This window comes from Pieris napi, chromosome Z, assembly GCF_905475465.1.
Source record: "Pieris napi chromosome Z, ilPieNapi1.2, whole genome shotgun sequence".
In the NCBI taxonomy this organism is placed as follows: domain Eukaryota; kingdom Metazoa; phylum Arthropoda; class Insecta; order Lepidoptera; family Pieridae; genus Pieris; species Pieris napi.
The window spans coordinates 11,190,587-11,334,765 of record NC_062259.1 but is presented as its reverse complement, the minus strand read 5'-3'; the positions used below and the strand labels follow the sequence as shown (position 1 = coordinate 11,334,765).

The 144,179-nt window shown below is 32.5% G+C and overlaps 1 protein-coding gene and 1 long non-coding RNA gene across 2 annotated transcripts in view; both read left to right on the top strand.

Moving 5' to 3' along the window:
• The window catches only part of LOC125062782, a 1,227-nt gene extending 717 nt beyond the window's left edge, over positions 1–510 (top strand). The window contains exon 2 of the long non-coding RNA XR_007119328.1: positions 260–510. This is a non-coding gene — a long non-coding RNA (uncharacterized LOC125062782). The remainder of the gene's footprint in view (positions 1–259) is intronic.
• A 54,375-nt stretch (positions 511–54,885) lies between these two features.
• Positions 54,886–116,577, top strand: LOC125062663 (glutamate receptor 1-like). Its single transcript, XM_047668715.1, has 18 exons — positions 54,886–55,124; positions 60,371–60,523; positions 70,743–70,870; positions 71,893–72,022; positions 88,364–88,617; positions 90,595–90,744; positions 93,592–93,798; positions 95,111–95,218; positions 95,809–96,034; positions 96,692–96,777; positions 97,190–97,357; positions 98,101–98,232; positions 98,784–98,872; positions 106,344–106,497; positions 108,220–108,383; positions 111,268–111,382; positions 112,872–113,129; positions 114,824–116,577. Exons 1-18 carry the CDS (start codon positions 55,028–55,030, stop codon positions 114,890–114,892), a joined length of 2,688 nt encoding a protein of 895 aa, XP_047524671.1. The 5' UTR covers positions 54,886–55,027; the 3' UTR covers positions 114,893–116,577.
• The last annotated feature ends 27,602 nt before the right edge of the window (positions 116,578–144,179 follow it).

Genomic DNA, 144,179 nt, shown 5'->3' with positions numbered 1-144,179 from the left:
TTTTGTTTTGTAGCCGCTGCAGGATTTCGATATTAGAGCGGCTTGCTGAGCCCCAGAGCTGTATCCCATAGAACCATATTAGTTTTATTACGGTTTTGTAGACGAGGAGTTTATTTTCCAAACTAATTGCGGCATTTCTACCTAATAGCCAGTTCATGCTACGAAGCCTACCAATAGTAATAATAATAGCAATTATATGGAAGTGTTTCTAGAGAAGCAATCCAATACCGTAATCACATCTCTCGTTCTTATGTTTCAGACGAAGATAGATACACTCGACAAAAAAACAATTGATGGCATGATTTTGAAAATGCTTTGGGAGAAAGTGTTCGGCCAGTATGATGCTAAGTCAAAAGAATTAGCCATAAAGAAAATACGTAATGGAGGCGACTACGACACACTAGTTAAACACCTTACGAAAGTACAAAAGGATAAAGCGAAAAAAATTATTAATTTGGTAGCCGAAGTTATGTTAGTGTACATGAGCTGAATAAAAAGTTAAAAAATCACGCAAACCGTTTAATCATTCATCCTTCCATCCATCATGACCATCCTTTTAACAATACATGTTCTTCTTTCACAATGATACAACATATTAGTGTACCTAATATAAAAATATATAAAAATCCTTTCCTAAACTAGAGGATTTTTTATTATTTTATAGATTGCTACTACAACAACTTATATTTCGACAAAGGCCTCCTCCAAATGCTGCCATGTTGATCTGTACTTCGCTATTGGCATACCATAAAACTCCGGCTAACCTTCTCATATCATGAAGCCAAGTCCTCATCTGCGTTCCCTTGCGTCTCTTTTCATCCCTAGTGTAACAATATTTTACTTCTTTGATGAATTTTCCCGTTCATCTGTTACCATCTTTCCCGCCCATCACCATTTCAGCCTTTAACATATTACTTTTGCGTCTTAAAAGTTAATTTTACTTTTTATCTTAAATAATTAAGTAATTTTGGTCTACTATATGTATATATTTTAATTAGAAAGGATTCGGTTAACATGATCTATATGTATATGATATTTCCTAATATCCGTAGCTTATGAGCGACCTTGCAACTGCCAATAGACATATCTGCAACTTGATTGTGTTTCTAGTCTGAGTACATTGGTCGATTAATTAAAGCGATTGATTTGCCGCAATGGCTTAGTGCATACGGTTGGCTTATTTTTTTATAAAAAAAAAGTAAAAAAAAAGTGCGTGCGTACAAAGTACACATGTCAACTTCTTTGGCAAACGAATTTTTAAGTCTTGTTCATACTTATACAAATCTATAACTTTAGATTTCCGAGACTTAGAGGGAGGGAAAAAGGAAGTATGTTAGGAATTTAATGAATTTAACTGTCATTAAAATATTAAGTGTAGAAAATTAATACAAGTAATTTTTATTTTTTATTTATTTCTTCGAAAATAAAAACACGTAATATTTTAATAAAATTTGTCATTTGAGATTTCAATAAATTATTTTGTATAAAATATAAAATACTAATGTTTCATAAATTCTCTTTACGAAATTTTAATTAAAAAAATAGAATTTGTATAAGGTAATTCGCACTTCTCACTCCCTCTCAATCGGTCTCAATCGCTCTCTCCCTTTTCTTCGACAAAAACGCTGCACACCTTCGTGACGCTAATATTATTATTGCGACTCATCCGTAAACATTTTACCCTCATGCGCCTAAAGAATTTTTACTTTAAAAATATGGTCAAAAAATAGTTTTCAACGTACAGTTAGAGTTATGGGACGGAGCCTAAAAAATCAAATGTTTCGATGTCGAAATCGTTTCTAAACAACATATAGGCGACAAATATGAACGGCGATAAAACCATTCTAAAATGGCATGGACTGTCAGTTCTCCAATCGATATCGTAGAATGGACAAGAAGAACTTAGAAGAAACTACGCCACCTTTTGTAAATGCTTATAAGAATCTGTAACTTTTACAGCATGCTCCTAAGCACCTATATAAAGTCACAACCCTTGAACCTCTATCAAAGTAGGCAGGGCAAAATAATCCACAAAGAAAAAGCGTTAAGATAATAATACCAATAAAGCACGCAATGTATATGTATCATGTTCCATTGCCGGATGAAACGATTGTCGATAGCTTCGCATACAATTTAAACTTTCATGCTCGAATACTCAAAGCGTAATTGAAAGCAAATGTACCTTAATTAGTACACTAGCTTTAACACGAGACATCACATGGACTAATATTAAAATGTTTTACACAATTAATTCCTATAAGTAATCGACAGGAAAGGATCTTTACTTATTACTGTCGAGAGTGTGCAGAAGTAGTTCATCGTAAAAGTTAATTTTACTTTTTATCGTACCATAACCTTTCAATTATACTTACTGAAGTTAGTTTGCTATATACTATTTTAATTAGTGAGGATTCGGTTAACATGATCGATATACTCGTATATGATATTTCCTAAAATCCGCAGCTCATGAGCGACCTTGCAACTGTCAACGTCCAGAACGCGTTTTTTCAGCCACTTTACCGCGCACCACCACTATGTGGAACCAGCTACCCACGGAAATATAATAAGGTGCCTACTACAAGAAAGGATGGTATCAATTGTTAAAAGAGCTGCAACGCATTTGCGATCCTTTTGGCAGTGATATCACTTAACATCAGATGTGCCTCCTCTATCTATCATCTATACGATATCACATACACGAACCATTCACAATCTACTAATTTTCAGCAAACAATAACATTCATTTGTTTTATTTCTACGTGTGTATGTTATGCATCATAATTGTAGATGATCCTACTACGTCTGCGGTATGTCACCAACTGTTCATTCCGGGATTATAGCATTAACGAAAGTCAACCATGGACAACCTTGGTACATCACTAGTCAAGGTAGAAAATCTGAATTTCCTCAATATAAAACAACCTTCTTAGTGACAATTCTTCGAATACTAGTCAAGGTAGAAAATCAGAATTTCCTCAATATAAAACAACTTTCTTAGTGATAATTCTTCGCATACTAGTCAAGGTAAAAAATCAGAATTTCCTCAATATAAAACAACCTCCTTAGTGATAATTTTTCGCATAGCGTACTGTGATCGCAATTTTACAAGGAAATAGCGGTGTTTTGTTTTACATTTTTACATAACTAGATTCTTGATTATAGTGAATAAGAACCGTTCATCTAATCTAAAGTAATATCACTGAGTATGGACTGCCACATCAGACGTTCTTGGTTTAACCACAACAAGTTAGGTTAATTTGTTATAAAAAAGGCGGCGCCCTAGGTTTTTGTTTCTTCATAATTTTTATACGACATAAGTAGATGATCTCGCCTTCTGCCAGCGAGTGTACAAATAACACTTGCACAGCCGTGGCTCGAACGGACGTTCTCAGAGTTGAGAGTCACACGGTCAAGTCACAGCTCACATTTTATTATTATAATATCGCACTGTAATTCATAATAATAAGCTATATTCATCTTACAATCATAAATAATATTATCAATTGAATAAACAAATGATTATCTTAAAATTATCAATGTGTTACACGTACGCTATGCGTTTATTAAAACTTAATTTGAAAAATTATATTCCTTAGATTCCATTAAGTAGCAAGCTTTATTAAAATATAAATTCCTTTGAGACCAGTCTAGTGTAGTGAGGCTTCTAATCCATTTTCTAACGTTCATTAAGAAATAACTTCATTTTATTAATGGATATTTAATTAACACAAGATTCAATATAGTGAGATAAAGTACAGTGGGATATTTTAAAAAACAACAGCTTTGCTCGTTCGTAATTTATTTCTTTTGAAAATTTGGTTTATCTTATCGGCATATCCATTGTCGCTTCTGTACATTGTTTTCAGTGGTAGACCAGAAATAACTCTACCTGACTTACAAATGTTGACAGTGACACGGAGCCTCGTGGCCTGTTATATGATTATGGTATAGTACTCGTATTGTCTTTTATTGAAATAAGCTTTACACATTTAAAGAAAACACTTTTTTACCGGATTGAAGTTATGTATTATAAATTTACAATTATTTTACATAATATCAAATGTAGTTTTCGTTTCGAGGTGTCCATACTTCATCATTAGATATATACTACATACATATATTTCTACCGCTATATTATATTATGTATTTAAGAAAGTAGTATATATATAGGTATATAGTAGTATATATATATTATTATAAATTCCCAAAAAATTTGAGGACACCGTGAGCCATTTCTGCCAAAACCCTCCATCTTTTCGTCGATATCAACTCCGGGGAAATAAATACAGATAATACAACTTTTTCTACAGCTGTGATACTTTTTGACATTCAACACCTTTTGTCTTCAGTCACCGTGACCACGCACGCTGTAAAGCACGCGAAACGTCGGGTAAATTTAAAATTATGTAAATTTATAATAATACAAAACTTCAATCCGGTAAAAAAGTATTTTCTTTAAATGATTATGTTCTTCTTGTTTAAAAGTCTACATATTCAAGGACCGAGACCACTTTACGCGTAATATCGTGCGCTATTTGTGCGGAAGGCTATGCACCAATGGACCTTTCTTTTCGCCGCAATTAACACATGCTGGAACGGACAACAGGCATGCATTAGATGTATAAGGTCGATGGCGTGTGTCAGGCAGGCTCATTACCTACTAATCTTTAAATACAAAGTACCCATGTCAGTAAAACTTCTTAAGCAAAATAATTTTTAAGTCTTGTTCGTATTTATACAAATCTAAAACTTTAGATTTCCGAGACTTAGAGGGAGGAAAAAAGGAAGATATATTAGGAATTTAATTGTCATTAAAATATGAAGTGTCGAAAATTAATACAAATTATAAATTTATTTTTTTGTATTCATAATTTGTAATGTATGTGTAATTCGTCATTTGAGATTTCAATAAATTATTTTGCAATAAATACAAAATACATTTACTTAGTAAATCCTCTTTACGAAATTTTAAATGTAAAAATATAATTTCTATATCGCCCTCCTCACTCTCTCTCAATCTGTCTCAATCTCTCTCTCCCATTTCTTCGACAAAAACGCTGCACATCGTTTCATACGTAAAATTTTTACCCTCCGTTTAAACCTGTTATATTAGAGTCCGCCCCACCACTGAATGCCGATAGACGCGGCGCTAGCGAGTAGCGCGGCGTAGTAATATGTTGCTAGTGCTAGGTGCTATTTTACCCCAACGTAACATAAATTAATATGAAATTCGCGAACTACTCTTCAAGATTTGCTTCTAATGTTTTACCTTAAAACGAATAAAATAATGTTTCACTGACGACAACGACAAAGACAACTTTCGTTCCAGGGTTCCCGTCGGCAATGAGTGGTGGCGCGGACTCTAATCTTTATATATATAATTCTTCTGTGAGTGTGTATGTCACTGAACTTCTCTCAAACGACTGGACCGATTTTGATGAATTTTTTTGTGTATGTTCAAGGGGATCTGGGAATGGTTTAGATTCACAAATCAGCCCTCCAGATGGCGCTGCAGTCGGTACTTTCATACTTTGCTTTACTAATCGCTTGAAATATCATGCAGGACAACGTCTGTCGGGTCCACTAGTTGTATTATAAAGCAAAATGTCATAAAACGTCTCAAGCTGTAAAATGGACGCAGTCGCTCCAATGTCTGTAATAGAAGTTAGTCTGCCTACCGACCCGATACAGTTAATATGCACGAACCACTGAGTGATTAAAAAGAGGGTAGTCTAAAAATTTTCAATATATTCTAACCAACGAAACCTCAGAAACATTCGATTTGTAGCGTGCGCTGAATCATTTAATTTAATAGCATGTGTTACTATCGTATGATGAATAAACATGTTTGACATGCGTGAAATTAAATTTCTCTAGTCTAGCCCTTGCTAGCCTTTGTAGTTTGAAATATATAATTTAACTAGAAATAGGTTGCATATTCTGCTGTCCGAAAATGTATTGCAATGTTAATCAAGTATGACCTCGGTAGATTAGACAAACTCTTAGATGTCTAGAAATAAAAGTGATCCTGACAAGAAAATCTTATCTACGTTATAACATTATATAGCCGCCCACGTTTATAAATGGGGTGTTCATCTGTAACTTGTTTGTATAAAAATATACGAATATGATTTCAAAAATATATATGTTTATTTAAAAAAATGTTTATATGAGTTTCGGTGCATGAAGGCTGTGTTTTGTTAAGGATTGAAGATATTTTCATCATTTCGTCAATTGACAGTCGTATGAAAGTCAATATGACAACCGCGAGCAAAATTTTGCTTCGAAATATGATCTAAGCATATTTTATAGCACAAATTACATTCTTTAAATAATGATTTCAAATACTACGTTGGAGTTTATATCCCTATTGAGAAGTGTACACGTAGTCAAGTTCCAACTTTACCTTTGACAACTAAAAAGTAGTCCGTATAATGTTTTAAAAGGGCTCAGGGCACTATTAAATAACTAGCTCAACTTTGAATAGGTGCTCTATATAAAGACATGTTTTAAACTAGGTATATATAACTATTCTGGAAATAAATACTGTTACATAAAAACTTTGCTGACTCTCGAGTTTCGATACACCTATGTACAAATATTTCTTTTTTACACTAACAAATTTAAAACAAAAGAAAGCATTGCAAGCAAGAACCCAAGTGAGAGCATTATCCGAGTATCAAAAGGTGCCCGGAGGTCTTAGAAGGTTCACAACACACAAAATCCAACGACCAAATTTCAGTTAAAACTAAGGTCTACCTGGACAAATTGTAATACCATTTTGCATATTTTTATTACAAGTTTTTAAATCCACACTCTCAGTTAATAATTTCCAATGTTGATTCTACTCTTACAAGTCTTCACTATCAAAATAACATGTAATTAGTGAAATTGTATTTGGCCAGACACTTAGTACCTACATAATTTGGTTTCACGTGTGGCCAGTGAGTGATAAATTGAATTAGGGACACCGCATTAATAACCAAAAACGTGTTCATTGAGAGCTTCAACCTTGAGTTTTTTTTAAGTGAATTATTCCATAGCAAGATAAAACAGTTGTATCTAATCGGGAACATACTTGGCGAATAAAAGGAGTGGCTGAGTTGGAAGATTCTTCTAGCCCGTTCGACGCCCTTGATTTAAAATTAAATTTAGAGACAATAAAAAAACAGTGGCGCTACAACCCTTTTTCTCGGCCTTAGATTTCTTATCTGATTCGTGTTCATTTGTTTTTTGTCTAATAGGCATAAAGGCCATCTGTGCCTGATCCGCAGTTTTGACTTTTTCAAACCGACTCAATCCTTTAGGCCACCGATTACTGATTTACTGCATTTCAATGCTCCAAAATATACGTATTATATTCTAATTATACGAAACATTACGAAAAATTATTATTAAATTAAAGATATTTTGCCTCTTTAAGTTGTTTTAACTTCTAAATGTATAAAACACTCCAATGGATTGATGTTTTGTCAGTATCTAAACGCTCATAATCCTAGTTTTGCTAGTTAAAAGTGAAACATACACAACAGAATTACGTTAGAAACTAAAAATAAAGTTACTTTTGTTTGATACATTTCTATCGTCCACATGAAAGACTTTTACATCAAACGGAGTTGAAAATCCACTCTGTAAAGTCAAACATTTTTATCGAACATGCAATCATACGTTGTTAAGCACAAATAAAAATATAAGAATTTGTATCAGACTCGAAAGTACTAAAAATAGCGACAGTAAAAGAATTTTATTGTACGTGGTCGCAATTTTTATCGCGGTGTCAACTAGCCAATTGGCCCCATAGTGGGGCAATAAAATAAATTCCTCTCATCAGTGAGACAGTGGTGATTTATTATCATTACATACTAACAAAGGACAGCGTTTTAGACTCCACCAGTCACTTGAAAATTAAGTTAAAACACGCTGTCTTGATTAGGTAACTAAAATCCTAGGGACCTTTTCCTAACGCGCAAGATTCGGAATTTTCTCACTATTTAAAACTATGATAGTGTGTGAAAGATATGGGTTCTATGTCTTCCGAAACAATTATTGTTTCTTTAGGAATCGAAGCGAAGTATAATATAATCTATTACTAGCTGACCTGGCTAACTTCGTTCCGCCCTACAACCTTATAATATCGTTGTTACTTTAATTTAACTTATTTTAGGATTTCATTAATGTTAAGTATTACATTAATACAACTTTTTGCAAATACAGAAATGTTTTATTGCTTGCCATTGCGAAAGAAGAATGGCAGTTTTACACATTAGACATCTTCTCTCTAGCGTCAATATGGCGATACTGCATGTTAAGCACTTTCTGATATCCAACATCTTTTGATCAGGATCAAAGCATGGTTATGCATCTCCTTTTTCACCTCAAGATCGGAATTTCTTGAACTGACACGAATTCGACGTAAAATGATGCGTAGTTTTATCAACAGATGGCACCATATGGTTTTTGCATTCGTAAAATTAATTAATTAATTTATTGTTATTCGATAACTTATCCGATATTTTATTGCTTATTCTGCTATTCGGGACGGAAACAATTCCAACAAATCAAAAACCATGGCAATCGGTCCAGCCGTTCTCGAGTTATAAGTGTTGTAACAAACACGACTTTCTTTTATATATATAGATACAATATTTTCGTGTCACTCTCGTGACTTAGGGTGTTCAAGAAAAGAGCGGAACAATTCTTAAAAGACCGGCAACGCTCTCGCGAGGCTCTAGTATTCAGTGTCTATGGGCCGCGGTGTTATTTACCTGACTCACCCGTTTGCTGATATAAAATAAAACACACACGTGGTGCGACAACGTCTTTAGGTCTTGGCCTCAGATTTCTGAATCTGTTTCATGATCATATTTAAATCTAATAAAATAAATAGGTGATCAGCCTCCAGTGCCTGACACACGCCGTCGACTTTTCGAGTCTAAGACATGTCGGCTTCATCACGATGTTTGCCTTCACTGTTTGAGCGAATGTTAAATGCCCACATAGAAAGAAAGTCTATTGGTGCACAGCCGGGGATCGAACCTACGACCTCAGGTATGAGAGTCGCACGCTTAAGCCACTAGGCCAACAATGCTCTTAAATATTCGAATATAAGCGTCAATATCATACCAATGATTTCGTTATATTCGTTGTGTGTTGCCAATGTGACAAAAGCCAGTTACAATTTACGTCACGATTTAACTGCCCTGTTCAAACAAATACGTATAAAATCATTATCTGATTCCTGACACATATTAGTAAGTGCTATTTAGACTCCAATTCTGCAGTTTACTTAACCCTTCGTAGAATTAAAACGTTTAAAAATCAATATGTTCCTCTCGGTAACGTTCGAAATCAGTTGCCAAAAGATTTTTGTTGGTATTCGTTTAATATCTGTTGAAAAGAGCAGAATATTATGCTTAATTATTGTTTAATATACTTGCTTAATGCTACTGGAAAGTTTTATAACTGTACTTATAAGCTCGGAGTAATTTTGTTTATTTTTAATTTCCAACTTTCTAGAAGCAAGATAGTAGTTTTAAACTTTCTTGCAAGCGTAGGCTTATCATGCTGGCCTGGGTAAAAATGTAGCTAATATATCGCATTCTCAGATAATAAAATTTAATCTTTGTAGTGAGGTTATGCGTTTCTTGGCGTTATTACATCGCGGCTTAGCATTAAATGGGGAGCCTCGTGTTAACTAATGTAGCTTTCAGATTATAGGTCTATTCGAATAATGGACTAACGTTTGGTTTTATTATCCATACAATTCGTAACGCCTCGTTAATCTATGGATAGGGCATTTGAGAGTTGAATTAAGTAAACTGAATATATACATAATTGACTATATCATATCTACAATTCTTTATTATTTCTGTAATAAAATAAACTAGTTGGTATTTAAAATATATAAAGGAGATTATTCATACATTCCTCACAATAATATATATCTAATTGTTATTAGATTACATACGTATACGTGAAGAAAAAGTCCTTTAATTGCATTTATTGTAATAATAAAGTTTTATATTTATTTACTTAGTGTATTGTCCTAAATTGGGGCCACTTCTTACCAAGGTATCCTTGGAAAATTTCGAGGTAATCTAGACATCTTCAAACGCGCCCTTTCTCTTTACAAGCAAATATAGTAGGAATACGTAGAAAATATCGCGAGGGTCAAATCTTAGGAATGAAAAATGAACAATAGATGTTCAAGACGAATGGGATCTGGGTAAACGATTTGTGACATTCACACAAGTGTTTTTATAAAGAAATACTTGTAAATAAGCACTAGCAAAGGCTTTTTAGTGTAACTTAAAAAAATGACGACAGAGGGCGTGAGTCGTATATTTTTCTCTTAAATCAAAGATATAAAGTATTGAAATGTTATAAGAATTCTCGTGGCGTCCATTAACTAAAACGCCAAAAGAAATCCAATACGCACATTAACAGATGTCAGATTGTTTTCCCGCGTCGGAATTTTCTATAACATGTATAAATCTCTTTTTGGGGCATGGAGTAGATATTCTAGAAGGTTTTTTAGAATATAAATTGATTTAAACGCTAGACGGTCGTGGATCTCTACCGTTCAACACACGTGAAATCTATAAATCTTCATATTTACGGCTCACTTGAAAATTTCTTTCCTGATTCAATTCTTAAGATGCCAGAGGCCTCGCAAGAGCGTTTGCGGTCTTTGAAGATACGCTGGTACGCTCTTTTCTTGAAAGATCCTAAGTCATATGGTTCGGAAATAATTCAGAGGTTAGCTGTTGCATGCTTCAAACACTGACAATTATTAACTTGGAATTGAAAAATGTGCAATAATACTTTACAGCAGAATATATTTAGTAACGAAAATACCTATCCTGAAGTCATACCGTTTTCTTATTATCTATACTAATCTCATTGAACTGTTTTTGCTACTTGCTATTTACTGCGCGAGTAAACATTGGGTAAAAACTAGTTATTGGTGATAATATAATAATCACCCTCCACGTCCACACTCTATCACTTGATAGAGTGTGGAGGGTGATTATTGGCGTGATCGACCATAGCTACACACACGTTCCGTAGAGATATGCATACAGTACAGATCTACCTAGACTTAGTTCAGGGGCTTCAATACCTGATAAACAATGTAATTTTTATTGAATTTTTTTTTTTTGATTTGAGTTTGATTCGTTAACACATACATATTATATTTATTAAAAATTACTTTTTTATTAGTCGCTAACTAATGTTCTGACTTATTATCTAAAAGTCAATTTACACCAATTTTCCAAACAAAAGTGCAAGAATATTACTTGGGTACATTGGGGATTCGTTTAACCAAGACGCCATTAAGAGAAAAACCCAAGGAATCACATAATACGCATTTCAAATGGTTCTTTTTGTTATATATAAATAAATAAACAATAATACTCTTCATAATTCTATTAAAAGCCGACGAGCACATAACTTTAGTGCGGCTAAGCAATAATTATGCATTATACACGCTCTCGAGAGTTTACATTTATGGAGATATATTAGGAGTTCTGGAACTCAAATCCAAATGTTCTACGGGTCATATACTGTAACTAATACGCCAATTATAAGTTGTTTTACCACGATTTAATTGATTGACGACGATATAGTACTATGCCTATCTATCTTTCAATAATAAAAATTAAAACTGACACACGCCGTCGACTAAAAAAACGTCGACGACGTCGTTGTCGTCGTCGGGTTTTAGGCAAGCCGGTTTCCTCACGATGTTTTCCTCCCCTGTTCGAACGAATGTGAAATGCGCACATAGAAAGAATGTCCATTGGTGCACAGCAGGGAATCGAACCTACGACCTCAGGGATTAGAGTCGCACGCCGAAGCCATTAGGCCATCACAACAACTAGCAATAATAGTATGTCATTCAAACAGAATCCTTGATACATATAATGCAGTTTCTGGGTTAGCATTAACATGACAGCATAAGTATACACACACTTCTCATACAAACACAAAATCACTCACACATATGCATTATTTTCTAAATGTCTTGTATAAAATTTGTATTCTTGTTTTCATGAATAGCATTTGTTTTAAAGAAAACAACTTTTTTTACCGGATTGAAGTTACGTATTATTATAAATTTACAATTATTTTACATAATTTTAAATTTAACCGACGATTCGCGTGCTTTACAGCGTACGTGGTGACTGAAGACAAAAGGTGTTGGATGTCAAAAAGTATCACAGCTGTAGAAAAAGTTGTATTATCTGTATTTATTTCCCCGGAGTTGGTATCGACTTAAAGATGGAGGGTTTTGGCAGAAATGGCTCACGGTGTCCTCTAATTTTTTGGGAATTTATTATAATACATAACTTTAATCCGGTAAAAAAAATTGTTTTCTTTATGTGTAAAAGTTACGCAATAAAAGACATTACTATGAACATTTGTCTTAAAAAACATATTTAATTATTTATATAAAACTGTAAAAGTAACTGGTCACTTGTGTAACTAGCGTCTGTATAGCTAAAATTTAATATTGTTTTTTTCTAAATAAAATATTAGAACTATTTCTTATCCGTAAAAAAGAATCCTTATTAAACTTGACGATTAATTTTGCGATGTGGTCATAAATCCCTAAATTCTCAGTCTGGCTAGGAACAGTGCTACGAGATATCCTTAATAGTAATTAGTAAACGTTCCCTTTGTCTGTCATCAGGTGTCAGTACCTGTGGGCTATATACCTATATATATATATATACTACTTGCTTAAATACATAATATAATATAGCGGAATATATGTATGTAGTAAATACTATGTGCTTATAACTAACATAAAATATATAAAATTACTTTAGTTACTTATAAAAGTTAAGTTTTAGTTAAGTTATTAAAAGGAGTCCCTTTAGGCAAGGTTCCGAAGATACTGGCAGCCCTTTGAATAGCTAGACTAATTCTTTGTCCGAGGTAGCTGCCAGATCTTCGGTCTCCTGTGGTGTCGACTAACCTTTTTGATATTACTTTAAAAAGCCTTAAAGCGCTAGGACCATACTACTTTATATCGCATATACAATTAATTCCGCAATATATCTATGATTGTATTAAATAAACGTACGTTTCATTGATGTGATACTTAATCCAGCTTAAAAGTAGGATTAACATTGCCAACACATTGCTATTTCACTGAAATTACTACAATTTATACCAAAGTGATTGTTGATTTAAACCTATATACGCTAACCATTTGAAAAGTGGTCGCCATCAAAATTTATACTGACGCTTATTACAATGAGAGATTGTATTGTCAAAGCATATTTAAATTGGCCGGATTATGTATGGCGCGTATAGCTTGAGTGAGCTTTATTAACATCCATAGCCAAGCACAGGTACAAAAGCGGCCGGTGCTTCATTTGACGAAATTAAATGCATGCTTTGATTTAGCACGGTCTTCGCAAGCTATCACAAATACGTTTGATTAGATGGTAAGCGTAACAGAACAAATTGTTGAGGGAATATTTTAGCAGCCGTCTTTGGAACTAAACGGAGATACAAACATACAATCGTTGGTATATTATTCTACATTGTTTGTTGTTACCATTACTGTATCAGAATATAACCATAATTGTTAGTTTTTTTGTTTTGCACTGAATTAAATTTAAAATACTAATATTTCATAAATTCTCTTTTGAAATGTTAATTTTAAAATATAATTTCTATAAGGTAATTCCGCCCTTCTCACTCTGTTACAATCGGTCTCAATCGCTCTCTCCCTTTTCTTACATCGATCATCGATCGACAAAAACGCTGCACATTTTCGTGAGACTAATATTATAATTATTGCGTTTTATCCGTAAAGATCAAGCGACGCAAGTGGAATTGGATAGGCCATACACTTCGAAGGGATCCCAATCATATTCCCAAGCAGGCGCTTGATTGGAACCCGCTAGGAAAACGAAAGCGTGGCCGTCCCAAGCAAACCTGGCGCCGTACAGTCGCGAGGCAAAGAGAGCCGGAAAGACTTGGAGCGAGGTAAAATACGAGGCTCAAGACCAAACGCGATGGAAACTCACTGTGGACGCCCTCTGCCCCATCTAGGGGTTATAGGATATTAAGTCAAGTTCATACGTAAAAAAATTACCCTCCTAAAGAAGATTCACTTCAAAAATATTTTAATTTAAAATGATTGCTTTTAAAGTATTGTGTTAGAAGGCACTTCTGCTAGTTCCGTTCCAATGAATTTTAGCAATTTTCGTTGTTGGTATGCCCCAACGCGCACATTTCAACCACATTGGAAGCGGCAAGTCAACCGTGGCAAGATCTTTTGTTCGCGGCAATTATATTCGAAGGTGCGCTAAAATCGTTTTAGAAGTAGTAATCGTTATTTTGCTTAAAATTATTTTTGTGCAAGGATAATTTCTTGGCTTTTTTTCAGATTCCATAAGCGTATGTAATTCGCGTATAAAAAAAGTTTTTTTATTGCCAGCAGAATGTAAGGCAACTGCATAATGTAGTAGCATTCTATTGGTTAAATAGATCCCGTTGTTTATGAGTATATAATTAAAAAATATCTTTAGAACAAATTTAGTGGTTATCATAGCGAACAGATTTTAAAAATGTAAAGTTCGAATACATTAAGTTATTTTCAAACGACGCCACTTTGTACTATTTGTATTCGAAATCAATTTCTTGAAACGCAATATACTCAAATAGAAGTATGGGTAAAAGTTATTACATTACGTTGAAATATTGAGTTTTGAAGCCTCAATACAAAAATAACTTACTTTAACTTGTATTTTTATTTTACTTAAACTTTTTAACACAAATTAATGTAATGTAAAGACTAAAAACCTGGTAGGAGATCGATACATCCTTCTTTATAACATTTACATATTGTTACGAGCTAAGGGATCGGATAGAAAACGCCGTAAATCTCCTCAAGGATTTATTTTAAAATACACACACTATTCAATTCACAAAACACTGTCACTAATTACTTCAATAAAACGCACTAAACACATTCACAGTACTTGTCTTCACTATCCGCACTTTTATCTATTCGATGTTAATCTTTCGGAATCGCACTCGAAACTGAATTAACTGGTCGCGGTTCAGCACGGTATTCGTGAACATTCTGGGCAGAAGCGGTACTGAGTAGCTGATGTTCTATCCTTATCGCCCAAATCTAGAACGTACGTACTCTTTATTTTCTCCCACATCACTCCATCCTTGTCTCACACCTAGAAAGTTCGGTGTATAATATTCCTTCTTCTTGTATTAGTCTTGAAAAGGCCTGAAAACGGCACCTGAGTACACTTGAGTACACTTATCTGACCGCCTGAAAAAATGTTTCAGCCTCCTGCAAATATGTGTAGCTTTATGTATATTAGATTTTTTAGATTTTGCATAAAACCTCTCTTGAAATGGCATAACCCACTATCAGTTTGCTGACAACGTCTCAAAGTTGTAGAAAAATCTAGAAACATTTCAGCCAGCCCCTGTGTTCGTAACAATATTTTAATATCATAAAAAGGACGAGAGGAAATATTTGAAGAAGCGGGAGGACTTTGACTTTCTTTAGCAGTAACAATTTAGAAAAATTAAACGTAAAAAAAAAAAGAATTTGTAAAATAATTAATTGTCATTTGTTTATGGTTTAATTTCAGTTTTGTTTTTGTCTATTAATGTACTTATGTTTTCTGTTTCTTTTATTTTGTTTAACAATGTAATCCGTTTTGTGTATCGCCTACATGTTCTATTTCATAATATGGATATGTGTTAGCTGTAAGATTACTAATAAATAAATAAAATTTCAGGATAATACATTAATAATAATTCGGGCGGAAGTTGCGTAGACCGAATGAGGCTCAAGTGGTCACTGCGGACGAGCCATTGAAAAATATTTGGTCCATGGAAACATGTTACGAGTATTAAGATCATTATTTTCATGCTGCCTGACAGTATTTGTTACTATTATTTGTGTCCATGTCGACCTAATTGATATCAATGTTGTTTACAAGTATTAAGATTATCTAATATATAAAATTCTCGTGTCGCGGTGTTTGTGGTTAAACTCCTCCGAAACGGCTAGACCGATTCTCATGAAATTTTGTGTGCTTATTGGGTATGTCTGAGAATCGGACAACATCTATTTTTCATCCCCCTAAATGTTAAGGGACACCCCTAAATATTTTGTTTTTAGATATTTTTTTCTGTTTCTATTTTTTATGATACAGCATTAAAAAATACAACCCCTAACTTTCACCCCTCTACGATCAACCCCTATTTTTTTATAATAAATGATATACATGGCAAAATGGCGTTTGCCCGGTCAGCTAGTATTTTATAGATTTCACTATACTTTTTAAGTTTACTGTTTACATGTTATACATGCTGTATTTTAGTGATTAAGCATGGTCTCATGATTGTTGTTCCTTACAAAATCCTTGTAAACGTTTTCTTAAAAGCAGAGTTGCTTGCCAGTTCTCCTCGTCCTCTCTACGTCCTTGATTTGGGAACTGGTAGATGAACGAATACGTCACGAAGATTTGCAGCGTTTTTGTCGAAGAAGAGGGAGAGAACTATTGCGACCGATTGAGAGAGAGTAACAAGGGCGCATTACGTTATAGAAACTCTATTTTATTTTATTCTAAATAAATATTTCGTAAAGAGAATTTATTAAATATTAGTATTTTATATTTAAAGCAAATAATTTATTGAAATCTTAAATGACGTTGTAAATTAAAATGCCACGTGTTTTCGACCCTTTTAATATTTTAATGACAATAAAATTCATTAAATTCCTAACACATTTTCCGTGTTCCCTCCCTCTAAGGCTCGGAAATTTTTAGATTTCTATAAATATGAAAAAGACTCAAAAATTTGTTTGCCAAAAAAAGTTTCATTTCTGACATGTACGTACTTTGTACGCCCGTACTTTTTTAACTATTGACGTTTTATATGTGTACATAGATATAAATATAAATAAACCATTGATTTGACTTTACATGCGCATTCATTAACTTCCTCAAACCTAGTTGGTTGAAATCCAAACACAGTTTTTTCTTTAGTTTTTTGCTATTTTCATTAGAAACAATTCATTATGATTCATTTAAGTAAAAAATACATGTGTCAGGGTTTCCAGATCTTCCTAACTTAATAGTAAATTCCATAACATTTTTTTAAAATTACATTAAAGGCGTGAATGCATGAGTGAGTGCGCAATTTAAAAAATACAAAAAAGCTATTAATATATTGCAGGCCTTACTTTCTTGTATAACTTCAGTAAAACACACTTGATTATTACATACTCGTTCTATTTGTGTTAAAGCGTTAATCAACACCGACAAAATCCACAGAAGATTTTTCATCTCCGTTGTGACTGTTGACACGAACACGAGAGTGGCAGAACTTAGTAAGGCGAGCAGGATAATCCCTAATCTCAACACATCACATTTCCTTAGGTTATTTCTTTATTTATAGTAATACAATAATAACATCTGTATGAAACATCAATTAAATTTGTTACATTTTTGTTAGAAGAGACAGTTTTATTTGTTTATAATATTAGTAACTAGCGGACCCGACACATGTTGTCTTGAATTATATTTCAAGCTATTAGTATATTAAACAAAGTATGATAGTGCCGACTGCAGCGCTATCTGCTGGGCTGATTTGTGAATCTAAACCATCCAGGGCGTCTCCCAGACACATACAAAAAAATCATTCAAATCGGTCCAGCCGTTTAAGAGGAGTTCAGTGACATACATTAGATAATATCATTAGCTCATACAGTTTGTTCTTGTCTGCCTTCCTAAAAGTTTTTAATGGAGTGTGCTGATCTAGTTATAAGTATAGTCTATTACATATTTTACAATTTTTTAAATAAATTTATTGGTTATTATTATAAATGTATTTTATCAAAATGGCTAATAATAAATAACTCCGATCGAAGCATTTGTTTTAAACGATATTCATTTTTCTTACATCCTCTTAGACAATATTTGCAGCACGCATTCTGTCAATGTTATGTCAAACGCCACCAAAAAAGTTTGAATTGTATGGTGGTTAAGTATTCCTAAATTTTCCGAGCAATTTTCTTAATTTTTTCCTTCATAAGAACCTAACAACAAAAAAAGCGACTCCGGTCTAGCCATTCACGCGTGCTGCCGTGACCAAGGGAAATAATTTTTATATATTATATAGATTATATTAATTTGTTTGACATATTGTTGTTCCTCTACCTTTTTGATGTCTTAAGCAAAGTCCAACCACTCGTTTCCTGCTACCTACGTTAGATCGCCGTCCCAACTTTTGTTGGGCTACCAACACACCTTTTTCCTGAAGGGCCCTTTATTTCCTTACTTGTATCGTCCATCTCTTGCCTCTCAGTGTGTCTAGACCAATTGCCAATTTTGTTTAAGTGTACATTGTATAGCAACTTTTTATTTATTTTTTGTTCTTATGACTTTCATTTATTATTTTTGTTATATTTCAGTAATATTGTTCTTTGTTTTATTTATTTAAGAATCAAACTCTTTTTGAACATATGGCGAATAGTACGTTTCTTTAGTATAATCGACTTTGCTGTTTTAAAATCGATGCTCGTAAAAGTCAACTTTTGTAGCTAAGTTATTTAACACCTCAATCAAGATCGGTATTCAGACAAAGGAGATTTGAACATATACAATATAAAATCGAATTCATCCTTCGGGTTTTGCTGATTAAAGGCATAGCAACTTAATAATACTGTCTTGATAAGCGTCACCGTGAGCTATAAGGCATGGAGTTACAGAAGTGCATATAGTCATCAACATTAAACATACGGCAGATATGGGCGCAAATATTGCACTTCACGACTCTTATAGCCTTGGATAACTTTTGTCATCGAACTTTTAGATTTTAATCAGTTTTTCGATATTTTCCTGCCTCTTTAAAATCGTTTATTGGAATACCATACGAAGGTATGTATAATATATATGTTAGTACCTGATACTAAGTATTATCGCTCATCATCCATCATCATCTTATTTCTTTTCTATTCGTCTTAGTAGCACGGTTGTCTATATTTCCACACAACTCCAAAACTACTACAGAAATCTTACACGAAAAGACATTTCAAATTGAAACTTATTTTTGTCTACTTAACGACGAAGGCGTCGATATAATTACTTCATCGAATTATTCAATTTGGCAAACAAGGGAGTGTCATAATATCAAATTGCACGGACAAAGGAGGTCACTAGTATTCTATAAAAGAGGTTAGAACAAACGTCACCGACGAAATAAAATACATGGTTTTCATGATAGCACTTCGTACAATTCGAGAGCGGCACTAAAATTTCAAACAAAGTTAACTTTTTGCTCATAGTTCAATCCGAGGCGAACGTCTCGGCCTCAAACCCAATAAAATCCCCCAGCACGGTATATCGTTTAAAATAACGTACCCTTTTTAAAATTACTGGCTTCGATTCTTGGCACAGTCTTAAATCGTAGATATTCAGCTACCGATAAACCTCAATTCCTTTTTCATTCGAAATCAAATGTAAGCGATAATAATATGTAACTTTATTTTGAAGATAATAATTTCGGTAATAACGTGTTTCGATTCCTGCAACTGTAATAATTTTCTGTTTGGAGGATTATCTAAGATTTTTATGAGGTTAACAATTAAGTGTCTATAATGGTCTAACTAGTTTCCGGTTCCTAGTAATTGCTTTAAGATATGTTATATATCTCTAGGCCTATACCTTGACCAACATAAAGGAAACAGACAAGGTTGTTGAGGGAATATAAATATTCAACTATATTTAAGTAATTTTTTTTTTCAATACTAAACATATATATTTTAGATTAAGTAAAATAGTATCTTGTCTGAATAAAGGCTTAATGCTTATACTATTATTATCATTATTATTATTATATATCTCTTGAATTCTAAACGTATCGATTCTGAAATATCTTATAAACCTCGAACCTTCTTCTACAAGTATTTTTTAAGCACATAATTCAAATGTTCTAGTAGAATTATTCTTTAAATCAGCAACTCTAATCGTTGTTAATGTTCGAAGTTAATGTGTGATATATTGGGACTTGAATGACATGTGGTTCTAGTTCTTCTTATAGCTTTGTTCAATCCAAAAACTTCCGAGATATATACCTTATAAAGCGCAGTGCCAGCCTTAATGATTAAGACTCTTTACATTAAGATCGTAGGTTCAAGCTGCACCAGTTGATCTTCTTATCTTCATTACTGGACGCTGGCCGTCACTCTCGTGAAGCGTGTCTTATGCTGTGCCCGATGCAGCAACTTCTCCGCAGTTGCAATGCACTCCGTTACGAAGACATGAATTTTCCTTCTACCAACACGTCGTTTACCATGGATTTTACCATTTATTGAAAGAGGTGGTAGCGGTCATGGCGCATCACGCGGCCCAACATTCGTTTTTTTTAATTCTGCATATTTTCCACATTTCAACTTGATTATGAACTGATAGATAAAATAGATTTTTATATTACTGCAATTAACACAAGTACGGTGAAGGTCATTGTTAGGAAACCGAAAGCTGATTACATACTAGCTATTAAAAATACAGAAATGAAACGCCTATAAATGGTAGTCATGGAGGATTATTTTATTTATTCGCGATATGCAAAATCCATGATTACTTTTTCGATTTGTTTCAATGTCTCAAATTGTTCTACATAGGAAGGATTACGAAAGCTGAAATGTACAATGCTTAACCACAATTCTGCATCTCAGGATAATTTTCACCCCGCAACTGCATGCAATCATTCAAGTTCTGATCCTAACGCGTCAAGCTATCTTTGACCTGATTTTAAATGCATTTTACTGTTTATTTCTAGGAAAATTTGTATTTTTGTACGAACGAATCGTATGCGGGTGAAATACCAATGCCAATTAAAACGAATCATAGTTTATTATGTTCATTTGCGGTTCTGTATACAATCTAATGAACTTTAAAATTAGGGTAATAGTTTATAGCGGAACTGATTTTTAAATGCATCGATTTTTTTTACAAAAAATTCTTACGATCGTCCTTCACATTATTTTATAAAATAATTTAAAAAATAAATATATTTTGTGGTCTGTTTGCTATAATAGAAATATATCAAATATAGATGCGGTATCTGTTAGTCTAAGGAAACGTAGGTAGGTGGGCGATTTCGTTAACAATTGCATATTTTTAAAAACCATTTGTTACCCTTTATGAAGGACTTTGAGAGTGGCCATTAATTGGGTGCAACGGAAGCACCTCAAGGCAACAGCTAGCAATAAAAATAGGCCAACTTACGTTTAGAAGGAAATGTTTATAAATAAAAGGAAATCGAATTTGCAAATGAGCTACAAACTGGCTTTTTAAAGAAAAATCTCCTAATTCCCCGAAAATTGTAACAGAGTTTTTTGAACTTTTTAAATCAGTGTGTTTTACTCAGTCTGAAAGTAAATTACTTCATGAGTTTCAAATTTGATATTTTTAGGTGTGTCTTTCCAGGTCAATCTAACTTAAAAATTTCGAATAAATTAAATATGTATATATAACTATTATCCCAGAAATCGTAATACCTTTGATACAATTTAGATTAGTATGCTTAGGTCAAACAATTGGAATCTTGTTTATATAGTATTCATCACAATCGTATACATTTCTTTACCATAAAAACATTTTAATGTACATAAAAAAAATTATACTTATTTAAACTAAAGATAAGAAATTGAATTGTAAAAGGCTTACTATAAAGTTAACAATTATCTAATTGATAAAAGGGCCTGGGACTAGTGCTAGACAGGCTACTTCTAATTAATTTGCGATATTTGTTTTAAAATAAGTGTTGTTTGATGACTTGCTATTTTAAAAGAGTACCGAGAGTTTTTTACGCCGGCTTTTTCTCTCGGCCTACACCCTCTGTCTTCTTTGCCGATGAGTAGGGATGCCTACAAATTCAAATTTAATGACGTAGTCTAGTCGACAAGTTGAAAATGGAACAAAATAGAGATACTACTCTTAAAATTATGTGCGATAGCTCATTGGATCCGGAATGACGTCTAGAAAAATGTGCTAAAAGCGTGTATTAGCACATAAAAAATTGCAAAAGTTATAGACCATTAAAGATGAAAAAATAATGGCATTTAGTTTTTTGCCAATATTTAATAAACTATTAATATTTTAGAAATTTCAAATAAAGATTCTGAAAGAGGAGGAAATTTCTAATAAAAAACTCCTGACTTCCAGAACTCTATCTCCATTATTTATAATGTTAATTTAACGCTGAAAATAGGTCTGCGGTTGACATTTTTAGGATTCGCGCGTGGCGTCAAAAGCGACTACGGCACATTAATTAATTTATTTAAGGTATTGAATATTTTTTTTTAAATTTGAAAAAATTATGGTGTGTTCTGAACACTATAATTAATTTATTCCCGTTAAAAATTTTACTTAAAGTTAATTTTTCAACAAGTTAAATAATTGTTAACTAACGAAATTTTCTCGAACGACCGTCTTAATTGTAAGTGAAAAAAAATGTTTAAATAATGGTCGTAAAAATATTTCGCTTCGTAGAGCCTTTCTTACATACATACTTAACAAGATCGTGCCATAAAAGTTAAAAAAATATTTATACTTTGTTTATAACAATTTTTTTACTTAAACAAAAACTTAAAAATCCATGTAATGATGTTAAAAAAATTTTTTTTTTTCTAAATCATCATATAATCGTTTTTTTATTAATACAAGATATTTATTGATTTGCAAAAAAAAAAATTCCCGCCATTTGTTGATAAATTTTTTATAAACAAATTGATTAAATCAATATTTTTTTTAAAAAATTTAACACAACTTTATTACATTAAAAATTTTATGATTTTTAAAAAAAATTTTTTTCCTTAATAACAATTTGTTATTGTTTATAATCGTTTTTTTTAATTTTCTATTGTTTAAATAATTAGTTAAGAAATTTTTTTTTCCTTAAAATCATAATTGACAGTCTTCTATAAAGTAACAGAAAAATTTTTTTTTTTAATCAACAATTCTATTGTTTATTAACTTACCAATTTGTTATAAACAAATATTCAACTTTTGTTTATTTTTTTTCTAAAACTTCTAAAATTAACAAAAACAACCATATATAACAAAGTATAGAAAAAATTTTTTTGTAAATTTTTTGATTATCATGAATATTACTTTTATTTAAAATTAAAAAAAAAATTTTCTATACTTTGTTACATATGGTTGTTTTTGTTAATTTTAGAAGTTTTAGAAAAAAAATAAACAAAAGTTGAATATTTGTTTATAACAAATTGGTAAGTTAATAAACAGAATTGTTGATTAAAAAAAAATTTTTTTCTGTTACTTTATAGAAGACTGTCAATTATGATTTTTAGGAAAAAAAAATTTCTTAACTAATTATTTAAACAATAGAAAATTAAAAAAAAACGATTATAAACAATAAAAAATTGTTATTAAGGAAAAATTTTTTTTTTAAAAATCATAAAATTTTTAATGTAATAAAGTTGTGTTAAATTTTTAAAAAAAAATATTGATTTAATCAATTTGTTTAAAAAAAATTTATCAACAAATGGCGGGAATTTTTTTTTTTGCAAATCAATAAATATCTTGTATTAATAAAAAAACGATTATATGATGATTTAGAAAAAAAAAAATTTTTTTAACATCATTACATGGATTTTTAAGTTTTTGTTTAAGTAAAAAAATTGTTATAAACAAAGTATAAATATTTTTTTAACTTTTATGGCACGATCTTGTTAAGTATGTATGTAAGAAAGGCTCTACGAAGCGAAATATTTTTACGACCATTATTTAAACATTTTTTTTCACTTACAATTAAGACGGTCGTTCGAGAAAATTTCGTTAGTTAACAATTATTTAACTTGTTGAAAAATTAACTTTAAGTAAAATTTTCAACGGGAATAAATTAATTATAGTGTTCAGAACACACCATATTTTTTTCAAATTTAAAAAAAAATATTCAATACCTTAAATAAATTAATTAATGTGCCGTAGTCGCTTTTGACGCCACGCGCGAATCCTAAAAATGTCAACCGCAGACCTATTTTCAGCGTTAAATTAACATTATAAATAATGGAGATAGAGTTCTGGAAGTCAGGAGTTTTTTATTAGAAATTTCCTCCTCTTTCAGAATCTTTATTTGAAATTTCTTAAATATTAATAGTTTATTAAATATTGGCAAAAAACTAAATGCCATTATTTTTTCATCTTTAATGGTCTATAACTTTTGCAATTTTTTATGTGCTAATACACGCTTTTAGCACATTTTTCTAGACGTCATTCCGGATCCAAAGAGCTATCGCACATAATTTTAAGAGTAGTATCTCTATTTTGTTCCATTTTCAACTTGTCGACTAGACTAACGTGGAATAAGTGATACATGTATCTTATGTTCCATAATAAACATATTTTATTTATTTTATTTTTATTTTCAATAGTAATAATATTGTGGCGTCCACTAGGACCCAATCAGTGTATCGTCAACCACGTGGGTTGTTATAAATGACGTCACGGATTTTAGTATCAAAGATGTACACTTAATATAGAGAGAGAAAAAAATAAGAGAAAATTACTATTATAATCACTTTCTACAAATGGTTATACGTAGCTATAAATTACTACTTCTTTTGTTTTTGGTCATATTCAAATAGTACTTTAAATGGTACAAAGCAAACATTGAAAAATCTCTTAGACATTTTTGATTATATCTAATCTAGAATGTGAAAATTATTTATAATTATTATTTAATTTCTTATATTTTAATCTCTTACATTATGTCAGCTCTTAAATTCAGATTAAACCTTTATTCAACTTATCCGGAATTACTAAATATTTATTAACAATTTTTTTTTATATTTTTTGTCAGCAAAATTGTTATTATAAGTCTCGGATTTAAATAAAAATGTTTTTATCATAGTAAAAGGTAACCAGGTTTACCACGGCTGTGTTTGACTCGAGTAGGTAGAGTAAGTATAATAATTGGCCCTGAATCTTGAAAAATATGAGAAAAGAATTGTCATACTTTGGTTGGCTACGCTTCAGACAATACACCCAGTATATACCTCTCCGTATTCGATTGTCCATAAAGGGCATTGAGAAGAGCTAAAATGAACTTCCAACTTGATAGTACAGTGGTCACAAAGTCACGGATCGCACCGATTGTTTGTACTCAATACAAGCTTTGATGGAATCGACTTCATGACCGAATCGAGTTCCTAAGTTTAATTTAAAGTCATATTCACGATAAGCGAGATCCGTACACCTTTGTTCCACTTAAGAACTTCGTTGTCCAAGCACCTATTTAAGCGACAAGTATTATTGGGTGTCAGAATTTGATAGCCTTTGAGTTCGAGAGGCGGGGCTATCCTAACTTTATCATTTAAGCTTACACAGTTAAAGCATTAACGTTCGAAAGGGACGGTGCACGGTGGTTTATACCCATCAGTAATAATTTAACCAGTTTTCATAACTTGGGGGGGATAATTCCTCGACAGAAATTGAAGTAGAACGTAATTTCACCGGCTTCCCAAAACCCGATTAAATTTCGCTAAATTATTTCGATGGTTGATGTACTTAATTATGAGGAATTAACGAAAACGATAATATTGTAGTTTATGTTTTTATGCCGAACTTCTGTAAGATCCGTTATCAGAATCAAAGGACTTAATAGATACGGTTAAAAACAATTTGGCTTTATAAATATTTCTCCAGTTTCGGGTTTTGGCACACAATAGGCGTGTGTTATTCTAGATAGAATTCAATTCAAAGCATACATTAGCATTATTTAAAGCACTCGTTTCAATTCCATTCTCTAAACAAAAATAAAAACTTTAGAGGTGTCAAGGGACACCCGGATGGAGCGAAATTCCTTTCGATTAATTTATTTGTTAATTGGTATCATAACAGTATGATAGATTTTCTCGATCCAAACCAATCTTACGACGAAAAAAAAAGCCAACATCACGAGGTGTTCCCAGGCGGTCACCCATCCAAGTACTGACCCCGCCCGACGTTGCTTAACTTCAGTGATCGGACGAGAACCGGTGTATTACAATAGCAAATAGCAAAAAAGTGTCGTGACAACTTTTCGTAAGAATTTTTTCCGTCTAGCCCCCTTTCACAACGCGCGATAAGGAACTTCGTTCCAATATATTTCCTGGCCGACCTTATTCTTAAAAAGCTTTCTATCATAATAGCAAGCTTCCTAGTGCATATCGTAGCATTAACCAATATTTGCCGGACTCCATGAATTCAAGCTGCGACCATATAAATGTCCTACGGTCATAGTATTTTTATTTTCATGCCCCGACTTTATTCAGTTGTCGGGCCATTTGTCAGGGAATTTTGCCTTGCGTCCTGTCATATTCAGCGCTGAAATGGGCCGGATGCGTTTGTCTCATGCATTTGAAACTAGCCGAAATGACATGAGATATATACTCGGGTGTCATGGACGGAACGTATGACTTTTTGCTCGGTCCTATGTCATGACTCAGTTTGTTTTAATTTTTTACGACGCTTTATTGTCTGTATGAGTAGTGTTAGCCGACCCTGAGGTCGCAAAATCGAGCCCGAGACTAAAGGAAATATCTTTCTATGTGCCTAGTGGACTTTACAATAAATTTATTAGGCACAGAAGACTAATCACTTGTCTATAAGAACAAATATCAAGGCTTCATACATATATAATCTACTGAATAAAGATCTTTGTTTCAATTTTAAACATAGTTCAAAGTGTTGTGTAGTGTTCTCCTATGGTTAGTTACAGCCTGGCAGGCTTACGCGTAGTGTTTGTTTCTGAATAGAACGGAGGTCTTTATTATTTAATGTACGTAACATTAAACATACTTTTCGTAACACTACATTATACGCTTCTTTTCATTTATTCATTTTATAAATTAATTGATCGAATCGAATTGATATCTATAAATCAAAATTGAAAGCAGGCAAACTACGTTATTTTTAAATACTAAACTATAATGTTGTCGTTTTGGTAGTATAATGTAAAATTCTGAACGGTATATAGCTAAATGAGCCAAATGGTATGTCTACATTTTTCGACTAGCAAAATTTCAATCTGCTGAATGGGTATATAAATATTTTCTTTTGCTACAGTTATGAAGAGGACCGCTACCTTGACACAATAGAACAAAAATACCTTAGAAAAATACGTTGCTCTTCGACCTTCCTTCCGGCAAAATGTAATCGTTGTGTCATGTACTGTAGAGTTACTAAAGGCAAGCCCTGCCTTTATTTATATAATATAGTATTTTATAAAACTTTTAATAATCTTACATTTTTGTTAGTTAAGCAAAATATGGCCTTATTTTATGATTGAAGTCGAGGCAACCTCAACAAAACAAGTCCTTCGAGGATTTAGAAAATATTTATAAAATATGGCGATGCCATGCTCGCCGGCTTAGCCTAGTATTTTAATAGTAAAAATCCAATATTTCCTCATATGGGTTTTGGCAAGATATTTCTGCTTTTAGTATTATCTTTTATTTATTTATATATATGTCTATTATTTAGTAAAAAAGTGTTTTATTTCAATTTCTGCTTTTATTGGTAATTTTTAAATATACGTAGCTTTTAGTACTCATTACTCAGTTGGTTTTCAATCTACTACATATTATACATTTGATGATTGGTTTATTAAAAAGTACAATATTTATACAATTTTAACTACAGTATTCATCCTTCTCTTTTTATAACGGGTAATACAATTTGTTAGAAAGGGACGAACGAGCAATTCAGAGTGCAATAGGATTCATAAAATTTCTTTTTATTATCAAGTATTGTTTTGTATCAATAATGACCAATGTGACCTAGTGTTAATCCTAGGGATCTATAGCGGCGGCTTCCATCAAAGTATTAAGAGAACTCTCAACTCCGAGTGCTAAGCCAGCGCTGGATTTGAAGTTACGGCCATACAAAGCTCGCCCGGAGCAGCCCTCAGCGGATATAAGTTGACCGATGATCAATCTCATTTACAAACTTTTGAATGTTGCGAACACTGACTGACCAGAAAAGCCAAGAGATGTTTAGCGATCTGGTATCAAAGTTATAATATTTTATGTCGTAAATGGTATGAAAATTAAATATTATTCATTTTCATTAAATATACGTAATCTTTGAATATAGGAAACCCTCATAGATGACAAAATAAATATATAACATAGCTACAAATTCATGCCTACCTATAAGCTTACCATGCAATTTTATGGCGATTTAGATTTAGATTTATATAAAAATATTGAGTACGATATAAGCTCATAGAAAGTTAAGGAAAGAATTCGACGTTTTCAATTTTCGTAACGCTGATGACAAATCAGGTATTACGTAGTATGAAAACAAAAATCAAAATTAAAACGCCACGGAAGAGACGTGGTAAACTTACATAAGTTAAAATTGTATATTATTACTATTGAAACTAAAATTATATTATAATAAGACCATCAAAGATGCACGAACTTTACGATAGTTTTATAATCTCATACAATTTAATAAACAAATTCGATTAGAACTATTGAATGTTGGTACTTCCGTTTTGATGCAAATCCGCCCAGGTAGGGCTGGTCAAGTTTTCGCAGGAAAAGGTGGTGTTAGAAGACTACCACATCGAATCGACAGAAACCTATACGATATATAGAAAATATATCGAATAGGACTATCGACTTGATGTAGCAATCTAATGCTGGCCGTGGTTACTGAAAAGCACTAAACTAAAAGCAATATTAAATAGGAATTATATTAACTATTATATAATGTAAATTAGACGTGCAATAAAAATTAATTTAAGATACAAAGAAGAATTAAAAAGTAAAATTTTATATAAAAAATGTTATTACACATGCTAATGGGTACCAGCACCGGTTTCGCTATACTACAAATAATTATAGTTATTAAGCTGGAGTAATTCGTGCAATAATTACTTATGTAACCACAGAGAAATAGCGTGTAGTGGATAAATCGGTGCACATATTGCAATGACGTGGGCTATGAGAAAAAGTTGCCAAGTGTATATGACTTTGTTATATGGGGTTAAGAAATTATAGCCCCGCTATATTTTACGCGCGAGTTGCAGCCGGCAATTTGGACTTAACTTACATGTGAGATTACGTTTGAAGACTTCAAAGACGTTACGTTAAAAGGGAAACTAATATAAATCAGTTTAATAATAATAATAATTTATTGCAAGAATATGGTACAAAAATGTGTCAGGTAAGCTTTTATCTGTAAAGAAAAAAACTTTTTAACCGGATTAAAGTTATGTATTATTATAAATTTACAATTATTTAACATAATTTTAAATTTAACCGACGTTTCGCGTACTTTGGTATCGACAAAACTCCGGGGAAATAAATACAGATAATACAACTTTTTCTACAGCTGTGATACTTTTTGACATCCAACACCTTTTGGTTTCAGTCACCGTGACCACGCACGCTGTAAAGCACGCGAAACGTCGGTTAAATTTAAAATTATGTTAAATAATTGTAAATTTATAATTATACATAACTTTAATCCGTTTAAAAAGTTTTTTCTTTAAATGTGTAAAGGTTATGTCAATAAAAGACAATACTTTTATCTGTAAGTAATATTGTGTATGTGTATGTACTGCAAATTTTAATAAATATTGTCGGTTTTATCCGTAATAAAAGGTTAATATGTAAAACTCTAGTTGCTTAATGTTCGTAAATAAATATTTATATACTTAAAACTAAAACCATGAATGATATACATTTATGTAAACACCATTAAGTATACACAATTATTAATAATTTTCAACTTAAACAACGACTAGAAAATAACTGCCCAAAAATGATCAATATAAAATCCTTAATGTTTAAACAACAGCTCTAAATTATAACTGGTATCTATTTTATCCGAAATAGTTTGCGTTTATTATTTACTAGTGACCCGCACAGACATTGTGCATCGACTAATTAAGATTTTAAATAGATAACCGAGAACCGATTTGTAAATGATTTGGGTAAAAAACATCGATTCAAGAACACATACCTCAGAATTATAGACAATGTTAAAGACACGAGCCATGTAGTAACAAAACAAATGGGGCACGGCATCTTAGCTTAAATTAATTCATTTATGCTATATGTAATAAGTAAAAAAAATAATAATTCAATCATATTTTTGACACTTTTAACGTTGCAATGCTTTTAAATAATTATAATTAATTGTGGTAACCATTAACCTTTAATCGGATGATTTCGATTTTTAAAGTATCCGTGAAGTATGTAACAGTTAGATTATGGCCATTAGAATAACAAATACGTCGTAGACATATAATATTAGAAATTATAAAATGTTTTTTCACGTGCATATAAATTAGAATGACGCTGGATTGAAAAGAACAAAATATTCAAATATTAGTGGACTAAGGTTTTTATGAAGATGGGTTCCACTTAAAGTTGATAATTACTTTAAATTGGTGTCGTATATCAATGAGGATATTTATTTAATTAAAATGTTAAACTTTATGTTATGATTATCTCATTTATATACATTATAAAAACCAGACTACAGTTATTATTACCAGCGATCATTCCAGACTTAGTTATTGTTAATATAATTATTTACTGAATATTTAAAGATATCTCATATTCTGATTTATTTCTATTTTGGTTTTATTTGTTACAAACGTACAAAAATACAAATATTTTCTCTATACAAGAAGTAGACATATAGATTATTTATAGATATTACAAATACTATTCATATACCATGCACGGTAATTCGACTTGGATCATGTCGCATGTCGAAGAAAGACCCTTATGCAAACTAAACATATATATTTTTAAAATTATATTGGTAGTGTATGCCAGACGGCGTGATAAGAGGTACATCCACCAAACTATATTAAATCCTTGACTGAAAACTGTACCAATTTGATTATTCAAGAGAGCTTCCTTCTCCATCAACAAGCTTTTACGGTACTGTTAAAAGCTTATCGTGTATTTAGGAACAACGCCTTGCATTAGCTATGACAGCTTTTTAAGTAAGCTAGTATGGGCCTGAAGGGAGTTATTAACTAGTAGAACTTATAAATGAATGGTTTGTCCTTATCATTCCCGAGAAAGTGCAGATCAAATGTATTTATAATATTAGTAATTATTTACACTTATGAATGATAACATTTAAAGAAAAGGTACATCTAAATATACTTTTATTACGAGATATTTAAACGTGGGGCTTGAGCGGGCGAGAAGAACTGGCAAGGAAATCTCTGCCACTATTTTTAAGAAAGAGAATGATAGACCATGATTAGGATCTGCAAAAAAACCTCATACCCTTAAAGATTGTAAAATTTAATTAATAGTCTTCCACAGTTCCTTCTTCCTAACAATGTGTTGTCAAATTACATTACACTATTATCTTATTGTACTAATTAATAAAATGATTAAATTCTCACACATTATTGTTATGAATAATATAAAACCGAAACTAAGGTTTAGTAATATAACGGATTTTATTGTTTTAACAGTAACTGAGTGCGGCCGTACCAAAACCATAAGCAAATTATGCGTTAAGCAAAAAGCAATATTAATATTACATTGACTTCAATTTATCCTGTTAGCCAACATATAAATAGGTGAAAGGTCACGTATTACATATCGATATCAAATCAAATTTTATGACATCGATATACGCGAGTGGTGCGGTGAAAATAATATCAGTAGACATTCCAATGCGGTATTTTTGTACATTATGAATTTCTAGTTCAGCGTTTCGATAACTTTTTTATCGTCATCAAAATGTTTAATAATAGTTTTTCAATAGAATTCAATAGAGGGTCGAAGACCAGACTTTTCCGTGATATATTTAATACGTTGATTTCATCTGCGGCTGCCAATTCGGCAGCTCATACATCGTATTTAGAAGAACTTTGTGGTATGAATTCACTTTGAATTTCACAATCGTGACATAGCGCTAACTAGTTGTTATATTAAAATTTAGTTGTTATATTATTTGATATTTTTATAATAAAATTATTATTTCTTTCAAAAACTGCGACATCTATACATAGTTGTAGCTTATTTGATATACATATCGGCGTTATCGATTGTCCAATTATTGTAAAATTCGTAGACCAAGACCGGATGACGACATAAAATTATGCCACTTATTTACTTTATTTTTGGTTATTAAAAATTGGTGATCAGCCAGATGTGTCCGACACATGATTCTTTCCCTTCATCGTATAAGCAACGTTATTACGTATATAGATAGGAAAATCTATGTGTACCAGCCAGGGTTACAAAGCACGGCTTGAGAATTTAAAGTCACACGCCATTACTAGGTCATCAATGCTTGTACACATTGTATATAATATCATCGCAAGCTAGTAATGTTATAATGTAACCATAGGAGAAAAGTTTTCTAATCCATGACTTTTTTCCATCGAAACTTGAGTTAGGTTTCAACGCTCACATTTCCCGGGGGGAGAGATATGGAACATTATGAGAATACAGATAAAATTTATCTTCAAACTTTTAAAAAATAATGTTTGCAAAGTATACACTGGAGTTTGTCATAACATTTAGTTTAGTAGATTATTACTGTACTGATTAATAGTCCAAGAGATTTTAATTTAAGCACCAATTTTGAAGACTTTCTAAATTTCATATACTGCTTCAGTGGCTTAGTTATTAATGATTAGGGCTTATAGGCGGAAGTACATGCTTCGGTGTCCGCGTAATAATAATTGCTTCGGGTAGATCGGCCGTGCAATATTTTTAGGTTATATATATTAGTACGATACTGCAGTTGTTTATGGTTAGCTTTATGTATCGTTAATGTTCTATACTTGCTCAAGTCTAAAAGAATATTTGACTGGATCATCCCTTAATCGAGTTCTCACAACACAATAAAACTATCATTTTGTATGTTTATATTGATACTATATATTTATTCATATAAGTGATATATGGCATGAGAATTTTAATTTTTTTTTTAAATTAAATGTTTTCCAGATAATTCCCCGACTATGTAGTCGTCAGAGGTGTTAATGTTAGATATGATTATTTATTTGATTTAAGAAGATAAGTTTGTTTGGCTGTACCATATAATGAAATTATTGTTAAACCAAATTAAAAATATTATCAAAAAATTATCTATTTTCATCTTAAATACGAAAATAAAGACGTAGAAAATATTTTTATAATACTTTTATATTGTCAGACAAAATCCTATATTGACAAAAGTTACGGTGGGCGATGCGTGGGCAACACTGAAAATCAGTCGTGTGATATATCACTTTATCACACTAGCTGATCAGTCGCTGCGATCTTTTAAACATTAAAATAAAAATGTAACAAATATATTTTTATAAACCCACACAAATTGCATATTTAAAGTTTAAAGATTTTCGAGTTGTGAGTTGTCTGGTGTATATTGTATTTTCTACCTTTAAATTGTGAAATATTTAATATTTAGACTTGTTATTGAGACGTTGATCATAATGGCGGGCGGTTAATGTGTAGGCGTCTATTGAAGATCAGTAATGTGATATACCTATTTTATCCATCCCAAGCAGTCACTGCGATCTCATAAACAATAAAATAAATGTGTTACATATATATTTTCTATAATCCCTTATTTAATATTATTGAAAATTCATTAATTATTTTATCAGCGGTAAAAAGTCACGTGTATACTATATTATATTTTATTATCTAAAGGTAGAAATTATGCAAAGGTATATTTACATTTTGTCATATCATTACACGTTGATCAGAATAATCTGAAATTTTATAAATTCCAAGTAATCGTCGCTGAACGTGTTTATCATGTAATAAAATAACGTAAAAATGTATTTCCTATTAGGATAATTCCTGGTAGTATTTTGTGTTGTTTATATTTGTTAGTATTTTTTTATTATTTTAAATTACCAGAAATCATCTTACTTTTAAACATTTACTAATAATTAAAATTCTAAACTTCTAAACAAAATAAAACTAATATTCTAAATATTTTGCATCGCGTCTATAAAAAGCACAAAACTACGGGACTAAATTCGCAAATACTGCCTTCACTAGAAAGCTACATTACTAAGTAAAAAGATTATTTATTTATATAACGTAAAATAAATTTGTCAAACCATGCGAAGCCAGCGCAGGCCGCTAGTAACTAAAATATTTTGACCATACAACGGTGGTGGTCTACTTAAATTCAGTCGTGTGATATATATATATATACACACATTCGCCGGGTAAATATATGTTCTTATCTTTATATATATAATTCTTCTGTGAGTGTGTATGTCACTGAACTTCTCTCAAACGACTGGACCGATTTTGATGAAATTTTTTGTGTGTGTTCAAGGGGATCTGGGAATGGTTTAGATTCACAATTCAGTCTGCCAGATGGCGCTGCAGTCGGTACTTTCATACTTTGCTTTACTAATCGCTTGAAATATCATGCAGGACAACGTCTGTCGGGTCCACTAGTAATATATACAATTCTCGTGTCGCAGTTTTTGTAGTTAAACTCCTCCGAAACGGCTTGACCGATTCTCATGAAATTTTGTGTGCATATTGGGTATGTCTGAGAATCGGACAACATCTATTTTTCATCCCCCTAAATGTTAAGGATAGCCCACCCCAAAATTTTTTTTTAAATATATTTTTTCTGTTTTTATTTTTTTTATGATACAGCATTAAAAAACTTTAGAGGTGTCAAGGGACACCCGGATGGAACGAAATTCCTTTCGATTAATTTATATGTTAATTGGTATCATAACAGTATGATAGATTTTCTCGACACCAATCTTACGACGAAAAAAAAAGCCAACATCACGAGGTGTTCTCAGGCGGTCACCTATCCAAGTACTGACCTCGCCCGACGTTGCTTAACTTCGGTGATCGGACGAGAACCGGTGTATTACAATAGCAATAAGCAAAAAAGTGTCGTGACAACTTTTCGTAAGAATTTTTTCCGTCTAGCCCCCTTTCACAACGAGCGATAAGGAACTTCGTTCCAAAAATACAAACAACCCCTAACTTACACCCCTCTATGATCAACCCCTATTTTTATTATAGTAGATAGTTATTTTTATTGAACTAAAAAAATGTTTCCTAGAAATAACATAAATGGCAAACGTTATATATTATATATAAAAGTCATACAGATTCGTGTTTTATACAGTATTCAATGTATATTTACATTGAACCGTACGTTTTATCGGGAATATTTGCAGAATAAAATATGTGTTTATTTCAGCCCACTTTTTTTAAAATGTGTAAAACATTTTTCCTATTATATACACTGTTGACTAAGATGAGCGTTAATGCATAGCGTCCTACTGATATTGAGTGGGAAACCGACTTTATCATACTTCTTAAGCAGTTGCCACGTATCGCATTAAATACTTGAGTAAATGTTTTACAAATTTACTAATAAATCATACTGAACATAACCAAATCCTGCGAGACTTACTTATTTGGTACAACTGAGTCATTTAATTGCAACAGTTGGTACTTTTTTTGTTGACTTGTTTGATTTTATTTTATAATTTTTAACATCTGACAATATATATAACTTTCCAGTGAAACCTTTGACTATTCAGTAATATGTAATGGTCAATATGTTGGACGTTTTTTGTGGTTGTATTGGTTTTTCTGTAGGGAAAAAATATCATGGGAAGTCAGATGGCCGTTGGACTCTATAGAATCTAGTATATTTCTTATTCTTCTTCTATAGTTTTTTGTACTCGTACGTTACGTACGCAAATATAATATAATAAAGCAAAGCAAATATAATACGCTATAAAAGTCTGTTCTTTTCTAGACACTTTTCAGAGTTAAAAACATACACAGAATTAAGAGTTTTGGAAATAATATATTATTGTTATATACCGACTAACTTCTCATGACTGAGGATTTATTGGAACTTCAACACATCGCTATTTGTAAAAGTGTGAAAGGTTTACAAAAGCTACAAAGTTAACAAGGGTTAACATCTGCGCTAGGAGTCGCTATCAAATTATTTCTAAATACACCGGTTTTATCATATCGCTTTAAAAAGCGTATGAAGTCTTGTGAAGTCTTGTCGCTTTTAAAAATGTAAAGTTTAAAGATAAACACAAAATAATAATTATTGGTGCTGATGTTCGAAAGCTAAGCGGGTACATAAATTTCGCCAATTTTTTTTGTCACATACGGTACATGATCATTGAACGTAAATGTAAAAAAATGAAGGTTCAAATTTACATTTTCTATCAGTTCCAAAATCGTAGACGAGCGTGCGAAAAGAACCGTCAAGATACTACCCGCTATTCTTTTGAATCGCCGAGTTTTTTTTTTACAATGAAAAATTATATGGCTGAAAATTTTGTTGATAAAAATTGTAAAATTAACTTAATAAAACTTAATAAAATTATTCGTAGGTATATATAACATTTGGTAAAAAATTTGCATCCTAGACTGAAGTGTATGTATAAAGTATTTGTTGGTTAAGTAAATATAATTTTATTTATTTATGAGTAATCTAACAGCTACATATATACATATAATGAAAAATAAACTTTGACGATTTACAACCCCAAGTGTTTTCTCTTTTTTTATAATATGTAAATTTTATAAAGCTTTATTACTCTTCTAATATTTCCTTTTAAATTATTGTTTATTTTATTTAACTACCGTTAAATGTGTGTGTATTCTATTTTAGCTCTTTAGAGCTAGTTGGAGGGATATATATAAATCATCGTAACAATTGAAAGGCAATTCATCACTTATATAAGGTTGAAATGTTTATTCAGCAAAACTTACAAAGTCATAGGGTTAAGAGATGTAAATCCCTGAGAAGTTTTGGGGAGCCCCTATATTGTGTCGGCAGAATAACGATACAATAAACACCAGGCCGTGATCTTCCAACTTTTCGCAAGTCATTTAAATTAATCAGAATTTTATACCTCTCTGACATTGCTACGGTGAATTAATTTTACCGACACAATTGCATTCTATTCTAATGCTAGATGTAAACGTTTTTGACCGCGCTAATTTGGAGAAATTAAAAAAATCTGCGATATTTGTGTTTGTTTCCAAAAATAGTTGAGGCTGTTTTTTGCGTTTTAGACGTACTGAATTCTTTACGATGTGTTGGGTACTTTCGCATTCGGAATTAAAAAATCTACTCATTGTTATACATTAATATATAAAATAGCATCCAACATATACGTATAACTTGCATTTGTTAATGTAAAATATTTTGCACATGAATAGAAACAACAAAAATTCATAATTTTTTCAATATTTTTTTTTTAAATAAAGTAATTGTACACGGAAGACCAGACCGGGAGATTCTTAAAAGTATACTCAACCACAACGTTAGTTTTACTTTAAAAACTCCGAAAAAAAATCAACAATTAAATTCTAATACACTTAATTAGCTTACGTCAGCTTGTTGAAGCGTTAAATGTTTAAAATACGTCATATAACTCGAAATACAGTTTTATTTATTTAAAACTTAATCATAACAAACATTGTAAATGATAAAAAAAAACAATACGCAAGCAATAAAAATATTTCACTTACCCGAAGTTTTTTTAGCCTGCGCGTGGTTTTTAAAATACAAATAAAACAATATATACATGTAAAAAAAAAGTTTGAAAAGTCTGAATAGCATTTTGATTTTATTCATATTTTTAATTATTGAAACAACATTTCCGCGCTATTTAACTACGCGGTAAAGTTTAGCCGTACGTGAAGTCTACGTCAGACACTCGTAGCTGCCAAACGCTAACTGTAGAGCGTCGAGCTTCACAGCCCTCCCGCGTAGCGCCTCCCCGCACGTTTTGTCGGTAAGGGGACCGCTACGAACGCTACGAGCTACGGACCAGTAAAAAGCGCTATCAGGAATTGATAACGACCGATGTGTTCTAAAAATTTTTAATTGAAGGCCATGACAGTTAGAATACAAAATGGTTTGCACACACAGTACTCCTGTATATAGGGCTTCATTAAAAAAATCTAATGTATCAACAACATGTAGTTGCTATTTTTTACGTAACGTGGAGTTTTACATCTAATTTTTTTGTTTGCTTTTTGGTATCGGTTTTTGTTTTGTCTAGTTTTCTGGTGGAAATAAATTATTAAGCTATAAGCTAATAATCAGTTCTATCAAACACAATAAACTTGAAGTCGTAAATCTATTTTCGGTTGACGCACGCAATATAGGCTATACTCGTATAACATACAACATAATAGCATTTTAGAGTTCATTGTACGCCTGACTTTATCTATATAGTTGCTCAAAAGGTTGCAATTCATTTATTAAACGCAGAATAAGCCCCGAATGGACAATTAATGTCTTTATTCGTGTCACTTTGCACATAAACGCAAGAGTAAAATTATTCTATACTTGGTTCTGCCATATTTTGCTTACCTTATGATGAAAGAAAATATATATTAGGAACGAGCTTTTTATGAAGTTATATGACTGACTGCGATTACTGAACATCAGTAATGAGAAGTATGTATGTCTTCGTAGATAAATTATTGGTAAACAAACCTATTGTGGGTTAATACAAAATATTTAAAAAATAATCAAATATTTAAAAAAAATATTCGTATGCTTGTGAATGCTAAGGCAGTCATTCTTGATACAACAGTAACAAGACGCCTAAAAAGAACTAAACCTTTAAAATATAAGGGCAAGTGTTTATTTATGTTTTTTATTTTGTCATTTATAGAAATGCATTTTTTTTTGTTTCCCAAAGTGTGGTATCTCGGACTGCCAATGAGCATTACCTTAGTTTAAGCTATTCGCTAGTATTGTAGAAACTTAAGTCAACATTATATTACTTATTAGCCATACTTGTGTATAGGCTAGATTGTATTCAAGTTCACAAAAGAGAACTTTATTCTAGGAAAAAAGTGATGCAGTGAAAAGGTGAAAAGGCATAGAATGTTATAAATTTGTTTCGTATGTTAGAGCGTGCCTCTGGTGGTATTATCGTGCTCAGACGAGGTCCAGCACTTGCCAAATATATCTGTTCATAAATTATGTTTGTTTGACGCATTACGGCAAAATCTATTACAAGGCGCTACCGGCTACACGAGGAACGGCTTGTGAGTGTTTTGGGTTCATGTTTTACTGCGTTTACTTTATCGGTGATCAATATAAACGTTTACATATTAAAGTAATATGCTAGTAGCTAGTGAGATAATACTTTTATAATTTTTTTCTAGGTAAATGTGTGTTATGCTTAAATCCTTGATATAGTATTATTTACGTTATTACGAACAACAATTACAAAAAGTGCACGCCGACCGCATCTTTTCTGGAGGCCACACATTGGTTCTAACCGTATTTTTTGGTCTTCCTAAGAAGCTATAAAAATATAATAATGAGTAAGATTAATAGACGTAAAACAATTAGTCCATGGTTCTCCTACATGCCTGTGCCTCAAATTGCATCCGTTTCTTTGATTACCAGCTTTCTGTTCTTAACGAATGTTTGGTTTGGAATATTTTTGGTTTTTTTACTAGGTCTACTTTGTTTTAAGTAAGTCCTAGCTCGTAACTTTATTTTATGGTCGTGTAGTTTAGAAGACTTTGCAAGGCTCCCTGCGTTGTATTTTTGAGTAATTTCCACCGTCTTAGCTTGTACTATGGGAGCTTGATCAATTAATTGTTGAAGGCTCACATTTTTGGGTGGAAAAGAAGTCCGATGAAATTCCTTCTTGACGCGGATTTTTTTCCCTTACCCTTTGGGACGCAATGAATAATTTATACACCGCCATGATTTATAATAAAACCTTGACCCAAAGAGCTGTTTAGACAAAGTTTTTTTTTTTAATAAATTTCCCGGAAAGCACTTTTAGAAGATCGATCTGTTTCTTTAAATTACTAAAATGTTTTATAAATTCGTTGGTAAAAAAATGGAGAATTGTCAAATGGCTAATCCTAAATGGCTGATTATATGACATTGCAAGTGCAGAGTATTAGGGCATCATAATATTGAATTTTTTAATTCAAAATTCGCTAGGAAAAATCATAATGGCATATCATATTGATCAGCCTGGGATTTGAACCAGCAGTGGAATACGCTACCCACAACACTAAAAGTGCAGTTATTTTATTATTTACCTAATATATAATATTCTCGCGCCACAATGTTCCCATATTCCTCCAAAACGGCTCAACCTATTCTTATGAAATTTTATATCTTTCAACCCCCTAAGTCCCAAAAATTTATAGGTAAAAAAAAAGTAATAGGTGCCCAAAATTTTTGCTTTTATTTTTGAGACTTATTTTTTTTATATGATATAGCATACAAAAATACATACAACCCCCCTACGATCAACCTATAATTTGAATTATTGTAGATACATAGTTACTTTTATTGCACTAAAAAAATGTTTCCTAGAAATAACATACATGGCAAAACGATGTTTGCCGGGTCAGCTAGTATTATATATATATGGTATATAGAATATACATATTGTAAATTCCGAATTAAATTTACGCACGACAACCTCATAGATGATATAAGTAATTCAAAAAGATACAAATGCGATGATGTCTTAGTCAGTTTTAAAGTCGGATTGGCATCAATGATTTTAAAAACCCGAGCCCACGCTTTTAGTCTCTTCACTCATTAAGTCGTAGCCCGTGATATCGTGGCGCGCCAACCACGAATCGACCATTGAGCAAGAATATATAAAATATGATTAAAAACTCATAACACATTCGTTATCCCAGTGTTATCCATCGAAGGTCAAAGCGGGACTAGTTCTACCAAAGGCGCTAACATTTATCAATTCCATAATTGCACCCAGAAACGAAGTTATTTTCAATTTCGAAGGATATAATCTTAAATATTAAAGATTCTACCACGACCGTAAGAGATTGCGTCTTATTAAAAGTTCTTGGTTCCTTAATTGAAATCAAATTTCGAGTGGCGCAGATGTTAGGGTCAGTACGAAGAATTTCAATTTATTGGACCCGAGATCATAAATATCCGAAGTTACATAGTTTATTGTTATAAACTATAATTAATTCAACATAATAATATAAATAAAACCCCAACACAAGTGTCTCTGACTACTTACGGGGTCTGTCTCAACTCATGTATTTAATGTAAAATTTGAGATACAACAAAAACATTAGAGGGATAATATAACAAAAAATCTTAATATTGCGTTTGATTTAAAAATAATACATATGTAAAACAAAATTTAAATCTGACGAAGATAAGCAAATTTGTTGTATAAAATTGATTCATATTATATCTTTATTTAGTCTCCATTAACCGTATGTCCAGTAGAATCTGTTTTATATTATAATTTTTTATGTATAAATCGTATCAGGAGTAAGTCCACTCCTAACAAACAACTGAATTTTTAGTAAAGAAAACTTCATATAATAAGGTCCTTTTGAAAGTAATATATTTACTACCAAGATTCCTATCTCTTTTATATTTATAATTTATTTAATAATTATAAATTGTTGTTATTAATTCTTACGAGGTTATTTTTTCTTAAAAATTGTTTTGTTCAACGTTGATGTGACTAAGAAATCCTAACCAAATTTATAAGACACAATTTTTATGCCATGTATTCAAATATATCCTTTATAGCATTTCATATATTATAAATGAAATATTGACGTTACATCAAACAAAGCTTTCATCGGATTAACGATTGTGGTTCATTATGTCAATCCCAATTATATGCCTCTGGAATAATATATCACATAAATTAATATGTAAGTAGTATATGAATCGATTTGATATCTGATCGCTACTTCTAAATCATGGATACTAAGTTGTAAAAACAGTCTAAATATACTCACCAGTCACTCAGTCTTCAATAAGATTCAAAAATTAATATTTCGCTTATTAATCTATTCACTTAGCTCCTTCTCTATCTATGAAACTGATCTAAAATTCATGTGCACTTTTTTATTCTTCTGTGCACTGTTTAATTGCTTTGTTTTGTTCAATAAGTTTTGTCTATATGTCTTGTGTATTTATGCACTTCTTGCGCTTGCCTAATCTTTTTTTTTCTCTCACATTGGTTGCCTGAAAAGCTCGAAATATGGCCGCTAGTTGTCCTCGTATTCATTTAATTATGTATGCAACAGAGTATTAATAAATACAATGAATTAATGAAATTATTTCTACAAAATAAAATTGAAAAAACTGAAATACACTTCACATCCTCGTAAGAATACTATTCTCTGTAAGAATTCCTTTACAAGAGACACCTAAGAATAAAATCCACTCATCGAGTAAGCGAACTGTGATCTTGTTAAAGTGTATTTATTTCATCTCTCTTTCATTTATTTTATTATTATTTATTACTTGAGAAAACTTGGCGATTAAAATGAGTGGCGGAGAGTTTATTTCCTGTCCAGGTCTTCCGTTCTACACCCTTGATTTGAGAACTATAAAATTAGAAGCATTTAATGTATATTATATTTTTTTGACGTTCATAAGTGTACATTGTATTGCCTACGTGAATAAATGGTTATGACTTTGACACTCAGATCCGAAATGTCAGGTTCAGAAAGCTGAGCACTAACTGTAATGACAAACTCATAAAAGTTGTACTTAAGGTAAATTAAATTCCTATTTAAGATGAAAACACCGTACTGCAGCTTGTTGACTCGTTTAGTCTTGAAAGAAGGCGAGATATTAAAGAGATTTAAATTTCTTATTGTGTCAGGAAATATTAGAAAATCTTTTACTAGTTTTTTAAAGATTATATATACCTCTTTTAGTAGAGCGAAAAGACGCTTTGAAACATTATTCTCTATAATTTATAACAGCTATAAGATTTATTTCTTTTGATATTAAAGAAAACTAATTTAAATACTTCGTTGAACGAAGCAAATCTTTAAACCGATATCAGCTCACGATTCGCACGTAATTCGCAAGGAAAAACTTCGATTGAAACACTAAAATATTTCCTTCAAGGATGATAACATGGGTTGTAGATCACGGCTTATCACTGGCTGCATGTGTGCGGTGACGCATGGTCATGCTTCGCCTGGGGTTTGCTTAAGTTAAGGATATGAGAAGAGCGGTAGCGATCACGACCGAAAAAGTGCTATAGTTTCCTTTAATAAATATTGTACTAAGTAAAGATGTAGTTTTATTTATCTGGATTATATGTAATCTTTGTGACCATCACATCACGCTTTGAAGCTTACAAACCCTCGGGTTCGCGGTTGATTACTTAAGGAACAAATGTTTATTAGACTCGCTTCGATTTATAAAAAATAATTAATATGATAACGAGATCTGTGTTTAACAGAAAACTGGTTGAATATGTAAATGTTTTTGTTTATTGACATTCATAAGTGTATATGATGGCATCTATGTATATTTATTATTCTGATTAAAGTTTCGCAAATGCTTGAACAAAGGTTTAACCTTTTCATTAATAGCCGTAAGATGAGTGAGGCATAAACTTGAATAGTTATCAATAAATCTACCGTTACGACTTAGCTTCATAAAACCATTTGAACGTAATTTTACTAAATATGAAATTGGAATAGTAGTAGTATTAGTAATGAGCTTCAGTTTGAAGCTAGATAGACAATAAAAAAATACAAAATGTAATGGCAAGAGACCGGATGGTATAGCTAAATGGTTAGTCGACATCACAGACCAAAGAGCTGGCAGCTACCACAAACAGAGAATTAGTCTAGATATTCAAAAGGGGAACGCTGCCAGTATCTTCGAAATTTTGCCTAAAGGGACTCCTTTTAATAATATATATTAGATATTATAATAATAATGTTTTAGGTTTATAGTTTAAGATTCAAACAATGTTATTTTGACGCTGCTTAGATATAAAATAGATGACATAATATCTAATTACAAGGGGTTATATTATTTCAATTAGAAGCAAAGTGGATTCCGAAAGATAATATTAATCAACACGCATGAAATTGATCCGCTCTATTCAGATATTCATGGAAAATTGATTAACCCCGATAAGTATGATAATTTTATTAGCCTGATTCATTTAAATTTAAAAGCGTCGTCCAGCTCATTAATTAATGCTAAACGCATTAGATAATACGTGATACCTACATACATAAGACGACTTTTTGCTTGACAGTTTTATCAAGCAACATCCGAACACGCATATATATATTTGCCTATAATCTGGTATTTTTTAGAATTATTTATTTATTAGCTAATTAGTATTCTTACATTTATTAATTTACAATATCTGAACAATTTCATTATACGCAAAGAACAAAATAAAGTTAGCAAATATTACTTATACAAAACCATAAAATAAAATATATATTATAATAAATTGTAAGATGCATTGAACATTATAAAATTTACTTAATATAAAAAAGAGAATGACAAAGCCATGTCTAATAAAGAATATTATACTCTAGTATTTTATATTATATTTAAAGTATTTTGTCGTCTACATTCCTGGGATTCAATACCAAAGTACCTACTTGCAGAAATCTATATACTCGTAGTTACTATACTTTCGAAAATCCTTAAAACTTATAAACATAACTTTTTTGAATGTTCTCTAATGCTACTATGTATTTATTTGTATATTAATTGTGTAATCATTTCGACACATAAATAAACAACTGTTATTTTTTACCGAACATAACAAAACAACATACTTGTGCCATTAACAACTCACTCACGGAGAAAATACGATACTGCATGCCAAATGTTCCCGAAAAATGCCGTTTCTACACTTTAAAGTTCATCGGCCTGGCAATGTATTGCTATGTTGCTTAATTGCTTTTAAATGTGCGCAGATTTGAGTCTACCTGGAAACTTAAGAAACTTGCTCTGAACTGGAAAAATATAAAGATTATAATAGGCCACCAAATATCCTATATCTTTGGAGGATTTATCTTTCTTTACCCATCTACAAATTAATTATTAAAGTGAAACTTTTATTACATCGTCTCAAACTTTTTCGTCTGCGTGTTGCATGTCGCGTGACGGTCGGCCGCGGAGTAGGGATAAAGTGAAAGGCGCTCGTCATAGCAGCCATGGCCAATATGGCGGAGCCTATAGTTCGCAGCAGCTGACCATGTAGTGTATAGACTAATATTTAATATGTGTATAATATAATCTAAATAATTGTTAAGTATTATGTATGTCGTATGTTCTCACATCTCTAAGACGTTCAATCAAAATATTAGTTGGAGACTTAGTCTACTTTTATTATTTACCATTATCATTCCAATTTTCCAAGTATAATTTTAAGATTGATAAAGCGATTTTTATACCCTTAATGGAATATTATTCCAAAAATTTTTAGTTAAATGTCTATAATGTGAAAAGAAGTTTCACTTTTACCGTGGTTTCATAAAACCACACAATCCTTTTTTTTATTATTAAAGCTATATTAGGCCATACAATAATTCGTTAGTTAACATTTCTTATTATGAATATATTTTGTTGTGTTAGTATAACTTCTAAAAATGTAGGTTTTTTTACTGGTATTTCTATGGCCTTTAAGGATAAAAGCCTCCTCCACATTTTGCGATTTCTCCTTGTTTTGAGCAACATTATTAATATGCCTTGTTTATTATTTTAGTAACTAATTTAATTTTAGGTAAAATATTATTATTGTAATGAAAGTCGACGCTTCGGTGGCCTCATAAATTAATGCCAATTCAAATATTTTCGGTGGTTTAGGGTGGCGGGTTATTATGGACTGGTGAGCCAAATAGGTGATTAGAATGTAAAATGAAAGATAGAATGATGATATTGCCCAATTTTAATTGATACTGTAGTCCACAAATACCAATCATAAATAAGAGTAAATTTTTTTCTCTTTCTAAGGTTGGCGGCTGACATTTCACGATATTATTCTTTATTGAAAAACGCACATATATGAATTTAAATGGACAAGTACGTGTAGGCGACGTATTTAAAATTCAAAAATCATTTAGTCATATAGGTAACAAATTTTTTATGAATTCGGTGAAAATTAAATCCGATACAATATATGCGATGAAAGTGTAATATAAAATATAAGACTTTGAAAGGGAGGTGATTTCGTAAGTAATTAAATTGCGTGTTTGTTCAAGAAACCTAACAACTGCTATTGTTTTCCTGCAGGGGCAGCAGACGTATTTAAAAGAATAAGAAATTAAACTCGTGTTACCTTGGAAAGAAAGAAACGTGACAAAACATTGACTAATTAAACATTTCGAAATTCCAACTTGTAAAAACAACAATACGGGGTTCTTTATTGTTTCAAACAGGTTGCAAAAGAATTGTTTTAAATCGTCTAAGAAAAATGTATATAATTAATGATGATGTAACAAATGCAATAGACGACAGGATAATCAATTAACAAGCATACCACGGCGAATAAACTCAAACTAAAAATATCTTTATTCATATAGGTATACAAGTACACTTATGAACGTCAAAAAAAAAGTTATTTATTAATTATTTACTACCAGTTCGCAAGTCAAAGAACGAACAAGAAGAACTGGCAAGAAACTTTCCGCCACTCTTTTTAATCGCTAAGTTTTGAGTCATACAAATTGTTTGAACTGGAGCAAATCAATCCCAAGGATTGGATCATTTAAGTATTCGTCAAATTTATAAACAGCTTTATTGATTAATTTACGTTTAACCTTCAAGCGGGCGCGCGGTCATTTGTAACGGGAGAGGGCGCGCGTAACCGAAAAGACCCATGGGATGAATAAGAGATAGAAAGCACTAATTACTCAATATTTATTTATTTATTTGTCCTTAGATATATTATCATTGTCTTTAAACTCTAATTTGTCCAAAAATAGTAATTAAAAGTATGAAAAAGAAACAAATATTTCTAGTTCTATCGGAAAGGTCATTTTCCTCGAAAGCCAACCATCATCTTATAAATTACAACGTTCTCTGCCACTGAATATGGCAATAGACAGTTTTGTGGAAACATATCTAAAATTTCTCATATTGGCGCAGCTTTGTCGACAGTAGGACGAGCTTGTCGCGTAGTAGCATCATCAAACCGCAATGACTTCAGTAGAAATTATATTCTTTGCACTGACATAGTAGTAGGAAAAATAGGTCAAAGTATAAAATCTTCTAAATTGACGTGTGATGTCTTCAAGGATCCCACTACAACAATTCGGAAAGTGCTCGAATTTTCACCGCATCTGTTAGTTTGTAGTCACGTATTCTGTTATACGATGGTGCTTTTTTTGCAACAACTTTTTCAATAATATTCTCTGAAATGAATAAACTCCAGGCTTGCGGATGTTTTGTCCCCCCACACCATTCCTTCGAGGGCACGCATCTTCTGCGAGAATATTTTGAACTTGACGTCTCACTCTGTTATTGTTAGATTTTTGCTACTTCGTTACTTTATGGCGCCTTGTAAAAGAGCTTAACTTATTTCTCTAGCTTAACTTATAACTCTTCTGAGTCCGAGCGGTTTGATTCCTCAGCAGATCGAGGTTCCTCTGTAACGATGTGGTCGGAAGTTTCAGAGCCTTGGTCGCTGAGCTCTGATTTACTTTCTTCTTCGTCTTCTCTTAGTAATTCCTCGAGTATTGCACTTTGTGGTAACCGTCTGAATCATTTTATATAAAAAAAATCAAAGCTTAATTCGATATTATTGAATGATGGGCAAAAAACTACTACGAGCGTGAACGAGGGTATGTGTCGTTGAGCGTCGCGCGTAACCTTTTCGACGACAGGCGCGTGTAGTCTTTTCGGCGACTGCACTGGGACGAAAACAATTGCGATCTATGGAGTAGGGGGAGAGCCCCGAGCAACGGTTTATTCTTTATTCTACTCCCAATGATATAGCGACAGGTTACTATAAATGAGAAATAAATGTGATAGGTAATAATAATAATATCAACGAAAATGTACTAAGCGCGGTCGATTCGACTACGCGCGCCCGCTTGAAGGTTAACGAGGGCTTTGAATTTATAAGAAGAAGAGAATAAGAAGAGTATACGAACTAGGTACCAGCACTTGAAAAATTTGTTAGCGTTTACGTCCTTGTAGAATGGAGTGAAATTAAAATATGTAATCGATATGGATAGAGTGATAATAGAAAATACATTTCTTCCCGTAGAAGACGAATCGTTGCGTTAAATTGTAATTGGACACATCAAACGACACTCACATCAGTTTCCTCTTTTGTTTTCTAGTAATAGTTTTTGTCTATACCATAGTTCTGTTTCATTAAAATGTTTTCACATGTAAGTGTCTGTAGGTTAATAAAATCCGCGAATCGTAGTCACCACAAAAACTAGTTTAAAACGCAATAAAACTTAAATAGCTCGTGCGAAAACTGTATGCCGAACTAGTATCTAAATAAAATGAGACATAGGTCTGCATCAGACGTGTTAGCTGACTATTACTGTACGTAATTGGAGTGAGTGTAAATTCGTTTTGTAAACTTAAATCTGGCTTCAGTCGATACGGGCAAGAAGCAACTTGAACTAACACATGTTATAATTTACGTCATTTAAAAGATTTTCAAGACTCCAAGATTTCCAAGTTTAGACGCTTCGTTCGACGCGTTCAAAATGTACGAAATAATAATGTTTCTTACTTTAAATCGCTTATATGCATAAAAATTCCATTCTTATTCTTCTCTTACTATAAACTAAGTAACTTTGGTCACAGAAAGAAAATCCTATTTGGGCATAGATGATGTAGGTACGTTTTATTACTACTGCAAACATTTATATTATAAAAACATATATTCTTACCACCTTTAGTATGAAAATATGGTCGACAGCCACAGAACATTATCGCCATCTTTGTTCTGCAGTGCATTTGACACAAGCCGAAACAATAAGCCTGGGAAACACCACAGCTTATAAAGTATGGAAGTCGTTCGTGCCGTTTTGTATAGAAATCAAGATTTATTTTAAATAATAGACTCGTTTATTATTATTACAGATATATGTTTATTTACCCTTTTTTCTATTCTATATATATCATAATTATCGTTCGTAAGGAGTAAACTCCAATCGTGAGTCGTAGCTGACACACACACACTTTTTGATATAAATATGTGAATTTAAAATTATAAATTTATAAGTACCTACGGCATTTCGGATTTTTAAGATTTTTGGTGGACGTAGTCTGCTAAAAAACAAATGACACTTTAAATTTGATTCATTATAAAACCCAAAAGAATTTTATGTAACTGTAATGTTTTTAACGTTAACGGTTTTAATACTCACTGTACTTTAAGCTACGATTTTAATGGATTTATAGATTTAAATTCCTTAACCTATCAGACATCGTTGATGATTAGGCATTTATTGCACTGTTTTCGATAAACAGATATAGATTTACTCGTTAAGTATAAAATGCAATTGAATAATGCAAGACAGACCTAAGTACTATGAACATGTAAGTTGCTGGAATTTTTAGCGAAACATCAAATAAGTAGAAACTCTTTGCATTAAAAGAAAATAGGCCAAGTGCCAGGTACTTCTACTGTATGTTTCACTAATGAACGTTCATATAGTATATTATTTTTTACTGCCAAAGCTTACAAACAATTAGCACGACCTCGGTGGTGGTGTTTTACAGTGGTCAAAGCAACAGCGATTTTTTTTAATAGAAACGCCGAGTCATGTTTATTAGCCATTATAGTCTTGAGTTTCGCTAACAATAGAATGATTAAACTGTGTTTAAGCTTGTACTATGACTATTTTTAGGTTAAACAATCTGGTGAGCTTTATTCATACAAATATCAGCTATAAGGTTTGAAATATAATAGTGGCTTTGTAAGTATAACAAAGTAAAATATGGAGTTGTTAATAATGTTGTTCTTGCTTTTTATAATTGTCCATACCATAATAAAATAATTAAAACGATGGCACTAGAACCTTTTTTTAGGTCTGAACATTTTACCAATGTAATAGGCAAGTAGGTGATCAGACTCCTGCCCTGCGATTCTGTAACTCACTTTTCGAACTCACACAGCGGTTTTCGCAGCGGCGGTCGCGCTCAAATCAGTCGTGAACCAGTCATTTTACGATTTGGCATTCTGATAAACAATGAACTACAAGCTCCCTCCTTATCGAAAAGTGAGTTACAGAATCGCAAGGCTGTGCCTGAGACACAGACGCTTTCGACTTTTTGGGTTAAATCCGGTTTAATCACGATGTTTTCCTTTACGGTTCGAGCGAATATTTAATGCGCATATAGAAAGTGCACTGGTGACCGAACCTACGACCTCAGGAATGATAGTCACACGCTGAAGCCACTAGGCCACCACTGCTTATACCATACCATAGTCGAACGCAATAATAGAGTATAATATATATTTATCAAAAATAAAACCTTAAGAATTTCGTGGATATTTTTTATTACAATTGTAAATATTAAAATTCCATAGAAATGTCCTCATTTTTATACAGTCGAGAGCACAGACGCCCACTATCGCCCACCGGTACTGGTTACAAAATATTTGATATATTCACGTGGGATGGAAGTATTAAAGGTATAAAATTATTAACTCAGACGAAATTCCGTGGCTCTTATTTGTTAAAGGATTATTTAAATAAAATTTCTTTAACCGATATAAATGTGAATTTTATATTACTCGACGTTTTGAGTGCTTTTCAGCAATCGTGGTCAGTGAGCCTGATTGACCTCGATCGTGTAGTCTTTGATTAGACCAAAGGCACAGACACACCGGATAAATAATACGTCATCCCGTCTCGTATTGTTCTTAATTAATTACAGCCCGTTCCCACTAGTCGTAAGTCGCATAAGACTAAAAGTCGAAAGTCTGATGTCCCTGTTCACACTGCGTCGCGAGTCGTATAGGTCGTAGTTTCGCGCCATTCGGAATAAAACACGAATGGAGTGAGCAAGCAATGTGTAGCGATCTAGGAAGCGGGGCGGGGAGAGAGGTAACAACGCGCTCGAGTCGATTAGACGCACGACTAGTGTGAACAGCAACAAGTAGGCACCTATGCGAGCACGATTCGACGCGACTTTTAGTCTTAAAACGGGCGCTGGCCCGTCGGATGGTTTTTTGAGTCGTATTCGACTAAAAGTCGCGTCTCATCTAATGTGAACAGCTCCATATAAAGTGTATGGTGACCAGAGCATTCGACTTTTAGTCTTATGCGACTTTCGACTAGTGGGAACGGGCTGTTAATGTATTTAATAACCGGCCCTAATGTAATAATACAAAAATATTGGCTCGAGTGTCACCTCTCAATTCTGAGGTCGGGAGACCAATGGATTTTTCATTCTGAATGCGCATTTAACACTAAGACGAACGGTGAAAGAAGACATCGCGAGCAAACTGGGATATTAGGATAGTCAGCAAGTTCTATCACCTACTTGCCTATTAAAAAAATGAAATGATCGCGAAACATGCAGAAAATTGAGACCCAGACCTAAAATTTTGTAACGTCAATGCCTGTCTTCTTATATAACACCTCATAGTTGCATGTTATTTGTGAAGTGACGTGTTACTTATCAACTACCAAGTACCAACGATTACAATAGTCAAAATACACATAAGCCAAAAATTTATGTGGTCCTTAAAATGTTTTGTTAAACAAGATGAATATATTATATATTTAAACTAGCAGACCGGCCAAGCGTTGCTGTGGCTAAGGTTTTTGTATATTACATCGTAGTAAACTATTCAAGGGAAACGGGAGGAGAATACCAGTCATGGGGACCACCATGCTTTATGGTGGTTATGCCATTAAATTGTAGCTTATGTGAAACGTTGGTACTTTCAACACAGCGCCATCTGTTAGATTTGTGACTATTAAATAATAAACAAATATTTTGCAATAAAATAATATTGCTGGTATAAATTGAAATGTAAGCTATCCTATCTTTTAAGTTAGATCAAACTGCACACGGTGTGCAAATTTGATTGATATCGGTTCGGTAGTTTAGGAGTCCATAGCGGAAAAACAACGTGACACGTAATTTATATATATTAAGATAAGAGTTAAGACTAAAATTCTTAAATTTATTGGTTGTAATGGTTTAAAAACCCCTAAGTACTGTCATATAAAAGGTTCATTACTTATTCAGAGTCATGCACGTCGTCTCTCAAACTTTGAGACGCTGCGTCTTTTGCCTCTTCATTATCACATTTAAACACAGAAATTTCGTGCATGTTTGTGCAAAGACGCTTTTGGAAGCTTATCACAAATCACCTGATACATTATAAACAATAATTTTATTAAATTCCCACATTATTTTGGAGTAATATGTAACATTTCCAATACTTTCTAAGTATGTAAATTTTATAATCGGGAATTAAAAATTAATTGCTATCGTCAAAATGAATAAATATTTGACATAAGGTTTTAAAACTACCAAACTATAATCAAAAAATATCAATATTACTAAAACCGGTGCCCATCGACCCCATGACAGTAGGCTGGCAGGTGAGTTGCCGGCCTTTTAAGTTTGTCTATACTACCTGAGCCCCGGAGGTTTTCTCGCATTAATGCGGTCGTAGCTTGATGTGTCGCCTTCCTCTATAAATGAACGTTACGGACGGTAAAACATTTACTTATTATAATAAACATACTAATTAACTAACTATATGTTACGCTCTTCTAATAGATGTTTATTGGAAATTCCATCTCACTCTTCATCCTTCTTAGGCAATTCATTTACGATCTCCGCCATTAAGTTGTGGAATACGCTGCCCGACTCCGTACGATTGGCTACCTCTCTGTCATCTTTTAAAACTCTTCTGTATAATAATTTCTTAACCTTATCCTATCCTGATCAATCGTGACTTTTATAAATCTTGTTTCCTTTTATATCGCTATTCGCTGTTCATGTATTTGTAAGATTAGCTTTTAAGTTTTTAGTCTATTATTAATATTTTTTTTGTATTACTTTAGATTAAGGTAATATACATATATATTTTTTATATAACATTTGGTTCTGCACTTCTCGCACGCATCATGTTTCTTTTTTTTTAGTTTTTCTCTTTAACTAGGGTTGCCTAGAAGAGATCGCTTATTAGCGATAAGGCCGCCCGTCGCATACCTTATAATATGTATATATAAATACAAAAATAAATAAAAATAAATATACTTACGACAAATAGCATAGACTGAAGTACCATTTCGTCTCTTTTACGGGGTTAGTAAAAGCAAAACTCATCGCAATGGTTATCTTTAAACTGAGACTACCACTAAAATCAATACGTACTGTAACTTATCCTGCCTGTTTTCGGCGCGCAAATAATGGAAATCTAAATATCTAATGAGCTCCGTTCTCTTAAGACAAGTAGAATGAAAACTTTGACTAGAAATGTAACGGAAAGCTTCTATTTGAGATTTTGCTATTATTCTTGTGTTGTTTCAATCCCATTTGTTGGTGACTCTTCAGGCAAGTCTATGATTAGCTTTCTGTACGTTGACTATTGTTGAGTCTATTATTCACAGACGAGGATTACCTTTATTCATTTAGAATAAATCAGTCTACTTCAACCGTTTTAGCTGTCTCTTTTAATCACAATGTAAATATAAGTGTCAGAGAGAGACAAAATAATAACAAAAGTACGGTTTTACTAAAGACTTTTAAAAGAATTACTTATTACCAGATATCCATAGCTATTTTTTTGTCTTACGGAGTCATAGCTTTAAGACAACTTCGTCCGTATTCTATACAATACGCATACTAAATTGAGCTCAAAAAAAAAGATAACATACGTTACAGACAGGGCTGAAACACACACCCTACAATTGAGAGGGCAATTGGCATTAATTCATATTTAAAACTTAATAGTAGTAATAGTGAATTTAATTAAATAAAAAATATTTACTAACCTTAAAATACAATAACTAATATATATATAATTAAAAGGAGTCCCTATAGTCCCTTCTCAATTATACTTAAACATAACAAATGTAACATACATCATAACACAATCACTTTAGGACACTCTATGTAACTATGTGTAATCAATTTCTACCCGTTTACTCTGCTGTTCTACCGTCTTTACGATGTAGAGCGTTCAAAGTAGTTGTTTGGAGTAATTGTCGTGGAGGCAGGATATGAAATCGACATATTTCGAGACAACTTGAGTCTTGCAGAACGGCAGAATGTGCCGCATAACATCACTATGTGGACCCAGTAGCCCATCCAGGTATTTCCAAACCAATTCAAGTTAGGAATTTAAATGGCCGCCGACGCCCTCTCAAACCTCTGGAATTGGAGTGTTCATGGGCGGAAGTATCAGTTAACATCAAAGCCGAACTACAAAAAAGACGAGGGAAACATGAAGTTAGAATTTCCTAAAAACAATCCTAAATAAACTATATTAAACTCACAATATGTAATTTATATTCAAAGAATGAAATAACTAGTTTGATACAATTCTAATCCAGCGAGGTTGACATGTACACGGATAAACGAACAAGCGAATTAAAACATAATAAGAATATTATTTATTATAAAACCAAGTTCTATAAGTTGCCTTTCTGGTCCCCGCATAATAAACCGTATCTACAGGTAATAAGACTCAATTTCAATAAATCTGAATGCCGCAAAGGGTTTGGCGTTCGGGTAGGGTGAGGCATTTGAACAAAATCGACGCGCGCAGCATCCTTGTTTCTCGATGGGATTTCTCCGAAAATTCGGTAACAAAAAGAGTGTTTTTTGGAATATGACTCTTGTCCACATATACATCTGCGATTAAAGTACTGCAAATTACTTTGGTTATAAGTAATATCGGTTTACGGACTTGATTCAATAATTGAAACGTTAAAGATATATCATCATGAAACTTACACATAGGCCCTATTACTATCCAATATAATTGGAAATAAGGCTAACACGAATAAAGAGAATGTTCGCAGCGGGGGCGGTAGTGGCCCCCCTCTACCCGTTTCAGCGACGGCCATCAGTCGTCCGTAAGTCTCAGGTTTGCACGCAGCATCCCGTCGCGTTATCCCGTTGTGACAGTTAAATCACGATAAAAACGATTTAATACAATGATAAAATCTATTGCTGTATAAAGGTATTTAAAATTTAACAAAATGATTAAAAAACCATCGGTGATTGCTCTTGTCTGTTCTTTGCTATATCTTTTCGGCATATCGGGACAGCCTTTTCCTGTCGAAAAAATTGCTGTTGGTAAGTTTTTAAGAATTTTAATATTTTTATTATACTGTCGTATTTTGTGTTACGCTAAGTGTGATTAATAAGTTATACTTGATTTTTAATTTTTAATGCCAGAAATTATTATTTTCTTATTTCATTGATAAACATAAATTGGTTTTTGTTAAACTTGAACAAATGTTTTAAAATGTTTTCGCTCCTTCTCGCTTTGTCAAGGCTTTCCGTAGCGTGAAAATTTTGTATCGATTTTCTCTTTCTTTCTTGTTGCTCTGACTCTTTCGCCCATCTTTTAACTCTATGAGAATTAATGTGGAAGATGGCGCTGTTCACCCGCCATTATCTCGCCGCCATTTTAAAGTTTACTTGAGCATAAAATATAATTAATAAATGTCTTAGACAATCCATTTATGGATTTTTGTACGGTAATGCATTATTATTTCAACTGGGTTTCTTGCGTTGCTAATATTCTTATTTGTTATCGTTTCAACAAAAACTGTGAGTAAGTTTAAAGTTAACAAAACAAACTTATTTTTGACAACTTTAGATAGGCGTACGTGCTAATTACCCCGCGAATACAATACTATGGTCGGATACATGCATAATACTACAATAGCTGAAGAGTTACTTCTTTTCTTGCTAATTCCACGAATTACCGGTTCGAGTAAAAACATTTTTAGGCAAGAAGAGAAGCAGAAGTAGACGTAGTGGTTCTATGGGTCTGAGGGTAAGATTCAGAGTCGAGTGGTTAAGGGTTAAGTTATCCACTCCCTAGGTTTTTAACATTGGGTAGTCAAACTGAACGTCAAGTCTCAACTGTGATTTGGAGGGTTGGACTTACTGGATTCCTCGTGTTTTCCCTCACCGTATAAACAACTATTTATATTTCAACTTATCTCATATCGACACAATATCTAAATAGTACTAAATGCAAGTTATGGTCATAAGTACGCCTAAATCTTGTTTCTTACCAACCATTTTTAATGGGTTTATCTTAATATTAATCCATATAATGGAGAAAACAATATAAACAGACAATATTTAAGATTGATTAGCTGAAAATACACACATTTCTGTATTGGACTATACAATACTTTACTTTAGTAAAATACTCATATTACCTATCACGATCCGTGCGGCTTGATCTCTTGGCGTTGCGTAGAGATTTAGGGTCTTTCTGCATCTTCTACCCCATTTACCGGAGAGTGTTCAGAGGAGTTTTAAGGACTAATACCTGCAGCTGAATTCCATTATCCGACTTCTAGGCAGAATACTAAATACCATCCGTATTATCTCGACATCCGTCGTTCCACAACTGAGCGATACTTAAGGCAGTTTTTGCCGCGCACCATCACTATGTTGAACCATTGAAGTATCTCCGAACCAATCGACTTAGGGTCCTTCAAGAAAAGAGCGTACCAATTTTTAAAAGGCCGGCAATGCACTTGCCTTCTGGAAATGAGAGTGGCCATGGGCGGTATCACTTAGCATCAGATGAGCCTCCTGACCGTTTGCCGCCATGGAAAATAAAAATATATTACAACGCACTAACACGAGTCAAAAGTAAATTAAATATTTAAATGGAACTAACTTTATATAATCGTATTACTCAAACAAAGTTCAACTGTAGTTTATATTAAAATTACTGTAACCGATTTAAAATACACAAACAAATTTTGGATTGTTTACTGATGAACTGGCAAGTATATTGATATTTTATTAAATGGGCAACGTTTCATTTAACATAGGAATTGGATTTATAAATTGATTTTAAACGAGTCGACTTTTATATTTTATAATATCAGTCGAAGAAGTATTATTTAAATCAGTACAGTAGTAGTAAAGATATGAAAGAAAATAGTTATAACTATTGAAGACAAATTAAAAAAAAATGAATTATACACAAAGAGGTGGACTGGTGATATAGGTCTATAGTTAATACACGAATGCTATATGCTTTTATTTTTCTATGCAAAAATCCATCATAATTATTATATTTCCATAACTATTCGAATTTACGTTATTAGTGAGTTGAGAGGGCTTTTTTATCGCTTAGATTGTTATGTGATCTGTTAAGGAAAGGCTGGCTGTCTTGGAAAACCAAAAGACTTGGTGATTAAAAACAGTGGCGCAGACTTTCTTGCCAGGTCTTCTCGATCGTTCTATATCCATAATTATACGGGGATTTCTATAGGTTACCCTATAAACAGGTGTGTAAAAATGACTTAATGATAAACAAAAAATATTCGTTAATTAACATGGGAATTATTGTTTAAGCCATTTAGTAAAGATTCAAGAATAATAATAATAAAAACCCTTTATTCGCTGACCTTTTTTCTTACTTGCTATTCTTATTTAACAGTAGTATTCTTAGATCTAGTTTACATAGCGAAAATAATAATTTATTAGCTTTGGTCAGGCTGTCTGTCGACATAGGCCTCCCCCAATTGTTTCCACGTCTCTCTATCCTTGGCAGACCTTCTCCATCCTTCTGGTAGATCGTCCTCCCATATTTTAATTTGAACTCCTCGTTTTCTTTTCCCGTTCCTAGGATACCACTCTATTACATCCTTAGTCCATTTTTCTTTGTTAGTCCTCATATTTTTTATAGCACGTCACTGACGTTTGTTCTTTTTCTTATTTTTGAAGCTGTCCATCGATCCGGTAGTCTTATATTAAGCTGATTTCCATGCTGCGTTGACAAACTACTAACTTTTTGCTCGTCGTAAGATTCAAAGTTTACTATAGATCTAATCGACAGCTAAAAAGGTATTTCACTGTACTACTGTTCCTTCCGTAAGTCGTTAAGTAATGGGCATTCAATTTTATGGAATGGAAAATTTAATGTATGTAACCCTGTCACGATAATCGTTATATTGGCCCTGGGCCCGTACTAATATTACTTTAAGTCTTATATCCCCCAAGTGGGTCAGAGAGCATCCAGCGTAGAAACGTCATTCCAGCTTCCTTCACCTCAGAAACTTGAATATGGAAACTTTAATAATAAGTGAGTGTTTAATAATAATAAGAGACAATGTTTGGCATACCACATTGTATAAGCAATAGGTACATATACCTCGACCTCGGCCTAAAAACAGTTCGACAGGAAATAGCTCAAAACAGCCTGAAATACCAGGAGAAGCTGACCTCCCATGTAAATAAACTGGCACACGCTCTGAGCGGAGAAGGCGGTCTTCAGCATAAGGGACGTACCGAGCCTATATAAAAGATTTACCTCTTAACATCAAGAGAGTCGTGGCTCTATGTCGAGTATGGCTCTTGAGGATAACATAAACTGAGTAAAATCAAACAAACAAGTGGCTTATTGCTGGATAGCAGATTGCCATGAAGCAGATACAATAAAAAAAATAAAAAAATAAATAAGTGAGTGACTGACTGAAAATCAGGGGATACGCGGTTGGGGTTTGAGAGAGACGCATATATGTTTACCGAGTTGTTATAGTCCTTTTTCTTTCTCTCAGCGCTAACTGCTGGAGAATTTAATTTGGTGCCCTTAGCATTTAATATCTCAGCATAACTTTAATTCGAGTTAGACCCTTGTCTTGACTGAGGGAGCGATATGCTTTGGGAGCTACGTGAAAACATTCCTCTATTCCTCTCTTTGCTTATGCAACTGGGTCTTATATCGTAATCATGGATTGCGTCTAATGATGTCCATGAGAAGTCCTATGAATATCCTCTAGACCTTTGTCGCAATCAATAATTGTAGGATAAGGAAATGCAAGATATTTAAGGAAATTTCCTAACTTTAGCGCCCTTAGATTGGCATTGTGCCTTTATAGAAGGTGTGACTACATTTGTCTAACATTATATATGACTTACGTGAGTGTTCAAATGAAACACTTCAGGATAATTCAAATTCAAAAATCATTTGATCATATAGGTAACACAATGTACACTTATGATCGTCAAAAAAAAGAAATGTATATGAAATGCTTCTAACTTTACATTTAGTGCCAGTTCTCAAATCAAGGGCGTAGAACGAAAGAGAAGAACTGGCAATAAACTCACCGCCACTCTTTTTAATCGCCATGTTTTTTTACACAACGTTTAACGGTTTTCATATATTATATTGATTCATATCCAAGCACTAGGATCGTTAAAATATTCATTTATATTATAATAGGCCTTGGCAAGTAGTATTACTTTAATGTACGATTTAAATTTATTTATTGACAACACTTGTAACTCACTAGAGATTTTGTTAAAAAAACGTATGCAATTGTCATGGAAAGAATTACTCGTTTTATTAAGCCTTCTGGTTGGTGCGCTAATTTTGTCTTTACGAGTACTATAATTATGGAAGCTACTATTTTTTTTAAAGATATATATTTTTCCGCATACATAATACTCTCATAAATGTCTTGCCAAAGTCAAAATATGTAATTCCTTAAACTTCCTTCGGACCGACTCCCGTGGGGACCACCCACAGATCGCTCTTATAGCCCGCTTTTGCACTACAAATATCGATTTAATGTCAGCTGCATTACCCCACAAAATAACACCATATAACATAATACTATGACAATAGTACTCAAATAAACGAGCTTTGCTGTTTTCTCATCCGTAAGATCGCGTATCTTTTTTATTGCGAACGCTGCAGAACTTAGCCTCTACGAAAGACCTTCTATGTGTCGGCCCCACTGGTGGATATAAATGCTTATTTAGTTTTTAACCAACATTTCTGAAAGGCACTCAAAACTAGTTATGAATATACCGTAAGAAAACCAAGGTTAAAAACCTTAATGAATAAATTGAAACTAATAGTAATATTTCCATTATATTTGAGACTTGTGGCCCTTCCCGACTTCGCACCGGTGGACATAAGTTTTTTAGTTTCTTTTGTAGATACTGATATGTTCTTTAATATTGTGTGAAATCTTTTTGGTCTATCATCAATAGTTTTCGCAGCGCATGCGATGAAAGATATTTTATAGGCATTTTTTTTACACCTTGGGGAACATTATTGTAGTTTTTTTAGGGATCCTTATTTTTCTCTTGCAATAATAATAAATTATTCAGTGATAATGTAGCATTAAAATGGGGAAAGAATTTTTAAAATCGGTCCAGTACTTTTTGAGCCAATTCGTCACAAACATACTTACATACAAATCTTTCCTCTTAATAATATTACTATAGAAGTTATGAATAAATAATAATATTAGTATAAAGTAGTAGAAGTACCTGGTACCCATATTATGATCGCTATATTCATACTGTCTAATTATATTCTTTATTCCCAGGTGCAATTTTCGATCAAGACACCGAGGAGATTCAAAATGTATTCAAGTATGCGATGGCAGTCCACAATCAGAACATCAGCACCCGCCGTCTTGAACTGCAAGCTTTTGTGGATGTCATCAATACAGCTGATGCCTTTAAGTTATCAAGGCTAAGTAAGTATATTCGTTTAAGTAAATAATTTGTCTACCCAAGCCCCATTGAATTATTGAAGTACAATCAAAACCCTTTACGACGACATCGTTTAGAACACCGGTTATATTGACCAAATAAAAGGTTCCGGCTGAATTCTACTTACTATTATTAATATATAATAATTATTTAATCACAACGTCATCGGATGATACGACTATCGGTTTTTACGACCAAATATGAGTAGTCCCTTCGATGTCGTTATAACAGATTTTGACTGCATTTCCGAATAAATTTTACTTATCCTGTAATGAGATAGCGTACTAGTGCAGTAGCTTAGTGAGTTTCTATGGCCGGTGTAGACCAGTGCAGATAGCCTTCAAAATAAATAAAAAGTGAAAAAAATTACAGTAGGATGAAACCCATTAGAAAAGCAGGGAAATATGATCAAAATGAAAGGAAAAATAAATTACGGTCGATCTGAGGTCGGGAAGGGGTAGGGGGGGAGTTTTAAGGGTAAAAAACGGTTTATCTCGATTTCCGGCAAAACTTAAAGTTCTATCGAAAAAAACTAAATCGCAAAGTTGTAGGTCATAAAAAGATCTACAACTTTTCTATTCATACATTTTTCACATAACCTCAAAATTTATGTGAAAAATTCAAAAAACCAAGTTTTTGGTTTTTTATTTTTATCTTTTACAAAAATTTATTTTTTTAAACGAAATTTGGTGAAAAGTTACCTTATTATGTCCCAAATATACTGTAATTTATTCGATTAAAAATATTTATTTTTTCACTTTATTTTGAATTAATATCGAAAAAACATCCTAATTTTCAATCGAAAATTCTGACGTCAAAATTTCAGCTTTTTTCAAAAAATTGGTGTGCTTTCAGTTCGTTGAAATCTCTACTTTTCTATGGTAAAAAAATATATATATATTACCATAGTAAATCTTCTCAGAAAATGCAAAACATCGTATGCAGTAACGCCCAGACCCGTCATACCCTTCCCTACTTCTCTATGAATCTTCTTTAAATTATAATTAGATGCCTATTTATTACTATTTTAAGATAACTTATATATACCTGAGTGACCTAAAAAAAATTTTTAGCCTTTAGATGGGCTAAAATTTTCGTATTTCATAGAGAAGTAGGGAAGGGTATGACGGGTCTGGGCGTTACTGCATACGATGTTTTGCATTTTCTGAGAAGATTTACTATGGTAGTATATATTTATTTTTTTACCATAGGAAAGTAGAGATTTCAATGAACTGAAAGCATACCAACATTTTGAAAAAAGCTGAAATTTTGATGTCAGAATTTGCGATTGAAAATTAGGGTGTTTTTTCGATATTAATTCAAAATAAGGTGAAAAAATAAATATTTTTAATCAAATAAATTACAGTATATTTGGGACATAATAAGGTAAGTTTTCACCAAATTTCGTTTAAAAAAATAAATTTTTGTAAAAGATAAAAATAAAAAACCAAAAACTTGGTTTTTTGAATTTTTCACACCAATTTTGAGGTTATGTGAAAAATGTGTGAATACAAAAGTTTTAGATCTTTTTATTACCTACAACTTTGCCATTTAACTTTCTTCGATAGGACTTTTAGTTTTGCCGGAAATCGAGATAAACCGTTTCTTACCCTTAAAACTCCCCCCCCTTCCCCTTCCCGACCTCAGATCGACCGTAATTTATTTTTCCTTTCATTTTGATCATATTCCCCTGCTTTTCTAATGGGTTGCATCCTACTGTAATTTTTTTTGGTTTCAAAAATTATCGGCACTGGTCTAGTGGATTAACATTTGAAGTAAAAACTATTGTTTTTAAATTGGATAACGTTTCATGTGTCAACGTGAGTGGACTAGGGATTTTAATGACCACATTCACATCCCCTAAAACGCTTTACTGAGCAGAACAAAAACTACCCCAGGGGGGTAATACAACCCCCCTCTAGATGTCCTCCATCGGGAAGAAGCTTGGTATGCTCGGCAAGGCGAGACGGTACTTCATTCCGGTCCAACGCTTGCAACTCTATAAAGCGCCGATTCGGCCCCATATGGAGTATTGTTCACACCTCTGGGCGAGAGCTCCACAGTACAAGCTCCATCTACTTGACCGTATTCAACGAAGAGCGATCCAAATGGTGGCAAACCAGTAACTTTCCGAGCGGCTTGATCCCGGAGTAGCGTAGAGATGTGAGGTCTCTCTGAATCTTCTATCGCATTTACCATGAAGAGCGTTCAGAGGAGTTGTTTGGACCTGATCCGTATCACCTCGACGTCCGTCGTTCCACAACTGAGTGTTTCTTAAGGCAGGTTTTGCCGCGCACCACCTCTCGTATTCGTCTTCTCGTATTTCCGAACCAATTCGACTTAGGATCCTTTAAAAAAAAGAGCGTGTGTGTCTTTATAGGGCGGCCTATGGGCGGTGGAATAGCTTAACATCAGGTAAGCCTCCTTCCCGTTTGCCTCCTGTTACATAAAAATAAATGCTTTTTGTTTTATATATACCAATAAAATAAAATATATGTTCACAAGTGTAAGTTACACAACTAGGTGGTGTAAAAAATTTCACCAATATCAAGAATATGATAAATGTAAATTTTAGTTTCGCGTTAGACCGACAACCTTTTTCCATTTAATCATTCACAAATGGATACATTTGCAGATTAAAAATATCTTGATATTATAACCTGTTTACATTCTAAAATAAACGCATGAATATAGATATTTTTTTATAACACATTTTTTGCACATATAGTGTGGGCGATCGGTCGAAATATTAATACTATGTGATAGTACTACTGAGAAACAGCCCTTTCTTTAAATATAAATGTTTTTATTGGTTTTTTAAGTGAATAAAATACATTTTATTTATAATCGTTTGTTATTGAATGACATACGTTAATGTTGAATCAAAAGCTTGAAACCGTTTTAGATTAATAGCGAATAGTTACGAAGCAACGTAACAGATCTTACACGAGTAATTTAAGTAATGGAACCTAGATTAATAACCTGCTTCTATATATCACATACAATCTTTAATTAATTCCACACATATATTTATGATAAATTGTGCGTGAACATACAAAAAATACAAATCAAATAGTAATTGCAGATCTAAACTTTAACAATAAGCTAAAATATAATAAAAATTGTTTAACGTTTTTTCCTCAAGAATATGACACACAATTATGAGATACCATATTATAATACGAAATAACTGGTCATTATTGCTATTTCAAATATTTGCCTGGAATGGTTGTACCGTTACAACTGAACAATAAAATGATGGGACAAAGGGCGACGTGCTCAGATTATTTTAGACCAACAAGTTTGTTCAGTGCTGAATTTCAGCAAGCTGCTATTCCGCTTCCGTTATATTTTCATATCTTGAATATTGTCTAATATTTTTTCTCTTTGCCCCATTGTGGAAGACTTCACACATTTCCTATTTAAAAGTTTTTTTTTTTAAGACAATTCACACCAATTGACCGAGTCCCATGCTAAGCTGGTGAAGCTTGTGTTATGGATACTAGGCAACTGATATACATACATATTATAGATAGATAGACATATAAATACATATTTAAACACCCAAGACCTAAGCACAACACCAAATGCTCATCACATCGATGTTCGTCTCAGCCGGGGATCGAACCCGGGACCCATGGATTCTCAGCCAGGGGTACTAACCACTAGACCAATGAGTCGTCAAAAGTATCATTAGGTTAACATTTTATCATTTTGGATCCGTCGTAAAACGTCTTATATATTATATATGTATGTAGGTGTAGTTACTACCTAACTTAAGTTTTTATTGAGCCAATTCTATTAACTTATAGTCCCGTGTGCCTGGTTTTCATCTCAAGCGGTTACTGGACTGAAGTAAAACGTAACGACTTCCAATCTCATTTATTTATTTATATTATTGCAATGGCTTTTTACTGTAGATTTAAACATTGTTTTCTATATATTCAATAAAACAAGTGATACTCATGAACTACCACCTTAATAATTTATAAACGTCTTCGTGAGACTGCGAGTAAATCTATTGTTTAGTGGTTACAACTAATAATAATTCAGTAGCAGAAATATATACGGGGTTTTTCAAGTCAAGTAAAAAATCATTTATTCATATAGGTAACACAATTTATGAACGTCAAAAAAGAAATTTACATGAAATGCTTCTAATTTAATATTAACTGCCAGTTTTCAAATCAAGGGCGTAGTATGGAAGAGAAGAACTGATAATAAACTCTTTTTAATCGCCAAGTTTTTTGTTTTACACAACGTTTCTAAGGAGCTGCAACCATTTCACCATGTTCCACATGACATCTTAAGTAATAAATAATAATAAAATAAAATGAAAACAAAGATTTGTCCTCTATCAGCAGGAGGCAAGGTGAAATAGGAGCACGTACTTACATTCTCGTGGGAACAACACGCAAATACATAGTCGAAATAACTGACATCGCCGCAAACACGATTTCAAGTACGTTTTGACGTCACATTGGATCTATTTCTTTGATAATCAAATATAAAAAATTCTCGTGTCACAATGTTCGTTCCCATACTCCTCCGAAACGGCTCTACCGATTCTTATGAAACTTTTTATGCATATTCAGTTAGTCTGAGAATCGGCTACTATGTATCTTTTAAACCCCTAAATGTTAAGTGTGGTCCTTAAATTTTAATTTTAATTTTTTAGACAAGATTTATTGTTTTAATTTTTTTTATGAATTTTCACCCCTCTTCCCAACCGCTATTTTTTACTTGTTAATTAAAATCTTATAACTTGAACTCTCAGAGTTCATATAGAGAAAAATTCTCAGAAAACCCTAAAATTTTACATTCCAGAAAACCGAACAGTCTCTGGGGTAGCATAGCAAAATATTCCATGTTGATATGTACTAAAAAGATAGGCTAAGTAAAATCACATTAAGGAGAAACGTAGTTCTCGGGGGCAGCTAGTTTTCTTATATACGTAAGTTTATGGTAGGCGACTGGCACAAGTTGATCTACGAGTATATGTCTAAGACGTGCCGATTCCCTTTCGATGATTTTTTTCACCCTACGAGCAAGCAGAGTGAAACGTCAATTATTGCAAAGCCACTTTTCTCATCTCTCCTCTTAAGAGATATATAAAAGAGAAAACTGTTGTGAACTAATTAACTATTCTAGTAAATTTTAAATAGGATGGTATAATGTGCACCATTAGCACACTTAAAGTAGTATAAGTTTTGAAAGAGTCCACGATTTACATACTCAAAACTTTAGTAAGCACTACGTCAGGTAATTTTATGCGAAACCTCGGAACCCCTAACTCATAACACTTAAAATATTAGCGTTACTTTGACGAGATTTACTAGTAGGAAGTATATATATGTCCTCAGCGTAACATTTTTTTAGAATTTCACATTTCTTTAACTACCAGTGATTGTATTTATTTATCCACCCGTAGCACCTCGATGTACATCATTCCACAACTGAGCGTTTTTAAGGCAGTTTTTGCCCACCACTGTGGAACCTAGCGGCCTACTGAAGTATTCAAGAAAAGGGCGTACCTATTTTTAAAAGGCCGGCAACGCACTTCCGAGCCCTGTGAGAAATGAGAATGTGTTAATGAGCGCCCTTCGATAGTAATAAAATACTTTGTCCTCAGTTTTTGAGTCTAAATGTAACAAAAATAAATATGTTTCCCGTTTCCTTGCTATGTTTTATTTTTTCTTAGCAAATTTTAATTGCTTAAAAAGAAGAAAAAAACGATTTAAAAGTTCAGACGGTTTACGGTTGGGAACCGCACACTTATCCATTAAGCTAATATTACTCTATATATAAGAACTGAATAATAAAAATCAGTCCAAAACTTACATGGGTTTTGACCGCAGATTAAATTTGGTATTTTTTTAGTAACGTAGTAGCAGACACATCTCTTGATTTATGGGATTACGAAATGGGTTACGTCACGATGTTTGCTTTCACCGTACTAATAAGAAGTTTTAATTCTACTCAAAGGAAGGTCCGCTATGCACTGCTGTGATTTGAACGCTAGATCGAAGGATAGAGTGCCTGTTGGCGTCGAATACTGTTCTCGCCAAAACGTGTATAAAAGAAATTCAAATAATGTTCCAAATTTAAAAGTATACAGAATTTGTTTCTCATGTTTATCTTAGGTAAGATTAACTTCGTAAAAAAAGAAAAAATATGGACAAAAACCTTATCTCACCATTTCAGTGTAACAAAGGTTCTAAAAATACAGACGAATACATATTTTGTATCTTGGTGACAAAAATTTAAAAATACTGACACGGAAATTAAAACAACAAACAATAGCAAATTGTCCGTAAGAGGATGAACGTCGGATCCGCGTTATTTGTCCTAATGATGGGAACTTTCCGGAATTCTACCGACACTCACAATAAAAGAATATCTTTTCTCGAATCCCTCAAAAGGAGCTGTGTTTTTTTTTACTTTATCTCGAACTTTCTCCGTTGTTGAAATTCGTTACTTATTTTTATGAAATTTTTGTAGGTATTGCTTTTTTTATTTTGCGTTAAGCTCTGTAACCTTCAAAACGGGCTGAAAGATATATCCTAACACTCATGGTATCTTAGGATAGATTGCCAGATGGCGAAAAATTTGCCCACATCCCTTCAGGGCGAGTCCTCTTCTGGTCTCTTGCCAAAGTTGTCCAAGGGAATTTCTGTCATCCCTTTATTTCACCACTGCAGGGAGGATGATTCCCTGGCCCATACCGTTAAGGAGATGGCTTATCTTTTAGGCCGTCTCTTTTCGTCGACTTTGAAGGGAAGGTACCACCGACATTATTTCTGTGTAATATAACGATGCCATTCTTAACGAACATCTCCTGTATTATGTAAGGGTACAAATTTGCGCGTTTTCCCCGAAGTTTGGTGTGCGCAAGCAAGAGATGGTACTTTGCTCCGGGCCACCACTTGCAGCAAATTCGGAAATTTGACCCCATATGGAGTACTGTTCTTACCTCTGGGCGGGAGCTCCCAAATACCAGCTCCTTCCGTTTGACCGTATTCAACGATGAGCGATCCGAATCGTCGACGACCAGTCACTTTCCGTGCGGCTTGATCCCTTAGCGTTGCGTAGAGATGTGGAGTTTATCTGATTATTTTTCCGACCCAAATATCGGCCAATAGAATTGCACCATTCGACGTCACGTGGTACAACCTACATGGTATTATACTGATAATTTTTTGTGAAAATTTTCTCTGGTCGTTGCTTCAAGAAAAGTATTAAGTAGTTGTTTTATTCATTATGAAATTCTTATTTGTTAACTGTACATTTCGTCTCATGGTGCAATTCTATTGGCCGACATTTGGGTCGGAAAAATAATCCCCCGAATACCACACGAGCTTCAAAAGTATCGGGCATTTCCCTCAAGGTTCCCTGCAAACAAATATAGTCGTCATGACGACTATATTAATTGTTTGCAACGAACCTATCGGGAAATACCCGATAATTTTGAAGCTCTTGTGGTATTATAAGTGAATATTCTACTGCATTTATCATGGAGAGTGTTCAGAGGAGTTGCTCGGACTAATAACTGCAGCTTTTGTCATCGGACGTCAAGGCAGAATACCATCCGTATCACCTCGACATCCGTCGTTCCACAACTGGGCGTTTCTTAAGGTAGTCTTTTCCGAGCACCACTACTATGTGGAACCCCACTAAGCCCACTAAAGTATTTCCGAACCAATTCGACGTTTTCGACGGATCCTTCAAGAAAAGAGCGTACTACTATCTTCTTAAAAGGCTGGCAACGCACTCGCGAGCCTTCTGGCGATGTCAATGGGCGGCGGTATCACTTAACCTCAGATGAGCCTCCTGCCGTTTATCTTAAAAAATAAAATACGCAACATACGTATATTAGTTCTTACATTGTATGAGTAAATGTTGATTGTCAAAAAAATCCAATAGCGCAAAATTAGGATTCAATCACACACATTTAGGGTTGGAAATATCACGCTTAACCACTAAGCTAGGGGTGTTTATTAGCTTCTCGTTTACTGAATACAATTATTTTATGTGACAGGAACTAATTTAGAATTGAGAGCTTACCGCGGTCCGTGAAAGCCTGCAACCCCTATAGGTTTATAGGTGCGTTGCCGTCCTTTAAGGTTGTACGTAGAAAAGCGTAAATTCCTGGTTCGCGGTAAAAAAAAATTAAAAGCGCTCTGTCGTGGACACCAGACGTCAAGCTCAAACATGTGGAATAAACTATCAATAATGGAAATCTTTGGATATTAGGAAAATAGAACGATATTGTGTATCATTTTCATGAAAATATAAAATGCAAATATGTTATCATTGTTAAAATCAGTACGGCTGCCGACGTGTATCTGTAAAATTTTATTCACGGCATAAACGCTTTTATTTATAATACTGCTATGAAAGACACATTTTATTATTTAGAGGTATAGCCAGTAATTAATTAAACATTGACAGTGTAGTTAATAGATCCAATATGAAATTTATTTTACTAGCTAATTAATGTAATTATACATTAAATTTCGTAGCTGTGATGTTGGTGGACATTTTCCGCACTTATGCTTAGGTGTCCTAGAAAAGCGGTGCCGTTAACTAACGGCCGTCATTTTACGGTTGTTAATAACAGCCGTCTTTACTTTTTAACATAATGCAAAAAACAATCATTTTCGCTCGTCCAAGTCGCGTTTCCACTCATTGTATTAATTGAATATGGGCACCGCTACATCGATATTATAGACAACGTATGGGTGACGTCACCCAACGCTACATTACGGCCGTTAGATAACGGCACCACTTTTCTAGGAAACCTAAGCTTTAGACGCATAATTGGTCCGTTGAACGTAGTAGTAGCTGAGATGTACCGTTATTACATATTAACAATAAAAGATGTGTTTATTTTTGACACAAAAATGCAAGTCTGGCCTTATTTTGCCATTATAGAAATTATTGGTAGTTGATTAAGCCATGAACTCTATTTTATTTTTCTTATAATACATAATGTAGAGAGTTTATTGCCAGTTCTTCTCTTCCGTTCTACGCCCTTGATTTGAGAACTGACCGTTAATGTAAAATTAGAAGCATTTAATATATATTTCATTTTTGACGTTCATAAGTGTACTAGTACACCTATATGGATAAATGATTTTGATTTTAATTGTTGAGATCAAATAGGGCAGAGCATATCACGTATTATTCGGATACAATTTCCAACGAACAATAGGTATTAAAGTGGTTTCGTATTGAATATAAAACAAATGGATGCAGTATACTATGCGTTTTAGACGGGTTATGTATGTGAATCATAATTATATAAAGTGCTACAAGCGAAGAATTACCAGAGCGCGTTCCCATAATGAAAATACGGTTTTATCGAAAAAGCATTTTCTCAGTAAACATACATAGTATTGGAGATTTTAATGTATGCCCTTTAAGCTTTTCTAAGTAGCAAGTCTACAAGAATCGACTTTATATGAATGTCTACAATAATTTCGGCTACTATTATTATGCTTAGTTATTTTTTAATAATTCTGATTAATAACTAAGGTAAAATAGACGTGGACCGCATTTTACGCATTAGACATTGCAGTGTATTAATCTATGTATATCTATTTTTTTACAGTGTAAACAGTCTAGTTCCTTTAAAAGGAAGAACAAGACTATACTAAAAATAGGAAATAAATAGCGATGCTCATATTTCGTAACAACAACCAATTACCTTGCCTGAGACATCCCTTTGACTACTTGCTGAAGCTAATTTGCAATCCTAAGCTTATAGACTATACTATACTTCGGCTGCTATTGCCACCTGTATAATATGGCATCATTGTTTTAGCCTAATCAAGCATTTGTAGGGGCCCGTAGGTATTCTAGAACACGGAAATTGCGGAGGCGCAATTACCGTGATTGGTTTCCGTTAGATGTTTGACCAAACGGGGTAGTTATATACCGGTCTTGGAAATTATTGACAATTTGGGCGGGTCCTCGGGATACGGAAACAAAATTACGCATGTCGTGGAAACCGAAAATCGAAGGCGCCACGGGTGGTGCGTACACGCGACACGCATTACGTCACGTTTCGTCCGTTTATCTAATCACAAAATTACGATACATTGTCGTGGTCTTTCGTTTTATTAACGTTGTATTCACGACAACGCTTAGCCATGCCCTCGCCATACTAACAATTTACTTACGTATGATTTTTATTTACAGTTTGCAACCAATTTGCAAGAGGCGTCTTCTCCATGCTGGGCGCTGTCAACCCGGAATCATTTGATACACTTCACTCGTACACTAACACATTTCAAATACCATTCGTTACCCCATGGTTCCCCGAGAAGGTAAGCTCTGTTAAATGTTTCCTTAAATTTTATTGTATTTTACTTAGCAATTTGCATTTGTTGTAATTAAAGTGTCGCAACGTTTAGCGTGAGATTGCGGTGTTACATGTTAGAAGAGAGACCACCTATTTCAAATTATAACTTTAGTCACAATCTCGTATCGAGTTTGAAATGTTCATACTTAATATACAAACACCGACTGAAAGTAGATTGACGTTTTAGGCCATCTGTTAGTAGCGCCAGCAATTTTCCTGGAGTTGGTACTTATAATAGCACAAAAATTTATGACAAAATTGTTTCAAATAGTTTTTGCGCACCACAAATATAATATGTTTAAGTATTGTTATTTATTAACGATTCGTGCCGGTATTCACCTTATTATGAAACCTGTGACGGCAGCAAAAGAATTCTGCGAATTCTCCCATACAAAGTTTATAGTGCTCTGATGCAAAACTCGTTTCGAGAACATTGTCAGTTATTAAATTTCAATTGTTAATTTTACAAATTAAAAATAAAAACTTATATTTCTAACAAATCCTGCCTTGTTAATTAATGTGTCATTTATCATAAAAGGATTTAATAAATTGGTGCGGTTCTATGATATAATCTAATATATAAAATTCTCGTGTCACAATGTTCGTTCCCATACTCCTCCGAAACGGCTCAACCGATTCTTATGTAATTTTTTTATATTCAGTAACTCTGAGAATCGGACAACATCTATTTTTCATCCCCCTAAATGTTAAGGGTGGTCCCACTCCTAAATTTTAATTTTTTTTTAGACAAAACTTTTGTTTTTTTTAATTGATACAACATACAAAAATACATATAACCCTTAATTTTCACTCGTCTATGATCAACCCCTTATTTTTTATTATAGTAGATAGTTATTTTCATTAAACTATAAAAATGTTTCCTAGAAATAATATACATGGCCAAACGACGTTTGCCGGGTCAGCTAGTAATATATAGTAAACTGAGAATATTGTATTGAACTGGAACTAATGTTAGCTTTTTTTCAGGTTATTCCTCCATCATCCGGTTTAATTGACCATGCCGTGAGCATGCGGCCCGACTACCACAAAGCAATAATTGACATCATTATCCACTACGGATGGAAAGAAATTATATATGTGTACGACTCCCATGACGGTAAGTCTCTATGCCAACATTAACTCAAATATATATAAAATACTCGTGTCACAATGTTCGTTGCCAAACTCCTCCGAAAAGGCTCGACCGATCATTATAAAATTTAAAAATTCAGTAAATCTGAGAATCGGCAACTGTCTATCTTTCAAACCCGTAAGTGACCCCAAAAAAAAATTTGTTTCTTTTTTATGATACAGCATAAAAAAATACATACAACGCCTAATTTTCACCCCTCTACGATAAACCCCTATTTTTAATTATTGTAGATAGTAATTTTTATTGAACTAAAAAGATGTTACCTTGAAATAATATGGCAAAACAAATGATTGCCGGGGTCAGTTAGTAGATACCTTAAATATTTTAGCAAATTTACTTTGTTAGAAAAAAAAACAGCACGTTAAAAACGGCTAGTGGGCTATTTAGTCATACCACTGAAGCTTCAGAAATCCAACAATTACTGTCGGCATACAATTTTTTAACAATCTACCCGCATATATGAAACATATTAACTAACTCAAACTCAAAGTATCTTTATTCATATATTTATATGTAGGTAAACAAGTACACTTATGAATTGTCAGAAAGAAGTTAAATCAATTGTAAATTTACATTTACTACCAGTTCGCAAGTCAAGGGCGTAGAGCGGGTAAGAAGAACTGGCGAGAAACTTTCCGCCACTTTTTTAATCGCCAAGTATTTTCATACAAATTGTTTGAACTGGAGCAAATCAATCCCAAGGATTAGGATCATTTAAGTATTCCACAACTTTATAAAAAGCTTTATTGATTAATTTTCGTTTAACGAGGGCTTTGAATTTATTTAGTGATAATTCTCTAATTTCACTTGGGAGTTTGTTGTAAAAACGAATACAATTTCCATATAAGGAGTGGTTTATCTTTTGATCGTACATTCAAATTAGTTCTATTTCGCGTATTATACTGGTGAAAGTCACCATGTGTTTTAAAATCGTTTATATTTTTTGGATATACCAGATAGTGTCATAATATTTAATTCCGTACCGACTCCCTCGGAGATTCACAACAAATACCCCGAACAAACCGCTTCTGCAGCACAAATATGGATTGAACCTCTGCAGCAGCACCCCAGAGTAGAATACCGTACGACATAACGCTGTGAAAGTAGCTATGATACACAATTTTAGCCGTGTCCTTATCAGTAAACTGTCGGATTTTCTTTACTGCATATGCTGCAGAGCTCAGCCTATTCGAAAGAGTCTCTATGTGTGGGCCCCACTGGAGTTTACTATCTATTGTTATGCCTAAAAAAAACAGTTTTGTCAACAAAGTTTAGTTCACTGTCCTTAATTTTCAGGTCCCCTCCCTCCAACATTCAAAAATACATTAATTAACATAATATATTATTAGCACACGCTTATAATATTAAAATATGGCTATATTATTAACTATTACATAGTTGTTTATGATATGTATGATAATAATTAATAAATAATAATATCATTTTATATCTTCCTTGATGTAATTTGTTTAGTAAATTACGAGAAACTTGATATTTCTTGTATGTAAATTTGTATCGTATAAGGGACAATTATGTGTTTGTGGTGATAAAAATCTTATCTTTTTTAATAGGAATCCATAGTCCGTACATGAGTTTCGCGTTAGTTTAACCATTAATGCAGAGTTCGCAACATCTGATTTCAATAGCAAATTTTACTTTTTAAACTTATTAATTTTCCGCCCCTGTTAGTGGTAGCGTAATATAGCCTTCGATAAATGGAATATTTCATAAAATATTTTCCAATTCTAACCTGTAGTTTCCGGTTTAAACTCGTTCAAGCTTCAGCTTTATAAGATTATTATTCACTCTGTATTTATATTATAATTGAAATAAAACCTACACCAATTAACTAATTGGAAGGATCTCTGGTCTAGGATCCTAGTTAATTCATCTTACAATTTCCCTCTTAACCTAATTACTTAGACTTTATCTGTATTTATTTTACACTATTACTTCCATGTTAGAGCAGTTTTAGTTTAATAAGTTTAATGATTCTCAATGTGTTATTTATATGTGCGTGGAAAGCAGTTACCCCACCCCTACTTAAGTTAGCTTTAAATCTCGGAATGATACACGTCGTTTTTTACTACATTAACCCTAAGTAACATAGGCTATTTATTTAAAAATATATATTTAACTTTACCGGGCCCCTAGCTATATAAATAAAAAATTAAATTATTTTATTCTGTAATCGGTGTAAATAAAACTTAACGATTATCTCTGTGCAAACTTAAATGCGATTTTTGTATTCACTGAGGTTTTTATTTTAATATTAAAATAAAATGTATACTGTATAATGTTTCTCTTGAAAGGATAATGAAAAATATGACACAAAATTTATTGTTCCAGGTAAATATTTAAATAATCTGCTAATATTATTGATCCTATTCAATATGCAACATAAATTCATTAATAAATATATGTGCTAAACTGGACTACTTAAAACACTAAAAATTCAAAACAAACAATTTTTTTTTACAATATCTAATGTTCATAGTTTAACAACCAGCTTTAAAGTTTTATTAGCAATTTATGGCTCATCAAATGATAAATGAGCTGAAAAAAATGTATACAAACGAGAGTTAAGTTCGGTGAAATTGTTGTAGAGATGTTTAAGTATATGTTAAATGAATCACTTTGTTTGAAGCTTTGTGTCAACTAGCTTTAATCGTTTAAAAGCTTATAACTAAAATTAGGGGTAGTGGGGGTGCGACGTTAACAAAAAACTAACTTGGCTTATTTAAGGGTTCTTAAATCTAAATGACACTTCAATACAAGTGTATTCGACCTTTTTGGACATTATCGGAAACAAGAATGAAAACAATTTATGAGTGCGGGAAAAACTAAAAGGCTCATTTTGGCTTCGCGTATGCGATGATTGCTCTACGATAAACCCCTATTTTTAATTATTGTAGATAGTAATTTTTATTGAACTAAAAAGATGTTACCTTGAAATAATATGGCAAAACAAACGATTGCCGGGGTCAGTTAGTAGATACCTTAAATATTTTAGCAAATTTACTTTGTTAGAAAAAAAAACAGCACGTTAAAAACGGCTAGTGGGCTATTTAGTCATACCACTGAAGCTTCAGAAATCCAACAATTACTGTCGGCATAAAATTTTTTAACAATCTACCCGCATATATGAAACATATTAACTAACTCAAACTCAAAGTATCTTTATTCATATATTTATATGTAGGTAAACAAGTACACTTATGAATTGTCAGAAAGAAGTTAAATCAATTGTAAATTTACATTTACTACCAGTTCGCAAGTCAAGGGCGTAGAGCGGGTAAGAAGAACTGGCGAGAAACTTTCCGCCACTTTTTTAATCGCCAAGTATTTTCATACAAATTGTTTGAACTGGAGCAAATCAATCCCAAGGATTAGGATCATTTAAGTATTCCACAGTTTTATAAAAAGCTTTATTGATTAATTTTCGTTTAACGAGGGCTTTGAATTTATTTAGTGATAATTCTCTAATTTCACTTGGGAGTTTGTTGTAAAAACGAATACAATTTCCATATAAGGAGTGGTTTATCTTTTGATCGTACATTCAAATTAGTTCTATTTCGCGTATTATACTGGTGAAAGTCACCATGTGTTTTAAAATCGTTTATATTTTTTGGATATACCAGATAGTGTCATAATATTTAATTCCTTAAACTTATTCCGTACCGACTCCCTCGGAGATTCACAACAAATACCCCGAACAACCCGCTTCTGCAGCACAAATATGGATTGAACCTCTGCAGCAGCACCCCAGAGTAGAATACCGTACGACATAACGCTGTGAAAGTAGCTATGATACACAATTTTAGCCGTGTCCTTATCAGTAAACTGTCGGATTTTCTTTACTGCATATGCTGCAGAGCTCAGCCTATTCGAAAGAGTCTCTATGTGTGGGCCCCACTGGAGTTTACTATCTATTGTTATGCCTAAAAAAACAGTTTTGTCAACAAAGTTTAGTTCACTGTCCTTAATTTTCAGGTCCCCTCCCTCCAACATTCAAAAATACATTAATTAACATAATATATTATTAGCACACGCTTATAATATTAAAATATGGCTATATTATTAATTATTACATAGTTGTTTATGATATGTATGATAATAATTAATAAATAATAATATCATTTTATATCTTCCTTGATGTAATTTGTTTAGTAAATTACGAGAAACTTGATATTTCTTGTATGTAAATTTGTATCGTATAAGGGACAATTATGTGTTTGTGGTGATAAAAATCTTATCTTTTTTAATAGGAATCCATAGTCCGTACATGAGTTTCGCGTTAGTTTAACCATTAATGCAGAGTTCGCAACATCTGATTTCAATAGCAAATTTTACTTTTTAAACTTATTAATTTTCCGCCCCTGTTAGTGGTAGCGTAATATAGCCTGCGATAAATGGAATATTTCATAAAATATTTTCCAATTCTAACCTGTAGTTTCCGGTTTAAACTCGTTCAAGCTTCAGCTTTATAAGATTATTATTCACTCTGTATTTATATTATAATTGAAATAAAACCTACACCAATTAACTAATTGGAAGGATCTCTGGTCTAGGATCCTAGTTAATTCATCTTACAATTTCCCTCTTAACCTAATTACTTAGACTTTATCTGTATTTATTTTATACTATTACTTCCGTCTTAGAGCAGTTTTAGTTTAATAAGCGATTCTCAATTTATTATTTATATGTTGGTGAAAAGCAGTAAACCCTTATTAAGTTAGCTTTAAATCTCGGAATGATACACGTCGTTTTTTACTACATTAACCCTAAGTAAGATAGTCTATTTATTTAAAAATACATATTTAACTTTACCGGGCCCCTAGCTATATAAATAAAAAATAAAATTATTTTATTCTGTAATCGGTGTAAATAAAACTTAACGATTATCTCTGTGCAAACTTAAATGCGATTTTTGTATTCACTGAGGTTTTTATTTTAATATTAAAATAAAATGTATACTGTATAATGTTTCTCTTGAAAGGATAATGAAAAATATGACACAAAATTTATTGTTCCAGGTAAATATTTAAATAATCTGCTAATATTATTGATCCTATTCAATATGCAACATAAATTCATTAATAAATATATGTGCTAAACTGGACTACTTAAAACACTAAAAATTCAAAACAAACAATTTTTTTTTACAATATCTAATGTTCATAGTTTAACAACCAGCTTTAAAGTTTTATTAGCAATTTATGGCTCATCAAATGATAAATGAGCTGAAAAAAATGTATACAAACGAGAGTTAAGTTCGGTGAAATTGTTGTAGAGATGTTTAAGTATATGTTAAATGAATCACTTTGTTTGAAGCTTTGTGTCAACTAGCTTTAATCGTTTAAAAGCTTATAACTAAAATTAGGGGTAGTGGGGGTGCGACGTTAACAAAAAACTAACTTGGCTTATTTAAGGGTTCTTAAATCTAAATGACACTTCAATACAAGTGTATTCGACCTTTTTGGACATTATCGGAAACAAGAATGAAAACAATTTATGAGTGCGGGAAAAACTAAAAGGCTCATTTTGGCTTCGCGTATGCGATGATTGCTCTACGATAAACCCCTATTTTTAATTATTGTAGATAGTAATTTTTATTGAACTAAAAAGATGTTACCTTGAAATAATATGGCAAAACAAACGATTGCCGGGGTCAGTTAGTAGATACCTTAAATATTTTAGCAAATTTACTTTGTTAGAAAAAAAAACAGCACGTTAAAAACGGCTAGTGGGCTATTTAGTCATACCACTGAAGCTTCAGAAATCCAACAATTACTGTCGGCATAAAATTTTTTAACAATCTACCCGCATATATGAAACATATTAACTAACTCAAACTCAAAGTATCTTTATTCATATATTTATATGTAGGTAAACAAGTACACTTATGAATTGTCAGAAAGAAGTTAAATCAATTGTAAATTTACATTTACTACCAGTTCGCAAGTCAAGGGCGTAGAGCGGGTAAGAAGAACTGGCGAGAAACTTTCCGCCACTTTTTTAATCGCCAAGTATTTTCATACAAATTGTTTGAACTGGAGCAAATCAATCCCAAGGATTAGGATCATTTAAGTATTCCACAACTTTATAAAAAGCTTTATTGATTAATTTTCGTTTAACGAGGGCTTTGAATTTATTTAGTGATAATTCTCTAATTTCACTTGGGAGTTTGTTGTAAAAACGAATACAATTTCCATATAAGGAGTGGTTTATCTTTTGATCGTACATTCAAATTAGTTCTATTTCGCGTATTATACTGGTGAAAGTCACCATGTGTTTTAAAATCGTTTATATTTTTTGGATATACCAGATAGTGTCATAATATTTAATTCCTTAAACTTATTCCGTACCGACTCCCTCGGAGATTCACAACAAATACCCCGAACAACCCGCTTCTGCAGCACAAATATGGATTGAACCTCTGCAGCAGCACCCCAGAGTAGAATACCGTACGACATAACGCTGTGAAAGTAGCTATGATACACAATTTTAGCCGTGTCCTTATCAGTAAACTGTCGGATTTTCTTTACTGCATATGCTGCAGAGCTCAGCCTATTCGAAAGAGTCTCTATGTGTGGGCCCCACTGGAGTTTACTATCTATTGTTATGCCTAAAAAAACAGTTTTGTCAACAAAGTTTAGTTCACTGTCCTTAATTTTCAGGTCCCCTCCCTCCAACATTCAAAAATACATTAATTAACATAATATATTATTAGCACACGCTTATAATATTAAAATATGGCTATATTATTAATTATTACATAGTTGTTTATGATATGTATGATAATAATTAATAAATAATAATATCATTTTATATCTTCCTTGATGTAATTTGTTTAGTAAATTACGAGAAACTTGATATTTCTTGTATGTAAATTTGTATCGTATAAGGGACAATTATGTGTTTGTGGTGATAAAAATCTTATCTTTTTTAATAGGAATCCATAGTCCGTACATGAGTTTCGCGTTAGTTTAACCATTAATGCAGAGTTCGCAACATCTGATTTCAATAGCAAATTTTACTTTTTAAACTTATTAATTTTCCGCCCCTGTTAGTGGTAGCGTAATATAGCCTGCGATAAATGGAATATTTCATAAAATATTTTCCAATTCTAACCTGTAGTTTCCGGTTTAAACTCGTTCAAGCTTCAGCTTTATAAGATTATTATTCACTCTGTATTTATATTATAATTGAAATAAAACCTACACCAATTAACTAATTGGAAGGATCTCTGGTCTAGGATCCTAGTTAATTCATCTTACAATTTCCCTCTTAACCTAATTACTTAGACTTTATCTGTATTTATTTTATACTATTACTTCCGTCTTAGAGCAGTTTTAGTTTAATAAGCGATTCTCAATTTATTATTTATATGTTGGTGAAAAGCAGTAAACCCTTATTAAGTTAGCTTTAAATCTCGGAATGATACACGTCGTTTTTTACTACATTAACCCTAAGTAAGATAGTCTATTTATTTAAATATACATATTTAACTTTACCGGGCCCCTAGCTATATAAATAAAAAATAAAATTATTTTATTCTGTAATCGGTGTAAATAAAACTTAACGATTATCTCTGTGCAAACTTAAATGCGATTTTTGTATTCACTGAGGTTTTTATTTTAATATTAAAATAAAATGTATACTGTATAATGTTTCTCTTGAAAGGATAATGAAAAATATGACACAAAATTTATTGTTCCAGGTAAATATTTAAATAATCTGCTAATATTATTGATCCTATTCAATATGCAACATAAATTCATTAATAAATATATGTGCTAAACTGGACTACTTAAAACACTAAAAATTCAAAACAAACAATTTTTTTTTACAATATCTAATGTTCATAGTTTAACAACCAGCTTTAAAGTTTTATTAGCAATTTATGGCTCATCAAATGATAAATGAGCTGAAAAAAATGTATACAAACGAGAGTTAAGTTCGGTGAAATTGTTGTAGAGATGTTTAAGTATATGTTAAATGAATCACTTTGTTTGAAGCTTTGTGTCAACTAGCTTTAATCGTTTAAAAGCTTATAACTAAAATTAGGGGTAGTGGGGGTGCGACGTTAACAAAAAACTAACTTGGCTTATTTAAGGGTTCTTAAATCTAAATGACACTTCAATACAAGTGTATTCGACCTTTTTGGACATTATCGGAAACAAGAATGAAAACAATTTATGAGTGCGGGAAAAACTAAAAGGCTCATTTTGGCTTCGCGTATGCGATGATTGCTAACATTTGGTTTGCGCTTCTACTAATTTTTTATATACATTTAACTTAACTTATGTTTGGTTACATAACTCGAGTAAACGTTCATTCAGTTTAATGACATACTTATTACTGAGCGTTTTCTAAGCAAATTTTTGGCGCCCACCACAACTATTTGAAACCAGCTGCCCACTGAAGTGTTTCCGAACCAATTCGACTTAGGGTCCTTCAAGAAAAGAGTGTATCAATTCTTAAAATGCCGGCAACTCGCGAGCCCTCTGTCATTGAGTGTCCATGGGCGGCGGTATCACTTAACATCATACTATAAAAACATAGAAACATAAATATACATACTATAAAAAAATAAGATCACGAAACCCGACGTTAGACGTTATAAACCAATACTTGAATTAAATAGTGGAACATTACATTACGCAATTTTTGTTCTGCGTAGTAACAATGATTAATAATATAACTGGAATAATCCTTATCAGTTTGATCTCTCCTCGTCAAAATTACACTGACCGTGCCAACAATTGATTTAAGTTTGACAATACTTTCGGTATATGCATTTTCTTAGACATTTTTGCAAGTGTTGTGTTCCCTTGCGTTACATTTTCTATAGAAAACTTAGGAAACGCTGTGCTGTATTTGGAACTCATACAAATTTCAAAATCCATAGTTAGCATTTCAAACAAAGCTTCAATTACTGTAAACAATGAGCCCGAATTCAACCACGTTAAATAAACATTTTGAAAATGGAACGTGCGAAGTTGTTTATATACGCTATTTATCTATGCTGATTTCTTCTCTCTTGTTTAATAAAACATTGTGTAATAGTGGCTTTGACTCACAGCCTTAAGGCTGTGAGTCAAAGCCACTTAAACCCTTAAGGTTGTTCGAATAAAAATAGAAAATGCAATGGAATTTTCTTTATATGCATAATTCACACATCCAATAGTGATGGCAAACAGAGAAAAGCGTCGCAAACCCACAGACCAACGGCATGTGTCAGACGAAGAAAGCTGATCCTTGTCTATAAAAATCATCAAAGAAACGGATGTAATCTGAGCCCCATCACCACATGATTATATTATTACAACACGAGTTTTAATTATATAATTGATTATTGATATATATTTTAAATAGATATATTGATTACTAGCTGGCCTGGCGAACATCGTACCGCCTAACAGTCGATTCTTTATTTTTTTTTAATACTTATTCTGCTATTCGGGACACCGGTCTAGCTAGTAAGATAAATAAAAGAAAGTTGATAATACAACAAATACCTTTAAATATTAAGTTCAAATTGCCTTTAAATATTATTACGAATATTTTGTATGGGGATATAGAAAAGTGTTGTTTTTAGACTTTTTCACTCAATTTTTTTTAATTTTTCTCTGTGTAAGAACCATCCTCGTACTTCAAGGAATATTATAAAAAAAGAATCAGACAAATCGGTCAAGCCGTTTTCATGTTAAGTCGTGACAACGGAAAACGGGTTTCATTTTTATATAATATATAGATATTTTATATGACAGTTCCTCGTTATGTTCTCCTACTGGAAAAATGAACTCACGAAAGAAAGAAAAACCATTTCTGCAAAGCCGTTTATACTCAAGACCTAAAGTTGATGATTGCTAGCCCTAGCTATAACAACTAGTAATCGTCTAGTTGGAAAGAGATGTTCTATGAAATAATGTCATTACTATACGATCAGATGTGGTATTTGAATAGTTTTTCACTTACTACATTTAGCACTTGCTTGAATAATACCTCGTATAAGTAAATACAATATAGTACATACCCGTACATAGGTACGTAGGTACATAGACACGTATAGGTACGTACATAGGTAGGTAGGCGTGCTTACTACAGCATGACAGTTTTTAATAGAGAAATTATTTGACCATGTCGTAATTCCATTACACTGAGTCCACTGGCTAAACGATTAAGTACGAGGTACGAATAGTATCGAGAAGAGTCTTTTAAGGTTTTGATCATAAATAATATTATTTCGATTGTATTAGCTTAGCGCTTCCTGTACATGCCACAGGGGGCTGATCACCTCCTTGAATAGTGATTAATTAGGGAGACGCCAAAAAAATAAACTACCCCGTACCCCAGATGTATTCCGGTGTTATAATCTCGCAGATCCATTTTATGCAACAATTTTTTTTCTGTTCATAAACGCATACCGTGGTTTTAGGGTATTACCCTAGTTATGTAATATAACGTTAGGTAAGTTATACACACACACATATAAACGTATATATTTATATAAATAATAAAAAGCGCAAACAAAATGTTAACAATCATTACACTTGTAGCCAATAAATTATAAAACATCAGTTTTGGTAGTGATAAATGAGCTCTTTAGTTTTTCATACATTTATTAATTGTAATACATTCTCAAGAATGTACAATAAGGTTGACATCACTTATATTCTTTATAGGTAACATATGGGTCACTTAGTTTTGAGAACCCATAAATAAGTCAAGTACCTAATAATAATTTTATGTTATAAGCTTTTGTTTTAAACGATTAACTTTAATTTAGCTTCAAACAAAGAGTTTCATTTATTTGAATATCCCTCCAACAAGGTAACAACCGCCACCAAACACAATTTAATATCGGGACTTACTGATAAATATGATAATGACATATAGGAAGATTTTAGTCTAGCTATTGAACTCGACAAATAAAAACGTGCTCATCTCTATTAAGCGTAATATAAATGGCTGTTACGACAAAATAAATAAAACATTGTGATAGAAAAACGCTGAATAGTACCTCCAACATCGCAAAGCCCGATCCTTACCGACTTTTCTTTTGTAGAACTTGCCTGTTTGCTTTTGACATTTATCGCTTTCATATTTTCCGGTAGGTACACTTAGAAAGTGTAACGAGAAGTAACATTATGATATTAGCTGAAGTATTGAAGAGTTTAAAGTTATCTGAAAACGAGATTGTTTTTAGCATAATATTAATAAGGTTGTCAAAGTATATATACGCGAAAAAATGCAGCAAAATTAAATAAAATAATATCTAAAAAGTATCTAAGATTAAACCAAATTGTAATCTATGTCAATATTATTCGAATATGATTCGAGAAGTTGGGACAAAAACTTAAAAAAACGTCATCAAAATATCTCTTGAAACTTGACTACTTTATTTACAATTAAAGGTACCTAATTCGGTGTATAAAACCTCATGTACTTCTTGATGTTACGTATCATATCAGAGTATAATGATGTTGGCATTGTTGTAAGGGAAATAGATATTTTATATAAGGGCCATTAAATAAATTTTTAAGTCTATTTTGTAATCAAATTAGTACAAACAATTTGATCTTTCACGTGTAGTTTGATGGTTTAAATAAAACACAGTCAAAAAAGATACAAAAATGGTTACAAAAGTTCAGTGACAGAATTAAAATTTGTGTAATATTTTTTAGTTATAATGTTAATTAAAAGTTAAATATATTTGTTAAATTATAAAGTATTGAACAATATAGAACACATATTCTGCGAATAATCTGCATTTGAATCAATTAACAATAAACACTTAAATTAAGGAAGACTTTGGTCTCTTTGTAATAAAGTAAAGAAGATTATTTTTTAAACATTAATGAAATTAAAATTTATAACACTTATAAATAGATTTGTTTATAAGTGGTAATAAGATTAGATAAAAAATTAAACTTATTTGCAACTGAACACAACCATTAGTTCATTCGGCACACTAAAAGCAAACGTGGCTCTTTAAAAATTATTTTTAACAATGAAATGTCGAGAATCCACATTTGCGATTTTTTTTAAAGTTGAAGGATATATATTATTAATTTAAAAAAAATTATCACATAGTGTAACTATTGGATACATTGTACATTATATACAATATATGTACCGATATAATAAGTCCATTGAATATTAGTATTCTCGATAGATTCGACTCTGACCATACTAAAACCATTACTAACAATCTAAGAACAATCTGTTTGATTAAAAGTCTTCCTATAACTCAATACTTTTTATATCTGACTTGCGGACCAGACAGACGTTGCATGATGTGTCAAGCGATTAGCATATTAAACAAAGTATGATAGTACCGACTGCAGCGCCATCTGTTGGGCTGATTTGTGAATCTAAACCATCCAGGGCGTCACCCAAACGCATAAAAAAAAGTCGATTAAAACTTTAAAGTTCTATATTTTATTACACTGTTTTGTTAAAAGACTGCTAATTACAATGTCGTCAATATAATGGAGTCTTAAAAAATAACAGGATAAAACATAATTTTTCTTACAATAAGCCATTTTTGCGTAAACAAAATTAATTAATTAAACAAATTAAGCTTGACTAAGTAATTCCATTATTTTAGTTTATTTATATGTATATACTGTAAACGTTGTTTTTTGATAAACTTCATATTGTGTACAATTTATATGGAGCTGGAAAATCTGACAACATCTTTTCATTAAAAGGGAGTAAAATAAAATAAAAACTTGAGAGACGCATTCTGTCAATGTTATGTCAAACACCATAAGGTTACATCAAAAAAGTTTGAATTGTGTGGTGGTTAAGTATTCTTAAATTTTATAATTTTCCGCGCAATTTTCTTATTTTTTTCTTTCATAAGAAACTACTCCTGACAATAACAAATACAAAAAAAAAATATTGGTTGTTTGTAAAGTAGGTTTACGATCGAGATGTTTACGTGATAACGTCTTATTGGTGATATAAGTTTTTGGGAAGTAAGGAATTAATGAAGATAACAATTTTTTCAAATTTTAAATTACATCTATCGTTTTATTCACACTTTTGATGATAAATTTCGGGTGTAAAATGACAAGTTTACTTATTCGACTATGATATACATTTTTCTTCATACATTCACGGAATGACTGGCAGCGCTCGAGATGAGACGGGAGATCGGTCCGTCTCTCTCTCGTTATACCTGCGATCGCGCTCGTGAGGTTTTGGTGTGACACAAGTTTCTGAACATGTCACCCGACTAAAACGATTTTAAAGACGTTATCACGTCAAAACGAATAATCGGTCCAGCCATTCACGTGAACGTGACCAGGGTAAATAGGGATTCATTTTTATAAATATAGATTATTGATATAGTGAGACCAAGTTATAACCTAATCTATCGGAGACACCAAGATAATCCTTCAATTGGTAATCAACACAAATGTCATTTTACTTAACTTTTTAATCCTTTACTAATAATAAAACACGACATTAACGATTCATACATCTATAATATAAAAATGAATCGCAAAATATTCCTTGAAGTACGAGGATGGTTCTTACGGAGAGCAAATTAAAAAAAAATGAGTGAAAAAGTTCTAAAAACAACACTTTTCTATATTCCCATACAAAATATTCGCAATAATACTTAAAAGTCAATTTGAACTTTAATATCATATCATAAAGTTCAAGTGTTAGTTGAGGGGTTCCGAGAAGATACATTTTTATATATTTTTTGACATAATGTATTTGTTGTCTTATCAACTTTCTTGTTTTTATCTCACTAGCTAGACCGGTGTCCCGAATAGCAGAATAAGTACTTTAAAAAAATAAACAATCAACTGTTAGGCGGTATGATGTTCGCCAGGCCAGCTAGTTACTAATAAAACTTAGTTACTATAAAAGTAAAAACTTTAAACGTAAGAGTAATAAGGCGCCTACGATTTCGTTACACGTACGCAAGAATATACACATTGTCAAAGGCGGCGGAATATCGACTGAAACTGAAGTCAATTTAAAAGTTGAGCGGGGAGAGAGACGTGCCTATTTATATCTAGCACTCAGGGAGGTTCGGATCGCACCAGTGCTGCTTACACGCCTACTAGGTCTAGTTTCAGTCTGGATGAAGTATGGTTTATTCATACTAAAGTCCTACTATACTACTATAGGAACTAAAGTCTTCGGCTCGTGACTTCGCGCATTAAGTAAGATTGCTATTGCGTGACCAACTTATTTGTCGGATAATGACAATTTTGTACCTTATAGAAATTATTTAATCCGTGATGTATTTATCGTTGCATGTTATCTGATATCGATATACCGTATAAATAGAACAATAAATCTACAAATCGGAAGCATTTTAGATGAATGTCAAATGTACAAAAATATAAAACTATAAAAATAAATAAATAATGATCAATCCATAAGCTCTTAACCTATACTTTCACGACTGTATAAAGTCAAAATAAAAAATCTGATGTTACTATGAAGTTCTATTATCATTAGCGTACGTACTTTAGGTAATATCAGGACTCTTTGTGTATGCATTCCCTAGAATTTAAATAAATATTAAAGTTACAACCGAAATTGGGATTTTAATTGGAAATAGCAAAAACTGTTTCATTTCGTTTCAGGTTTTTCCAATATAAAAATCATTTACAAAGGCAAATGAGTACAAAATTTAATATGCACATAGCAAATATTAGGAATAGTCATGAAAATTTATTTCCCCTAACAAACAATGACCACAATGTAATAGCTTTTTCTGAACGATGAATACATCCGATAAAGCAAACACTTTGGCGTAAAATTGAATCGACATCAATCAACGGACGCGGGTATTTGAAATTGGCCCAGCAAATCACGATAGTTTTTCACAAGTCCTCTTCTGGTTATTATCGCTTAAACTGGTAATAATTTCTTATTACAACGTTGATTGTTTGCCAATATAAACGATAAAACAATTAGTAAATATTCCGTATCGCGGCACCAGCGATTTTGAGGCTGATGTTTCTTTTATGACTTCGTCATGAGTTCTCAGCACCATAACTAGTGTGGTTCTGATGGCGCATGATCTTTTTTGCAAAAAAAAAATAAAAAAGTGAGAGCAACCCACTATCCACGTGGTCTTGTCTGCCTTACCCCTAGAGTGTATATAAAAAATCGGAGGCGCGGAGGAAGAGCAGCCCCCACCCGCTGTAACAAAGCTCAGGCATAAATAAAATGCCTTTGCTTTGGTACGCAAGGCCGGAGGGGCTGCATTTCCCGTAGCGCCGGAGCTGTCCAAAAAACCTATTGTTAATATTGTTCGGTTAGGTTAGGTTAGTATCTGAATATTTTTTTAAAATAAATTGAACTTTTTTGATGTTTACAGATCATTTTTTATTTATTTATTTATTTATTTGTTCCATATAATTATTCTATCTTTACAGCAATTACTAATTCGATAGAACGACACAATATTTTACCCACACCAATTAACCTAAATACAAAACATTAACAGAAATATATTTATGTACCTAAATCTTATAACTAATAATATAGGAAGCAACTCTTGTGAACTCAGCCAGTGTGCAAACAAATAAGTCTACCTTAATAGAAATCTTATTTAATATGTATAATAATCATAACGCGACTGTAAAAAAAAATCAAACTCGCGATACCGAATATTTACCAAACAATTCCAGGACCGATTTGGCGATGATAATAAATACCAAACTTACTTACTTAGTGAAGCTGGTAACCTATCAAGATGATCTCCAGTGTACAACTAAATATGATTATTAGTCTTTGGAGTAGATCGAGCAAACTCAAGGCAAGCAGGCCAGCTTTAAATGCTAGTCCTAGTTGAATTGTAGTTTATTGTATAGTGCCGGCGATAGCGAACTAGTACCATAATAGCCGAGGAAAGGCTGTATTATGGTCACTGCTATCACAAGCGGTCACCTACTCTATCTAAGGCCTTAGAGGCAAGTAAAGCATACTCGTACTATCCGGGTGTGGGTGCGTTTTATATTCCTTTCCGATGTAGACACCTAAACTCATTTAACTCACTGTTTAGCTTTAACTACAAAAATAAAAACTCCAAGTCCTATCCAGAAAATAATCCGATGTATATGTAGTTTTTTCAGCAAAAAAGGCTAGAACTACATTTGATCAGTTTTAAACAAATATTGTAACATAGCGAATACTCGGTATTCGCTGCAAATCCTGGGTGTTACGCTTTGTAGATAAAGTAAATATGGTTATAAAACATTTCGTCATTGAATATTTTTTTTATAAAACATTTAGTTAATGAATAACTTTTGGCAGGTCTATTGCGCTTGCAACAACTGTATCAATCTATGGAGCCAGGGCGAGCCAAATTCAAGATAACTCTGGTGAAGCGCGTTAACAACGCAGCAGAAGCCATAGAACTCCTCTTAGGGGTGGAAGAAAATGACAGGTGGAGCAGTAAGCGAATACTTCTGGACTGCAATGCAAAAAATACAAAGAGCATCCTTGTGGAACACGTGAGAAAGGTGGAACTGGGACGTAGAACGTACCATTACTTGCTCACTGGTTTGGTAAGTTATTATGGGCCTAACACGGTCTTCTAGTAAAGTTAGTAGATTATGCGTCCCACAAAACCCTCCCTCATTTGTCCACAAAAAAAAGAAAAAACCATCTTCATGTATCAAGTGGACAAATTTTCAGTAACCAGTTTCTTAGTATAAATTTCACGACTTACAAATAACACTAATCATTATTACTTATTTCTTCTACTTGCCGATTATCGGAAATGGTTTAAATATAGTCACAATATTTGGTACTAAAACTCTATAAATTCTTTTGATAATGCTAGGAATTAATATATTTTTCATATTAGTTATTGAATTTAGCTTAGATATTGACCCAAGCTACGGGTATTGAAATATTCAAACCGGGTTTTGTCAGTTAATTAACATGGCACTTCCTAGCTAGCGGGTTTTGTTAGCTAATAACTAATTATTAAGTCAATAATTGAACTGGAAGTTACGTGGTAAGGTTGGTTGCAAAAAGCCGTAATTGTGTATGTCAGAAGGTTTGCTAAACTATAGTGACTTAGTGGTGAAAACTTTGTTTGCCTCTTCCGCGTCTTGAGAGTAAATTGCTTTGAAAATGCTTATTATTCATCAGTGTATTTCTAATTACAAAGTATAAACTAAATTAAACTTCGTCGAGACAATAAGATAAATGAGCGTCGAATGCGCTTACATTTAAGTCCAGTCACGTCCTAGCTGTTAATTACTTAGTTTTTAAATTTTATAAAAAAAATATATCATGAAAATTTCAAACTATATTCGACTATAAATAAAAGTTATATGTATTCAAACTAAAATAATTATATTAAAAATTCAAAAGTTTTATTTTTAAATAACATGCTCGATATTTATCATAATATACAAAATGAATGTACTGATTAATGCACAGTCTAATGTTATTTCATCATTAATATGTGGCTTTTAAAGAAAAACGCTTTTTACCGGATTAAAGTTATGTATTATTATAAATTTACAAATATTTGACATAATTTTAAATTTATCCGACGTTTCGCGTGCTTTACAGCGTGCGTGGTCACGGTGACTGAAGACAAAAGATGTTGAATGTCAAAAAGTATCACAGCTGCAGAGAAAGTTGCATTATCTGTATTTATTTCCCCGGAGTTGGTATCGACTAAAAGATTGTTTTTCTTTTTGAGATTTTAATTTGGATATTATTGGATCCCAGGTGTTTGACAATTTTAGGCCGTCTTCTCTATTGAAATTGGGGTGTTTTTTGATTTCAATGGCTTCGCGTACCAATCTTGGGAAGAATTTATAATAATACATAACTTTAATACGGTAAAAAGCGTTTTTCTTTAAATGTGTAAGGGTTATGTTAATCAAAGACAATACTAAAATGTGGCTGTTAAAAAAAATAGACGAGGACTTGTGTATTGCGTTTAATAAAAGTATATCTTTAAGACGGAATTTAAAACCCTTTCTCCCTCAATATGGAAAGCGAGAAAACATCGTATTGAGGAACAGCTAGACCTTATTTGTTTTTAAATGGTTTTCTATTTATTATAAAGAATGCAATGTAAGTCAAGTAAGGTCGTATGTCCAAACGGTTATACCGACACCTTCAGTTATAAGAGGTTGTGGTGTATTACCCAGTGAGCAATTACTAACGGGGGCAATAGGCAACAGAGTGCCCCACTTAATAAATATAGAACGTAATAAAATAAATCCACATAACAAAGAATATTGTGATATTTCCACTTTTATACCTTAAATGAACCTTTAAATAATTTTAATTTACCTGTAATGATAACCTACTCTTATTCAAACGATACTTTAATCATTTTTTAAGTTTTAAATACATTCAAGTATCAACAAGCTCGTGAACTTACGCTTCTACTCAGAGACTGCGGAGACACTGCGTTGCACTTTTATCGGTGCGTCTTTTACATATAAACGAGGTCGGGGCGGCATACTATATATTAATATCATAGAGAAAATTTAAGGCATTCTCATTAACAGGTTATGGACGATCGATGGGAGAATGAGGTTACGGAATATGGCGCTCTGAATATAACCGGATTCCGCGTCGTGGATCACGGACGGAGGGTTGTGAAGGAGTTCATTGAGGGTTTGAAGAGGATGGATCCACGCTTCAAGGGGACTATATCAGTATGTTTAATTATTAATTTGTATAGAAAAGGCCAATGGCAGACACATCTTTGCGTTTCATTGCTCAATTTTCTTTTAAGGCCAGTGAAAGGCTATGTCCGTTTCCTTTTATAATAACTAACTAGATTAACGCTTGTATGTTAATAAAACTGTATATTTAAAGAAATTTATCCGTAACGTCGGATAAATTTAAATTATGTTAAATAATTGTAAATTTATAAATACATAACTTTAATCAGGTTAAAAAGTTTTTTCTTTAAATGTGTAAAGGTTATGTCAATCCTATAAAACTGTATATTCAGGGTTTAAAATCAGATACTCTAGACTGACAATGTTTAAGTAATTCTCATAAATTCTTATTTAATTATTAGCACTTTTTCCGCACTTTTTTTCCAGTAAAAAACTTACCATTTATGTATGTGTAGTGTAAGCTTTCATATAAATACGTACTTGTTTTGCGCCTGGGGTTTAAAAACTATACAAACGTAAATAACGTATAAATCAGGGACTTCATTATTGTTCATTGGAGTTTGATATAGTTCTATTTAATATCCTATTTTTTTTAAGAATAGGTAGTGATACGCCCATGGACAAAGTCATAGTAAGTGGGCGGCTTTTGTTACTTGGTACGCTCTTTTCTTAAAGTACCCTAAGTCGAATTGGTTCGGAAATAACTAGAAGGCCAGTTGGTTTCACGTAGTTAAAAACACTCAGTTGTGTATACCAACTTATATTCAATATATTTATCAGAATAAAACCTGTTATAAAATGAATAAATATTTTGAAAAAAAAACTTATTTTTATAAAATATTTTTTTGACAATAATCTAAACATATAAATGTGTACTTGGTACATCAAAATATCTTCAGTAATATACTAAAAGAAATGATTCCATAACGAATACAACAAACTTGCGACACATAAAAATTACACGTTACGAATTGATCCTCCTGCTTTTTGAAGTAGGTTAAATATTACCATCCTTATCCCATTGCCATGCTAATAACTCTTTACCACAATATCGATAAAGTTTTACGATGATCCCAAATAAATAAAATCGAAGGTCTTAAATATGAATTCTCAAGTATATAAAGCATTCTAAAGTGGTTGAATGATTTAAGTAATAGATACACAAATAAATTAAGGGTTTGCATGTTTGTTTAGACAACCAGTGTGATTACTTATGTGTGCGTTTCTGTTTAAGCGCGGTGTGTCTAAGTGTGATAACTAACTAGCATATAATAAGTGTTGTTTGATGATTTGCTATTTCAAAAGAGTACCGAGAGTTTTTTACTCCGGCTTTTTCTCTCAGCATACACCCTCTGTCTTCTTTGCCGATGAGTAGGGATGCCTACAAATTCAAATTTAATGACGTGGAATAAGTGATACATGTATCTTATGTTCCATAATAAACATATTTTATTTTATTTTTTATTTTACTATACACTAGTTATAATATCAGCGACTATGAAAACACGTGTGTCCAAATCTCTCTTTCACAAGGAAATTTATTAATATATACAGTAAAATAAAATAAAAGAAAAACATAAAATAAATACATTGGACATATCCACAAAAAGTTTCACTGATAATCAATTAAATACTTAAGCAAAACATGACAGCACAAAATTTATAAATTAGGAGAACGACAAACAAACTAGTAGCTATAATAAACAAGGAAGTTACAAGGCTTAGGATATTAACAGTTTTAACTTATTTTTAAATGAAGCAGTAGAGGAGTGCGAAAAATTGTGAAGTATATGTACGATTTTATTTGTTCCTTTTTTACGCTAGTGATCTTAAATATTTCACTTCTGTTTACTAAAAAATACTAATAAGTAGCAAAACCCTTATACTAGAGGGCGAGCCATTATTAAATTTTTCGCACGTAAAGCTTCACATGAGCTTCGTAAATTAATACATTATCCTATTATTTATATATTATAATTTTATTTTAGTTAATTAAATTGATGCCCTGATCAGACAAATTACTTGATAATTATTTTTTTATCATTATTGGGAAATTATTCAATTAGGTTACACGGGGTATCGTTAACAATAAATAGATGATTAAAATTTTAGTCTTCATAATTAATATTGTAATATGTTCTTAATTAATTATTTCACTGTTATTCTAGTTGGAAAAATAAACTTAAAATTTATGTGTGCCTTCACCGTAAGCCCAAATAAATGTTTTTATACAGTTATTACGATATAATCTAATCCATGTGTTTCATCCATCCATCCAAAATATTTAAAAATTAATATTCTAATTATATTTTTATTTAATTAACAATTCTCTTATTCCAATCAGTTTGTGGCCCATACAATACCTTAATATCCGTTATTTTAATATGACGAGATTATGAAGTTTGACAAATGAAAATTAATTACTGCCTTTGTTTTCACAGACAATAAGCCTATAAAGGCTACTTCGATATTCCATTGGTAATTTTAGTTAAACAATAATAGTAAAATTGTATTAAACATTTGTTTTTTTTATAAAAAATCCTCACAAAAAGTATAAAATTATACTCGTATGAAAGATCTTCTAAAATTAAATTAAACGTATTGAATTGTAAATTTAATCCTTCGGTTATTTGAACCCAGAAAACTTCTACAGCAACCTCATTCAAAGTGGATAATTGGAGGTTAACGAAGGTATGCCCGTTAAACAGTTTAGTAAAGGGCCTTCTTACTTAATGGGAAATTCCATACAAAACAGCCTGGTCCTCTAAGCCAGACATATTACTAAGTGATAGGTAATTGTAGCGTGTCGATTGCGTAATCTTAAAGTACCAAAATACATTCGCTGTTGTAAGAAATCTTACACTCAACATTTTACAGGCTCAAACAGCGCTGATGTACGACGGCGTTCAAGTTTTAATGGACGCGCTCGGACGTCTGTATAGAAAGAAACCTGATTCATTTAGAGCCGCCTTGAGAAGAGCAGCAACATTAGCCAACTCTACCAAAGTAATTGATTGCAATCCTGGCAAAGGATGGGTTGTTCCTTTCGAGCACGGAGACAAAATTTCACGACTCATTAAAAAGGTAGGATTCACAATTACCTAAAATAAATCTGTATCTAATGGAGGCATCTTCTAAGGAGTTTTTAAACCATTGAAAGCTACAAAACCTTGATACATCACTGATAATACGGAAACAATTTCCTCTCATTCTATACTTATAACTTAGCTTAAGATATGTCAGTATATCGAACATATCGAATTTCTATACAATTCGTAAATAAGACAAATCATATTCTAACAGCTCATTCACGCTATTTAAATTCTATACTAAACCAAATCCAATTGTTTCTATTCCCTTACGTTATCTATATGATTTTCGTATTGCTCTTGCTAAGGGTACCTTTTCACTCTGATCTGATTACTAACAGAATTTACCGCAACACAATCACTACCAAAGACAATATGTATGTACAGGAATATCAGAAATAGGTTTATTGATATAACACAGAATGTTTGGAGAACCGTATCTTATAACAATCAATCGTGTAAGATTAGGCTATGGGCGTAACTCACACGAGAAAATGGAGTATTCCTAACTAGCCTTGTAATAACTAAAAACTGTTGGTACAATGTTGTATTATAATTAACTGTTTATTTCAACCTATCGTCATATTTCGGTTCAAATATACTTTATTTCTCAAAGAATTCACTTAGCGAGAGTATTTAAATTAAAGGTATGCTAGTTGTATACGTGTTACTAAATTTTAAGAAAATAAGTATATATATATAACTATAACATAAAGTATTTGTTGCTCTGCAATTATTAAAATATTAAACTAAATTATGTGCGAAAAACTAATGTAAAGAAACAAAATTAGAATTGGTGCAATATTTTTACAAAAGTGCATGTAGATCGCATTGATGTTTTCTGTCTAGAATTAGGACACTTAATATATAACACCTCAGTCTTCTTAGAAGATATATTAGTGAATAAGCGGCTCCTTCCTTTTTTTTCTTTGTAAAAACAAAAAGAAAAGTCGTAACATCTATATCTTCGAGATATATATCTTTCTATGATCTTTCTGGCCTATTAATACTATCCCGATTTAACAGTAAAGATGCAACAAAATTCATTGTTATAAAATGTTTTCGGAAATCTCTCGGAAATATATTTGCCTTAACAGGTCGGGGTATATAAAAGGGCGGAGTAATAACACGCTATTATTTATGTCCTATCGTAATACTTCGGAAAATATCGGCTCTTTACACAGTAAAAAAGGGATTGAAGTTCTTACGAACTTGGTGACATTAGTAGGAACAGCTGCACTGACCACCATAACTTTATGGGGCCGGGTCGAAATGACCGAGATTTATTAAAACTTTTTAACTTTTAGACGGATATCGAGGGTCTAACCGGAAATATATCATTCAATGAAGAGGGACACCGCTGTAATTTCACTCTCCAAATTGTTGAAATGACAGTTCAGAGCGCAATGGTTAAAGTGAGTTCCATTGTTATTTTTAACCGTATTTTGTATTTTGTGGCTTTCATTCGTAGCAAGAACTAATTAATTATTTATGTAATACGTTAGTAAGAGATAAAACCTTACGTATTTATGATTGTCAAATAATTGAAAATTTAATATATTACGCGGTAAGTTACTGCAAAAAATGATTATTATGATTTCATTAAAGCAAAAATAAGATCAAAATAATTTATATAGGGTGAGAAAGTCGAATCTTTAAGAAAGTTTTCAACATAATGGCGCTCACAAAATCTTAAGGTGCGTAAAACTTTGCACATCAGTTACATGGTAACACTCTAAGTTTTGACTTAATTTATTTCTTATTAAACCAAAATAATTTTCACAGTACAGGTTGTAAGTCCTTAAGACTAACGACGGTCTAACGGTAAATAAAACAGCATTTTTTTTAAAAAGCTCTTTGCTAATGTTGATATTATAATATTATTTTGATTAATTAACATTAAAACACTTTAATAACATTTAAATTAATAACGGTCCAGTCTTGTTAGGGGTCAAATTTTGTTCCTACTTTTAGACTTATTAAATTGACTGCATTTTTTCATAAGGTTGCAACTTGGTCAGACAGAGGCGGTCTAAAAATGTTGTTACCGAAACTGACTGACCTATACACGCCAACTTCGTTCGACACAAATAAAACCTACACCATTACGACAATCCTACAAGAGCCCTATTTAATGTTAGCCCCAAAAGAAAACGGACAAAGAGAGGAACTATTCCATGGATTTTGTAAGGATCTCGCTGATTTTATCTCGAATAGACTGGGAATAAAATGTACGTATTTCTAGCATATTTTTGTACGCCGTTAATTGTAGCACAATGGACGATTTAAAAAAGAAAGCAAGCTTAATCTGTTAAAATAGATGAAGCCGTCCGTTTTGGAATAGAATAATATGGATAAATGTATATAAAATTGTTTAGAATTTGTATTTTGGTGCAAATCAATACTAATTTTATGAAGAAAATATGTATTCAAAAAGGTATAGACCTAGATCCTTTTAAACAATCTTTCACATTTAGAATGTTACATTATTCATTATTTAGTTGTATAAAATCGTAAATTTTGAATATCGTCAAAGAAATTATACAAATAGATTTCTTTATCTCGTTGAAAGAAATAATGCAGAATTTATGATGATTCAATGAATAGCTTATTTTTAATAATATTTAAATAAGACAATTGAGCCAGCGAAAATAGAATTACAAATCTTTTTTGATAAACAATACAATATATTCGATTAACATATTTGGAACTTTTTGAGTCATTGTAGTCTCAGAAAGAATTACCGTTACTGATAGCGATAATTCTTTCTAGGCATGGTAAGCTATAGATCTATAGAATCCAGCTATATGATTGTAAATATATTAATTACACTCATGAATATATATATAACACTGACAAACATGAGAAAAAACTGTGTGTGCTTTTAGATCAAATAAAAATAGTCGCCGACGGTCAATTCGGAAGTGAAACGCCTAATGGTTGGACTGGGCTTGTTGGAGAAGTTCTAAAAAAGGTAAGGATTCCCTATCTACTAATATAGTGTTTGGGTTTCTTGCGGACTTTTGAGTCGTTTCCATAGTCGATACTCAACCTTTAAGGCCCTATCCCAGCGCACCGAGTTGCCGCAAACAATATTGTTATTTTATTTATTATTCTACAGACGTATAAATTGTGTTTACAATTTTCTTTACATCATTAAAAAGAAAATTTAAACAAATTTAAAATGTTTGGTCCCTATGGCAGTGTACCTTTAACGCTGGCAGCATTTCCTCGCTGTATTGCAATTCTTATTCGTTGAGCGAAGAAAGCGCCAGCTCTGGGGTCACCGGTACTATCTACCAGTATTACGAGTTATTAGTATAGTAGTATTGGTATTTACTTAGTAATGTTATATCGTTTAGACCATTTTATATTTTATTCCACAGGAAGCTGATTTCACTCTGGCTCCATTAGCAATAACACCTGAAAGAGAGAGAGTAGTAGATTTCACTGAACCATTTTTATCTGTTGAAAATCCGATTATACAGACAAAGACGGCCAAACAAGTCGGCGATACATTTAGCTTTTTACGGCCTTTATCTAAGGAAATATGGGTAAGTGTAGGATTAAAGATCAAATACAATGTTAAGTAACAACGTCCCGTATTAATAATTGATATGTGATTTGGATAAAAGCTATCTTATCCTAGGAGCCGAAGTGACATTGCCGTAAGTCTCTGAAAACGGCGAGTTTACACTCATTAACACGTACCAATAGATTCCTATATATATTTTTTATATAACAAATTGTTTATTAGTAATCATAACAATCAAATATACAGTATACAATTTTCTTAACGTACATAGTAATAATAAAAACAAATTTAAAGAGTTTGGTCCCTGTGGCAGCATTTCCTTACTGTATTGCGATACTTATTCGTTGAGCGAAGAAAGCACCAGCTCTGGGGTTACCGGTACTATGTACCAGGCGCTAACTTAAATCTTAAATTAGCGCCTATGCATTTGAACTCTACGGCCCAAACTCTACTGCAAAGGGAACAAAATCAAAGTTGGAAGAAAGACTCTTATATTTGAGTTTATTATTTTCCGCCTGCAATGCGGCCGCCCCAGCTTTTTTGCTTGTCTGAGAGTGGTGAGACTAAGTAAATAAATACTTAGTATGGGGAAGGAAACCAATAAATAGGACCTAACGGTGTCTAACACAGACGGCCACTAATGAAAAATTATTAATGATACATACAAAGCCAAGATTAACATATGTGTCTGTTTTATTTTACTATTTATCTCCAACTAAAATTCTTCTTTATTATGTAGATTAAACATACCTTTCTTTTCAGCTTTGCGTTATATTCAGCTTCTTCGCAGTGAGCATCGTTCTGTTTCTCGTATCGAGGTTTTCACCACATGAATGGAAATCTGTTTCCATATCAGACACGCAGTTGGATCATCCTGTTAGCAGTACTAATGAGGTATTTGTCTAGTTGAATATGTTAGCTTGCTCATTAAGCGTAGAGTTCGAACAGGTTTATCAAAGGATTTATTTTTGACGTGCACAATTATATTTCAAACAAATGTTTTAACAAACTGGACTCATAGTTAGCTAACTCCATTTTTGCATATGTGTGAAAATATTGGTTATAGTTAGGTCAAATAATAACCAATTTGGGTTCGTCATACAAAAGTTTTGGCTATAGGTGATTCCGGAATTGTGCGCTCTTACAATGCTTTGTCTATTAATTATTCGTTGCCAGCCCACCTCTAATACTCATTACACATCACGAATCTACCAAAGACGCTAAGGGCTTATCTGATAGACCAAGGCGTGGGTATAGTTAACGCGCAATCACGCACTATGGATTATAGGATCTTGGAAGTAAACGCAAGTTCCTCTCAAACAATGGCGGATTTCGCTTTTATTTCGTCAACGGCGTTTCTAATCCAACAGACATAATTTAAGTTTAGCCTTTGTATCTAGACTCATGTCGAGATACAAAGGTATTTAAAAAGTAATAATTTTCAGATAATATTGCACAACGAGTTCAGTATCTGGAATTCCTTCTGGTTCTCCTTGGGTTCGTTCATGCAGCAGGGGAGCGATGTGGTTCCTAGGTGAGTACTTTTAATAAGGGAAACATATAAAGTAAAACGTGATATTTACCTAGCAACCTTAGTACGGATGAATAATAATAACTTTGAGATTTATTTATTTTCTACAGCTACTCACTAAACAATATCCAAACAATTACATCGATTGTACACTGTACACAAAAGCCAAAAACAGAATACACATTCAAACAAACAAAGCACAGTTATATGTACAAAAAAATATAACAAAGTATATTATGTATTTATAATAAATTCTAAATTCTAAGTTCAAAGATTCATTGATCATTATAATATATATTTAATATAAAGGAAGAATAACAAATCAATTATTAATAAAAGATACCAGATTTAAATTATTTTTTACTGTTTACTGGTAATTTGTGTTATAATCTGAAGGTATACGATACATAACTGAGTTATCTAAATAGTTTGTATTAGACCGAGGAATTTTAAATAGTTGGGTTTGCCTAGTATTGTATGAAGAAGGGGTGTGGAATAGTAAAAGTAGTAGATATTTAATACATTTGAAGCCTATGACAAATTTCCTCAAGAATAAATTATGTTAGTTAACCATAAAGAATTAAAACTCTGAAATAGTTCAAGTAATCTCTGTAATATTTATTATTAAAATGATTTTTTCATTGACGTGCGATGCAATGTATGTAGCATTGGTGTTTTTAGTTGTTTGATTCTTCCGGGCACAACGGATCAAATGCGCGTCTTAGTGCGGTAACTAAGTGCACAATTCTTCTTGGCAACCATAATTCAAAGACAATTGTTTTTTTTCTCTATTATCGTGGACACCGTTTAAATATAATTATAATTGAAAAGACTTCTTACATTTACAAAATGTATTAAATAATAATATTTCTTATTTCATTGATTGTATTACCAAGGCAATTCAAAGTATTAAGCGATAATTTATCTACAAGGTATAAAATTTATAAAAGGCTATTTTAGTCAAATGCTGGCTGTAAATCCGAATCATTAGACATCGATCCTCGATGTGGATAGCCAGAAATACATATCCAATTGATAACATCCATCCTTCCGTCAAGAAGCAGGATAATACACGTATTAAAGTTCTAAAGTATTTTACGACGTTTCGTGTTACTTAACATGATACAAATCGCATTATTTCTTGCGATGCTTGCCGTTGCGCAAACGTTATTTTAATTAAATAATTTTTTAGTTTATGTGTCGTATCCGTCATTAGACGTAGGAATGTGCGGTAGTACAACAGATGTTATAGTTATACCTGAAAGTGTTTCCTGAAACACTATCAAATAACTGGAAATACTCAGTTCAAAGGAACACGAATTTTATACATTGCGGTCAATATTGGCTAGACGATTATATTAAATTCCTTGCCTCAACTTAAATCGAGTCTACAATAGAACATTGTTTCAGCAAAATCGTTTACGGAATCTAATATTGGAAATCCATTTATATTAGACTTTGATACGTTTTAAGAATATCTAATTGGTATTGCCATATTACTTGGAATGGCACTGGGCAGTGGGTAGAAAAAGACAGGACGCCCACCAGAAACGTGGGAAGGTCAAATAAAATTGATAGCGGGGTAAGATTGAAAAATAGTAGCAAAGATGACAGACAGATGAATGGCCTTCACTAATTAAAGAGTAGTATATAAATACAATAATAATATAAACTGAATACTACTTAAATTATAGTATTAAAATTAAGGTTTTATAATTTTACTTCTACATTATTCATACTCTGATCCTTCCCCGTTCTAGGAGACCAGTCCTTTGGCTTCTCCTATAAGGGGTTTCCGATACCATCTCCTTATTAACTCTGGTCAGAAAGAAACTGTACTTGACCGTATCCAACGAAGAGCGGTTCGAATCGTCGACGACCAATCCCTCTCCGAGCGGCTTGATCCTTTGGCGTTGCGTAGAGATGTGGGGTCACTCTGCATCTCCTACCGAATTTACCATGGACAGTGTTCAGAGGAGTTATTTGGATGAATACATGCAGCTGAGTTTTATCATCGGACGTCCGGGCAGAATACGAAATTCCACCCGTATCACCTCGACGTCCGCCGTTCCACAACTGAGCGTTTTTCAAGACAGTTTTTGCCGCGCACCACCACTATGTGGAACCACTGGGGTATTTCCAAACCAATTCGACTTAGGGTCCTTCAAAAAAGAGCGTACCAATTCTAAAATGACCGGCAACCCACTCGTGAGCCCTCTGGCATTGAGAGTGTCCATGGGCATATCACTTAACATCAGGTGAGCCTCCTGCCCGTTTGTATAAAAAAAAAAAGGGTGCGTGTACTTATGTACGCGCGTAAGAAGTTATACTTCTTTGGCATTATTAGAAATAGATTTTGATTGCATGCAAATAATTAATTACAATTAAATAATCAAAGACTGGAAAAGGAGTCATTATAGTCAATAAAGTTCAGTTTACATTTGAAAAATTTAATAAATAAATATTTATAATTATTCTCTTACAAAATAAAAAAATTTTATAATTCATATTATAAAATTTTTAACACATTTATATTAATATAATTATATAAATGTGTTAATAATATAATTTGTAGCACATGCTACAGACCTGGATAGCAACTTTCTTTTATTCTATTTAGAGATAGAGATAATTTAAATATAATACCGGTGTCTTCCTTGTAGGTTTCTTTTGAGTTGTTTGGGGATTCTTGTTGATCAGTTCGACATGATTTTCTTTAACCTTTCTTTAATCCTACAAAATAATGAAATTCTTAAGTTATGTTGTCACTGTTGTGCACACCTTTGTTTGGCTTTTTTAGTATTCAAGTTATGTCAAAACTGATTTATTACCTTGTCATTGTTGGCTTTATTTGCTTTTGGGATAGCAATTGTTTCCAAAATGATTTTATTTGTAATATCCTGAAATATATAAATAACATCTATTAATTTAAGTGTCATGGTGAGTGGTTCGCACTCAGGTATTAAGGTGTATTATACCCACTGTCCATTATAAGTGGGAATGGGCTCACTTCTGGCTGGACAGAGTTTCGGTACTACAAGAGCAACATGGATGTTTTGAGGTATTACAATATCTCTAACTACCCTGTAGGGGAATAAAGTATGTGCCTATGCTTGAGAGGTTGAGCCTTGAACATCACCATCATATTTATAATTAACATTCCTACCTCGACACCATCACAATCAAATTCATTGAAATCTACTTCAAACCGTTGCGGTATCTCTGCCATATCCATTGTGTCTGGAGAAGGTGATGGTGGCTTTGTTCCACCTCTAGTTTTTGATGTTTCACGGCGATAAGATGACAACTCTTTTTTTTTATTCAATTTAGTGCACTTCCACTGAAATTGTTTTTTGTCTCTTGTCCTTATATTTGCTAGATTAAATCTGAAAAATTACATGTTTTGATTAAATAATGTAATCATTTTTTTGAGATGCAGGTACTTATTAAAATGTTTACTTCTCTGTAATATCGCTCCAAGCCTTCATTTTCTCCTTATTACTATTCGTGGTTAAATCTTTGTTCTCAATTATTGATATATAGGGTCGTAGAATATTTCTAAAAAGTTGCTGTAACAAACGCAATAAACAAAAGTTAATTAAGTTCATGTTTCAGTTTTAATCAACAATAATACTCGATAATACATACGGATAGTTAACCTCAATTGTATTGAAGCACTCAGGAAGGTTGGCACAGTTTTTTCACAAATATTTTATCATATTAATTAGTATTGATTTAGATATTCAATTTCTGATTATAATTCAGACGCACATATAAAATTCGCACTTGTATAATGAAAATAACTAGGTACTTTTAGAATCTTTTATTTTAAACAATAATTCAAACTCCTATATTTGTTTAAAAGGTAAATGTCATTGTCAGATGTCAATTGTCATGGATATTCAAAATTCTTGTTAAGCTGCTAAGCTAAGAAATAGAATATGCGTGAAGTTAGCTTATATTCTATTTCTTTTGTAGATTGCACTATAATCACACTCCGAATTTTGTGTCATAGGTGCGCGCGCATCGTGAAATTTCACTCTCATCAAATTTTCATAACGCGCCTAAAGAAGTATAACTTCAAAAACTCAATTGAACACTGACCGAAATCACAAGAGTTGAATTGCTATTATTTGTTTTATTGAGTTTTAGGTCATATTTTCCTTTTATCGAATTAATAATGCTATGAAAATAAGGTGAACATATAAAATTATTTAAATAATTGAGGTTGTTGTATTTATGAATAGGCTTAAATATATCTTGTGTATGCGTATTGCGAACGATTCATTAGACAAGACACTAATTAAATAGCGTGCATAGTCAATAGGAATGCCTAACGTCGGCTTATCCCGTAATGTATAGGATTCAGGTGTAACACATAGGCATGTTAAGTAGGAACATTCTATTAAACACGGTCTTGTCTTTGGGACAGTCGACATCCATGAAATACCTTCCTTGGTATTGTATATATTATAATAACGTCTTATAAATCGATGAACGCCGGCTGCATGCACGAAAAAACATGACTAATTGTCACGTTCCACCTGAGCCGATCGTGCAAGCGAGAGCGTGGAACAAGCGATAGAGAGGCACGATCGCCCTTTGCGTTTGGCTTGTGACGCATTTATCTCTCTTCTACTCCAACGGTCGATGCGTCCGAGTAAAAGAGAAGCAGCGGCAGCTGATAACCTATACGTGAATTTGACAACTGTTTATAAAGTAATGTGAATTTTATTGTTACAACAACAATTGCAACAAAAAAGGTACATACATCTTGCATTTTAAGAATTAGCTATATTCTATATTATAGCTGATTAGCGCAGCGCTATTATCTCCTGTTTGTTCTTTTAATAAAAAATTGAATTAACTATATGTTAATTATATATTGAAAAAAATTATGATAATTTAGTGATAATAATTCATTTCAATTCATAATAGTATGCAATTTTTTTATGAAGTTATCAGGTAAAGTTATCGTCCGTAAACCGTACCGTAACCGTAGATGAATTGGTCGAATAGGTGATTTTGTGTCTCATAGAAAAATTCCGAAAGACAAGGCCGAGAGAGCCGAGACAAAGGCCGAGATTTAAAGTCTTGACTAGAGTTGCATCCTGGCCTACATAACAATACTTTTGGTATTCAGAATTAAGCAGTTCCTAATATATTTAATTTTCTTGGTATTATTAAGTTAGTTATGTTGTACGAAACATTATTTAATTTTCGTTTTGTTAAATTAATTAAACCTTATGGATAAATTGAAAACTATCCATCATTAAAACAATGAAAATATAAAAATTTGGTTTTAAGATCGTATTTAATTTAGTTAGTTAAACAAACTGTTAGTTAGTCTCTATATAAATGTACAGAACAATATTGAATGTTTTGATAACCACATATAAAATATACGAACAAAATACTACATACTCGTACAACTAATGTACTTAAAAGATATATGTATTATAATATTTTCTTAACTAAAAACAATAACTAACCTTAAAATATATTATTAAAAGCAGTCCCTTTAGGCAAGGTTTCGAAGATACTGTCCCCCCTTTGAATAGCTAGACTAATTTTAAACGTTAATTTTGTAGACTTTTTACAATAAACTGACCTGATCTCTTTTGATATCCGAGGCGGAAATGTTTACGCAACCCCCGTATCACGTAGAGTACGAGAGTATGTGGGATCCAATTTACACTGGGTAAAGCCTCTCCTAATCGGCCAGATTGGTAATTGCTACCAAAACCACCTAGAGTGCCTACTGACTCAGAAGCTCCCAGATTTTCACACTCTACCGGAGTTCTCAACAGCCTACTTTTCACTATATAATGAACTCTCTATAATAACCACAAAAGCCTTTTTAAATCAAGTATTCTTATACAGCGCCGATAATTTAAACTTTAAACAAATAAAACGCTCTTAAAAGTATTAAATATTTCAATTTTCTATTGATTGGACCATTACCAAAAGCTAAAATAATTAAATGTATCGAACGATTATTAATTTAATACGTATGACCATCCTTGATCCTACCGAGCTAGTTATAAATATTAAATGTCGTTGACAAAATTAGATGATTATTAATAAAAATCGTTAATCTATGTACCACTAGCAATGCATTTCTGTCATGCAGTGGTATCAAAAAATTCATTATAATTGTTTCGGTTTGGAAGGCATCAGTCACTATGCAGCAGTATTATATGAATAAAAGTGGCATTACAGCGATATCGCGTTTTAAAAGCGTACAGCTCCATCTTTTGTCGTTTGACGACATACTAAACGTAAGGGTAAAATACGCTGAAATGTGTGACATCCATATTTGAATGTGATTTATTAGGGATTGGAGTGTGATACAGTTCTTTACAGCGATGCCAGTATAGCATATTTTATGGCAGATTTAGCATAATTTTATAATGATTAGCATACTTTTTTGCTGGGAAACCTATAGCTTATTTTTAGCGTTTAATTGATATACAGTAAATTTCCATTTGCTTCTATATCTTTTATCAATATTTCGTACAAATACAGTTTTTTTTTATTCATGACTTATAACTTGTACCGACGGTGTGAATACGTTTTTGTTTCAACTCCAGTCATTCTTCGGTCGTGCAGGGAGAAGTTACATTTTTTTAGTCAGTAATAAATCGTAGAATTCTGAAAAAGGTAAGAACTTTATGCCTGTGATTTATAACATTTGATTATGAATAGTAAATAATCCACAGAAAATGTGTATATGGTGAAATTCGCGAACATTTTGAAATAATAGTTGCCTGATAAACACCATTTTTTGGCGAATAAAATTTATCGGATTTTTTTGAGAATCGTCCATCATGGATCGAGACAGACTGATTGTGAAACTAGTAGTGTAGACACAGCGAGATTTGATAGGACCGAGATCGGACCGTGAACAAAGTGTGTATCAAGCCTTATACAAGGCTTGTTGGCAACACAGTTTTTCACTGTCAGTTATCACTTTTCTTGCTGAAGTTGTGCGATATTGCGTGATATTCAGAAACGACTTTTTGACACACCTCTATGTATTGTTTCTCAATCATACACTTAGAGACCAATTGTAATGCGATTGCGCAATGGCTCCCAAAACATTATAACAATCAATAATCCTTTATTTTTTTTGTATGGAATCACGCTGTTGGCCTTAAGGGCCTTTACAGCTCAGCTTACGCTGTTTTGGCGAGCGTAGCTCGGCCGGAAGTTCGTTTGTATGTCCACGCCTTCCCCTATGAAGGCGGTATATCCTAATCTGATTTTGACTATAATTTGCCACGCGGGCGGCTTTTAATTTGTCGTTACTAATCTTTGTCGGGAAAGGTTTTTGAACTTAAATTAATGAAACGTTTTAATTGCGTAAAGTGACATCTATCGTCGTTTGACGAAACATTAAATCTAAACTGCAATGTTTTTCATAAAATTTTGAGTAACATACGCACACTTAAAATGTAATTTTTTTTTTCAGATCTCTATCCGGACGTATTGTGGGAACTGTCTGGTGGTTCTTCGCTCTGATATTAGTATGTTCCTACACGGCCAATTTAGCTGCATACCTTATCATTGAGCGCATCACGGAGCCCACTCAATTCCTCACCTATAGTTCGAAGATAAATTTCGAAGTAAGAATGATCCACTTTTACAGATAAAAGGTAACAATAAAACCTTCGTATGAGCGAAGCGATGCCATGGCGACTGTTATGAAGTCATTGATACCATTTTTAAGATTACCGTTTGTATGATCGTAATAGATTTACAGTTTTAGTTCTATTTTAATACCTATAAGAGAGATCTTACTCCAAGACATTTTCATAACATTACCTTTTGTTACTATTTGTATGGCTTCACTTTGTATCAATACTTATTGTTTTTGAAGTGAAACTTCTATAGGCGCGTGAGGGTAAAATTTTTACGGAACGTCACGAAGGTGTGCAGCGTTTTTGTCGAAGAAAAGGGAGAGAGCGATTGAGACTTGAACACCGATGGTGTTTTTAATACATATTATTAGTTTATTAAGTAAAATTACCAATCTTTTTGTTGGTTTTGTATTTTTGTAAGAGCACAGAACTAGACCTTTTTTGCTAAGACTGGCTATTTTAGAAAATGTGGACATAAGTTAGCAATTATGATCATAATGAATTTGTTATGTTATTTGATAATTGTTACCATATTTATGGCGGTCTTTCTATATATATAACAACAACCAATTTTAGTTCTGGTTTTTTATTATCATTAATTAATATAGAAAGACTGGTTAAATTAAATTATGATCATAATCAATAATTAATTTACAAAGAAGTTTCACTTCTGAAGGTCGATTTACATCAAACGAGCGAATGCTCATTCTATCCCCACTACATCAAATTCTTCTAGTGTAAACAGGCGTAGAGCATTCTTTCGTTGTTCTTAGTGCGTTCGCAAAGATTCTATAGAATATTCTAAGAATGCTCGTTCGCTTGATGTAAACGGCGCAAGAGCGCGCGAACAGTTGCTTAGAGCGTTCTAGCGTGTTCGGACGTGCTCGCGCCACTGAGCGGTCTTTTCAAAGCGTTCTTGTGTTCTAGCGATTGTTTACGTATCTTATCGATTATATTATGGATTGGTCTCAAGAAAAATGTTTATTAATGATAGAAGCCTGTTGACTGCTAGTTTGTCATATGCAGGAATCGAGTGTCTAAAATTCGTACTTGATTTTCGAATTTTTTCGATGGTCAGAGATAGTAAATGATCAAAATCCTCCGGCGCCATTCTACAAAAGTTTTGGAATTGTCCACTTTCTTCTTGTTTTCGCATATCCGTCATTGTTTCACCTACATTATCCAGTGTCCTTCGATGCATTAAATTTGTAACCCACCAACGTCTCTTCCTTCTTTTATTTTTGAGTTTTCGCGACAAAATAATAAATGCAGCACTTGCAATAATGATATCGCTGTCAGAGTCAGACATAACGAAGCACTACCAATACTAACCACAGAATTGACACGAATGAGCAAAGAACATTCGATCTAGCTTTTGTTTACACTAAAAGATTACGAAAGAATGCTCTTGTTCTAGCTCTAGCTCTATGTTCGTTTGATGTAAATCGATACCTCTAGCTTTCGTTTACACTAAAAGATTACGAAAGAATGCTCTTGTTCTAGCTCTAGCTCTATGTTCGTTTGATGTAAATCGACCTTGACATGTGTACTTTGTACGCACACACTTTCTTTTTTTTCTTCAAATTGGCTAAGTCGAGCTTCTGGCAAGTGTGGCAGTATTAGAATTTGTAAACCTTAACATCTGGAAAGCATCTCATTCCTTCGCCATCTTGTTAACATTTAGGAGCTATAATTATCAAATTTCAGAGTCAATTCCTTCAAAATAACGACTTTGTCAAGGATCCGGAAGTGGTCAACGATCCCCCTTACACTATTGACAGTCGATATGAAAGATCATGCCTAACACCACCAATATGCCGATACAAACACGTTGACTTCGGTATTGCGGTTGCAAAAGGATCCAGTATCACGTGAGTATCAAAATATCTTCATATATATACTTCGTCTAAAAAATCAGTGGTGCTACAACCACTTTAGGTCTGGGCCTCAGATTTCTGAATCTGTATCATGATATTTTTTTATCTAATAGCTATGCAGGTGATCAGCCTCCTGTATTTGACACACGCCGCCAACTTTTTGGGTCTAAGACATGTCGGTTTCCTCACGATGTTTTTCACCGTTCGAGCAAATGTTAAATGCGCACATAGAAAGAAAGTCCATTGGAGCACAGCCGGGGATCAGTATAATGCGGTTTAGTATTCTTTCAAAAAATATTCAGGTACAATGAGGGGTTTAATATAAAAAATACGATAATCATACCTAATTAATCACTGTCGTAAATCTTTTCTTAATAGTAGAGTGCCCGGAGCATTCAAAATCGTAAAACCTCGGATTAGAGTTACAGTGAATGAATTAATATGATCGATGTGGGATATTGTTTTTAAGCTATAAATTGCAATGTTTACCCAAAATTTTTTTGTCGCTCCGCTCTCCTGCTGTTCGAGATTCCTACTGCTATTTTTATACACATGTATCTTTGAAAAATGTTCCTATATGTCTACTCAGGTAAGATTTAACATATAAATAAAATAAAATACTGTTTAAAGTGAAAATATATGGTCAAACATTAATTTTTCATAATATTTTTTTTAAATTATAACAATGGAGTGCACAAAAAAATTTTGGGTAAGCATTGCAATTTATAGTTTAAAAAACAATATCCCACATCGATCATATAAATTCATTCACTGTAACTCTAATCCGAGGTGAAAACCCCTAGGAGCTATACTATAATGTTTACTAAGTATATACCTATAAACCAATTTTAATCTGTTTATGTCAAGCGGTCTTAGATATTTTGTGATTAGTGATCTTTCTTGTGTTTATAAATTAAATTATTATATGAACCACGAACTAATACCTGTTCTTGGGCCGCGGTATCAATTCGTAAAAACAACTCTCAAAAATTCATAAACAATGTCCACGAATGTTCTTTATTACATATTTTTGAAATGTCATAACTAACACAAATCCTTTGATAAGTATAAATATATATTATCTAATATAAACTCGTGTCACAAAGTTCGTTCCCATACTCCTCCGGCTCAAACGGCTCGACCTATTCTTATGAAATATTTATGCATTTCAGTAAGTCTGAGATTCAGCCCTGCGATTCTGTAACTCACTTTTCGAACTTACACAGCGGTTTTCGCATCGGCGGTCGCTCTCAAATCAATCGTGAAGCAGTCATTTTATGATTTGGCATTCTAATAAACAATAAACTACAAGCTTCCACCTTTTCAGAATGCCAAATCATAAAATGACTGCTTCACGATTGATTTGAGAGCGACCGCCGATGCGAAGCAGGGCAGCTACTATATTTTAAACCCCTAAGTGATAAATGAAAAAAAATTGATTTTATTTTTTAGAATGTTTTTTTTTATTTTTATTTTTTATGATACAGCATACAAAAATACATACAAACCTTATCACCCTTTATTATAGTTAATGGTTATTTTTATTAAACGAATAAAATGATTCTGAAACTCGTCCATGAGTTTATTCCAGGATGAAAACGCTCAGTTTCAAATATACAATTTTTATGAGACCCCGATTTGCAAATGCTATTTTTAACACGTAAAAATTTACATTTTATATCACAGATGTGGTTTTACGATGGCTTGAATCACGAGGGAACACTTGGATAATATAAGTGTATCTGGTCCTTTTTCACATTTATATAAGAGAAATAAGGCTTTTGAGGCAAGATTTTAGTAATAATGCCTTTTTCATTTATTTAGGTTTTTACTATTTATGGGTTATAGTAGTATACGAAATATAAATTAGGTTAACAGTATTTATAATTATTTACTCCCGAACCCAATAATCAATCCACATACTCAGATTGAAAATAATCCGAGATCAGACCGTGATAGTCACTCGATCTCCTATCTGCATCCCAATAACCAAACCCTACGAAGACAATCCATTTTCGGCGACGGATAAAATGCTCTTTGTCGTTCCATTTTACCGAGTTTTCACTCATATTTGATAATCAATGATAACCAAATAAAACCGTACAAATAACATTAAAATATACATGTGTATGTTTAACACATAGCAAAAAGTTTTTTTAATTATTTAAAGACTGGTGTAAGTTAAAATCTGTTAAAATAATTAACTGTTGAAATCGAGCTTTCGTCAACTGTCGTTTTCATACAAAGGTCTATCCACTGACACCGATACGACCTCCCATGGATAGCTTGTATCGACAGATGGCAATTACAATCCGTCTATTGATTATTGGCACACTTGTTACAACATTTGGACATAGACTACTATCTCAGATGGTGGATTATGGATCGAGATAGGTTATTGGGCTCGTGCGTTACAGTTCATACCATCTTGGATCCTCCTCCATTTTCTCTCAAATATTACAAAAAAAATGTAATAACTCTCTCTATCTGGTCAAATATTATTTTTCACAATTCAATATAGTAATAGGAATGTGATATAGGAGTGTTGTTATAGTGATTTCAGCGTACGACTCTCATCCCTGAGGTCGTAGGTTCGATCCCCGGCTTTGCAGTTATGATTTTCTGTCTATGTGCGCATTTAACACTTGCTTATAGAGTGACGAAAAATATCGTAAGGAAACCGGCATGACCAGTGTTTTACCTGACCTGTGTGTGTTTTTAGTTATTTTCACAATCTTCGTAGTTCTATCGACATATTTTAATAAAAACGCCAAGTAGTTTATGGGGGTAAACTTATCTAATTTAGGCCATTGTTGACTATTACTAATGTAGGCGCTTATAGAGAACTAATAATTATGAATGAAAACTACAATTTCAGGGAGTCACTGAACCTCGTCATAGTCGAATTGAAAAATGACGACGTCATCATGAAACTTTGGCATAAATGGTTGTTGTATATTAACAAACCCTTATGTGAAAACAACGATGATAAGGCAAGTACAGAAAGAAGGGAATTTTTGAATTCTCACAATACTTTGAAAAGTAATACAATAAATTGAAAAAAGATAGAATTACCGTTAGACGTAAACCAATGTTAAATCTAAACAATTCATTCGAACATTAGTCTAATCAAGGTATTCACTTTGATTAGTGCGAGTGCAAGTGCAAGTGTTTCGTAATTGACATTGATTAATGCATGTGTGTAGTGCAAGTAGTGTCCAATTATTGTTTAGTGTCTCTGTTAAGTAAATTCAGTTGTCATATAGTTTGGTAGGCACGCTGCGAGTGAGGGGGAAGGGAGGGCGCACGCGACGTCACTACTCGCAAAAAAATAGAACACGCTTCTAATCACTTTACTCGTATGTAACTCGCCTAAAAAGATGGCAAATACTAGACCTAGACCAGAGAAACTGACCTAAAATAAAAATCTCAGTTTCTACCAACACATACGGTGTCTTTCAATGGAATCGCACCCAACCAAAATTAACCTCAGATAATATCTGATTATGGCTGATAGCCGATTGCAGATGAACAAGAACACAAAAAAAATCACTTTACTACGGAGCCAACTAATCACCTGCACTAAACAGTCGCTGTCCAAACTTGTTACACAAATACTCCTGGCATTTAATAAATCCTCAATCTCCTCCTACTATTTAATAAATCAATAAACCAAATAAAATTAGGATAACCTGGGCGGATGGTGAGATATCAAATTATTCATTACACACCCGCATTATCAATAGGCCATATGACGATATGAGATAAAAGTGTTATTGAGAATAATCTTTGTTATTGCCAAAGAATTAATAATTTAAAATATTGATTCGACGCGCTTCCTTATAAATATTGTCTTCATCTGTGTAATACTAATCTTGGAGTTTAATTTCGTCGGAGACTGTATTTAATATAAATATATTGTTAGATTTAAAATGATAATAAAAAAAATCTAAATGAATCTTTTCGAGGGTGAGATGTAAGAACCTAACAACCCTACGGATCCCTAAGCCCTACAGACGTACCCTAACACATAAATAGTGAATTTATAAATAAGTACGGCATGTCTGCACCAAGAGACCTATGCTAACAGACGGAGCCTAGGATCAAAGGTTCGAGGTGGTGAGATTCTCTCAAAGCTACCGGGCAGGCTCACCACGATAATTAAGGGTTCAAGCCCTTAGTCTTCGCCACTTTGAGAGGAAGCGAGAAATGAATAAGACAGAGCATAATTCAAATCTGATTTATTATCCAAAGACATTATCTTAAATACTAATTACACCTATTCACACATGCATGATATTATTCTAGTGAGCTGTTAGTGTATTGCGCATCTTCAGCTGTTAAGACTTGGAACACACTGTTTAACACACAATGTTTAATTGGCTAATTTAATTAAAAATACAATTTGTGTTGTTACTAATAAACAATTTGTTTATTTTAAGACATTACTTGTTACAAACGAGGCATAAAACATTTTTTTAGGAATCGGAAATATCAGAGATGTCGCTAAGTCAAGTTGCGGGAATATTCTACGTGCTAGTTGGTGGGCTGGCTTTAGCACTTGGCGTTGCTTTATTGGAGTTCTGTCACCATGGACGAAGCCAGGCGTTGCGCAGTAACGTGTCTTTAAGGACTGCATTGAAGGCTAAAACAAAGACACCGTCGCGTACTGAGAGGAAGACACCTCAAAGGTCCCGAGACCAGGACAGGCTTGGATGGAATGGCGCTGCATTTGGTGGTGTAAGTATCGTATATTATTTGTGATCCCATTACATACAATCTGCCAATAAATTTATTATTTCGGAGCAAAGGCGCTACTGTCGACTGCCATTAATGTTATGTTACAGAGCTAATAAATTAATAATATCAGTGTCAAATTAGTTCAAAAGCGTTAATAACAGTAATTAGTTATAAACGAAGTATTAGCGCCATTGCTCCGACATATATTATTTCGTAGACAATGCAAATGTAAGATTTCTTTAAGTTACTCTGATTATTAACTCTCATCTTCTCTCTGTCACGATGAAGAGATGAAAAAACCACCGAATAAAAGTGTCGTAGATTTTATTGAGTTATGGTAAAATTGGTCAAACAAACATGGACTATAATTATGTAATCGGGTTTTTTTTTATACTAGAATATATTACTGTCACAAAAATCACATGCTTACTATTATATTAGTAGATACAATACACCTAGTATTTAGGATGCCCTTTCCGAAACTGGCCCACATTGACTCCAGGTAGCTGTTTAAAGGGATTTAATTAATGTTTTGAACATATTATAATAATAATAGACAATTTGTATTTGTTTTAATTGTATTAATCATAATAATTAAACATTCATTATTGTTAAGTTTTAGTAGGAAATAAAAGCCTTTTTTATTTTATATATTTTTTTCGGTTAGGGCATACAAAATAATTCTAATACAATTTATCACTTATAGTACACTGACTTCCTACTAGGAAGAGATTTGGCGGAAAACACTCATCGGAAATTATTTTAGTGCGACGTCGTAAGTTATGTATGTTCCCTAGTGTGTGTCGGACCCAGAGTTATTGTGTCGTCCTGATTTTAAGTCCTACCCTCTAAGCGATTAGAAATAAAATTATTATAATAATTGCATACGTAATGTTTTACAAAAATTTTATAAACTTTTTTTGCTTCAAGTATTTTTTATGTGCGAATAATATTTAAAATATCGTGAAACGCCAAAAATAGACGACAGACGAAATGAGTCTAAACAACAGTTTGTTACTATTATTATGTGTAATACGTAATAAATTAATATAAAATTAGATGTCCTAATTATAAATTCATTGAATATTAATATCTATTATTTGCCTCTCGGTACGGTTAGTTGATCTTTATTTGTTTAAATAAGCGTTTACATATGCAAATTATTACTTCGTTATCGAGTTATTAGAACAGTATAACCTTTGAAACCTCGTGCACTGATGGAATTATTTTTCGGGTAGGTTATATAACATGTATTAGTTCTCCCATGTCTTACGACAAACGTTGGTACTTGGTAACCTTTTTTTTTAACAGCCGTAGAACCGGCCTTCTACGTCTTAGGTTAGACATTGTATGACAGAAAGACTTAGGTTACAGGATTAACGCCCACATTCAGATTCAAGGTGTTTTGTTTTTATAAAACAAAAGACGATAGTTTTTAATTATTTAAAAAAGAACTGGCACTCATCGTGCTCAACCTGAGTTCCAATAATAGGTATTTTGAAAATAGACTTCTGAATATGTCTTGAACTTTGTTGAAATAAGCTGGAGTATTCATACATATACTCATACTTATAGCGTTTGCTAGTAAATCATTTGAAGTCGCTGTCTGCAACACATTGTATATGTTACGTGTGTATCCCATACAATTATAACAGGTTCTCAGGAACTGTGGTTAAAAACATATAAATTTTCAGTACTTCCCTGCTGCTGGAAACCAGACCTCCCAGGACGATGCTGTACATGCCAGTTTCACGCATGTCTGATCCGAGAAAAGCGGCGTTTCCAGCCGCCGCGCGTCTATCACTAAGCAGCCGAACAACATCGACCTCTATCAACTTTAAAGCCTTGCAGCAAGAACTTAAATCTGGCTTGTAATTAAAAATTGATTTTGTGACTTCATTTGTAAAACATTTAAAATTTTCTTTTAAAATTGGTGGTCCTTAAATGACATCATTGGAGTTCGTAATTGCTCCGGGATGATGAAATTGATAATTATTTTGTTGTAATTAAATAGTGAATTTGTGACTATGTACGTCATTTGTAAAACATTTAAAATTTGCTTTTAAATTTGGTTTGCCTTAAATGACATCATTGGAGTTCGTAATTGCTCCGGAATTATGAAATTGATAATTATTTTGTTGTAATTAAATAGTGAATTTGTGACTTCATTTGTGAAACATTTAAAATTTGCTTTTAAATTCGTTGGTCTTAAATGACCATTGGAGTTCATAATTGTTCCGTAATAATGAAATTGATAATTATTTTGTTATAATTAAATAGTGAATTTGTGACTTCATTTGTGAAACTTTTAAAAATTTCTTTCAAAATTGGTGGTCCTTAAGTGACACCATTGGAGACCGTATATGATCCGAGTCAAATAAACAGCAAAAGCTAAAGCTATTAAATATTTTGTCTTAAATTTATCTTCAAAGAAACAAGACAAAATAACGTAATAGCTTCTAGTTTCTTCTTAAATATTTAGTGTGTAATGTTATTGAATAAATATTATAATAATTGGAGTTGTAGAGGGCTCTCTCGGAAACGCAAGTTATCCTTAAATGACACCATTGGAGACCGTAATTGCTCCGGGATAATTAAATTGATAATTATTTTGTTGTAATTAAATAGTGAATTTGTGAAATTTTTAAAATTTGCTTTTACATTTGGTTGGCCTTAAATGATATCATTGGAGTTCGTAATTGCTCCGGGATATTGAAATTGATAATTATTTTGTTGTAATTAAATAGTGAATTTGTGACTTCATTTGTGAAACTTTTAAAATTTGCTTTTAAAATTGGTGGTCCTTAAGTGACACCATTGGAGACCGTAAATTATCCGAGTCAAATAAATAGCAAAAGCTAAAGCTATTAAATATTTCGTCTTAAATTTATCTTGACAAAAACGAGACAAAATAACGTAATAGCTTCTAGTTTGTCCTTAGTATTTAGTGTGTAATGTTATTGAATAAATATTATAATAATTAGATTTGTAAAGGGCTATTTCTGAAACACAAGTAAAATAATATTCATAACTCGTAAAGCAAAAGCCGCACATGTAGTTTCAGATTAAGAGACTCCTGCGTCAAACCACTTATTCCACCTAATAAATGTATTTCGTCAGAGTTAGTACGGGTTTCATCGAATAAACATAAATTACTTTTACATTGTGAATCTCCGAATTCAATTTACTTGTACTCAATCGTCACTGCCATTTTAAGTACCATACGGCATACGTCAATCAGTTAAGGTTTAAATTCCTTTTTACTATATTTATTATTCAATCTTAATAATGTAAGCTGTTCCCTTATGCTACGTACAGTCAACTTGTAACAATAAGTTTTGTATATTTTTGGTATCTCAGCAATTGTGTTTAGTTTTAAAGGTTTATTTGATTTAACGGGAAAGAGTACCATACATAATTTTTGTCTATGTTCAAGTATAGCTCCACCGTCTGTGAACCGACCTTAATCATCAAGGTGTAAAACTTTACATTTTAGTGCATATTATCGGCACTATTTTCCTCCATTACAATATTATATTCGATCGATTTCGGTTTTGGATTCAATCGTTTCGTTCAAATATTGATAAATCGTATCTTTTTATTTGCATTTTCATCTTCAAATCAAAGGCAAACAAAGACGAATAGAACTAGCAAGAAACTCTCTTTTCCTGTTCTTTCAAGGGTTCGTAATAAATAGTTTTGGTATTTTAGTGTTAGATTAAATATCACTTTATAAATAAATAATAGGCAGGGTAAGATTCAAAAAGGGGATTTAGCGCGTAAAAATGTATTCGCATTTTTGACATACCGGAGTCATATTTCGACTTAGCTCGTAGACTCCTCATTTATGAATCTCCCCCTTAAATACTCGTAGTAGAATATTGATGTTATTTAATAAGTCATACTTACCATTACGTATGTTTATATCCTACCAATTGTAACTGGTTTCTGGATATAAAAACACGGGGGTAATATTATGTATCAGTAGTTCTTATAACCGGAATATTTCATAAAATGTTTGTACACTTTCATTACTATAAATAAATCAGTCTTATTTCAATGTTCAGCAACTATCTCTTATTATTATAGTGTTAATATAATTTGTTAGAAAGAGAAGCAGTCTATCGTATTGTATTAATGTATTTGTCTTCTGTTCTCACCTCGAGTCTATCCATTCAAGATTACTAACAGATTTGACTCTAGTTAAAATAGTATACATGATTAATTATTCTACATATTGGTGTGTAAAAGTCATACAGTAATTAATAAAATATGTAACCCAATAATATAAAAAAAAAATATCATAGATATAAATTTCGATGTTGCATTTAAATAAATAATTTAAATAAGCTGTCGTAAATAAGTACTTACAAAAAAGTACATTTTTTTTCATACGGATTTATAAATTTTAGCATATATAAAATTAAATTAAGCTTTTAATATAGTTATAATAACAATACTAGATGCCAAAATTTTAACGTTATAATTTAACGCAAATTATAAATAATGAATCTTTGTTAAACGCTTAACTTTATTTCTTTAAAAAATGAGGTAAACCTTTTATAAAATAATTAATTGTAGTTGATGTTCTGTGGACGCAATCCCTTCATAATATAAAGTAGTCTATGGCATTTTTATCCTTCATGCACATTTAAAATTTCGAATGTACTTCGAAAATAATTATCTACTATGGAGAATAAATTGTTATTTTTGTTTTACTCGATTTGAGGATATGTTAAATATTTTACCATTGTTTCTAGCAACTATCTGTTTTACTGTACGAAATTATTTGTACGGTAAAATAGGTTAGAATAAGTTCTTAACCTATTTTAACATTAACTTCGTTCTAGTATACTGTTACTATTGCACTAGTTTTTATATTGTTCTTAAATAGTCACCTTTTTTCGGCATTATCAATAGCTATAGTGACCTAGATAAATTTTTGGTGTTTCTAATACTTATCAAGTCATGGTATACTCGATAATGTAACTATGCTTAATTTTCTAATAAATAAATGTATCGTCGTAGAGATGTTGTTTTATTTCGTAATAAGAAAATCCAATTATCACATATTATGTACAGCTTAAGACACTTCACAGTCTACTGTAATGAATGTCAGGACTGATACGTTATGTATGTAACAAGCTGCACTAAATAACTAAATATATGAGAGGATAAGAATTAAGACCCTATCAACCCTACGTCCTACAGATTTACCCTAACATATAAATAGTGAAAATATAAATAAGTACGGGATGTCTGCACCAAGAGACCTAAGCTAACAGACGAAGCCCTACCGGTAGGATCAAAGGTTCGAGGTGGTGGGATTATCACAAAGTTATCGGGAAAGCTCACCACGATAATTAAGGGCTTGAAGGAGTCTTCGCCACTTTGAGAGGAAGCGAGAAATGAATAAGACAAAGCAATATTTTAATCTGATTTATTATTAATAAAAATAAAAAATCACTTTATTTGACGCAAAATCTATTACATTTTGTACATACATTCTAAAGCATGTAAACATACAATAGGCAACGAATCGTTGAGATATAATTTAAATTTTTGTTAACCTTATACATATTACTTATATATCTCTATATATATATAATGAAAATGGTCTTCGTTTGAGGCTCAATCACGCCTAAACCACTGATCGTATCGACATGAAACTACCACCATTCGATGCGAAATTTTTCCTGGATGGTTTTTTATTTATTAAATTCCAACGTTCCTTCATTTTTTTATTGCTATTTTACTTTTATGAAAATTTATCCATACGGACTTCACCGCGGAAACATTCGGGGAGGCTTCCTAGAACCTCTAAACGTCAACATCTGTTAAAAACTCGATTTTCGAAATATTTCAATTTTCTTAGCGGGAAGTTAAAATGAAAAGAATAATAAAAATATGAAAAAAAATAAAATAATGAAACATAAAATTTATTTTATTTTAATTCGTCCAGCAAAGCGGGCGCGAAACGGCTAGTATTATATAAAACAACATCTTAAATACTACATACACTTATACACGCATATATAAAATTAATCTAGTCAGCTGTTGGTATGTCGTGCACCTTCGGCTTTTAAACAATCCTGAATGTCGTGCCTGTCTTGAAAAGCCCAAACCGATACGTAAACTTGCCTCCACATTGCTCTATTCTCTGCTTGCATTAGGGCTGTTGACATCTGTAATTATCTTAATTTGGTTAGTCCAACGGGCGATCGACACCGGCATCTTCTGCCCTCACTCCTTCCTAGCAATACCAGGTTGTCGAGAATATCTGGTCCTCTCCTGGCACTATGGCCAAAGTAGCTGTTTGTTATACTTAGTTGGCTGAGACGAGACTTGTAGATTATTTTTGTAGTCCAAGGTCCAGTCCAAGGCAACACTCTCCTCTAACACCGAATCTCGTAGCATTCATGGGCATGTTGAATTGTCTTGGTTGGGCGTTTTTCTATGAGTTGCTTAAAGTTTTCAATTTGTTCCCGCATCCCCTGACCTTTGACTTGTCGATCCAGATTTGAATTTAAGCGTACGAGAACTATGTGGAGAATGACCTAACTACCGTGGGGTATAAGAGCTACTATTCGATAATTTATGTCATTCTTTATCCAGCCTTTCTTGTGTTGCGGTATTAGCAGCGATTCTGTCCAGTCCTTTGGCCACTTGCCCGAAGCTCTGGTTAAATAAGTATTTCATTAGTTTAACACCATTTTTCTGAGATTTTTGAGATCTTCAGTGAAAATACTCTACTGCTGATTTGTTTATTTTAATTTTCTTCAGAGCTTCCCTTATCGCAGACTCCAATATTTCACACTCAAATTTTTCACTCGGCGTTATTGATTTGTGAGATGTCCTAACGTCCTTAGATAAGTTTTGGCAGTACAATCGCTACAGTTACCTTGTTTTCTCTTGTTGGAACAAATATTTGGTATGTAAAGTCTTGGAATGATCTGGAATAACTTTGTTAGCGTCCTTCAGGGTATGACGTCATCGCAGTGATTGTAGCCATAGATTGTAGATGTCACTATAGTCAATGTATTTTAACCAAAATTGGTTAATGTCTAAAAGGACCTAAGTATTCTAAACAAGCTTACGTGAGTTATATATGAGATCGCAAGATGTCATTGTTACACAAAAAGATAGCAATTTCTAGAAATTGAGATTTGGCCAAGTTTTAAATAAAACATAAAACTATCTTAATACTTGATAATATTTTAATCTTTTTATAATAATAAATATTGCGCAGTTTTTTTGTTGCTAATAGCTCCATCTTGCGGCGACAATAGCAGACTATTATAAGACGTTAACTATTACAATTTAAAGTAATTTGTGCAGCAATGTTCATATGAAAATAAATATCCGAAATTTTGACTTTAGTGAAACGTCGACGCTGATAAGCCTATGTAAAATTTAATCTTTGCGAACAAATCAGCGTTTGTAGAGTTTAGTCATAATCAACATTACATGCTACTTACTACTAGATGGTGCTGTTCATATATTTATAGAAAAATTCTTGAATCAGAGGAAAGGGACAAGGGGAGTCAGCTGTAACCATAGTCCAGGAGTTTTAAGTGATTTGTTTAATGTATTATTTTGTACTGACATTATTTTTAATAAATGAATAGTGCCGATAGTAATTTTCATAAATTTTTAAAAGCCAAAAGTATTTATTGTTAATTAAACTAATGAAGCAAAAGAACCAAATTGGCGATTAAAACATATAAGTATATACATAACGAAAAAAACTTAAAATTATTATAATGGTAATACTAAATTTACTTATTTAGAAAAGAGCGTTCTAATTCTTAAAAGGCCGGCAACTCACTCAAGAGCCCTCTGGCATTGAGAGTATCCATGGGCGGCGATAACACTATCAAGTGAGCCTTCCCGTTTGCCCCCTGTTCTATAAAAAAATGCTTACTAAAACTAATAATTTCTTTAATATATTATCTGTATGAAAATCAAAGATTATAAAAATTATACGTACACTCAAAAGATCCGTTACGTACAAGAAAGTTTAGTAAACTATGATTTTTGATAGATTATAGACTATATTAATGTTTATCACTCGCCACATAACTCTTAAAGTACTTGGCAGATTTAACGTTGCGTAATTTTTCATTAAAATCGATATGTTCAATAAAAACTCAACGTTAACTGCTTTGTTTAATTTGATGGAGAAATTAACTTTCTTTACTTTTCGTATCTACACTTTTTCAAACGCAAATTTTTGACACTTGTTGACACCTTGAAAAAGAATATTTTCAGCTCCAAACACTGTAACCTCTGTTTCATGGTGTTTCTATTATATGGAAATGGGAAACGGGCAATGTAGAAAAATACGACGGATGCCAAAATGTCGAAACTAAATGTAGGTATCTTAGCGACGGTTCGGTCCCGTAAAAAATGTATCTTAATGCGATCTCGCGCTGTATTTTATACTACTATGGTTAGACAAAATACGTAAAATACTTCCGCGCTTAAACGCAAAAATTTAATAATTTCAACATATTTTTGACGTGAAACTATTCGCATGCACGAAAAAGCATGACTGATTGTCCCGTTACGCTCATTGTACCGTTACGCTTGCGCCGCAATTTTTCTCTCTTTCACTCGAAGACTTAAGTAGGTATGCAATCATTTCAACAATGTTTTATTTTTATGATGTTGTCACGTTAAACCAGAGTAGGTACTTAGGTTCCAAATGCAATATCCCACGTCATTGTTTGGGTTCTGTTACCTTATATTACTTTACTAATTTTAAATTGCCGAATTCTATATATTTGCGATGTTGCCGCCGTAATTTGTGAATTATTGATTGAAATTATTGATTGGCAACCAAGGCGGCAGTATTCTAAACATTTCTATTTTTTTTCTATAATCACCACAAGAGTTACGGCTTTACTAAGCAATGGTTTGTCTAATTGTCTTTGCTATTTCTAACAGAATCCTGCAGTTCTTCGAAAGTATCCGACGTCACTAGTTATGTCTTCGCCATAAGAAAAAAAAAGCAATAATTATTTGAATTAAATTATTAAAAAGAGTAATTTGTGGCTAAATGTACTTGCTTGTATAATGAAGTATTACTTAAGTATTACATAACGAATTTTGGGAGGGGGGGTCCTTTTGTAAAACGTTACGATGCGGTGCGGGGATTAAATTACGCGTTATAGTTAATATTATTTTCGACTTTCCAGTACTTTACATGACACATCCACATAATGGTAACTTTTAGGTATAAAGAGTCACTAGGTGGTCACGAAACGTTTTACTATACTTGGGTACAGAAAAACGTTACGGCGCGTTACATTGGGGGGGGGGTCAATAATCTCCCAAAATTGGTTGACGTAATACTTGAACACTCCCCAGGTTAGATTGCTTATTCGCATTTCGATGTCGGAAAAATCTTATAGACTTAGAGATGTAGAGGATAATTTTCGTATATCATATCCTATACGTTTATCGTGATGTCAAACACGCACACTGAAATTTATCAAAATGATTGATTTGCTATTTGATTTTCTTTTACTGTATATTTTTACTACTCTAGGAAGACTGGTTACCTACAACACAGATTTCCTAGTATGAGGATAAGGGTCTGTACAATAATACAAGAATACAGGAAGGTTTTCATACTAAAGTTTTTAGTTTGTTTTACTTACAGTAGCTAGTGCTAAATCCCTCCATTAAACTTAACTTTTTCGAAAACTCCTTAAGAACCTATCGTTATTTTGCAATATTAATTTAATTTTTTATATTTATTTCCACTTATTCAAAAGTAAAGTAAGAGTTGTGATAAAACATTTTTAACTGGTACAGGACAAAACAGCATTGTTTTAAACATTGCCGGGAGAAATATGTTGTGGAAAAAGTAAGGAGCGTTCGTGTATCAGAATGAATTTTTCTATATACGAACACGAACGATATTTCGCTTTGTTAAGATTTCTCATAGAAATTCTAAGCCATTCGCTTCATAGCTATTTTAACAATTGTCATCGACGATTTATTCGAGAAAAATGTCTATAAAAGATTGGTATCTCATAAGTCTTTTTCCCAGCAAAATATTTTACATTATAATATTTATATATACAACTGGATAAATATATGTTTTTTTATATGACCGCTGGCAAACGGGTAGGGGCTCATCTGATGTTTATTGATATAGCAATATAAAATATTGTATAAACACGATATATTTCAATTTGAACCAGTAGTTTAAACATTATAATTAGTCAAATTTCTTAACTTAGGGAGCGTTCAAGTAATACGTCACGCGGTTTTTGGAGATTATTGGAACCCCCCCTATTTAACGCGCCGTAACGTTTTTCTGTACCCAAGTACAGTAATGTACCCAAGTATAGTAAAACGTTTCGTGACCACCTAGTGACTCTTTATACCTTAAAGTTACCATTAAAGTGTAAAAGTACTGAAAAGTCGAAAATAATATTAACAATAACGGCTTAATTCTATCCCCGCCCCGCATCGTAACGTTGTACAGAGGGACCCCCTCTCCCCCCAAAATTTGTTGCGTAATACTTGAACGCTCCCTTACCTGACTGACCGATCATCAAAACTCTAAGGCACTTTTAGCAGACATAGAAGTTTAGAAGACTTTATAAAAATCTAATTCTATTGAAAAATAATGAAAAAACATAAAATATTTGTAATATAGTCATCATAAGATTATTAGCTAATTACGATATAAGACTGAAGTCAGAAGGTCCCTTAAGTAAGGATTGAATAAATTAACCGACTTGGATCTCACTTTTTACGGTAGAAGAACTGCGTTGCGATACTTGTTTTTTTACATGTTATGTTTGTGATAGCATCATTTATTCATGTAGGTAACTGGTAACTTAATGGATCCAAATTTACATTTAATGCTTGCAGTAATTTGAGAACTTGTTCTCAAATTAAACGTCGAACCTCTGCGTCGATCTATTAAATGATCAAAGTTTTTAATCACGAATAAGTGCGGATAAAGTTTAAGAAGCATTTGCTAGGTTCAACGATTGCTATTTCGGTATTGATTTGAATTCGAATTGCTTAAGTATTAGTCGATTTCCATATTGATGAACATACAATAATTGTCAACGTCGGCTAAAGCGTGGTTGACCCGTCGAGCCCACTCAATCTTGTAATTTAATAAAATTGATTAACTAATGTTTTATGTGTCCTTTGAGCATAAAATACTTATGACTAAAGCGTGCGCAAGGTTTTTATAAAAACTTTAGTATAAATATTTCCCTTTTTCAAGTAATTCCATTTACTAACACGCGAACATGCAAATTAAATCCTTTGGTTATATTATCGGCTTCGTCTGAACTAGGCCAAGATCATTGTAAAAAATATCCCTTATATTGTGTTTATGGTATATTCGAAAAATATAGAAAACAGCCTGAACTTCCTGGCGCAACCCATGACAGTGCTTTTGCAAACTTAGCAATAACGTAAGAGCAATCATATAACAATGCAATGATACTAAGGGTAACTTCAAAGGTCGATCAGCAATGGAATTGGTCCAATGAAGCATTTTAATTGTGAATTTGTCGATATTGTTCCAGATTCTGTACACAAATACAGATCTTACCTCTTTATAACATTATAATAAATATATAGGAGTGAAGGTGTGGTAATAAATAAAAAAGTGTTTTATTAATCTATTATATACGGGCAGCAAAAACTATTACTCAATACATGGAATATAACATTTTTATCGCATTATAAATTCATATTTCTCATGTCATATTATAAATAATTTATACAGGCAAAGGTCTTCAGGGAATTCCTCTTCGGGAAACTTAGGCAAACGTTACACGACAGCCTGACGTTCAGAACTTCTAATGGGTAACTTCATTGAATATGATGGTTCACTTACTACGAGTTGATCAGAGATAACGGCTACTTAAAATAAATAAAAATAAAAATGTCTTTATTCATTTTGAAGTAGATATGCAAGACAATGTGTAGGATTTGGGAAGCCTTTTAAGTAAGAAATACCTGTGTCATGGTTCCCAGCTCTTCCATGACAAACTTAAATATAATTCCTTAAAATATATATATATATAATCTAATTACATCGTTTATTTAATTAACTTTTCAACTGTTATCAACACGCCTGAGTGCATGAGTGAGTGTGTGGGTGCAAATGTGTAAGTGAGTGAGTGAGTCAGTGAGTGAATGAAAAAAGTGTGTAACTAGGTCTCAAAAGCATTTCTAACACTGCGCAAGGTGCAAAAACCAGTCCTTTTGTCGTATCTTTACATTGTAGACGGTGAGTGGGTAGATGTTAAGCAGACTATTTATTTTATTATTTTATTATATTTATTAAGATTAAGTTATTTCGTTTTTTAATAAGATTATAATAAACCCCATCGGCAACTAAAAAGGCTGTTCTACGATTGGGCGATAACTACTTTCGTAACTGATTGCATCGCAAGAGCTATAAATATGTGCAATATGCTGCATGGCTCTAACGATCTGGCAATTCTTTTGGACTCATCTGGTCTCTCATCTGATTATAGGAGTGGCATTCTTTTAGCACTTGACACTTTGTTGGTTTTCATGGTTCTTTTTGGTCTCTTTTTATCATTATTTAATTTTTTTAAATTTATCATTAGCGCGCTATCTGGACCTGTGAGGACGTTGGTTTTAGTTTGTGCAACTTGTTTATTTTTTATTGTATTGTGTTGCTTGTGTTTTTTCGAATATAATTGAAAAAATTGCCAATTTTCTTAACAGAAATATGCTCTGCTCTTTCTCTCAAGCGAAGCGAAGAGTTCTGGCCTGGAATTTAATTGTTTTGCCTAGACATCTAATAGATCAAAAAGAAATCGCGGAGTTCCCTTATCTAGACCCAAAGCAAATTATTTTTATTTTTCGATTATAATTGAAAACATTGTCAATTTTCAGCATAGAGGTATGCTCTGCTGAGAGAGAGAGAGAGAGAAGAGTTCTGGCCTGGGCTTTAACTGTTTTGCTTAGATACCTGATAGGTCTAATAGAAACCGTGGAGTTCCCATGTCTGTAGAATATGATTTTTTTAATTTAGTAAAAAGTTAGAAAAATGCTCATTAATTCGTTTTCACCCACTCTTCTTTATTTTTTTATAATTAAACCTTTTTGTCTTTGCATTTGAATGATAGGAATTAGTTGTTTTAATGAGACCTTATTTATCGAAATCGATAAGAAATGCTCTGCTGTGATCGGGCTGCTGGCAGAGCATTTTACAATATTTAAAAAAAAATATTTTGACTTACACGTCCAGAACTCTTTCCAAAAACTATCAGAAAAACTATTTTGTGCTCTGCTGATAAGTGCTCAGCTAACTTCACAGATACATCGCTCCATTCGTCAGCCCATGTTTCTTTTTTTTTCATTTTGGACTGGCCATTCGGTTACTGTCATGTGTATAATGGCACGTAGTCCATTAGCCGTAGCACAGATGACAGATGGTCTAAAACAGCAGCCCTCTAGTATCATAGTGTATCGTACTAGGTCCTCTTTGGAACTGAGGTATAGTAATAATTTTACTACATAAGTACATGAAAAGCGACTACAATCAATACCTATTTATCAACTGCGTCTAATAAACTTCAAGATACTTTGCACGCAACATTAGTTTAATAAATTTTCCAGCCATGTTTTCTAACACTTATACAAATTACTTCAAAGTATAGGGTTAGGTATTTAAATGAGTAAATTGTTTTAGAAGATAATTTTATATTAAAACAGTAAGAATTGAATACAAAAGATATATCCAGACGGATCCATGTTTGTGATGAAAACAACTTTGTTTTTTTTAAATATTTCATACCACTTCAATAAATATTGATGATGAGTATTTATTGTATTTAGAACAACTATTCACGAATTTCGGCTGTTGATGAAACCGACCATTATTTTAAAATGAACGCAACTTAAAATACGTTATGTTAATAGGTATAATATTTTTAAACATTGTTGAAGGGGGATCAGTTGAGAGGAGTTTGAACAACGAGTTAGGCATTTGTGTAGTTAAGGTTAACCAGGGTACTTATCTTAAATAGTTATTAGATTTTTCATCTCTGATGCTCAAGTGCTTGTAAATTATTATTAATCATAACTTATTTCTTAAGATTTCGGTAAATTGTTAAATATATCTAATCTTTTTTCCTAAGCTATAGTTATTGTAAGATTAGAGTTCCTTGTTCATTTTATTGAACAACTTAAAGTTTCACTCGCTCGTATGGTGAAGAAAAGACTGTGGGGAAAACCGTACACAATAGACCCAAAAGTCAGCGTGTGACACTAGCCTGATCCCATATCAAAATTATCACAACACTCAAGGCGAAATCTGTCAAGACCAAGTAGAATTAATATTTTAGGGTACTGACATATTCATAATTCAATACATTTCAACGTACTCACTGCTTCTCAGCGTAATTTGACAAACCCCTTTAGTTAAAACAGTACTATAAGTTTTATTTAGTTAAATGAATTAATAATCTTCCAAGAAAGACGTCTTGGTGAAGAGCATTAAATAGTATTAGAAAACATAAAGTATTCCGTATCTATATACATATAAAGTATAACACATTAAGCTTTTATTTAGCGTTCAATATGAATAATATATAGTTCAAGAACTTTCTAACAAAACCGCATTATAATAGGTCCAACAGATACCCTTATTTCGTCGGGGCTTAAAATAAAACCACACTGTTCATTGTTAAGACTTAAGATGTAAATTGATAATTATAATTTTAAGTCTTTTTTAGTTTAATATAAATGTCAGTAATACGGTTGTTTGGTGTTCTAAATACATTTGGTTACACGATCCCCGTTTTTTACTAATCAGTTTACACACGCGATTTCTACCTAAATTTTAATTTACTTTCACGTTGCGACGACATAAAAACTTAATTATAAAATTTTAACTTTACATTTTAATTAGGTTGTAAATTTAAAATATAATTTTTAAACTTATACTCGCGCTAATTCTATTCTATGTATACCTAGAATCAATTATAAATGTTGATGCATACTGTGTCTAATTTTATAAATAAATGTTGTTACAACAAATTCTTATATTGTGCCCATTAAAAAAAATGAAGTAAGTTATCAATTCGATGTGTCATTTTTCTTGTATGTTCTATCATATGTTCTCAATGGTCTCACCTAGCTTCCAAAAATTAACCTAATAGGATCTTCAGACCGCACGAGTGGGTCATACAGCTAGGGGAGTAAGTAGTAAGTAATATTTTATACGAAACCAATGAATACAAATAAGACATTATTAGGAGACGGAGTTATTTTTTTAAAGAGATTTATGTCAAGTTTTTTTAATATATTTGAAATAAGTAAAAACCCACTTTTAGTGTAATATTAAAAAATGTACTATAAAATAGATACCTACTTAACGATAAGTGTCATACTACCCGTAATAGACCAGGGTCTATAATTTTTGAAACCAAAAAAAAATTACAGTAGGATGAAACCCATTAGAATAAAAACATCTACAACTTTGCCATTTAACTTTTTTCCATAGGACCTTTTTTTTACCCTTAAAAACTCATCCCCTCCCACTTCCCGAACTCGGATCAACCGTAATTTATTTTTCCTTTCATTTTGATCATATTCCCCTCCTTTTCTAATGGGTTTCAACCTACTGTTATTTTTTTTTTCATTTTTTACCATTTTTGAAGGCTTCGGCCCTGGTCTATAAGAAAAAGATTTCTTTATATAATTTGGTGATAAATTATTACCCTAAAAAAACTTACAGAGATAATTTGCCCAAGCACTAACTCCAATTACCATAGTAGGTACACGTAATTTCGGTATTTGCCTATTCCACGTTATGATTAACTGACGCCAGATTAAACATTAACACGTATCGGCCTTTGTGGCAGCATTTAATTTATGGCAAAAAGCTCTGCCACGGACCGGTTAACTAATTCCTGGAATTGACGTACCAATGATCGTTATTAGTGTGATTTCTGAGCCACAAATTGAAATGCGCAATCTGTATTCATCATTAAGTCATTATTTGATCGAATCGTTTTCAATTGAACGCAATTAATCACCTAATATAACGTTTTGTGGGATTTATAACTTTCCTTTGTTACATATGGTCAATTGTTCTGTACGGCTGTGAAGCTTGGACAATTAAACGAGTTGGAATGTCGAAAAAAATTATGCAGAACATTAAACAACGGAAAGTTGCGTACCTGAGCCACGTGTTGCGCCATGACCACCTCCTTTAATTAATTATAATAGGTAAAATCTAGGGTAAACAGCGTGTTGGTAGAAGGAAGAAACCATGGCTTCGCAACGTTAGGGAGTGGAAACGACTGCGGAAGAGTTGCTGCATCTGGCACAGGACAAGACACGCTTCAAGAGACTGACGGCCAACCTCCAGTAATGGAGAGGCACTTAAAGAAGAAGAAGAAGGGATATAAAATGAACGCCTATGGTTCTATTTCATACAAATTCCACAAAAAAGTATTTACATAACAAGGGAAAGTATAGTACTAATGTTTCCTTACGTTCTTCAAATAATTCCATACGTAATTCTTCTTTTCCTTTCTGAAAAGCTTCTTATTTCTTTAGTACGGTATACATTCTCAGCATAGCATGACTTCAGGGATGTTTTTCACTTCTTTGCAAACTTATAGTTCTAGAAGATGAGTTCAACGGGTAGACCCTCTCACCCATAAAACACCGAGGGTATTTCTAAAACACCATCAGGGATACATTGTCGATACCGAGATTCCTTTATAGCGTACCAATGATTCTGATTACGTATACATAGATGAAAACTGATCGAATATAATGCAGAGAACGGAATATGGTATACATTCAATATACACTACACAATTACCTATGTATACTAACAGGTGATATCTAGCTTGACTGCAGTGCCTAAGGGCTAATAGTGCAACTTAGCTGTACAAGCAATCACTCAAGTACACAAAGCGCCGCAATTTCATCATGGAACCAGTTTAAGAGGATTTCACACTTGTAGTACAAATATTGAATTAAATTTACAAGACAAGATTTGCTTAACTAAGTAATAATTAATAAATAGCTACTTGATTATAGTATTGTGGAAGACGTATTTAATCTTTTGGAGATGAATATTGGGAGAATCACTTGAACCGTCACTTGTCGAGTATTTTACGTTAATTCTAGAATTACGACATGTTTTCATGTAGTGTGTGTGAACCGATTATGATTTTATAAAATTCATGATACTTTTTTGCAATTATCATTGTCACACAAAGTAATCAATACTTGTACTTTGCCTAAGAAATTCTGAAAAGGTGGGAGCTTGTACTTTATTGTTTATGAGAATGCCAAATCATAAAATGACTGCTTCACGACTGATTTGAGAGAGACCGCCGATGCGAAAACCGCTGTGTGAGTTCGTGAAGTGAGTTACAGAATCGCAGGGCAGTTATCTCAATTGGTTGTTTGTATAACATCTAGTAAACCACAAATTATTAAAAAAAATCTTTCATACACATAAAAACAAGATAAAGCCAAAAATTAAATAATAAAAAGAATTTTGACGTCTTTGTATACGTAGGGACCGTCGAAATATACGAAAAGCAACTGACTGATCACGTATTTGTTTATAATACGGCAAATCGTTGAAGTTGAAGTCAGGTCGCTATGTTTGTTGAAATTGAAGCTCATAATTTTTCATTAATTTTAAAATAATAAATCCCGTCATTCAATGACTCTTAAGCGGAACGAAATTCGTCGGAATTTACTAAGTATATAATTTTTGCACGAAAATTAATTGTCCAAATAAATTAGGCGTAGTGAAATTGTATGAAATGTTGATACTTTCGAGTTGTCTATAACTAAAACGTATTAACGAAACAATTAAAACTTCAGACCTCAGTGAACTAAACGAATATACCCTTACTCTGCCAAGGTCTATAACAAGCAAAATTTTCCTAATTTCTTCTGCAAAAACCAACCTAGGAGTTCAGGCACTTCTCTTTAGGATTTTTCGCGATTTTAACGGATTTAGCAGTACTTATCCGGAGCTGTACATATTTGGTAGTGGGCTGATCGGTTTTAAAGAAAGCACTGTTAAGTTCCTATCTCGAACCTAATCCGCTGTTTTGCTGGTTATATTTTTTCTGCTTAACAAAAAAATCTTATTTATATATGTATATTTTAATTGTTTTTTTTTGTATTTGTAAAACATTTAAGATAAAAGAGCTTGTAACATATACCGTAGATTTAGTACTATGTATGGTTTCGTAATCTTCAATAAATAAATAACAAAAAGTCAGTAACACAATTTTTTTTATAACAATACTAAACGACCAAAACGTTCTTTAAAATTTACTTCCCCTTAATTTTTCCATTATTACACTACACCATTAATTAAATTGTACGTATTTTTCACTTTGTTGGACTATTCATATTTTTACAGTGGTAGTACGTAGCTTTTAAAGATGTAAAAAAAGAAAGAGAAAGAAACAATTATCAATCGTTGCTACGAAACTCCTGTAAGGGTTTTTTTTTTGTATTTGTAAAACATTTAAGATAAAAGAGCTTGTAACATATACCGTAGATTTAGTACTATGTATGGTGTGGTAATCTTTATATATATAATTCTTCTGTGAGTGTGTATGTCACTGAACTTCTCTCAAACGACTGGACCGATTTTGATGAAATTTTTTGTGTGTGTTCAAGGGGATCTGGGAATGGTTTAGATTCACAAATCAGCCCTCCAGATGGCGCTGCAGTCGGTACTTTCATACTATGCTTTACTAATTGCTTGAAATATCATGCAGGACAACGTCTGTCGGGTCCACTAGTATATGTATATTTTAATTGTTTTTTTTTGTAATTGTAAAACATTTTAGATAAAAGAGTTTGTAACATATACCGTAGATTTAGTACTATGTATGGTGTGGTAATCTTCAATAAATAAATAACAAAAAGTCAGTAACACAATTAATAATTTTTTATAACAATATATGTAATAAAAATATTTTTTTAAAACAAATTATGTAATAAAAATAATTTTTTATAACAATACTAAACGACCAAAATGTTCTTTAAAATTTACAACCCCTTAAGTTTTCCATTGTCACACTACACCATTAATTAAATTGTACGTATTATTCACTTTGTTGGACTATTCATATTTTTACAGTGGTAGTCCGTAGCTTTTAAAGAAGTAACGTAGACATCGAGAGAATGAGAAAGAAACAATTATCAATCGTTGCTACGAATCTCCTATAAGGGTCTCATTGGGATCTTGAGCCTTCTTTCTACTCTACCGGCTATCGGTGAAGAAATAGGGGTCGCATTTGCAGTTATATACTGATTAAAATGACAGCCCTATTAAAGCAAGGCTAATGCACCCGTCGGTTTCGCTAATCGTTAATTCTTATTGCAGACGCTTGAAGCTTCATCTACATTATTGTATGAAATATTTTACAAAGTTCTCCATTTATACAAGTACTAGCGTAACAGTTTGATTCAATATTTAATATTTTACGTGAATTTATATTTTCTTAGGCATAAGGTTTTTGTAGTACACGACGTGAATTTAAAGACACACACGAATATGTGTTGCATACCGAGAAATAAAAACTGTTTAGTCTGTCTATATACAAACATATTTTAGATCTTTAGATAATACTGCTGCCCTGCGATTCTGTAACTCACTTTTCGAACTCACACAGCGGTTTTCGCATCGGCGGTCGCTCTCAAATCAGTCGTGAAGCAGTCATTTTATGATTTGGCATTCTGATAAACAATAAACTATAAGCTCCCATCTTTTGAGTTACAGAATCGCAGGGCAGGTCGGAAATATAATATCCTATATAATCCTTGTAATGTAATTAATTAAAAAAGCGTAAAGTAATAACTTAAATTCCAAAATATTAATTTCATTTAGCAGAGATTTTCACGTCAGAAATTAAATGGATCGGCGCTCCCGACAGTTATCCAATAAATGTACGCTGTTAAAATTATTATAAATTGTATTAAATGTTTGAAAGTTTTAACCGTTTTTTAATTTCAAACTTGTTAGCATTTTTACTAGTATTTGAAGCCTTGTTAATTTGATATAGTGACAGACATATTTTTGAGTCCGTTTCAAAGTTTTTAATGCGACCAGCTTTTGGAGTCTATTAATGATTGTATGTGTCACGTAATCGTAGCAGTCTAGACTCTAAATTAAAAAGTTTGATATTGTGTGTGTCTTAAAATGTTAACAACATAAAGGTTTTATACTTTACACATATGTATATTTCATCAAAAAGAAAAATTAAAATATCGAAGCCATTAATGTATTAAAATATAATTGTATTCCAAATTTATTTCGTGCAAAACTACAACATTATATTAAAGTTCCCTCACACTATTAAACTTATACTAAGATACGTAAGTAACGATATTAGTAAAATTATTTTTATATTCCGTTAATATACATTATTCCGTAGTGCTGCGTAGCATATAAAGAAATATATATTGTACATAATAGACAGATAGATAGGTTAGATAGACATTCAGAGTCAAGACTTAGCGGTATTTATTTCTACTGAAATTATTTCGTGTCAAGAGACACTTTTGAAATATTATGCACCTACCTTTATTATGAAGCATTCTAGATATTAAAAAAGCCCTAATAAATTCCGTGGGAGGGAGGACTCATTTAATATAGAAATAAAAAGGTAGATCTGCCGTCTATCGTTTGTCATTGTCAAACTGTAAAACTTAACTTAAGAACTCAATCATATATTTATATCATCATGAGTGGGTTCGTATGAAACGTTTTTACTACCAAGAAAGTCTTTTAGTTTTTCAGTTCAGTATTAGAGATTACACCCTTATAACACAAAATTAACCGCTTTATAATATAACAATAGAGGTGTCATATAACCAGTAAAAAAGTTTTCAACCATTGAATCATTTGTTTCACAAGGGCACGAATGCGAGCGACGCATTCAAAGTCACCAGCTAGTAAAAAAACGTATAATCCTTCTCCTTTAATAACCTATCTATGAATGTAGACGCAATTAACTCGATGGGTAATTTAAAATATACTGTAAGGTTTAAGGCGAATTTATAAATTTTAAATATACATTTTTACACCTTACTTATATAGTCTATTGATGGGGAAAATATCTAATTCAATAGACTAATATTTTACCCTATCTATATAAATCAAAACACACAGTGAAGTAGGTTAATAGCTGTAGGTTTCAGTATGTGCACGGAATTCAGTTCACCGTAGAAATCGATGTAGTACAAAGGTGATTAAAGACATTGCCATGCACACAACAAACTATTTACATAATGGTTGGTAGACTCAGTTTCCACTTCAAATCCTGGCTACCTAACTACCCTAGCACCTTCAAGAATCACAGAAGTCTCCTGGGCACTTCGAAGGCTTTACGGAATGACCTCACTGCTCCGAGGAGTTCTGTACGTAGGTTAACCACAGCCACGCCTTCCAGGACTACGTGGGTGACTGATTCCTCTGCGCTGAAACAGCTGCAACTACTTACATGTAATGTAATTGAAGACTGGTCTATTAAGAATTGGTACACTCTTTTCAATAAGGACCCTAAGTAGAATTGCTAAACTTTGATGGGCAGCTAGTTCCACGTATACCACATACATACATATATTACTGTGCAAAAAACGATCACTTGTGGAACGACTTGTGGAATTTTGTATTCTTGACGACGTAAAGTAAGTAATAGTTTACCAGTAGTGAATAGGCTGCTTCAAATCTACGCGCTTACCGTCTACAATGTAAAGATACTAAAGGACTGGCTTCTGAGCATACCTTGCGCAGTGTTAGATACGCTTTTGAGACCTAGTATGTAGTTACACACTTTTTTCATTAACACACTGACTCACTCACACACTTACACATTTGCACCCACACACTCACTCTTTCACTCAGGCGTGATAACAGTTGAAAAGTAAATAAAATAAAAGATGTAATTAAATTATGTATAAATATATTTTAAGGAATTTATACTTAAGTTTATTATGGAAGAGCTGGGAACCCTGGTATTAATACACAGGTATTTCTTACTTAAAAGGGTTCCCAAATCTTACACATTGTAATACATATGTACTTAAAATGAATAAACCGAACTGAGCTCAGCTAGTATTATATTAAATAAACACATTAATATTGGGTCAGTTTAGGATGATATTGTTACTATTTAGCGTATGGACGTCATCAAACCACAGACCTCATAACCACAACGTTGCATGTAGATTGATGATGTATTGTATATGTTCTGATGTATATACACTGATGAGGACGTGGTAACAGCTAGTATCTTATTGTGTTCACTGAGACGATTATGACATTGTTATATAGTTGGAATTAGGTATTTCTTTGATGTTATTAAATACGTGTGTATTCTATCTTTTCTTGCTAACCGAGGTGGTGGTATGGACAACATTTAATACATACTAATATAATTATATAATAATACGTATATAATAATAATATATTATTTTATTATTATATATTACTTCTTGTATTTTACCCTCCGTTGTCTGTTATATTCCATATAAGGGTTGACTGGAAGAAATCGCTTGTTAGCGAAAAAGCCGCCCGTGGCCTTATAACTTATGTAACCTGCTTTTTATATTTTTTATATGTATGTTTTTCTATAAGGTAACAAAGTGTAAATAAATAAATAATATATAATAATTATACTACATGAAGCTTAATTACCATATTTAATTAATTCATTCGCCTTTTATGTCTTAGAGGAACTTTTTAAACCTTTGACTAAGTAGTCCGAAATCAAGTAGAAGCAAAATCTGTCTGTCAGAAAAGTCATGGGTTTGATGTTTGGAAAAATATTATCATGAATAAGTCGACAATCCGTCCAAGCTGTAGCGGGTAGAGAGGGGTCGCTCGTTTTATATTTTAATTTTTTTTTTAAATGTGGCTAAAACAAAAACTGAATTGTTTTGAGTAATCGACGCTTTGCTGAAAATTGTGAGTTTAGTTTTGAACTTTTATCAGGTCGAGGATATAGGAAAAATTTTAAAATCTGAAACTTTCCCGGTGACATCAACGCCCTAGATAAACCGTAAGAGACCGAAAAAAAGATCTATGCATACAATATATAGCCAAGATATCCTAGTGAACCATGCGAGTTCAGGTCGTGTGTTCGTGTGCTCGTACGATGCAGGAAGGCTCAAGGAAACCTGCATCGATCACAATTTACTTGATCCACTTGTCGGTATATCAATAGACAATCTAACATATAGAATGCATGCCCCATTAGACTGTTACGACATTTCGAAAACCAAAAATTGTATAACATATAACATTTAAATACCATAAACAACTAGAAAAAGCGTATCTAAGTTTTCCGTGAGATATATTTTACATTTCTTGTAACAACAGAGACAGGTAGAAGCATCATATGATTTAGAGAGACGACTAGGCCATTAAAAAGTCGCAATGCAGTGCATAAAGCCAACTCGGAGCTCCGCATAATAAATATTACAAATACACGTTACATTCAATGTATTGGAATTCTATGCACCAAAGTCGTGGAAATCGGATGCATTTGGTGACTGCTTTAATGTTTAAGTGGTACTTTGAAACATCTGTGCTTTTATGACATACTGACATTTTAATTATAATAAGTAATATAATAAAAAATAAATCAGTGGCGCTACACTCCTCAGCCTCCAGTACCTGACACACGCCGTCGACTTTTTAGGTCTAAGACATGTGGGTTTTCTCACGATGTTTTCCTTCACCGTTCGAGCAAATGTTAAATGAGCACATAGAAAGAAAGTCCATTGGTGCACAGCCGGGGATCGAACCTACGACCTCAGGTATGAGAGTCGCACGCTGAAGCCACCAGGCCAACACTGCTCTATAAATAATATAATTAGGTCATCATAAATTATATTCAGACTATATATTAATGAGTCTAAAATATGTAAGACAAACAAATTTCTGAATTAATCCATATATTTGTCATAGACAATATAACAATCAGTATCAACGCAAAACACTGCTAGCAATGCTAGGTCGTGGAGATAATACTTATTTTACGAAATCCAAAAAGGATTTTCCAACATTTCTTCATATAGAAGTTGTGATTGTGAGGTCAACAGAAAATTATTATGGTTTAATTATGTAAAATAAAACAAATGAGTATAGGATATTAATAAAAAGAACAACAAATAAGTCACTGACTGAAATAAAACTAAAAATTAGCGTTAAGTTAGAAAAATAAAAGCCAGGAGCATTTTGTAGCTATCCTATCAAACCTTTTTGTGTGGTAATTCTCACCACATAAATAAACAATTTTTCTATTACCATATAGATGGTGCACCTTATAAAGGTAATCGACTTGAACGTTTCGCAAAGCTAAAACATTTAAAATAACTTTAAAAATCCAAAACACAACTATAAGTCTATATGAATAAAAATGTTTAAAAAAAAAAGTTCTGCATAGCATGATATAATATAATCCGCATCAAGGATTGTTTTTATCTATTTTTTTTTTTCATTTTTCCACAAGTATTGCAAATTGAAACTTATATGATATGTATTCTTTGTTTTGTTTCTCATTTCTCAACCATTCAATCACAATGTGCCACAGGGAAGCGTGGCTGGGTATAGCTAGTTAATAAGAAAAACTTACCCTTACAAAGTTACAACAAATTACAAAATTTGAAATAACTTCAATATAAAACTATTTATAATTAAAAATGTCAAATTCACGGCAGTCACCGTCTATAGGTCTTTTATTTCCTACCCTCAACTTATTATAAAATGTGTATTTATTTATGAAGCCTTCAATACATTTTACAGCGTACATTTAGTAGTAACTTACGGCAACTTACTTATCTAGCTTTAGACAATATTGTCTATTGGCGGTAGTCTTACTACAGTAGTTTTATTTATACCCATATCAGTTGATTTCCGTTTATTAGTACCGACATCCTTGGTTTTTTGAAGTTATACTTCTTTAAGCGCGTTATGAAAAATTGATGAGAGTGAAATTTTACGACGCGCGCGCACCGTGACAAAAAAATTAACAGAATGAAGCTGCCCACGGAAGATGCTACGGCATTGGACATAATTTAATAGCAACATTCGAATAATAAAAGAATTTATGTTACACTTAATGTAAGAGAATAATAATAAATATTTATTTATTTAATGTTTTAAATGTAAACTGAACTTTATTGACTATAATGACTCATTTTCCAGTCTCTTATTATTTAATTGTAATTAATTATTTGCATGCAATCAAAAACAATTTTTAATAATGCCAAAGAAGTATAACTTCGCGCGTACATAAGTACACGCACCTTTTTTTTTTACTACCATTACGTTTCACATAAACGAAATCTAAAAAGTATATAAGTTTAAACAAAGTATTATTACCCGGAACATTACCATATAATTATTTTTACTCAACCCCGGTTTAACCAGAATTATGCCTGTCATAGCGTAAAGCCTTTTCCAATATACATACTATCCAAATCCAGTTTATTATTTAAATTCAGGTTTGAAGAAAACACCTACAATAATTTGGAAATTATAGTAAGTTTTTATATAACACGCAAAATCTAAGTTTCTAAGCGTAGCGGAGACCCTAGTATTTATGAATTTATGAAAGAATACATTTTCCAAGAGTTGGCAAGGCGGAGTGTACTAAAAGCAAATGCATTAATTTTTGCACTACTTTAAGTATTATATCGCTGGAGCGTTTAAAATTCTAAGAATAGTCGTAGAGAGTTTTTATGATGACATGAATATCATCTGTAGTTTAAACTTATTTTAGTTTCCCGTTTATCCTTTTTTCTATAGTCTTAATTATTGAAGGCCATAATTATCTTCTAACCCCTATTCGACTTGCCGCCTAACCTGCACTTGTTCTCATAGGGAATTAGGGATGTTTTGACCCATTACAGATTCTGCATTTAGGAGGTTAGGGCTTGTCTTGCGGAATTCAGCTGGTTGCTCGGACACTGCCACTAGGGTACTATTTTCGTCATTATCATGGAACTAGCTGCATCATATAGTCCTCTCGTGAAAATGATATATGTTCCATAAATGTTCCATAAATGGAACACATAATATTTACCTACAAAAAGGTTTAAAAAAGTTACTGAGAAATTTATATAAAAGAATTGTACCTTCTTTCCTTACCTCTATCCTACTAAGTTCTTGATGGGGGTTTTAGGGTATGATTCACTAGAACTTCGTAAGGACTAGGCTTTGATCAAATTTGGTTTATATATTTATTTCGTAATCCTACAGCTAACTAAACATTATATATAATAACAAACAATTACACTAAAAATGTAGCCATAAATGGAACACATAATATTTACCTACAAAAAGGTTTAAAAAATTACAAAAGGAAACAAACAATAAAAAATATTCAATACTCAATATATCTTAATAAAATAACTAAGAGATACCTAATTTGGCTGTGTTGTGTGATGGTGTAAAAATGAGGTAAGTTCATGAAGTTGTGTATGTGGGGAGTGGATATGGTTTAAGCATAATTAATCACGAAACGAAAGCGCGTACTGGGTGAGATTATGAGACTGTACTTTCCAGACAATTATCACCGCTGCCCGAAATATAACTTCGACTTCTCCTGCCCTGACTCTTCCTACCATTACCAGTTGGTTCAGTCTATTTGGTTCTCCCCTGACAATGTGGCCAAAGTACCTAAGCACCCGATCGTCAATGATTGTTTTATTTTTTATATTGTTTTTTTTATTACAGTCTTGTTATCTTTATTTGGGAATGGATTTGTTGTTTTTTTTTGCAGTCCATGGTATCGGCACCATTCACCTCCAACACCACATCTCGAAGGCTCTATTATTTTTTAATTATGTAATTAGCTTGAAAATGTAATAAAATTTTCGCTAGATATCATATCTTCTGTTATTTTTGTTATATCACATAATAAACTATTCAAGAGAAAAGGCAGGAGAACACCAATCCACCATGCTTTTTTGGTGGTTATGCCATTAAATTGTAGCTTATGTGAAACGTTGGTATTTATTTTGATAAGGATCAATACCTAGGTACGAATAAAGAGCCTTTTCTAGCGGTGGTATTTTAATGAAAAAAAATTAATAAAAGGACGCTTATTGTGACGTAACTATAAAAGATAGAGACATGCTGTCGACACATTTTTTATAGATGGTAATGTGTCCTGAAAAATTGTAATACATCATTTTGTTCTATCAATAATAGTTTTCGCAGCGCACACGATTGAAGGAAGTTTTTTGTTTATTTTTTTACACCTTGGATTAGTTTATTCAAGTTTTAGTAAGCATCCCTAATTTTTTTGAAAACTAAACATAGCGTATGTCACTCGGGAATAGTGTAGCTTACCAACGGTGAAAGAATTTTTGAAATCGATCCAGTAGTTTCGGAGCCTATTCATTTCAAACAAACAAAAAATCAAACCTTCCTCTTTATAATATTAGTATAGATAGAGCTATCTCAATATCATGGGAATACTCGTAATTAACAAGCTCGTACTGTTAATAGTGTCAACATTATTAGTATATTTGTCAACATGCGACGAAAAGCAAATAGACTATGTACCGAATAATTACAATTGATTATACATAAAGTTATATATATATCACGTATTTCACTAATACTTATAAAAACAGATTACTATCTGCAATAAACGACGCTTTGAACATTCGAAGCAGATCCATTTTATGACAGTCTCCACGTCTTCATGCGTAAGATGCTGCAACCACTGTCGATCGGTCTGAATACCAATTGCAAGGTAGAAATATATTAAGATTTTAAATTACATATTTGTATTCCTTACCTACTTCTTTTCTCTTTTATCATTGTAATATTTCCCTTTAAATGTTGTGCACACTTGTCATCAATGCACATGAATGTATTGTGTTGTATGTCATGTGTTCTTTGTAAGTGTTTGTATGTGTGCTTTTTTAAAATAAATAAAATATTTTATAAAATTATTATTAAGAGTTGCACTATTTGCAAAATATTTCTTCCCTTTCCCTATAACCCCTTCCTACGAACAGTCAGTACAGAAATAACGTGCCTGTTGGTTTATGATACACATTCTTTGGTTCCGTTCAACATATTCAATACCTCCTTCACCGTCACTGCTATTCACTTCTGGAATGCTCGGCATGTAGCCGTGCAGAATTCGCCCTAAAGTAAATATACATTTAAGAAACAATTCAAAATTTAATGAATCCTTGACACTCCTCTGACAAGGACTCCAAACACCCCACTGCTTTTAATTCCTTCTTCATTTTGTTACTACACTTATTATTTAATAACCTGCACTATACGAGTTTTTGTCAATACTAGCCAATGCATATCGTCTGTCTGCATAAATGGTATGTCTTTGTAAAGCAGCCCTTTTTTCCTGTTTTGTGTTGTGAGAGAAAAGTGTTATAATAATTATACTTTTAAAAGATTTTATTTGATCAGCAATGAGCATAAAACTCTTAGATATGAATTAATAGCAATAACACAGTTAGGAGCGTTACATATTGTTTCATAGTATATTTTTATGACAAGTCGCTAAAACTATGATGGTGTACCATAACCGAACCCAACTTTATTGTAAATTGTTAATAGCCTTAAGGTTGCCGTTCACTTAGTACAATAAATAAAGTATATTTATTAGATAATCACAATCATTTTATCATCATTATATAGAGAATAATTAAAATTAACAATGAGATCGTCATTACTAAGATGAACCTAGAAGTATCAATTGTATGATATATTTCAAACTCAAAATATCTTTATTCTTGTAGGTAAACAAGTACACTTATGAGTTGTCAGAAAGAAGTTAAATTAATTGTAAATAAACATTTACTACCAGTTCGCAAGTCAAGGGCGTAAGCGGTTAAGAAGAACTGGTAAGAAACTTTCTGCCACTCTTTTTAATCGCCAAGTATTGTCATACAAATTGTTTGAACTGGAGCAAATCAATCCCAAGGATTAGGATCATTTAAGTATTCCTCAAATTTATAAAACGCTTTATTGATTAATTTTCGTTTAACGAGGGCTTTGAATTTATTTAGTATTATTGTTATTTAAAGCCCCCTGAATTTTTAATCAAGCTAATTTCAATAACTTTTAAGTGAATGAAGCTTGGAAAAGCTGCGCAGGACAAATAATGAATGAAAACCGGTGGTTTAATAGAAAACAGTCAAAGGAAATTTTGAATACCCAAACAAACAATACGTACTTGAAGAGAGCATTTGAGTGCCTTATTTTACTTTTCGACCCAGTCCTTTGATTGCAGTAAAGAACTTGCCATGCGCAACAACTCTTGATTGGTTTCCTCTCGGAACCTCTACAAGCGGCTGGCGAAATGTACTTTCGTTTTCCGCTTGATACTTCTAATCAAAGATAACATTTCTGAAAAATACAGTATAGTATAGGCATGTTAGAAATGCCTTCATCAAGTGGTGATGTGGTATAACCAGACCAAGATAATACGCGTGTGACTCGTAGTCTTCAGAGTGGGCATTCAAATCAAGACTTTCCATGTTTTGCTTTCTATACGCGCAATTAACATTTGTTCTTAAGTTGAAGAAGGCGATGAAACCAGCAGGTTTCAGACCCAAAAATCAACCACATGACATAAGCAATCACATCATAACACCCGATTAATTTGTAATTTAATAATCTTTTGAATGAATCATTTTTAACAATAATATATACATATTTATTGTTTTGATTAATAGGCAATGTTATGTAAGGTATTCAAAATATGATTGGATAGAAACACGTTATCGCAATCATAGGAATTCGACGATTATTATATTCGTAACCATTCCATTGAAATGTGTAAAAGCTCGCACATAAATGTGAATAACAGGAGTAAAATCAAATGTTTTTACCAAAGTTAAACGACAATTTAAAAAAAGCGTTGTTCGAAAATACATTTTTATTAATTCGCTTTTGTTTATTGAATGAGATTTTATTCGCCGTGTAACGATAAACCTCGTATGTATCATCTTAGTATTTATTTAGTATTTAAGTAATTTATTACTTATACATTTGTCTTTCTATGAAATCAAATGGTAAGAATCGCCTACTTGTATAATAATTAATACAGAAATCAGAGCCCAAGACAAATTATTGCAGCGTTATTGTTTTGTTTTTTAATTAATTTAAATATATATTGAGCTAAATATATTGTTCTATAGAGCACTCCCTTCAAAACTTTACCCTTCAGAGGTCTCCAAAATTAAGTCATCTTCAAGTAGTGCTCCATTCTTCATTGAAAGAGCCCTCACACCTATTTCTCTTTCAAAAGCGTGAGACACCTTAATAAGTAGATACGACCACTCAACGGCTCTTCATATTTGCATGAGAAAAAGCTACTTAAGAATGGATATTTTAAGTCCCTCTTTGACAAGATAATTCTCCCACTGATTCGTTTGTGATTTTCTTCTTACAGATATTCATAAACCTCTTTGCAAGTTTATAAGCAAAGCAACTAATTAAGTTCTTTGAAAAACACTGTTATTTGACATGTCTTCTTAAAAATATTAAAGTCAATTTCTAAAAGCACGAAAAAGTATTCATAAAAATGCCCAAATCCCTTTTTAGTGCTTTTGTTGCCACGTTTTTTCGAGAATCGCATTATAAGGTTGTGGCAAGATGTAAATATGGTTTAAGATGGATATTTATTGGGATTTAAATCACAAAATCACTCCAGACGTCTTCGAGTGATCAAGGAACAAACCGCAATAGAAATGAAAAGAGAGCGTCCAATTTTTTTAGATTTATTTAAATATGAACATACGTAAGTATTACGAAGTAGTGTTTCGAATCGCTTAATGCAAATTAAATTTGCAATAGTCGCTCTTATACATCAAAGCGAGCGTATTTGAAATAATATTTCAATTTTATTTGCTATCATTTGCAATTTACTTTGAATTATTTAAATTTACTTGTAATGCTGTATTTACTAGATGTTCTTTCAACACTGTAAAGGTCTTCTAATACCGTTAAAGTTGTTTGAATACCGAGAA

Coding starts and splice junctions, on each gene's coding strand:
- LOC125062663 (XM_047668715.1), top strand. CDS start 55,028: ATGATTAAAAAACCATCGGTGATTGCTCTTGTCTGTTCTTTGCTATAT. Junction 60,524..70,742: donor CTTTAAGTTATCAAGGCTAA/GTAAGTATATTC, acceptor TTTTATTTACAG/TTTGCAACCAATTTGCAAGA. Junction 106,498..108,219: donor GTTCGAAGATAAATTTCGAA/GTAAGAATGATC, acceptor ATCAAATTTCAG/AGTCAATTCCTTCAAAATAA.